At 38.6% G+C, this 144179-nt stretch overlaps 1 pseudogene; it reads left to right on the top strand.

Moving 5' to 3' along the window:
* The first annotated feature begins 115599 nt into the window (after positions 1 to 115599).
* LOC139041759 (tigger transposable element-derived protein 1-like) lies at positions 115600 to 117549 on the top strand (annotated as a pseudogene).
* Positions 117550 to 144179: the final 26630 nt, after the last annotated feature.

Raw genomic sequence — 144179 nt, 5'->3', positions numbered from 1 at the left:
CACTTTATACTTTAGCCTCAATTAGTTCACTTATAAGATGGGGATCATTGTTTCTACTTCATAGATTTGTTTTGAAGATTCAGTGGAATAAAATAAGAAAAAATGCTAGGTCTCAATGGGAAGATAATACTGTCAGATATCCTTTTCTGTAGGCAAGAGGATAGTCTAAGGGAGGTGGGGAATCACTGGCCAGTATGTAGGAGAAACGCAACCCATCACTGAAATAACCTGAGCTTTTATTGTAGGCCAGTGCTGATGGTACCAGAACTGGCAGAAGAAAACTGAGGTTTGAGGCAAACTCAGTTCGGTCATGGTTTTGCTATGAGATCTGGAAATAATCAATTAGCCTCAAGATTTCATCATGTCGGTCATAATACTTACTTCCTGGCTTTACCAAAGAATATGTGAAGAAATTTCTAGGTGCTTTGCTCTTTCACATAGTCTTACCCTGAAGCAGATGTTATGTAAAAATATATGAAAGTAGTGAATAGATATTTGTGAGCAGGTATTGGTGCTTTGAAAAGAAGTCATCTGGGGAACAATGTATTGTGACATTTGTTACACAATGTGTTAGAATATTATGGTGGATGCTTAGAAGGGAGGGAAACCCTCATGCTCAGGGATTAATGGCTGATGGACTCTCCACAAGAGGCATCATAATCTTTCCTTCTACATGATACTGTGAGAATCACAAGATATAGTTTGCTACAAGGCCACCATTTTACCAAAGAATTGGATCCCGTGTGTCTCAGAACTTGGAATCACTTTGTACTGAAGGAAGATCCTGAGCATAAGGAATACGTTGTAATTAAGGTCTGGGCTTAGAGTTATCAACTCACGACATATCATTTTGAAAAACTCCTATTTTGACCCTCAGCAAATTTCCTTTATTTCCATTACATAAGTAGGTACAATTATTTTCAAATCCATCTTTTAAAGGGATTTTCATCAAGAGACTATTTCTATGCTTGGGGTGATGGGAATACTTATTTTAAGTTCTTTAAGGCATGCTTAACTGACTCTCAAAACCGAACTTGGCTTGACAGGTCCAAACCATTAATAAAGCATTTTTAATAGCATTTGTGAAAATCTCTTCTATCTGAAAGTGAAAATGTTCTGCATAAACAATAAAACAAAATGGAGGCATGGTCTATTAAACAAACAGCAGTGATGGACTTTAGTATGTCACAATATCACTACTTGCTTAATAGGGTGCAAGCAATTTAAAAAAATCTGAAGTCATTCTCTAATTATTTCCATTAACTGTTCAAATCTGAGCTTTTTCATGATGTTGGTTATGAACAGTAAAAGTAAATCAAGTGATATGAATAATAATTTTTAATTAAAAAACACAAGCTAGAAAATGAGCTGCTGGCTCAGTCCAATTGTTTGAGGATGTACACTCCCTTTTTATTAACATAAGACCTTGTTAAATAAATGGGTGTCATTTTATTCTTGAATATGCAGAAAGGTTTTCCTAAGACTCAAAAGATTCCAGGTTGGAATCTCAACCTTGATCATTTCTCCCTACCTCCTTGTTCCTTTATTTCCTCTTGTGCCCTCACCATCTTTTGTTTTTATGTGATTCTGGGCTTTGTGGGAGAAGCAAAGTTAGGTTAGGAAGAGGGAGGAAATCAGGATCAGCAAAGCAGGCATTCCAGAACAGTATATGCTCAGAATTCAGGAGTGGATAAATCCCCTAGACAGGAAAACTGAATATTCCTGGTCCAATATTATTCTTCTGTGTGCAAAGGAGGAATACGTGCAAAGCAAACAGAAGGAAAGGCTCTCTAGAACCCACTTGACCTTGCTCTTTAGAGCTTCTTTGTTCTAGTGTCTACCTGCTTCCTGAATTTTAAGTGAGGGGCAAGCGTGTGGAGATGCTTTCTACCAAGACATGATACTAATGACTGTAGGCTCATTAAAGAATAAGGTTCTACTATATTGTAATAGCAAGTCTAAAAATTTAGAGACCATTGGTGAGATCCCAGTGTTGATCTTACAGATTATTGCATAGTCTAGAGATACCCTCAAATATGTTTCTGATTATTGGATGAAATTTTATGTAATTTATATAAGTATCATGAGGTTATATATGCATGCTAAACAAGAAAGGAAAGGCAGGTACCAAAATGATAATAAGTGTTTTGTTTGTTTATAGGAAATAGGGAAAAAATCTCTCTTCTGCTTCCCCCAGTTACTCAACTTTTAACAATTCCATAATGATAATTCCTTTTATAATAGAAAGAACTGGAAAAACAAACAAGTATGGATGTCTGAAGAATAAGGTCCAAAGTTGAGATGTGCCGTATCTTAGCTGTATGTGGATTAGCTCACAGGAAGGGAGAATCAAAGATTGGCCGAATATCCAGGGACTATAAAAACTGTGGTAGGAAGGCAGGAGAAGTTAAAACGGTTCCAGGGGTTGTGTGGTGCCCTCATCCTTTCTTCTTCCTTTCTCTAAAGAAATTGACGTTGTAGAAGCAAGACAATTAGGGATGTGGATTATGGTCTTGAGTTCTAGTAGGAATTCTCAGCCTGGCTAGGTGTTGGATCGTTTGAGTGGTAAAGAGAGAAAGAGACTAAATTTAATACCTTAATGATCTTACTCCACATAGATCAGAACTACTCACTTCTCAGAGGATCCATATCTGTAAAATGCCTGATTCCAGAGTAACAACTTAATCCCAATTTTGTATCATTTTCATTTTTGTCTAGACTACTCAGGGTCATGAATTTCTTGAAAAGTGGTAATGAGTGCTTGGTTAAGCTTTTTGTACTCAGAGAAGGCAAATATGTGCCACCATCCCCCACCACCTCAACCAAGGCTATTTCAGTCTATTTTCCTACTAAGCCAGGACTCTACCCAGAATCCTCTTAACTGCCAAAAGGTTAGAAAAGGCAAGAAATTCCATCCCAGCCCCCTCAAATTCTTTCTGGGACTCATTTCTTACAGAAACAGTTTTATCTTGAAAAAAAGGGGTATACAGTAGCTAAAATATGGGCACATATTTTTAACAGCAATGCAGGGATAGCATTGTTTCCCACCAAGACACAAATTTTGATCTTCACGGTTTAACATGTAATTTATCTCACACATTTAGAGATGCTCCATATTGATGATTAAATGCCAAGTGATCTATTGTGCTTATTTGGATGGAGAAAAGGAATTTGCCTTCAATATTCTAAAAACACAACCAACTATTTGATCTGTATGGCAGTGTGGGCTATTGGGTACGTGCACAGTTTAAAAAATTCCATCCTTTCAAATCTTAGTTGAAAATGTCGAAGTCGAGCTGCAATGAGCCTCATCTGAACACGAGAAAGCCCCAACCTCACTAATAAAACTTTCAGATTTTTTGATTGACTGTCATTAGAAATTCCCCTCATCACGTTACATACAATAGGTAGCATGCAGTGGGATTGCCTCTCGACATGACCCTATTAGAGATTGTCACTTGTGAGGAAATCTATTCAAAAGCAGAGGCTGTATTAAGCTGGATACCAGGTCAAATGACACTATTTGGGGGAAAAATGGAGAGGTACTTCAGCCTAACGATTTGTGAAAAGTTAAGTAACAACAAATTCCATGAATATGAAATTGTGGAAAGAATGCTCTCATCACTGCTTTTATCCCTCAGCGCTCCACGCAGACGGTAGCCGTGAGGAATTAGAAATGGCACCTGCTGCTGCGCCTGTCTCCCTCTGAAAGGATGCTTTTTAAGACTGTGATTTTAGAGCATTTAACATGGAAAGGGGAAATTTCAGTTTGGGGTTCTCAAAGTTTTTTTTTTTTTTTTAGTCAGTAAAAGGGGATGGTAGGAAGTGCAATGTGAGTATTCTGACATTTCCTGCATATTTTTGCTTCCAAGAACCTTTGTATATTCATGCGGCTGGCTGCAGAGAACTTTGACAGTTTTAGTTGGAAGCTGTGGAAATCTCAGGAAGGAGCAAACTTGGTTTCCGCATTAATAAATGAGGGAAATAGATCCGAGATCATCCTCTAATTTATATTTGGTTTTCAGAATTTTAGTTTTTATGAACTTTTCACTGGAATATAATATAATAGGTATTAATATAATAATGGAATATATAATACAATGTAAAGTATTATATAACGTAAGCAGGAAAGTATGCTACGACCCACTGGATTTGCATGAGCTGAACACACACCTATGTAAAGCCATAAGATCAAGAATTAACAGACCAGAAATATCTCTCACGCCCTCTTTCAGCCTCTACTCCCGCCAAGGGTAATCACTCTCCTGTCTTCCAGATTTGTTTTGCCTTCTGTGTATTTTCTCAAAATGGAGTTATACTACGTATCCTCTTTTGAGTCTGGCATCCTACATTCAACATTATGTTTATAAGATCCACCCATAATTATTGTATTTCATTTTAGTTTATTCATCCTCATTACCGTATATTTTTCTGTTATGGGATTATGCAATTTTCCATTCCTGATGGGTGTTTAGGCTAACTGTTTTTGGCTCCTAGAAGCAACGCTGCTTTGAATATTCTTGTTTGGATCGTTTGAAGAAACAGACATACAGATTTCTGTTGGGTATATACCTAGGAGTGGACTTACCGGATCATAGGGTATGAATATTCATTTTGAGTAAATATTGCCAAACAGCTATCCAGAGTGGTTGCTGTTTACACACCGACCATCAGTGAATGATGGTTCCAGTTGCTTAACATCATTACCACGCTGGTATGGGAGCACAGCTGCTAGGAATTGTTGAGGTTCTTGAGGACATTGCTGTTTTCCTGTTCATCGCAGTGTTCAGAGCACTAAAGACAATGACGGCACTTGGTTAGGTTCCTGGATTCCTTTCAGCACTAATAATAGATGGATTCGTGAGCAAAGGGATATTAGAAGCAAAACCCAGGTGTGTGTTGAGTCAGGAAATGAGATCCCCGGGGGGAAAGGGGTACTATGGCTACCAGTTAGGCTCCTTGCAGTGGCCTTTGTTGCGGATCCATCAGTAGTAGAGGAACATCTATTAGGAGTGTCTGGTAAAAATTGCTTCAGACCAGAAAGCTCCCCGCACTGCCCGTATGTGAACACATTTTTGAATTACAGGTGATTTAATTTTACAGTACCAACCCAGATGTACAAAAAGTCACTTTTCTTTACTATTCTATATTTGCTCTCAAGCCAACTTACACTGTGGTTGGAAACTGTCCTCTTCAAGGAAACTCAGATAGTTTTGATATAAAACCTTGTCCCTTTTACGCAAATATTCAGTTAAATTGAAAATTTGCACTTCTATTTCAGCTTTCCTTCTCTTAAGACACGATCCGTTTTCCCAGGGGGCATTGAAGTAGTGTCTGGTTGCTTTTTGGGCTGCCTCGGCCCCAGTAACTTCCAAGGCATGTGGCTTGATCTGCCCAGACTGTGGCCGTGGTTCCTGTGGTGGCCTCCAGTTGCGAGGCACCTGAGCACTGCATCTTGAGTTCAAACCCAGGACATTTCTAGTCTGTGTTCCTCAGAGCCCCTTATCAGTCCTTTGGAGGTTCGGGGAGTCTCATCTGCTGTCGTATGTGTCTCTAGCGTGTGAGGGACTTGTGGAGCTTCCCTTCAAGCTAATGCGCTGGAGCACGTCCCTCAGCCATTACCAAATCGCTCCCTGTGCGTTAGGTTGCCCCCAGCACCATGCACGTCTCAGGGATTTTCTCAGAGGCACGATGTCTTCCTAGGGTAAGCACAGCACTAACTCCACTGCTCTGGGCTCCCCCAGCCCCTCACTGGATGTCTGTCTCTGTCATCCTATGTTTCTGTGTCTAAGAAGAGCTTGGATATGGAGTTGGCGGGGAGCTGTTAAGACAAGCACCAACCTCTTAATTGCAGTCTGTCCATCTGAGTCTTCTTTCTTGCCTGCTGATTGAATACTTATTTCCTTTTGGTGTGGGCGAAGGTGAATTGCTTCACTCACGGAGCATTCTTCTCTGCTCTATGGTTTTTAATGTAAGCTCTCTGTTCTAAGCTTGGTTATTGATATTTAAAACCATCTTTGGAAATTCTGAGGAGCCACAACTTGACTTCCCCTTCTCTCTCAGTAAGCCCCAGATCTTGCACTTCCTACTTTGTCTGCTGTGGTTTCAAGAACTATATTCAATAATTCAACTATATTCAATAATGCCACGGGGTGGTATCTGCCCTCCCTCTGAGGACAATGCCTCTATGAAGCTACTGTTGCTGCTTGAATGGTGGAGAGAAAGATAGGAGTGCAGGCAATGGGAGCACATAGTTTTATATCAATTCATTATCCCTGCTACCTTGTGGAGCTGCCTTCAGTGCGTATATAGGAGGAGAAACTTGAGGAAACCAGAGGAACTTGCCCAGGAGGCCTTTTAACTTCTCTGTGTAACAATATCACTTTTCATTTTTCCTAAGAATATGAAAATAACAAGCTGGGTATTAAGCAAGTTCACTAAGATGTGTGGGCTCCTTTCCAAGAAGATAAATTATACATAATGAAATAAGAGAAAAGAACATGCCATGTTTATGAAATTTCCATGAAAATCCCCATTTTACAAAGAAATTTTTTTTGCCAGAGACTCAAATGAGGCCATAATATTGTGGCAGGATGTGACAGTTCATGCCCCAGGGGAGGCAATGAAAAGATTTAGACTGTCTTCTCCAGTTTGAAGCAGCTCCCTGTTATGCCCAGCAAGCTTGTCTTAAAAACATCCTCTTTGTTCACACCCAGGGTCAAGTAAGTTAATTCAGCCTGGGTTTCCAGGTTTGCTTGGATGTTAGAAGAAATTCTCCTTTGGCAGAGAGCTATAATGAAGGGACTAATAAAAACCACTTTGGTCGGTCACTTTCTCTTGATGTCTTGAAATTTCCATTTCACTATGATCAAAGAATATATGTCTGATTATATCTGGCTCAAGGGATGACCTTCCTAATTTTGATAGCTCCTTTATCCTAGCAATAAGTTAAACCCAGTTATTGACATAGACTTTCTTATATTTTATAAGTGTGAAGACGCTTCTGATTTGGTGTTACAATAATTTTCTGCAGATATTTACCTGAAATATTTTTATCCCTTACTTAGCCCAAAACTGTATGTTCATTTACTCATGTATTCTTTCATTCATTCTGTTTATTTTAAACACATTAAGTGAGCACAAGAGAATGTAGAGATGAATGAAACATGACTCCTGATGTTTAGGAACTCACTATCCAGTGGTATAGACAGTCATGTAAAAACAAAGTACAGCCAAGTGTCATTGGTGTTGGGATGAATGAAGTACAATGAGGCAACAATGTGAGGCTGGTTTTCCATATTGGGGAAGGTTCAAAATTTTGCTTAAAAAAATGGCTTAAGTTGGACTTAGAAGTTGATATCCAAAATGTGAACAATGTGGAGAGGGTATTCCCAGAAGGAAGTGAAGCATAAGCCAAAATATGGAGTCATGGAACCACATAACATCTCCAGAGACCCAGGAGTATGGTGAGGGTGTGGTTTACAAGAGCTGATACCTGGAGAAAGGGGTAGAGGTTCCCAAGGCCACATGGTGGAGTTGTTGATGCTCCAAGGTAAGGAGGTATTTCAGCCTCTAAGCTGGCCATGGATATGGATAGAGAATATGACTTCATACATGCACAGATACAATCTCCAAATGGAATGGCTTAAACAGCAGAAATTTACTTCTCACAGTTCTGGAGGCTAGAGTTGGCAGGTTTGGTTTCTCCTGAGGCCTCCCTCCTTGGCTTGTAGATGGCCACCTTCTCACTGTGTCCTCGCATGGTCTATCCTCTGTGCATTCATCCCTGGTATGTCTTTGTGTGTCTTAATGTCTTCTTTTATATGGACACCAGACGTATTGAATTAGGGCCATTCCTAAAGGGCTCATTTTAACTTAATTACCTCTTAAAGGCCTTATCTCCAGAGGCAGTCCCATTTTTGGGGTTATGGCTTCAAACATAGGAATTTTAGAGGGACACCACTCAACCCATAACAGAACACTATTAATGTTTTTCAACGTTACAGAAACTAAATATGAGGCCTGGCCTAAATTTGTGGCAGTGGGATGGAAAGACAAAGAGGCAAATGAGAAATACATGGGATCTGTACAGCTCTGAGGTTACTAGCTTGGATGAGAAGAAATAAGGGGTGCAGTCACTAGGAGAAGTAGTTCAGACAAAAGGCAAGTTTTGGGTGTGGGAGATGGTCACTCCATCTTTGGCAGGTTGAGTTTTAGACACTAAGATTTTTGAGAGAAGCTGTCTAATATGTAGTTGGTAGGTGAAGACGCAGCTGTGTAATAGTTTAGATATCACTTACGTTTAGTAATTTTTCCTTAGTAATTTCATTGAGCTCCTTCTGGTAAATGGACATCAACCAATTACACATGAGAAGGAGGGGGTTTATTGGAGGAGAAAAAGCCACAAATTTTTGTGATGTTTCAGGAAATGTTTGCTTCCACTGATTCTCATTACTTTGGAGAAACTCTTGACACTATCTTGCCTCAGTTTCTCATGATGTATTTTATCACATATACTGAAAACAAAAGTACAGATAGTCCCTGATGTATGATGGTTCAGTTTGTGATTTTTCAACTTTACGATGGTGTAAAGGTGATACGCATTCAGTGAAACCACACTTTGAATGTTGAATTTTGATCTTTTCCTGGGCTAGCGATATGCGGTGTGACACCCTCTTGTGATGCTGGGCAGCAGCTGTGAGCCACAGCTCCCAGTCAGCCACACAGTCCTGAGGGTAAACACCCGATACCCTTATAACCATTCTGTACTCACACAACCATTCTGTTTTTTACTTTCAGTACGGTATTCAATAAATTATGTGAGATATTGGACACTTTACCATAAAATAGGCTTTTTGTTAGATGATTTCTTTTTTCTTTTTTTTTTTTGAGGATTAGCCCTGAGCTAACATCTGCTGCCAATCCTCCTCTTTTTGCTGAGGAAGATTGGCCCTGAGCTAACATCTGTGCCAACCTTCCTCTATTTTTTAATACATGGGACGCCTGCCACAGCATGGCTTGATAAGCGGTGCGTAAGTCCGCACCTGGGATCTGAACCAGCGAACCCTGGGCCGCTGAAGTGGAGTGCGTGAACTTAACCACTACGCCACCAGGCTGGCCCCTATGAAGGCGATTTTGCCCAAGTGTAGGTAAATGCTCTGGGCACTTTCAAGGTAGGCTAGGCTAAGCTAAGATGTTCAGTAAGTTAGGTGTATTAAATGCATTTTCAACTTATGATATTTTTGACTTACAGTGGGTTTATCAGGATGTAACCCTATCATGAGTCGAGGAAGATCTGTATATATCTTTGATTTATTGCAAGGAATAAATGTTATTTTGTTAATAGAAGCTTCATTGGAATGAATGGAGCTAATACAGTGATTGGGAGTTTCAGTGTCAAAGAAGTTTTTAAAATTTGACAAGCTAAACCTTTTGAAATAGCAAACGTTACGAAAAGGCCTGACTGCTTGTTACAGATGGTTGCCTTTCCAAATGGGACTTGGGTAAACAAAGCTGCATTTGAACGACAAGAGAGAACAGGGGTCAAAGAAACAACATTACTTCCAAAGGATAGGGGTGAGATGGGTGGAAAGTCTCAATTTTATTTAAGGGCAAAAATGACATTATTTTATGATGAGTAATAATTATAGGTAAGTTTGTAAACTATTACGGAATGGTTGCAATACAATTTTTATAGAAGTATCTCAACGTTTTATTTGTTATATTTCTCCTAGCTGGTCCATGTACCCTCAGGCCAGATCAGTGGTTCCCAACTGGGGCCATTTTGCCCCCCATCCCCAGGGGGCATTTGGCAATGTCTGGAGATGTGTTTTTTTGGTCACGATGTTGGGAGAGGTGGGAGGTTTGGGGGCAGGTGTTACTGGCATCTAGTGGGTAGCAGCCACGGATGCTGCTAAACATCCTACAATGCACAGGCAGCACCCCAAAACAAAGAGTTATCCTACGAAAATATCAGTATTGCAGAGGTTGAGAAATCCTGGGTTCATAACAAAATAACATGCCTTTTTTGCCTTAAAAAGTAAGTACCCAATCTTCTGAGTTGATTTTCAAGTTTGGATCAAATTCCTCCCTAAGCAATTACTTAGTGGGGTGGTAGTGGTGGTGGTGTGCGTATGTGTGTGTGTGGATTTGTTAGCTTGTTTTTACCTCGGGTTATTGTTGTTTTGAATTAATTGTGTTTCATATCTTACACTTCTGGATTTAGATGGAATTAAGCTATATCAGCATATTATTTCTTTAATCTTATTTTTGTACATGTGTACATTCAAAGAATCAGAGATTTTTATAAACCCTCAAAACTGCTATGGTTCTCAGAGTGGAAATTCAGAGCTCCACTGAATGCCCATATAAATCATTGTGTCTTGAATGACTACATAGTCCAGTGTCTCAAAACTCAATGTCTTTCTCTTTTTTTCATAGAAAGTAGTATGTAATGGGGTATACATTTGTACAAAATATTTTCGTATACATTTTCCCACTTAATGCTTACAAACCCAGTGTCACTTATCATTGTTGTAACCTTTTTAAAAATGAAAATATGTGGAAACAGACAAGAAAAGCTTCTCCAGCTGTTAAGGGCATATTAACTTTCAAATAAAATCGAAGATTCATTTGTTCATTTGAATTCAACAAATATTTATTAGGCTCCTACAGTGTGCCAAGTACTGTGATAAAGTACCGTATTAGGTCCCGAAAGTAGAGCCTGAATCTATTTTGAACCCCATGAGAAAAGCTTCAGCCTCTTAGGATTAGAATTTGGGTTCTTTGAAAAAAACTCCACAATGAGAAAAAGACGTATATTTAATATTTTAATAGTATAATGTTATTCACTTTTTTAGAGTTATAAGAGGTGGAAATAACCATGGGAGAGCAGCAGATAATTTATTAATTAATATCCTTGAAGTGCCAGTAGTGGCAAAGTTCAGAATTTGAATGTCATATTCCTATACCTCATTGTCCTTTGTTTTGACTCTACTGGCTGTGGATTATGGGTCAGCAAAAGAAAACAGTTATATTTGTAATCAAGTACATGTAAAGAATTATAAACTATCAGAGCCGAAAAGATCTTTGAGATATCCTATTTCATATCCTTCAGGATCAGACGGGCCAAGCCACTCCAGATTGGCTAAGCCCCAGCCAATGACTAGCAGGAGAGTAAAAAACCCGAAACCTCAGATATCCTGACTCCAGGATAGGTAGACTTTTCTACCTAATTTCTTATCTGTCTTCCTCACAGTGCTCCATGTTTGGTGACCAGCAGAGTGGCCGGTCAGTTTGTCTGGGACTCTTTCAGTTTTGGCACTGTAAGTCCTGCCTCGTGGGGAACACTTTAGCCCCAGCAAACTGAGACAGTTGGTCACCCTAAACTGACAAGATATATAGAAGTGTTTCTTATGTGGGTAAGTAGTGCTGACAATAAGACTGATGTCATTCACTAGTTTTCTTGCTCGTGTTCATCAAAAATGAGCTCTCGTTTCCATCTTACCAGTGTGAGGTCCGTTGATGAAATTTGAGCCTCTGTCCAATGGGCTGCTCAAAATTAATCTTTCCTATTCTCCATTATTGCTGGCTAGCTTTGTCTGTCTTTCCCAATCAATTTCCTAATTAAAGATTTCCTATTCTGAGGATGCTGCTCTTTATTCACTGAGGTCCATCCTTTGGGCATCACCTTATAGCATTTCTTCAGGATGCTCGAAGGTTTGTGAATGACCATTGGTCACCCAGGATGGAAATCTGCCTATAGTCAGAGTTTTGTAAGCTGTGAGAAAATAACACAAGGGGTCATGGGCAGGTCGAGTAGGAAGCAGTAGGAGATATTGCAACATCTCCCATATACATGAAATATGTTTTCAATGACGGCCAAAGTTTATTTGTTTAACATGATCCAATAACACCAGAAATAAGATTCAGTCTATTCATAAGTGTAAGTCTTTAAGATTAGTGGACCTATTTGCTAAAAGAACTAGAATTCACCCTCAGACAAAGTTTTTGAACTTCCACTTTGAGTCTCTAAGTGCCTAGAAAAAAGAGACGTGTTTTCATTAAAATGTGAAAATTTTCCATTTTCTTCGTTTATAGCAGTAATATGAAAAGTATTTACCTGGGGCCGGCCCAGTGGCGCAGCTGTTAAGTGTGCATGTTCTGCTTCTCAGCAGCCCTGGGTTCGTCAGTTCAGATCCCAGGTGCGGCCATGGCACCGCTTGGCAAGCCATGCTGTGGGAGGCATCCCACATATAAAGTAGAGGAAGATGGGCACAGATGTTAGCTCAGGGCCAGTCTCCCTCAGCAAAAAGAGGAATGGCAGTAGTTGGCTCAGGGCTAATCTTCCTCAAAAAAAAAAAGTATTTACCTGAGGATCCTAAGAATTTTCACTCACAGTGAGATACCACTTCACATACAAGACAGTCGCTATAATAAAAAAGTCAGATAATGACAATTGTTGGCAGGGATGCTGAGAAATTTGAACCCTCACAGATTGCTGCTAGGAATATGCAACAGTGCAGCCATTTTGGAAAATAGTTTGGCAGTTTCTTAAAATGTTAAACTTTGATATTTTATGTCATCCAGCAATTCCACTTCTAGGTAGTCTACCCAAGAAAAATAAAAATTCACGTCTACACAAAGACTTGCCCATGAATGTTCATAGCAGCATTGTTCAAAATAGCTAAAAAGTAAAAAGAAAGCAAATGTCCATTGGCTGATGAACAGATGAACAAAACATGGCATATCCATGCAATGGAATAGTATTTGCAATAAAAAGGAACGAAATACCGATATATGCTATAATATTGTTGAACCTGAAAAACATTATGCCAACTGAGAGAATCCAGATGTAAGAGATCACATATCGTATGATCTCATTAATAGCAAGTGTCTAGAAAAGGCAAATATAGACAGACAAAAAGTAGATTAGTTATTGCTTGAGGCTAGAAGTGAGAACAGTGAGTGACTGCAAGTGGACATGAGGTCTCTTTTGGGGTGATGGACATCTTCTAAAATTAGATTGTGGTGATGGTTGCACAACTGTAAATTTATTAAAAATTGTTAAATTGTGTACTTAAAACAGGTGAATTTTATGGTTTGGAGCAAAACAGTATGTCTTGCTATAGCTATTTTTAAAAAGAAACTATGTGCCCCTCAATTTACTTTCCTTGAAGCAACATGGAGCCAAAAAGGACAACATAGCTTAAAAGACCAAGATAATTTTGGACTGTGTGTGTGGAGGGGTTTCGTGAAGCCCTCGTTTCTTTTTTCATGGTTGTTATTTTATGACAAGAGTCGAACCTGTGTTAATTGGCAGACATTCTCTATCAATGCGTTTTGGATGGCGCCAATTCCTTTTTCTCAGTCTAGCTCTCTTCAGTTCTCTCGCTCTGTCTCATCACCCAGTAACCATTTGGTGGCATTTAGAGGCAGGGTGCAAAGGCATTTTCTTTTTGTAAGTTTGAACAGAGTTTGGGGCCCCTGCATGATGAGAGAAGAAAAATTGAGGAGAATTCTCCTAATAAGATTCGTAGAATCTTACTATTTAGGAATAATGGACTCCCCCGTCTTCTCCTCTCTCCACTGAAATCACCTGCAGTGAGGAAGAGCAGAGGCTGGATTCCACCATCAGACTCCAGGAGAATAGAAGCGAGCTGTCCCAGCCCACCTGTCATGGGCAGAGCATGGGCAGAGGAGGGAAGAGATTTCCAGTAGACGGTTGAAAAGGGCAAGAGAGAGGCCAACTGATTTAAATTTTTTTATGAGGTTTCCTAAGATCCTGCCTGCTTATCACTTCTCATTGAAGTTCTGAGAGCAGTCTGGCTCTCACATAGGCTTCCCCCCTCCTCTGCTTCCACCGTGGCCCTCTCCCCACACCCCGGCTCATTTCCCACTGCGATACCTGGAAGTCAGCCCTTTGTACAAGTTAGGGACCCAATCAAAGCCGGCAAATGGAATGTGTAGGTTATTTACGGATTGTTGCCGAGCAAATTTAATCACCGGCCTGCTGTAACTCCATCATCATTTCCCTTGACGAGAACATCACAGACTTAAATTTTGCAAAGGAGGGAGAAGTGGCCATAATCCAACTATAACAGTAACAGCCAATTCCGCTGTGATGGGAAGAGGCGCTGTGTTAGTGCCAATACATTAACCAACTTTGCAATTGCAGCGGGGAAACTGATTGCCATTACAATTCCCATGGCACTCCTCCACGAAGGTAACAGAACTGCTTGAATGAGCATTCATTTCCAGCTCGGCTGCAGTGTGTGTGTGTGTGTTGGTGTGTGAATGAGAGAGAGCGAGCAAATGACTGGTTAAGACTTGAGAGCATGGAGGGCTAGACATTTCAGAATCATTCCTTCACCACTAGTTGTGTGATCTTGGGCAAGTCAATCAGCTGCTATGAAACTTGGGCTGTATTTGCAAAATGAGAATAATAATAATAATACCTACTAGTTGATTAAACAGGGCCACAAATTCTTTAACACTTCTCCCATCAGGAGATAAAGTTTATGTCCCCTCCTCTTGAATCTACGTGGGCGCTGTGACTGCTCTGACTGATAGAATATGGCAGAAGTGACACGCTGCCAATTTCTGGGCAAGATTGGCAGCTTCTGTGTCCTGGCTTGCTGGGAATCCTGAGCTGCAACTTAAGAAGTCTGACTGTGCTGAAGCTACCAAGCTGGAGAGGCCATCTGTCAGCGTTTCAGTCGACTGTCCCAGCAGACCTCACTCTTCCAGCAGTCCCAACACGCCAGGCATTGAAAGACGCCATCTTGGTTTCTCCAAACAAGCTTACCGCCAGCCGAATACTCTAGGTGACCTCAATTGATGTCATGTGGAGCAGGAGAATTGCCTTGCTGAGCCTTGTTAGAATTCTTTGGCAGCAAATTCCTGAGGTATGTTAAATTAATTACTATGTTAAGCTGCTAGGTTTTGGGATTTCAATAAATAAATTTCAATAAATAACCAAAACATCTACCACAAAGGTGTTGAAAAGATTAAATGAAAGAATCAAAGTGTTCATTAAATAGTAGCTTTTAATGCTATTTTAATAATAGTGATGATGATAATGCTAATACTAATAAAAAGGAACATACTCTATCCTTGCATAATACAAAAAACTGATTTCTTCTAAGTAATTTAGACATCTAAAATCCTTCCTGCCCTGCAGGTTTCATCGTTAAGAACAGGTGAAATGAGTACTTGCCTGGAATAATTGGGGGCATCAGACACATCAGGATGAAGTAACGGGTACTCCAATATGCCGGGTACCAAAGTTTCACAGCTAGGAAGCGACGGGGCCAAAATCTGAACACTGGGTGTCTTCCTCAGAGGCAGAGAAGAGGCCTGAATTGAGTTGGGGTCTTGAAGGATATCTAACGGTAGAACGACAGAGGGAGGAAAGCCTGGAGGCATAGTCAGGCTGTGGGCATTGAGGATGTCAGGAGATGAGCTGCAGTCTTCTCTGAAGAGCGGGGACAATGAGCTCCAAGAAGCAGAATCTTGTCCTCAGGGCTGAAAGTGATCTCCAGCTCCCACTTCTTATCCACCAGGAGGCCCTGATGCAGACGGGTGTGGTAATGGGCCTGGAAGGACAGGCTGGGTGCTAGAAATCAGCGTGAGAGTGATTGAAAGCCCAAATGTTGCTTCAGGACTCACTGTTTCTTCTGAAGTCTTACTTTCGTCTCCTCTCCTGGCTTTTGGCAAAGCAAATGCTAGCAGAGAGCAAAGGCTGCTTCCTCCAGTGCCTGAGGGACACAGCCAATATCAAAGTTGATGAAGAGACAGATTGGACTTGTCAGGGTATCTTCTGAATTTCTTGCTAAATCATTGTAGTCCGTGACCTAACATAACCCCCACATTGAAACTTCTGGCCCATCCTTGCCTTGGATCCTCTGTGAACAGCAGGGCTGCCTGCAGCCTCTTGCTGCTCTGTATGGGGCATAGGGGGTGCGAGGTTCATGACTGATGAGAACAGAATTCCAGGCTCAGTCATATGTTCCTGGCTGCCTCCTGGAACACAGAGCCTCATGCTGCCCCTGACTCCTCAGATTACTCTCCTCACCCCTGATGCTCTGACTTCCCACCTTCCCCAAGTGCCTTGTCCTCAAAAATAGTCTCTCATTGATCTCATCAAACTTTCTTCTTTACCCTCACTGCCACCACTGTGTGAAAATCAGGAAGTGCTCGTGCTGGCCCCTCCCCAGCTCCAGCTTTGAAACAGAACTGGGTTCAGCAACTAAAATGAAAGCACACACCATCCCGAGCAATTGCGTCAACAAAAGAAAAAAGAAAAAAAGAGGTAAAAGAATCCAAGTGGATTAAATAAGTGACCTTAGCGTTAAAGCAACTTTAACTTTCTTTCCTGTGGAGGCTTTCCTTCTAGGATATCATAGGGACGATTTTGAAGGAGGTGGCCTCGGCAACACTATTCATCTTATATTTGTTGGAGAAATAAATCCACAACACAAAATATTGTTGTTAATTAAATATAATAGATATTTTAAAGTAAAAATTAGATCTGGACATAAAACCCATTTGAAAGGATGATCATTCAATAGTTCTTGAAAGCAAGTAACTAGTTACTTTCTCTGTGGCATGGCAGAAGAGCTTGTTTGAGGGGAATGAAGACTTTGATAGACTATCTTGGCTCTGCTTTCTCTTCTGAAATTTGTTGAAGTTCCATTCCAGGTTTCAGAGTATCCAGTCAAGCGTCTTTAACCTACTTCCATGTATCGGGAAAAACTTACTCATGAAGTCCTTTCCCTAATTTATTTAGTGACATGACCTAGAGTGTTCATTTCCAACACCAAGAGTCAGCCTGTTTGTCCAATTCTTCCATTTTAGGGTTTTCCTCCAGCAATTCATTTTACTATCCTCAGAGTTAGATGATGAAAAGATACAGTCACTGCTAAGTTCACTTCTCACCCAATTTGGGTGTATTAGTGAGATTTTTTGGGTCATATTTTTCTTTCCTGCCAGAGTGGCTTCTTGGTGACGGAAAGGAGATGTGGGGACGTTATAAGACATGCCATGATGTTCTATAGTCTTCTGTTTCTTTCTTAACATTTATGGAGTTAAGTGTGCTCCTTTCCATGGCCCATGCGGTTTTGTTGCAGTCCTGGCTGATGTAGTTAGATCTTTGGGGGGAAAAATTCTGTCATCTTTCTTCATCCCATCATCCTTAACCAAAACCATCTGATTGTATAGTTTTAGAAGTTCCTCTCCAAATCACCAAGCCTCAATACTACCTGATAATTATATGAATTGCTACTGTTTATTACATGTTTATTTAATAAATTCTAGCTATTCTATGAGCTTGTCATGTGCTGGTAACTTTAGTCCTCACAGCAACCCTATGAGGCAGCTACCACTATCATCATACCAATTTTCAGATGGGACATGTGGCACAACATGGCTTAATAATTTTCCCGAGGTCAGACAACTAATGCAAGGTGGGACTGAGATTTGATCCTAGGCCTTCTGGAATTTGAGCCTACAACCTTAAGCACTGTATTGTTTTCCTTCAAGAACTCAGAAGGGGGGACCAGCTGTGTTCCATCAAATACTGCCATTGCCAAGTATGTATCTTTGTGTCAGTGTCTGGATTTATCCACATTTGGCCCTTATAGTAGCTATTATTCACTCTAAGTGCTTAGAAGTTGCCTTAGGGCTAGATTTACACGTGTGGTGGCAGCATCACTCCAGACACTTTCAATATCTTCTGTCATGGTGAGCAAGTCATCCTTCTGGGTGTTAGTAGTAGGCCTGTCCTGATAGCAGAGCCATGTCTTTTGTTCTTTGAAAATTATAATACACTACTATTACCTACCGTATGAAAACAGCCATTATTAATTAGGACTTGCAATGCCTTATCTCCCTGGCTGCTTTGGAGAACAAGCATCTCACTGTCCTTAGTTCATTGTTTTTCACATTCTCTTTTCCCAGGTGCAACACATATTCCTCATCCTGCTAGATTCCTCCATATGGACCAGGGATGAGTTATTCTTTGATGAGTAAATGAAAGAAGAAAGATGCAGCTGGCAGCAAAGAGCAGCGATAACTCGTGTCTGTTTGCCCTGATAGCCTTCTTAGGACATCACTTCAGAACTTTGGCTAGAACAGTGGAAAACTAAAGGAAAACATGGGTGAGAGTTTGAGTCACCCTTCTAAATAAATAATTGATCCCATTCCTTCTCCCAACCAATATGTCAGCATAAAGTCTCCCTTGACCCAGGAAAGAAGAATTATATTAGGGATCAGTAAATGCATCACATTCAGGAGGAAAAAAAATGACATACTGTGCCAGAAAGAATAAAGTCATCTCAGAATCTTGGGGAGTCAAGGGACTGACTGAGTTCGTTGGCCAACAGCTCATTCCTGGGCTGATTCACACTCTTTACTGGTGCCAGTGCTAGAAAGACAGGCTTTTATTAGTAAAAGTATTTCAGCGCCCAGCATAGAAAGAAGCCAAAATATTTTTATACAGTGTGAGCCCTGTCTAGATTCTGAAATGGTCGTTTAATATTATTTAATAAAGAGTGAAATTAGAGAAAAAATACGGGTTGCTCTTCCACTTTTAGCGCAAAGAAAGGAAAAGCGCAACCATGTACCCTTAATGTCTCTAGATGCAGGGAGACTGTTGACTCCGAATAAACAAGCAGAACGTCCAGGCGGCCAGGTTGTAGGCAACAATGATTTATACCACCTGTACTTGGATAGGTACCTCTTCATCCAAGAAGACATGTAGAGGGGTGTGTGTGTGGTATTATTTAGGTTGTGGAGACCAGAGAATGTGGTTTTTAAAAATAAACATAAAAAGTACAGGCACTGGGGCTTGCCTGTGATTATGTACCGAGTTCTGCTACTCACTGTGCGATTCTGGATTATTTGCTTAATTTCTCTGTGTTTCTTTGTCATTAAAATGGGTATATTAATATTAATTCATAGGGTCGTTGGAAGGATTAAATGGAATAGTAACAGTTTCTGGCACATAACAAGCGCTCACTTATTGTTAGTGACAATAATTATTGTCATCTCCTTGTGACTGTCCCATGCGTGGGAACGGCCCCACTCAGACATGTCATTCATAGAGAGCAAAGGCAGCTTGTAAGGAACCACCTTGGCCCGTCATGTTCTTGCCTGATTTTACTCTTCTCCACGTGCCTTCTCCTCCGTTTCATGATTGTGCGCCGTGCCCAGGTGTAGGACCATCATAACCCCGGCCGTGAACCTTTGCTAAAGTCTCCAGCCTCTCCGAGCCTCAGTTTACTCATCTGTAAAATTTACCCAGTGCCCACTCTGTCTCAAAAACTTTAAAACAGCTTCCCATCTTATGTCACCTTTGAGTCTAACCTAATTTTGTTCTTAAAGAAAGTAACAGATTAATAATCTCTGACGTGAAAGAATACCCTCAAAGAGCAATCGCTCCATGGCCAGAGAGCCACATCTCCGCCCGAAGGGAGGGACACAGCTGACGAGGACCATCCTACACAGAGGCATTTTCCATGCATTTCGTGGAGCAAATGAGGTATGCGGTGCACACCTGCCTCTTAGGATTAATTCTCAGGTTATAGTGAAGCTTGGAAAATTGCTATTTCTTGACCTAAAAGAAGGTTAAAACACTTTCAGTGGAAATGGATTCTCTTTCACGTATTTAGCACTGCTCCTATTTTGTTACAGTCTCTATGACAGGGCTGGTTTCAATGGGCACTTTACGTAGCAGCTGTAGGAAGCTCATCACACGGAGAGTGGAATCTGAATGGGTGTCACGGAGAGTGGAATCTGAATGGGTGTTTAACAAGAACAGCTATTTCCTTTGTTTCACTTCCAAGATAAAAGGGGAACCTGCCCCAGACCCCAGACAGGCTGGAGATGCGGGGGCCCTTACACATGCCTGCTGCATAAGAAGCAGCCAAATGATAGCTGGAAAAAGCAAATTAATTTTTCCTGCCCCTTTTATTTTTCCTTTGCTAGGGGAATTTGTGTTACACATGGTCAAATAGCATTATGTACAATGAAGGAAATGAGGTGTGAGGGAATCATTCAATAAAAATGATAAATCATAAAAGATCATTTAGAGAAAAATGCTGTTAGCAAGAGTTTGAGAAGTATGAAGATCTTTTTTCACAGGTTTTTGGGAAATGCTATCACAGGAAATTACACCATTTACACAGTTGTTCTTCTCTTCCTCCAAAAGATAGTGATAAATTTCAAATGGAATTAAATAGGAAATAATGCGGGCTGTCAGTCACGACCTGAGACTCATTGGGGAAAATTGCTTTCTGAGACGACAATGGATGATCAGACTCATGACCAGCACATCAGAAAACAAAACCCAAATTATCAGAATGATTTCAATGACTAATTTGTGACCAGAGGGGAAGAAAGAATGCCGAGATAAGATAAACTGAAGGGTAAGGAGGATGTCAAGAAATGGGAACCTTCACGCTCCTCTGTGGAAGAGAAAATGGAGCAGTTATTTTGAAGAACAATTTGGCAGCATTGAGAGAAATTGAATATGTGCATATTGTAAGGCCCAGCAATTGCACAGTCAAGTATATACTTGAGAAAATGTCTTGCCCAGGTACACAAAGACACACGTGTGAGAATGTTAATGACAGCATTGTTTGGAGTAGCAAAGGGATGAAAACAAACTAGAAATAAATAGAAAAACAAATAAATAAGGTATAAAATATTCATCTGAAGGCCAACTACATAGGATGCCAAAGAAATGAACTAGTTGTACATATATTAATGTGAGTAGATTAAAATGTTATTAACAATAAACAGAATGGATGTATAGCTCAATGCTGTTTATGCAAATAAATAAAACATATACCAAGCATTGCTAAATATCATACATTGGTGTGCATATATGTAAAGAGTAAAATCTGTGGGAGATGGATCTGAAGCACAAGCATACAAAAAGGCTGACTTTGAGGGGGAAAATACGAATTAAAATAAAACATAAAAAGAGGACAAATTTGAACCAATGACAATATATTAATGACGTAATGCTGCAAATGAAGTAAGATAAATCTAGTTCTGCGTACCAGAAGTCAAAAGTTACATCTATATCTGTATATAACGATATATATAGATCTGTAGATATATAAAAGATCTCTCTCTATATGTATGTAACATATATGTATGCATGTATATACGTATAAACATACATATAAAATCAGAGTGGTATTGAGTTAGAGTGTGGCATGGTAGTGTTGTATCCCCAAGGGAAGATCAGAAAAATTGGGATAATTACTCCCCAAACGAGGGGAAAATGTTGCAAGGAATGCCAGAAAGACCGATGTCTACTTCACTCAAACCTTGGAAACTTGGAGAAATAAAATTAAAGTGATGAGATAAAACGGAGTGATTTCAGAGAAACTAAATTTTTGGAAAAAACTTTTCCCAAGGGACTTATAGAAAGTGAAAACATTTATTGATTAACAGAAAAAAGGGAAGCAGGCCCAGTGGTGTAGTGATTAGGTTTCCATGCTCTGCTCCAGTGGACCAGGGTTCGCAGATTCGGATCCCGGGTATGGACATGGCACCACACGTCAAGTTATGCTGTGGCAGCATCTCACATAAAATAGAGGAAGATTGGCACAGATGTTAACTCAGCAACAATCTTCCTCAAGCAAAAAAGAGAGAGATTGGCAACAGATGTTAGCTCAGGGCCAATCTTCCTCACAGGAAAAAAAAAAAAAAGACAAGAAATCAGGCTGATGACTCTGCCATGAGTCTCCTGAGCAGTTAAAGAAACAATGGCTTGGAGAAGATGAGACTGAAGAGAGACAGGACACTGGTTATGTTAATGAAAGAGTTGAGTTATTTTTGTTTTTTCAGAAGACACAACAAGGCCAGTGAATAGATAATGAAGGGATTAGATAATAGTAAGATAACATTTCCTAACCATCTGCCTTTTCTAACATAACGGATTGGGGGCTGCAGACTGTAATCTCTCTATTGCTTAACACCTGCCAGGGATGTTGAAGTTCTTAACCCGAGACAGAGGATGGGCAGATGGCCCAATGAAATCTTCCATCTTATTAGTCTATGACTCTAGACAACTTAAGCTGTGCCTGTTTGAGAAGTTGCTGAACATGATGCGGCTTCCTCAGTGGTACTGAAGCTTTTTATATTGAGAGAATTTTAGTTTTTGATTGATAAAAGTTTAAGTTCCAATAGTGCTATTCATTGAGTGATTGTGGTATAAGACTTTTTTCCCCCTGTGATTCTTTATAACAGTTACCCAAATAACTCAGATAATCAGAAAGAGAAAAGCTGTACTGCTGAAACCAACAAAAATTCTGTCCCCTGGGGTCACCCATACTAGAAAAATGGATGACATCCTCTCCTAACCTTGAATCTTTAATTTTAAAACTGTTTTTGATTATCAGTTCAAAGGTGAGATTTTGCTAACTGCTTCAAGAAAAAACCCCAAACTATAATGCAAATGTCATGTTTTCTTTTTTGTAGTCATAGATCTATGTTGCTAATCTCCAAGAGATAGGGCAGAGGGAAAGAATTCTTTGTCTCAGGAAAATTAGACATGAGGTTTGACATCCTAGGGAAACACCTAAAAGCTTGTAGGTAGTCTGAGAGACAATCCCCAAATGATGAGGGAGCAGGCATTGAAGTTATAAAAGAGAGAGCAGATCTGAGAGTATTAATTTTAGAGGAATGATAGTTCTGAAAGAATTGCAAGATGAAAAATTATAATTGCTAACTCAAAAATGAGGGGCTGGCCCTGTGGTCCACTGGTTAAGTTCGTGGGCTCCGCTTCGGCAGCACAGGGATTCACCAGTGGGGATCCTGGGCGCCGACATGGCACTGCTCATCAGGCCACGCTGAGGCAGCGTCCCACATAGCACAAGCGGAGGGACCTACAACTAGTATATACAACTATGTACTGGGGGGCTTTGGGGAGAAGAAGAAGAAGAAGAAAAAAGGAAGATTAGCAAGAGTTGTTAGCTCAGGTGCCAATCCTTAAAAAAAAGTCACCTGTTTCTAAATGCCTGTACATTACACCTTTACGTATGTTCAAAAAGTGCATGTCCTTGCTTTACGCCCTCCATCTCTATTGGCTGGGACAAAGATATTAGCATTATCTAGCTATTTCTTAATTGCCTTAGCTCTAGCTCTGCCATTAGCCTATATCCTTGTTCTGGCACCCTGAAGACTACACAGTGTGACCACCTTCCTGTTTTGATCAGGTCTTTCAAAGGAGATGGCCTCAAACACCAAAGTCATGGTGATACGGGGCCAAGATGCCATCGTTGGAGGTGCAATGCCCTGATACGACTTCCTGTGGAAGGATGACAAGGGCCTGCATGCAGGTGAGCCGCAGGGCTGAGTGAACTGTTCATCCAGAAACATATTATCTGTGTAGAATACAGATGGGCTAGATGAAAATGTTAAGCACATGTGATTTTAAACATTTTTTTATTGTTACTGTTGGTTTATAACATTATGTAAATTTCAGGTATTCTGGATACAAGCTCTTTGTCATATATATGTTTTGCAAATAGTAGCTCCTAGTAGCTTGACTTTTACTTCCTGATTGAATCATTCAAAGAAATTAAAGTTTTAGTTTTGATGAAGGCCACTTTATTAACTGTTTTTATAGTTTATGCTTTTCATCTCTTATCTAAGAAATTGTCGTGTTACCCAAAGTTTCAAAGATTTTTGCCTATCTGTTCTCCTAAAGGTTTTATAATTTGACTTGATATTTAGGTCTTTGATGTATTTTAAGTTAGTTTTGTATACTGTGCAAGATAAGTGTCTTTGCTAATTTTTTGTTTGTTTGTTTTCACATGAATGACCAGTTCCAGCATCATTTGTTGAAAAAAGTATCCTTCACCATTGGATTACTTTAACACCTTTGTTGAATATTAATTGACCATATAAGTGTGATCTATTCCTGCATTCTATATTCTCTTCCATTGCTACATATAAATGTCTTTCTTTATACCAAAGCCACTCTTTCTTGACGAGCATGGTTTTCTAGTAAGTCTTAGAATCAGACAGTGTGAGTGCTCTAGTTTTGTTCTTCTTTTTCAAATTATTTTGGTTATTCTAGGTTCTTTGCATTTCTATATAAATTTTAGAATCACAGTGTCAATTTCTACAACAAGGCCAGGTGAGACTTACTTTGGGATTGCACTGAATCTATATATCAATCTGGGGAGAACTGATAGCAATGTTAAGACTTCTGATCTAGGAACATGGTATTTCTCTCCATTTATTTCAATTTTCTTTAATTTCTCTCGGCAATGTTTTATAGTTTTTAGTGACTGCATCTTGCATGTATTTTTTTAGTTATATACCAAACTATTTTATATTTTTGATGTTATGGAAGCGTTTGTTAATTTCAATTTCCAATTATTTTTCGCTAGTAGGAGAAACACAATTGATTTTTGTATATTGTGAATTTTGCATCATTGGTTGCTGGATTTTGTTGTATTCCTTCCAAGAGTGTTGGATTTTGTTTTAGTACCTAGCTAAATTAGTGTGAACCAGTTAGATCTTTTTGGAAATGGTTTTTAAGCTTTATTAGGGCATTCCCAAAACGACCTTTAGTCTAGGGCTTTTATCCCCGCTGCTAAGGTGATACCCTTCTGAGGATTCTGTCAATGCCTCCTGTATCACAATGTCTTTCCACTCTAGCTGCTTCAAAAGTGGACTGTTTCTAGAGCTTCATATGAGCTCTGGAAATTGTTCTTCCTTCTGCTTTCCCATTGTTCTTACTGTAGTATCAGGTAGTTTTCTCTCCCTCATTCACAGATCGATAGTCACCTAAAGCTTCACTGGGAGCTTGCTCTCTCTCTCTCTCTGTACAGTTTTCTTCTTTTTGAGGTACTGCCTCACAAATTCTAGGTACCTCTGTTTCCTCAACTCAGTGAGGCCACTGGGCTCCTTTGGGTTCCTTCTCCTTGCGCTGTGGCCTGAAACATTCATCAGGAAGTAAGGTGGTACAGTCTTTGGGCTCACCTTATTTGTCTTCCTTTTCTCGGGAATTGCTGTCCTGAGTTGCCTATGTCCAATGTCTGAAAACAATTATTTAACATATTTTGTTCAGTTTTCTAGTTGTTTACTGTGGGAGGGAAATTGCTGCAGCTGGCTGTCTTTCATGGGCAGAAGCGGAACTCAATATATTTTTGAGCTTTCAAATATCCTGGAGAGAAGATATTCACGGCTTTTGTGCAGAAAGCAGCAATAGGAGCCTCATGGTGGCTTATTCTGGAAGGACTGACACCAACCTTAACAAAGTTTCAGTTTACTCCCTTTTCTACATGTGTGTGACTTTTTCCTGATTGGAATAGGGTCTAAGCTTATTACAAGTCCTTTGACCTTCCTTGAAGAAGAAGGCTAAATCTCAGTATGGCAGGTGTCGGCATCTGTACTCTACAGAAGACAGCACTAGACGAATTTTAGGATTGCATTTCCTGTACCTGTTCAAGACACAATTGTCCTAGTTACTAGTGAAAGGAGACACATATTTTATTCTGCAACCTGTATGCAGGCATGAAACTAGATAATCAACTCCAGAGATAACTTCACAAATGAGCAGTTGGACAAATTTCAGGACACATTTTATCTGTACCACTGCATACAATCATGAATTTAGCAAGTACCCATCCCGAGGGGTGGACTGATGGAAAGCAATGTCTGAAATCAAGAGAATGATGACATCCTGCAAGAAGAAAACTAATTGTGACTCTTTAACCTCACAAAGCTGAAAAGATTTATATCTAGCTTGAGTTCTTTCACAGTTTAGTTTGTCTCATGAGTACGATGTGGAAATAAACATGGTTAATAACTGCTATCCTACTTCATTAATAACACTACCAAAGTCAAGAGCTGGTAGCGGTGTATGTGTGAAATGTGACTGGTTTAAGCATGGTTTGATGCACAGGGTACCCAGAGCCTAGCTTTGCATACTGGCTCTGTCACTACTCATCTGTGTGACAGTGGGCAAGTGTCATTCTCTCTACCTCTCAGATTCTTTATCTGCAAAATGAGTTGGTTGGAGTAGATCAACAGTTTGCAGATGCTCAGGGGGTGGAGGCAGGAAGTGGTTCAAGTCGTTAAAGTTGATAATGGGCTTCTTTAAGTAGGCATCTTGAGATTGTCCATGTCCGTGTCCAGGGAATTGTTAGTTCAAGGAAGTGTTCTCATCACTTAGTTTATCATTAGCTCAAAACCTGTGGTCACTTTGTATGTAACCTCTGAGTACCGCTTTGTCTACATCCCTTAAGTTCTGGCATGCTGTGCTTTTATTTTCTTTTATCTGAGAGTGTTTTCTAATTACCCTTGTGATTTCTTCTTGACCTGTTGGTTAGTTAAGAGTCCATGGTTAATGTCCATGTATTTGTGAATTGCCCAAATCCTTCTGTTATTGACCTCTTATTTAGTTTGTTGTGGTCATACTTTGTGTAATTTCAATATTTTTGTATATGCTAAGGCTTGTTATACGGCCTAACACATGGCCAATCTGAGAATGTTCTACGTGCACTTGAGAAGGTTGCGTATCCTACTGTTGTTGGGCCTCTGTTATATAATATTCATAATATTGAGTAATGTACTATGTAATAAAATTTTTACTAATCTACACATTAATTTTTTTATAGAATCAATTTTATTTCTTTTTTTAAGACAATTTTTTTAGAGCAGTTTCAGGTTTACGACAAAATTGAGAAGAAGGAATTTTCCATGTACTCCTGTACCACACATACATAGGCTCCCCAACATCACTCACCAGAACGGAACATTTTTTTACCAAGGATGAACTGCATTGACACATCGTAACTGCCAAAAGTCCACAGTTTACCTTAGGGTTCACTTTTGGTATTGTACATTGTATGGGCTTGGACAAATGTATAATAACATATATCCATCATTATGGTATCATGCAGAGTATTTCCACTGCCCTAAAAATACTCTACTCTGCCTATTCACCCCACCCACAAGCTGACAACCACTGATCTTTTTACTGTCTCCATAGTTTTGCCTTTTCCAGAATGTCATATACTTAGAATCATACAGTATGTAGCCTTTTCAGATTGACTTCTTTCATTTAGTAACATGCATTTAAGATTCCTCCATATCTTTTCATGGCTTCATAGCTCATTTCTTTTTAGCACTGAATAATATTCCATTGTCTAGATGTCCTACAGTTTATTTGCCTATTGAAGGACATCTTGGTTGCTTCCAAGTTTTAGCAATTTATGAATAAAGCTGCTATAAACATCTGTGTGCAGGCTTTGGTGTGGACATAAGTTTTCAGTTCCTTTGGGTAAATATTGTGGAGTATGATTGCTGGATCATATTGTAAGAGTATGTTTAGTTTTGTAAGAAACCACCAAACTATATTCTAAAGTGGTTGTACCACTTTGTGTTCCTGCCAGCAGTGTATGAGTTGCTGTTGCTCACATCCTCGCCAGCATTTGGGGTTGTCAGTGCTTCATATATTGCCCATGCTGATGGGTGTGAGATGTATCTCGTTGTTTTAATTTACATTTCCCTGTTGACATTTGATGTGGAGCATCTTTTCATATGCTTATTTTCCATCTGTATATCCTCTTTGGTTGAGGTCTGTTAAAGTCTTTTGCCCATTTTTAATTGGGTTGTTTGTTTTCTTGTGGTTGAATTTTAAGAATTCTTTGTATATTTTGGATAACAGTCCTTTATCAGATACGTCTTCTGCAAATATTTTCTCCCAGTCTATGGCTGTCTTCTAATTCTCTTAGCATTGTCTTTCACAGAGCAGAAGTTTTTAATTTTAATGAAGTCTAGCTTATCAGTTCTTTCTTTTATGGAATGTATCTTTGGTGTTCTATCAAAATAGGCGTCACCATACCCAAGGTTATCTTTTAGGAGTTTTATTGTTTGTGTTTTACATTGAAGTCTACAATCTATTTTCAGTAAATTTTGTGAAGGGTGTAAGATCTGTGTCTAGATTCATTTTTTGCATGTAGGTATTCAGTTGTTCCAGCACCAGATTTATTGAAGATATTATCTTTGCTCTGTCACATTGCTTTTGCTTCTTTGTCAAAGATCAGTTGGCTATATTTATGGGGGTGTATTTCTGGGCTCTCTGTTCTGTTCCACTGATCTATTTGTTTATTCTTTTGCCAGTACCACACTTTCTCAGTTATTGTAGCTTTATACTAAGTCTTGAAGCCAGGTATCATCGGTCTTCCAACTTTGTTCTTCTGTGTCAATATTCTGTTGGCTCTTCTGTTTTTTTGCATCTCCATGTAAACTTTAGAATCAGTTTGTTGACATCCATAAAATAACTTGCTGGGGTTTTGATTGGGATTGCATCGAATCTATGGATCAAGTTGGGAAGAACTGACATCTTGATAATATTGAGTCTTCCTATTCATAAATATGGACTGTCTCTCCATTTTATTTATTTCTTTGATTTCATTCATCAGAGTTTTGTAGTTTATCTCATTTAAATCTTGTACCTATTTTGTTAGATTTATACCTAAGTATTTCTTTTTTGTGTGTGATAATGTAAATGGTATTGTGTTTTTAATTTCAAGTTCTACCTGTATATTGTTGGTATATAGGAAAACAATTGATTTTTGCATTTTAACCTTGTATCTTAAAACTTTGCTGTAATCACTTCTTAATTCCAGGAGTTTTTGCATTGATTCTTTCAGATTTTTCTACATAGACAATCATGTCATCTGTGAACAAAGACAGTTTTATGTTTTCCTTATAAATCTGTATAACTTTTATTTCCTTTTCTTGTCTTATTGTATTAGCAAGGACTTTCAATATGATGTTAAAAAGTAGTTGTGGGAGGGAAGATCCAAGATGGCACTGTGAGTAGTCCTCTTTGTCTCTCCCCCTTCAAGTCTACAATTATTTGGACACTCATCACTTAATGAAGGATATCCAGATAGCATCTCAGGACATCTGAGAGACCCACACGACTATACATCGGAAGGTGGACGGACTTCCGTCTGGGAGGAGGTGGAGATAGGTGAAAACTCTCCGACCCTGACCGAACAGCCTAGTACCTGCAAGTGGCTTTCTTCCAACGGACGCCCCCAGAAGATCAACACACACCTAGGACAGGAGTGAGCGCACACCAGAGGAGCGACGGTGGAAACAGGTGACCAAAGCCCTACTTAAACCCCCCGCAATTACTCTTAAACGCAGAGGGAAACTCCAGAGTTACACACCTGAGCCTGCGGGGAGAGTCTCACCCTGCCATTGGCGGGGAGATCCCGCCTGGTGTCCACGGCACCTGGAGGGTCCCAGAGAGAATCACAGAGGGTGTGGCGGCCCCCCGGCTGCCACTGCCTGCATGGCGGGGCAAGGGATTGCTGGAGATCTTGGAGAGGACTGGGGCTGGGTGGAGCTCCAGCGGCCGGCTCCACGGCCCAGTGGGGAAGCTCCAGAGTTCCACCCGGGCAGCAGACAAAACTCTCTGTCTGCCATTAGTGGAGGGGCCATTCCCAGCATTCACAATGCTGGGAAAGTCCTGGAGAGAATCCCAGAGGGCGCTGCGACCCCCAACTGCCACTGCCTGCCCGGCAGGGCAAGGGATTGCTGGAGATCTCGGAGAGGACTGGGGCTGGGTGGAGCTCCAGCGGCCGGCTCTGCGGCCCAGGGGGGAAGCTCCAGAGTTCTGCCGGGACAGCAGACAAAACTCTCTGTCTGCCATTAGCGGAGGGGCTCCGCCCAGCATCCACAACACCGGGAGGGTCCTGGAGTGGAGAATATCAGGCAGGGCAGCAGCCAACCAGCTACCACTGAAATCAGGGTCTCCGGCTATCCCCCAGACAGGGCAAAGGGCTCCCCGAGATCCTGGGGAACAGGACTGGGGCTGGGTGGAGTTCCAGTGACCCGGCTCCGTAGCCTAGGGGGGAAACCTACAGGTTCACAGCAGCCTCAGCGAAAGCCTCTGCACAGCACTAGTAGAGAGCACCCATCCGGCAGCCACAATGCTGGAAGACCTCGGGACAAAAGTAGCATAGCTAGGTGAGCTAACCACAGACTGTAGAAGATGCCAATAGCTCTGCTGCGACCCATAGTGGACAAGTGAGATTTTGTGGGTGCCGACAGTGACGGAGAGGTAAATATAAGTGATCCTACCCCTGGCCGCTGGAAAAGCCCATAACACCGTTGCAGACCCCAAGGAGGGAGCACGTCTAGGTGGGCTGCAACGGTAGACACCAGCAGCCTGAAGCCCCCCTCTGACGGCCCCCATGGCAGAAGAGGGAATCCAAAGGACCACTGTGACTACAAGGAGGGGCCCAGGCCCAGTTAGCAACTGCGGATAGGGTTCCTGGTTGGTGCAGTGTAAACAGATGCTCCCCCACCACACCAGCAGAAACAAGTGGAAGGAGCAACTAAACTCTATCTCTATGTGGAGGCACAAATCTACAACATCAAGCAATATGAAAAAATACATTAAATCTCCAGAACAGAAGGAAAATAAAAAATACACAGAAAACAATCCCAAAGAAAATGAAATATATAACCTAAATGACGATGACTTCAAAACAGCCATCATTAAAATACTCAATGAGTTAAGAGAGAATTCAGATAGACAACTCAACGAGTTCAGGAGCTATGTCACAAAAGAGTTTGATACTATAAAGAAGAACCAAACAGAAATACTGGAAATGAAGAACACAATAGAGGAGATTAAGAAAAATCTAGATGCACTGAACAGTAGGGCCGATAATATGGAGGAAAGAATTAGCAATTTGGAAGATGGGAATATAGAAATGCTGCAGGCAGAGGAGGAGAGAAAAGTAAGACTAAAAAGAAATGAAGAAACTCTCCGAGAATTATCAGACTCAATTAGGAGATGCAATGTAAGGATTATAGGTATACCAGAGGGAGAAGAGAAGGAGAAAGGGGCAGAAAGCCTATTCAAAGAAATAATGGCTGAGAACTTCCCAAATCTGGTGAGAGAGATGGATCTTCAGGTGACAGAAGCCAATAGATCTGCAAACTTTATCAATGCAAGAAGACCAACCCCACGGCATATAGTAGTGAAGCTAGCAAAAGTCAATGACAAGGAGAAAATACTAAGGACAGCCAGGCAAAAGAAACTAACCTACAAAGGAACCCCCATCAGGCTATCAGCAGATTTCTCAGCAGAAACTTTACAGGCTAGAAAAAGAGTGGAATGATATATTCAAAAATCTGAAGGACAAAAACCTACAGCCGAGAATTCTCTACCCAGCGAAAATATCCTTCAAATACGATGGAGAAATAAAAACTTTCCCAGATAAACAAAAATTAAGGGAGTTCATTGCCACAAAACCTCCTCTTCAGGAAATCCTCAGGAAAACCCTTATTCCTGAAAAATCATAAAAAGGAAAGGGGCTGCAAAACCAAGAGCAGAGGAGATAACTAGAAGGACAACAACAGAGAGTAGCAGCTCTTCATCAGAACAGATTAAACCATGGGACGAGAAACAAAGGAAATTGAAGAAAACCGGAAAACAAGACATAAAATGGCAGTGGTAGGCCCCCACATCTCAATAATCACTCTAAATGTAAATGGATTGAACTCCCCAATCCAAAGACACAGAGTGGCAGGATGGATCAAAGAACAAGACCCAACAATATGTTGCCTCCAGGAAACACACCTCAGCCCCAAAGACAAACACAGACTCAGAGTGAAGGGATGGAGAACAATACTCCAAGCTAATAATGAACAAAAGAAAGCAGGTGTTGCTATACTAATATCAGACAAGGTAGACTTCAAAGCAAAACAGATAAAGAAAGACAAAGAGGGACAGTATATAATGATAAAAGGGCCTCTCCACCAAGAAGACATAACATTTATAAACATATATGCACCCAACACAGGAGCACCAAAATTTGTAAAGCAACTCTTAACAGAACTAAAAGAAGATATCAACAACAATACAATAATAGTAGGGGACCTCAACACACCATTAACACCAATGGACAGAACATCCAGACAGAAAATCAACAAGGAAATAATAGAATTAAATGAAAAATTAGACCAGATGGGCTTAATAGATATATATAGAACACTTCCTCCAAAAACAGCAGGTTACACATTCTTCTCAAGTGCACATGGAACATTCTCAAGGACTGACCATATTTTGGGAAACAAAGCAAGCATCAATAAATACAAGAGAGTTGAAATAATATCAAGCATCTTTTCTGACCATAATGCTATGAAACTAGAAATCAACTACAAGAAAAAAGCAGAGAAAGGTGCAAAAATGTGGAGACTAAACAACACGCTTCTGAACAAATGATGGATTATTGAAGAAATTAAAGAAGAAATCAAATATTATCTGGAGACAAATGAAAATGAGAACACGACATACCAAATCATTTGGGATGCAGCAAAAGCAGTCCTAAGAGGGAAATTCATCGCAATACAGGCTCACCTCACTAAACAAGTAAAAGCTCACATAAGCAACCTCAAACGACACCTAACAGAATTAGAAAAAGAAGAACAAACAAAGCCCAGAGTCAGTAGAAGGAGGGAAATAATAAAAATAAGAGCAGAAATAAACGGTATTGAAACAAAAAAGACAGTAGAAAGGATCAATGAAACAAAGAGTTGGTTCTTTGAAAAAATTAAAAAAATTGACAAACCCTTAGCCAGACTCACCAAGAAAAGAAGAGAGAAATCTCAAATAAATAAAATTAGGAATGAGAGAGGAGAAATCACAACAGATACCAATGAAATACAAGGGATCATAAGAGAATACTATGAAAAACTATATGCCAACAAATTGAACAGCCTAGAAGAAATGGACAACTTCCTAGACTCCTACAACCTCCCCAAACTGAATCAGGAAGAAATGGAGAATCTGAATAGGCCAATCACAAGTAAGGAAATAGAAACGGTAATCAAAAACCTCCCCAAAAATAAGAGTCCAGGACCAGACAGATTCTCTGGAGAATTCTACCAAACATTCAAAGAAGACTTAATACCTATTCTTCTCAAACTGTTCCAGAAAATTGAGAAAGATGGAGTACTCCCTAACACATTCTATGAAGCCAACATCACTCTGATCCCCAAACCTGACAAGGACAACACAAAGAAGGAGAACTACAGGCCGATATCACTGATGAACATAGATGCAAAAATCCTCAACAAAATTTTGGCAAACCGAATACAGCAATACATCAAAAAGATTATACACGATGATCAAGTGGGATTTATACCAGGGGCACAGGGATGGTTCAACATCCGCAAGTCAATCAACGTGATACACTACATCAACAAAATGAAAAACAAAAACCACATGATCATCTCAATAGATGCAGAGAAAGCATTCGACAAGATCCAACACCCATTTATGGTAAAAACCCTCAATAAAATGGGTATAGAAGGAAAGTACCTCAACATAATAAAGGCCATATATGACAAACCCACAGCCAACATCATACTCAATGGACAAAAACTGAAAGCCATCCCTCTGAGGACAGGAACAAGACAAGGGTGCCCACTTTCACCACTCCTATTCAACATAGTACTGGAGGTGTTGGCCAGAGCAATTCGGCAGGAAAAAGAAATAAAAGGAATCCGAATAGGTAAGGAAGAAATAAAACTCTCCCTGTTTGCAGACGACATGATCTTATATATAGAAAACCCCAAAGAATCCATAGAAAAACTATTAGAAATAATCAACAACTACAGCAAAGTAGCAGGGTATAAAATCAACATACATAAATCAATAGCATTTCTATACACTAACAATGAACTAACAGAAAAAGAACTCAAGAACTCAATCCCATTCACAATTGCAACGAAAAGAATAAAATACCTTGGGATAAACTTAACCAAGGAAGTGAAGGATCTATACAATGAAAACTACAAGACTTTCTTGAAAGAAATTGATGACAACATAAAGAGATGGAAAGACATTCCATGCACATGGATTGGAAGAATAAACATAGTTAAAATGTCCATACTACCTAAAGCAATCTACAGATTCAATGCTATCCCAATCAGAATCCCAAGAACATTCTTTACAGAAATTGAACAAAGAATCCTAAAATTCATATGGGGCAACAAAAGACCGCGAATTGCTAAAGCAATCCTGAGCAAGAAAAACAAAGCTGGAGGAATCACAATCCCCCATTTCAAAACATACTACAAAGCTACAGTGATCAAAACAGCATGGTACTGGTACAAAAACAGGTACACAGATCAATGGAACAGAATTGAAAGCCCAGAGATAAAACCACACATCTATGGACAGCTAATCTTCGACAATGGAGCAGAGGGCCTACATTGGAGAAAAGAAAGTATCTTCAACAAATGGTGCTGGGAAGACTGGACAGCCACATGCAAAAGATTGAAAATTGACCATTCTTTTTCACCACACACCAAAATAAACTCAAAATGGATCAAAGACCTAAAGATTAGGCCTGAAACAATAAGTCTTCTAGAAGAGAATATAGGCAGTACACTCTTCGACATCAGTTTCAAAAGAATCTTTTCAGACACTGTAACTCCTCAGTTGAGGGAAACAATAGAAAGAATAAACAAATGGGACTTCATCAGACTAAAGAGCTTCTTCAAGGCAAGGGGAAAACAGGATTGAAACAAAAAAACCAGCTCACTAATTGGGAAAAAATATTTACAAGCCACTTATCCGACAAAGGGTTAATCTCCATAATATACAAAGAACTCACACGGCTTAACAACAAAAAAACGAACAACCCGATCAAAAAATGGGCAGAGGACATGAACAGACATTTCTCAAAAGAAGATATGAATATGGCCAATAGACACATGAAAAGATGTTCATCATCACTAATCATTAGGGAAATGCAAATCAAAACTACACTAAGATATCACCTTACACCCGTTAGATTGGCAAAAACATCCAAAACCAAGAGCGACAAATGTTGGAGAGGTTGTGGAGAAAAAGGAACCCTCATACACTGTTGGTGGGAATGCAAACTGGTACAGCCACTATGGAAAACAGTATGGAGATTTCTCAAAAAGTTAAAAATAGAAATACCCTATGACCCAGCCATCCCATTACTGGGTATCTATCCTAAGAACCTGAAATCAGAAATCCCAAGAGTCCCTTGCACCCCTATGTTCATCGCAGCATTATTTACAATAGCCAAGACGTGGAACCAACCTAAGTGCCCAGAAACTGATGATTGGATAAAGAAGATATGGTATATATACACAATGGAATACTACTCAGCCATAAAAAAAGACAAAATTGGCCCATTCGCAGCCACGTGGATGGACCTCGAGGGTATTATGTTAAGCGAAATAAGCCAGTCAGAGAAAAATGAACTCTATATGACTCCACTCATAGGTGGAAGTTAACGTATTGACAAGGAGATCTGATCGGTGGTTACCAGGGAAAAGGGGGGGTGGGGGGAGGGCACAAAGGGGGAAGTGGTGTACCCACAACATGACTAACAATAATGTACAACTGAAATCTCATAAGGTTGTAATCTATCACAACATTAATAAAAAAAAAAGTAGTTGTGGGAGGGGACATCCTTGCTTTGTACCTGATTTTAATTGGAAAGCTTTGAGTTTCTCACCATTAAGTATAATGTTATCTGTAGGTTTTTTGTTGATAGCCTTTATTGAATTGAGTAAGTTCCCCTCTATTCCTAGTTTACTGAGAGTTTTTATCATGAATGGGTGTTGGATTTTATTACATGCTTTTTCTGTGTTGATGGATACAATTATGTGATTTTTCTTTTTTGGTCTGTTGGTGTGATGGATTATGTTAATTTATTCTTGAATGTTAAACTGGCCTTGCACAGTTGGGATAAATCTCACTTGATCATGGTGTACAAATTGATTTTTTTAAGCTGAAATTTACATATTTGTTGGATACCAAGAAAAAATTAGAAATGAATTCGAAAGTTTATATTTTGAAAGATTATGAGAATGGGATTTGTGAGTTAAACTGCTCAGGAAAGACTGGACCAGATAGCCTCTTAGTCTTCATGTGGGTATATATTTAGGGTCAGTTTTTGGACCAGAAGAAACTCAGTCTGTTGTCAAGGAGGAGAAAGGAAGGTGAGCAATAAACAAAATTGTAGTAATTTTTGTTCTCTTAGCAAAAACAGGATATAAAACTCTTCGTTTACAAACATTCTTCCAATTCCTATTTTGTGTAGATTTTTGCATTTGACGTTTATGGTTTTGTGAAATATTTTTATCTATTATTTTAGAGTGTGATGTTGGTTTTCTCAAATGCAAGTTCTGCTGTCGAGGACAAATTACCTAATCCTGCCTCCAGTGGAATTTGGAATGAAACCTAATATGTGGGTACTGTAGGGGAGAAAAGAAACAAATAAACCAGGGTCAGAAATTCTAGTAGTATACTTATCTCTGCTGCTCATAATTTCTCTGACTATAGGCAATTAATTACACTGTTCTATGACTTAGTTTCCTATTTTGTTGAATTGGGAAAATACCAGCTGGTATGTCAGGGAGATTGATGACTTTTTCATCTAGATCTTCTTACATTACATGTTGGAAGTTTCATGATAGATCTTCAAGGCAAAAGTGTTTCCTGATTCCATATTTCACTTTCTTTTCCATGTGTTTACAGATTTTCTTCTTGGTTTTCAACTTAGGGACGTCTATATTTTCTGTATCTACAATTTTTCAGTGCTAATAATATAAGCATGATGCCCTTTAAAACCAGTGGAAGTTCAAGAGTCACAGCAAGAAAATGAAGAGTAGGAAGAAGAAATTTAGGTACAACTATTTTCTTCAGTATATTGTGTCCTTCTTTTTTGGTTGTTGCTGAGGAAGATTTTCACTGAGCTAACATCTGTTGCCAATCTTCCTCTTTTTGTATGTGAGCTGCCACCACAGCATGGCCACTGATGAGTGGTGTAAGTCCATGCCTGGGAACCAAACCCAGGCAACCAAAGTGGAGTATGCCTAGCTTAACCACTTGGCCACAGGGCTGGCCCTATTGTGTCCTCTTAAATACTGATCCCTCAAAAACCAGACAAGTTCTGGGAGAGACTGGGAAGAAGAAAAACTTGTCTTTGCTAACTTCCTTTTTACCTTTTTCCTTTTCTTCTTTTTCCCCAAAAACTCTGATACTTCTTCTGGTATGTTGTGTCTTAGTCAGTCAGTGCTTTGCTGCTTTGGGACCAGCCCTGTGTGTGTTGATCCATGGATTTATCCATTCATTAAGTATTTATTGAGCAGCTACTAGGTGCCAGGCTTATATTAGTCTCCTAAGGTCTTATACTGAATAAAACAGACAAAAGTCTTTCTTTCAAGAGCCTGATATTTTCTGGGGGAATAGAGACAATAAACTCATATATGTTATGTCAGTCAGGACTCAGCACTAAAGAAAAATGAAGCAGAGCAGGGAGCTTAGAGAATAGCATTGGTGGAGAGGGGGTGTCATTTTTTTTCTCCTGAGGAAGATTTGCCCTGAGCTATATCTGCTGCCAATTTTCCTCTTTTTGTATGTGAGCCACCACCACAGCATGGCTACTGACAGCTGAGTGGTGTAGGTCCATACCCAGGATCCAAACCCAGGCCGCCAAAGTGGAACGTGCCAAACTTAACCACTAGCGCACCGGAGCTGGCCTGGGTTGGGTGTCATTTTACATAGAGTTGTCAGGGAAGGCTTCTCTGATAAGGTGACATTAGAGTGGACATGTGAAAAAAGTGGAGGGTGAGTCATGTAAATATCTGTGGAAAGAATATTTCAGGCAAAGGGAATAGCAAGTATAAAGCCTGAGTCAGTTGGAAGCTTAACATGTACAAGGACCAACAGAGAGTCTTGTGTGGCTGGAGCAGAGAGAAAGAAGGGGAAAGAGTGGGAGATGAGGTGGGAAGGTAGCAGATGACCAAATAATGGAGAACCTGGAGGCCACTGTATGAACTTCGGCTCTTTTACTGGCTGGGGCGGGAAGCCATTGGAGGGTTTGGAGCAAAGCAGTGACATAGCTGACATAATTTAAACAGCTCACTTGGCTGTAGTGTGAAGATTAGATTGTAGGGGGGGTGGTACTCAGTAGTGCTGTTAAACTAATGGTAGGATTGCACTTCCTGGTCCTGCTGTAGGTGTGGCCATGTGGCAAATATTGGCCAACGTACTATGAGTGATAGGAACATGATTCACTTTCAGACTGGAGAATCTGATTTCTGTTGTGTGAAACTCTGCGATTTAACTTTGCCGCAGCAACTGACAGGAATCTAGGTAATGACTGCTCTATTGTCGAGTGAAGACTACATGGAACAGAGCCCCTGGCTGACCTGCGATGGACGTATAATGTGAGTGAGAAATAAACCATACTGTTTTAAGCCACTGAGCATTTAAGGTGGTTAATTGGTAACTTGAAGTAGGATGTTGCCATAACAAAAAAGCATAAAATGCCTTAGGGATGGATGTGGAGAGCAAGGCTGTTATTTGAACCTGGAAGGATGGTATTCCACGTTTTGCAATGGCAAGTTATTTGTTAAAACCTTGATAACAGGGAAGGCAGATCAGGTAACTAATGAATGGGTGGCCCTAAAGAAAGACATTGGAAAACGAAATATTAGTAGCATGTGTTGATTGATATTGATTACATTTCATAAAATATTACACTGAGAGATGACCTCAGAAAAGAATATCCTGATTTATAAGCATGGAAGAAAGGGATTAGAGACTGGTCATAAATTTGGCAATATGGAGAGTTGGAAGGTACCCATTCTCAACAACAAATAGTAGAAGATAAAATTTTAAAATGCTTTAAGAGATAAGATGCAATTAAAATTGAGACTTACAGCAACGACCAAATCAGAAGTATAGCTGTCCTGCTCACTGTTAAAACCTCTAAGGGGATTAAGTGTTGACCAGCAGATGATTTCAGTTGGACTAACAAATTAGCAAAGAAAAAGACAAAGTACAACTTTTCCACAGAGGCTAGTGAGCCCAAGGTGATCACCATTGAGTCTACAGGTAAGGGGTGGAAAAAAACAAAGAAATGTAGCAAATTAAGAAGTCTGTCAAGAAAAAAAATCTGTGGGTGTGGTTTTTGCCTCATGGACTGACTACAATCAAACAGGTAAGAAAACTATTAAGCTTTAAGACTGTTTGTCAAAGAAAGCATAAGCTAGGCTATAACGTCTTTGACTCTTGGAGACTGTGACCCGTGAGCCCCTAACATCCTACCAGCAGGAACCAGAATAGAAAACCTGCTTCATCCTCCAGGATACCAATGTCCATTTCAGATGTGCCCAAGTAGGAAACTGGACAATGTAGCTTCTTCCAGAGTGTGCAGCCATGAACCTCACTGGGTTGTTTTGAAGTTTCTTTTCGTTCCTCTTCTTCCTCTTTCTCCTCCTTTTTCTCCTTCTTTGTCCTCCATAGGACCAGAGCCTGGTTGTGAAATCAAATGTGCTTGACTAGAGCTGGTATCTTGAAGTATTTGTTGCCAGTTCCTTCCCCTTCAGGTAGATTCCAGGGAATGGCTGAGGATTTAGGTCTCAAGTCACCACCATCAGCTTATGGGAAGATCTGTCTTATCTCTAATTCAGTATTTCTCAAACATTAGCTATACATTAGAATTACCTAGACTCTTGGAAAAGATACTGATGCTTGAGCCTCACATGGTTTTGTGACTCTCTAGCTTCTGGTCTTTAGGTCGTTGATACTTTTAGCTCTCTGATCCCCCTTATTTTGATATTCCTACTTATTATAAACAAGAAATTCCCACTTAAGTCCCATCTTGGGCCCCTGACTAGGAAGAGAGGGGTGATTTTGCTGAGCTGCACAAATGGTGAAAAGTTTTGTCAACTGCCTCATCTCAAACTTTTGATAAATTTTGTTGGAGGGAAATAGAGCAAAACTGAAAAAAAGAAATGAACCAAATACGCCTCATTTTTTGTTGGGTTAAGATTGAAGGGTTTTTTTTTCTTCCATCAAACAAATATACATTGCAAGCAAGCAGCCAAATCCCTTTAGTCCTTATTCGATTATATGTATTTTCACATCTGTTTTGGCTAACATCTGCTCACTTTCTTATGAGCTTGAATATTGACTAAGTAGTAATCGAATGTCAAGGTGGGTCCCCATTCTCTCGTCAATTTCATATTATGAGCAATTACCATATTTCTCCAAGCTTATTTGTTCTGCATCGGGAGAGCATGGACTGTTCTTTCTCGCTGGGCTGCTGCTGCCACTTGCCTCTGTGATTTGATTCTGTGTGTATAACTCTCTCAAAGCTATAGCCCCAATTGTATTAGTAAAAGTCCCTAGATTCTTTGTGTTACTTCTAAGTCCTCCAAAAGATAGAATGTTTTATACATACATATTTCATCACCTGTATTTTATTTACTTTGCTTTTTGGTCACTCCTCAATGCAACCAATATTTATTGAGCACTTACTGTACACAAAGGCTGTGTGCTGGGTATTGGAGGCATGCAGTGATAAGAAAGATGCGATCAAGGATTGGATATAGCTTTCATTCTGAGAAGACAAAGAGTGTGTACATGGTTAACACAAGACAAGTTTTTGCTATATACTTTAATGGTAGCGCAGACAGAACGCAAACAGTTGAAAGTAGCTAGCTTGGTACTGGCACATTGACATTTGAGATGTTTTAGATCTCCAGTTGTGAAGTAGAAACACTAATCAGAAGTGACAGTTCCCCATTTCACTTCCCTATGTACATACTTCATATATTTCTGAGGGATCATATTCCCCCAGGGCAAGTCTGCAAAGGAAAATGACCTTAAAGGATCCCTTTTTGCTTGACCTATGTTCCTGTCCTCCTTTTTTTTTTTTTGAGGAGATTGGACCTGAGCTAACATCTGTTGCTGATCTTCCTCTTTTTTTTTCCTCCCTCCCCAAAGCCCCAGTACGTAGTTGTATATCCTAGTTGTAGGTCATTCTAGTTCCTCCACGTGGGATCTGCCTCAGCATGGCTTGATGAGTGGTGCGTAAGTCCACGCCCAGGATCCAAATTGGCGAACCCTGAGCTACCGAAGTGGAATGAGGGAACTTAAGCACTCGGCCACAGGCTGGCTGCAGTTTCTGTCCTTCTAATGGATGAGTGCCCTCAACTCCACTGTAGATTCTATGGGTACTGAACATTTCAACGTGGTTATTTAGCTTAACAACTTTAGTCTAATCCAACCCTCACAGCAGTGTGTGTAGAAGGCATTATATTGTTCCTAGGTAAAAAGTGGGTAAAAAGATCAGAAAGTTTAAATGAGTTTTATAGTATCTAGCATATGGCCAAGCAATGTTTTGAAAACTAATGTTTGGGCTAACTGTTCAATGGCCACATCATAGGTGACACAGAATAAATGAACTATCATGAGAGCGACAAGAGGAGGAAATTTTCTCTCCACTGTGCTCAGTGCTGCCACTGTGCTCCATTCTGGTGTGTTACACACCTCTGGGGGCATCATTCACAAGGAACACAATGAGATGATGCTCCTGTGCTGAGGCACACCCTGACCTGTCCACACTCCAGAATAAGGAGAGCAAAGGAGAGTGACCTAATAAACTCGAGACGTTATTGGTATGTATTTTAACTCTACAGAGTATGTTGATATAAATTAAGATATGTTTTGGTAACCTTCAAATCATAAATATTCAAAATGCCCATCCACATTATTCATAAAGATGTGTTATGAATGGGTATGTGTGCATTTATAGTTAGAAGTGGTGTGTATATGTATATTTGGAGGATCTGCCAAAAACCAAGCTTGTTTCAAAGGCAAAGAGTATGTTTAACTGATTTTATATGATAATACATTTAGGCAAAATACAAAATGCTACATATCTGTATAAATTCTGAGGCTGCCTATGATACCTGAAATGGAGATGAAAGATGGTTTATTCCTCTTGTGTGTTTTCTGGAAATTTGACTTCCTTTAGATTAAGGAAATCTACGTGCTCCCACAGAAGTGCTCAATTCATTTGCTCCTCTGATATTTTGTATGTGAAGGCTGCATTCTTGAAAAAGTATGAGCAAATGAGAGGCTAAAGATGTGTTTCCAGACTGAGGAGAACCTATCATACATCAAAGCCAGAGTAATTGTGTGCAATGAGATTCTATTTTTGTAATGTGCATTCAGATACGAAATGACAATTATGAAAATTTTTAGTCTTTGTTCTGCTCCTGTCTTTGGTACTAGCAAGTTCAGTTGGTAGGAGACCGATGTTTCTTCTGTAGAATTAGAGTGAAGTTAGATGGGCAAAGGCTTTGAATCTGGCCCCCCTTTCATTATATGTTAGAAATCTTGATTTCTTTCTATAGGGCAGATGGCTAGACTTTTGCATCCCCCTTGGGTAGAAAAGTCATATTCATGATAGTAAAATTTAGATAACGTAGGTACTGTTATGGCTCCATGATCAATTTGGCATCAGAAAATCGTCAATGGTACAAAGAATCTTAGAGTTTGAAGAAGAAATTAAGGAACAGATGGACTGGGAGTATATTTTCTGATCTCCGTTGTTCACAGACTGGGAAAAACTGATCCTTTGTTAATGGACAGTGGACCAGCATGTATTGGGAAGGAGTAAGAGCTGGAGAAAATTAAGATAAAATATTGTAATTTGAAGTTTTTGTAAAATCTTTCCATTCATGTCAGCTTTGGGCCAAAATATTTATAGAATGCAATGGAGAATGAATGCCATGGGGCCATGTGGAATGTGCCTAACAGATCTAAGAGCTTTAATGGACTAATTGATGTGTTGTTGAAAAACTTGTGTATTTCCTCTTAAGGGTCTCCCTGACTTTGCTTCTTCCATATTGGTTCTCATTTGTTTTAGATTTGGTTCCAGTACTGGTCTACTCCATAGTGTAGAGAAGTTCTGGGGAGCAGCTTTCTATCCAAGGACTACAATCCCCGATATCCCTTGCAGTTAGGTGTGGACATATGAGTAGTTCTTATCAATGGAATAAGAACGGAAGTGGGTTCCATTACTTTTGGACTGAGTGTGTCATCACCATATTTCTTTTCTGCTGATTAGATGCTGACAATTATGAGGCCTCGTTTTTCAAGAGAGAAGGAAATTGAATTCCTGAATTAGTAGAATGCCATCAAGTAGAAACACACAAATAGTATGTTAGAGGAGAAAGAAAAAAATCCCAAAAGTTCTATTGTTTTAGTCACTAAATTTGGGGGTTTGTTTGTTACATCAGCTAGAGTGACCCTAACAAAATAGGCAATAAATATTTGGGTTAATATTCTGAATAGCAGAATTAGCAGCTAGACTGCCAAAGTACAGTGAGACAGAGTAGAGAATGTGAAAGCACTAAATCTGGAAATATTTAGCAATGAAAGAAGTGAAAGTGATAGGATTATGCACAGCTAGTGCTCTCTAGAGAATCGATATCACCCTCTGGTGTCTCTCAACCAAATCTGAAAACGATTGCCTCATAGTGTTAATATTTACTCTAGTGACAGTCTTCTAACTGATTTTGATTCAACATCTGTTGCATTGACTTATTTGGAAATCAGACCCAAACATGAGTCTCTATCATATTAGAAAAGTGTCCTTGTTTGAAATTTAGACAAATAATGTATTGATTTAAAATTTGAAATATGTTTAAAGGTACCAATAAATTTCTAGTCTTAAAACTCTAATACTCCCCTTGGAAGAAAAGTATTTATTACACTAGTCCTCAGGAACGGGACTCTCTGACAATTTTACTATCATGACATCTTTTTTTTTTTGAGGAAGATTAGCCCTGAGCTAACATCTGCTACCAACCCTCCTCTTTTTGCTGAGGAAGATTCACCCTGAGCTAACATCTAGGTCCATCTTCCTCTGTTTTATACGTAGCATGCCTGCCACAGCATGGCTTGATAAGCAGTGCATAGGTCCGCACCCGGGATCCGAACCCGCAAACCCTGGGCCACTGAGGCAGAATGTGCGAACTTAACTGCTATGCCACTGGGCTGTCCCCCATGACATTTGTTTTTAAAGCTTCATATAAATACGCTTTCTTTCTACCAACAAAACTTTAACTGTATTGATGGAATGTCTATAGCAATTCCTGGACCCAAAGAAACACTAAGACATTTTCCCCAAGAGATAAAACATCTGTGAAGTGACAACACTCTGCAGAGGATCAGTGGAGAAAGGAAGTCAATATTGATAAATGCAACACGTGTTCTGTCTCTAAAGAAAACAGAGGCTTGTTGAGATGGCTCTAGTTTGGGTCAGTGCTCAGTCTGTTTCCTGAACAAGGACTCAAGATAAAGTGGGTTGGCCTGTTGCTGCAAAATTATGCACTTCCTCCCAAGGGTCTTCCTGATTGTGGATTTTCAAAAATGAATCTAATTAGTTTTGGACTTGGCTTTCTGACCATTCTTTTCTCATGGTTCTTTCTAGAAAGGCAAAGTGGCAGAAAAATTAAACCGGTATTTATTGGGGGGGAGGGTAAAAGGTGTTTAAAGTGTCCTTTTCTTACTGTAAAAATATGTATATATATTTTATGTTGAAAATTTGGAAAATAAAGATAAGCAAAAGAAGAAATAACTTATGTGAGGAATATTTTTCCATGCACAAATGTAGTTTTCTTTTGAAAAAATTAGATTCTGCTGTAGATACATGGCTATAAATTTTATTTCTCTTAAATATATACTATGCATAATTTTACTTGTTCTTGAATATTCTTCAATTCTAGTTGTATTCAATAATTAGGTTGATTAGAATTTTCCAAGATAAAACTGCTGTTGTTAGCATTTACGTTAGTAAAGCTTTCTATATATACAAGATTTCTTCTTTAAAACAAATTCCTTAAAGTGACTTAGTGGTTGAAAAATGATGCTCATTTTATTTCTTTTTTATATTCTGAGCAAATGTCTTCCAAAAATAAAGTACTAAATTATGACATTTATGACAGAGCTTGTTTCCCACCACTCTTCAATCTTGAATATTGTCATTTAAAAAATCCCAAATGTATCTTTTGGTTTTAATTTGCATTTCTTTGCTCACTGGCATTGTAGTTTCTGGCCATTCTTCTTTTACAAATTGCTCACGTCTGCCATTTTTGAGATAATCATCCTTCCTTTCTTCCTTCTTTTCTTCCTTCCTTCCATTTTTCTCCAGTTTTTTAAAATGTATACTCTTTTTAAGTGTACAGTTTAAAGAATTATGTACACTTTTATAATCACTCTACAATTGAGACATGCAAATTTTCATCACCCCTGTGGTCAGCAAAAAAATGACCCCCCCAAATACCTATATCCTAATCCTTGAAACCTGTGAATGTTACCCTATAGGAAAAAAAAAATTGAAGAGGGAGAAGGAGGAGAAATAATCAAAAGAAAACTATCAAAACATGTTAAGGATGGGGTAATACTGTCCGACACTGATCCCCATTAATCTGGCCTCCTAGGAAAAGAGGTGGTTTCCTGAAAAGTCCTATGCAAACTAAGGCAATCAATCCTGGTCAACCTGAAGGTTTGAACTCAGCCTCTCTTATGGACCAAATATTTGTGCCCCCACCAAATTCATATGTTGCAGCCCTAACCCCCAATGTGATGGTATTTGGGGGCCTTTGGGTGGTAATTAAATTTAGATTAGGTCATGAAGGGTGGCCCCTCATGATGGGATTAGTGGCTTTATAAGAAGAGACATGAGAGAGCTTTCTCTCTCTCTCCCTACGCACACACCGAGAAAAGCCATGGGAGCACAAAATGAGAAAGTGCCCATCTGCAAGCCAGGAAGAGAGCTCTCACCAGAAACTGAACACTGCTGGATCTTGATCTTGGACTTTCCAGCCTGTAGAACTGTGAGAAGATAAATTTCTGTTGTTTAAGCCACCCAGTCTATAGCATTTTGTTATGACAATCAAGCGAGAGGATGGACTAATCCACTGCCCTTTTTCCCATCGTGAATGCAGAATGAAAGGTCCTGTCACTCACTTCCTGGAGGCACAGTTACAAAGCTTGACTCCTAGCACTCTGATCACACCAGGGAAGGAGTTAGTGCTTTCTTAAGCATAACGTAGAGCTGACAGAAAAAGGCTAAAGTTGTTTCCACCATGTCATATTGCCAGTGTCCTCAACTATTAAGGATTTATTTTCAAAGATGTTTATTGCAGTGGTGTTTGTCTTGGCACAAATGGAATACAGAGGAAATACTCAACTAAAAAAAGTGGTTCAATAATTTCTTATTCTCTGCCCTATGGATTATAATGCTGATATAAAAAGGAATGAATTAGAGCCGGACCAGTTAATTTTGAAGGATCACTATCTTTACAAATATTGATCAAGAAAAAAACCCTAAAGTGAAAGGAGGTATGCATAAAATGACCCCATTTTAAAATATAGTGAACAAAATTGCATATAACATTAAGTACATTTTTGTTTTTAAGTGATTACCTTAAAAAAGAAGAGGAAAGAAAAGATATCTTCCCAGAATTCAAGATTCTATTATAAGCTATTCAAATCTGACTCATTTATTGATTTCTATTATCAGGTATATATTAACGACCCCCAAATCTCCATCTCTTGCCCAGATCTTTACTCTCTTTCTTTATTCAAACCTATGTTTTCTGCTGTCTACACATCATCTCACCTTAGAGTCTATGGGTACCAGAAACTCTACCTGTCTACACTACACATCATCTTACCTTAGAGTCTATGGGTACCAGAAACTCTACCTGTCTACACTACTTCTTTCTTCTACCTTTGCTCCTCCTCCTTTTCCCCTTATACCAGTGATGGACAACATCAATCACTCTGTTGCTCGAGCTAGAATCCCCAGTGTCTTTTATTTTTTCCTCTCCTTCTATCCACATTCGATCAACCACCAATCCGCTGACGCTACTTCTAAACTATGGCATCAATGCATCCGTGTTTCTCCATACCCACTGGCCTTTATTTCAGGCTACCATGATCTCTTGCCTAGATTACTCCACTTGTTAAGAATTTGTCTTCCTGTATCTAATCCTGCTCCTCTGAACTGCCTTCTTCACATGGAAATCAGAAAGACTTTTCTATAGTAAAAATTTGATTGATTTTGTCCATAGCTTAAACTTCAGTGATTAAGCCACAGTGGTTTTCTCAATTACTCCCAGGTTAATAATCAAGCCTGTTTATATGGATTCATAACTATAACAGCATGCAATTGTATGATCTGCTTTTGAAAATCACAAATGAAAAGAACAAACACAACAAAAATCAATCATTTAGAAATAAAAAATTACTCTCCAGAATAATTCTTGTAACAAAATGACATCAAAACTATAATTGCATACAATAAAAAAATAATAACACTTCAATGTGAGCTGTACTCAGAGGGAAATCCATAGTCTGGAATCCTTTTATTATAATAGAAGAGAAAATAAAACAAAACATTAAATGCAAGAAGCTGCAAAAAAAATTTTTAAACACTGAAAATCATAAAGAATGGATTAGTAAAGACAGAAGTTAATGATTTAGGAAACAAAAGAACAAGAGATTGATGAGTAAATGAAAAGTTAATAAAATACTCAAGCTCATGGAAGGTTTACGTAAGGGAAAAAAAGGAGAAAACAAAAATCCATTAAAATGGAGAGAAGATAGAGCCACATGTAGGAAAGATATTGAAATATTTGTGAGAAGGTACTTTTTAAAGCTTATATTAATAAACTTACCAGTCTTGATAAAAAGGAGAATTTTAAGGCAAATACAAAGTAAGCCAAACTGTATCAAGAAGTAAATTAGAGGAATAGACTAATAACTATGAAAGTGTTTAGAAAAGTGACCAATAATTAATCTCCAAAAATGCCCTAGCCCATGTGATTTTATTGTGGGATTTCCCCACACCCCACACACATTCGAAAAAGGCTTGATTCTTCTACGTGAAAATGGTGGCATGATCTGAATTCAATCTGTAAAGCTAGCATAACCCCACTCAAACCAAAGACAGATCCAAAGGCCCAAAGACCAATCAATTCACATGTATGAAAAACTCCTAAATGAGTTCTAAGTGTGCTGATGCATATAAAATATACTATGAACAAGAATGATTTAATCCAATTATTAAAATTCAAGCCATTAATATAAATAAAAAGAGCATATCACCTGCATCAAAACAATGCCCTTTGATGAGATTCAGCATCTGTTCCTGAAAGAATTCTTAGAAAGTGAAGACTGGTATACTCCCTCAATATGCTAAATATTTTGTTGTTAGTGCCGTTGAGTCAGTTCCTATTCGTTCTGACTCCTAGCAACTCTGTGTACTGCAGAGTGGAACCCTGCCTGGTCTTTTTCACCCTCCTCTCACTTCTGGTGCTGTATCAGACAATGTGCTTTGCTGCTATTCATAGGGTTTTCATGGCCAATCTTTCAGAAGTGGGTGACTGGATTCCTCTTCCTGATCTATCTCATCTGGAGGCTCCACTGTAATCTGTCCATGGGTGGACACACAGCATCACAGCAATGTGAAGCCACCACAGTATGATAACCAACAAATGAGTGCCGTGGTTCCCTGACCGGGAAATGAACCCGGGATGCGGCAGTGAAAACGCTGAATCTTAACCAGTAGACTACCAATTGCAAAGATTATTTATGCTATCAACAGTCAACATTATGTTTAAAAGTGAAACACCAGAAGTATTCCCTTTAAAAACTAGAAATTCAACAAAGATGTTGAATAATACATTACTCTACAAGTTTCATTGTAATAACTTAGAAAGCAAAAGGAATGAGTTTTGATATTGGAAAAGAGGAAGTAAAAAATTAGCATGTGAATTATGTAGAGACAATGATTGCCAACCTGCAAAACTCAATAAAATCAACTGCAAAATTAATATGAACTAATACACAATTCAATTTGACAAAAAACGAAATAAAACCATAACATTTTTAGCCTACATGTTATCACTAATCAGTAAACATCTTTTAAGAGTCACATTTTCAGTTATAAGATGAAGTTTCATTTAAACTGAGATGAGGAGGGCTATAGAGGAATGGCTTTGAACTGGGGAGAAGCAAGATGTTGACTTCAATATGTCTAGTTAGAAACACCTGTGAGATTGAAATGCAGTTGAAGGTGCCATATATCAGTACAGAGTTCAGTGGGCTGGAGAAACAAGTTGGGGTTGTTGGGTTGTTTGGATGTAGACAATCTTTAAAGTCATAAGACATCACGAATTCATCTCAAGAGTGAGTGTAGTAAGAAAAATTGATGCAAAGACTGAGCCTTGGCATGCTCCAAAATTTAGAGATTGGTGAAATATGTATGAACCAGCAAAGCAGGCTGGGAGGCTGATAAGTTTAGAAGTGAACCAGGAGTGAGTGCTGTTCTGGAGGCCGAGTAAAATATGTGTTCCAAGATCAAGGGAGTGATCTTCTGTGTCAAATGCTGCCCACTAGTTGAGTAAGATGAGGACAAAGAATTTGCTATTGGACTTGGTGATGTGGGGATTATTCATAATTTTGACAAGAGGCATTTTGGTGAAGTGAGATGGATGTAAAGCCCAATTAGAATGGGTCCAGGAAAGAGTAAGAGAGGAATTATATATGGTGAGTACAAAAAAATCTCTTGAGGAGTTTTTCCATAAAGGGAAACAGAAAAATAGGGCATTAGCTGGAGAAGGCTGCAGTCAAGAGTTTTTTATGTTTTTTTGTGTGTGTGAGGAAGATTGGCCCTGAGCTAACATCTGTGCCAATCCTCCTCCATTTTGTGTGGGATGCTGCCACAGCATGGCTTGACGAGCCATGCTAGGTCTGTGCCTGGGATCTGAACCCAAAAGCCCTAGGCCACTGAAGGGGAGAGCATGAACTTAACCCCTACACCACAGGGCTGGCCCGTTTTTACGTTTTTCAAAGATAGCATTTTTGTATGCAGATGAGAATAATCCAGGAGTGTATGGAAAATTGATGGTATGTGAGAGAAAGATAGAGTTTCTGAAACTAAATCTTCGAATAAGCAACAGGTTGTAGATCTAATTGGTGTATAAGTGGAGCCATTCATTTTGGGAGCAGAGATAGTCCATTCAAACAGCAGTAGGAAAGGAGAGTATAAAGATACAGACTTAAGTGGGTTGGTAAATGTGATTGTTGGAACATGTAGAATTTTTCTTCATCTCCTTCTATTCTGATTATAATTTTATCTTTTTTTGTATGCCATTTATCTGGTTTGGTAATAAACATCATATAAGAGTTTCATAACATAAATAGGGGACTATTTATGTTTTGGAAAATTTTAAATAACTTTTTAGGACTCTCTTCTTTAAATATCTTAGGATATTTCATTGTGAAACTAGTTGACCTGGGTATACAGTTTTGAACATTTTTGTACTAAGCTTGTTTTCACTGTAATTTATTTATACTTGCTGCCTCCTCTGCTTGGCTCATCTTTCTTCTAGATATACACATGGTTGGCTTCCTGTTATTATTTATATCTGCTTAAATTTCACATCGTCTGAAAAGGCTTGGCTGCTCTGGCTGAAGGAGCTCGTATCCCCCAGTCATTTTCATTCCTATTGTCTTGATTGTTTTCTTCATAAAATTTATCACTCTCTGCAATTATCTTATGTACAGTTTTGTTAGTTTAATTTCTGTCTTTTTCCACTGGACTGTAAGTTCCATGAGTTTAGTGATATTACTTGTCTCGTTTACCACTAGGTAACCAGTATATTAGTATTTTTTGTGTCCCAGCAATTACTATTTGTTGAATGAATTAATGCATGAATGATCAGGAAAGGTGGAGTAAAGACACCATAATGGTAACCCAATTATATATTTAATCATGTTTAGGATTTCTTCAACATATGAAAGAATGAAATTATAATCATCCTAGAAGAATTGTACAGAAAATTGTTGGAGACCCACTGAGGGTGGGAGTCATTTTATTTTGCTTTGTATTTTCCACATTGACTAGTGCAGTGTTTTGTAAATAAAAGTATTTTGGTTAATACTCATTGAATGAATTCATGAATAAATTGGTGAATTAATGAAATGTGCTAAAATTAAGGCATACTTTGGGTTTGTTACCTTATGTTTCCCAAAGCAGTATTTTACTGTGGGTATTCCTTTAAAAAAATATGGATTAGCACATGTGACTGAGTATGCCTGATTTTTAAAGCAACTTTGGGGCTTAAGACATTAGCATCCCCTCCTAGGTTCTAACTAGAAAGTTAAGGAGCATATAATTAGCTTTATTATAAGCTGATTAGAGAGTAACAGCAGCGTGGAGCAACAAATCATCTTATCACCCAGAATACCGCATGAGACTCAAGGAGAAAACCACTATTTATTATATTAATAAAAGTTACATTGCCCATTTAGCACAAGAGAACTGTGTAAAACTGGTGATGTTACAGGGAAAAATGCTCAGACACAATTACCATTTCCAGGTGAATTTTGCTTTTATCTACGAGCATCCTACTGCAGTTTTTAGGGTAGAAAGCAGTCACGATTGCTGGCAGGTGTTCCTAGGCATATTTTATTATGACTAGCATGGGGAAAAACTAAAGATTGCCTCATCTCAACAAATCCTGTGCAGAAAACTATTCAGAGAATCTTGGAGTAGTCAACGTTAGCTTCTTAGCCTACTTATGATGCTGGGGTTGGCATGGTGACTCATAGATGGGTAGTTATTAAATTCCTTAACAGACCAGGGGTAAGGGTCAGTGCAAGTGTATTGATTTTATATAATCCTAGAACTCACTGTCTTGTTCCTTCATTAATATGTTAATTAATTCATTTTACATTATAGAATGCATGCCATAAGTCAGGCAATCCAAAGCATTGAAGGTAAGTGAGTAAACTGTCATAGAAACTGCTCTCCTCAACAAATAATGGGCCAACAATCCTAAGTAAATATAAAAAAAAGAAGAAAGCTGAGGTACAATAGGAGTGTTTCTTAGATTTTAATGAGCAAGTGAATCACCTGAGGGGGGAGTCTTGTTGAAATGATTATTGATTAAATAGGTCCGGGGTGGGGACTGAGCTTCTGCATGTCTAACAAGCTCCCAGGTGATGCTGCTGATCCTTGGACCACAGCATAAGTAACCAGAAAATATAAAACAAAAGAGGGTGGTTTTTTGTTTTCTGAACTTCTCAGTGATTTGTACGTATGCAAGGGACAAAGGCTTTACATGCTTACCCTGAGATGCCGAAGAGGCTTGTATGCACAAGCGAGCATACCCCAACCTGCACTTCAGAGCCCTCTTATTACCATATGCAAATAGCCCTTTGACCACCCACAGCCCTGCCTACCTTTGAGAGGACTGACCTGCGAACAAAGCCCACTCAGGTCCCAGAGACATGCTTGGTGCCACTTGGGAAAAGAATTCCAGTGCTTTAGGATATAAATAGATTCTAGTGGATGGGAGCATTAGATAGCATAGATCTAGACAAAATAGAATCTACAGACATGGAACTGGGTTCAGAATGTGAATGGACTCAGATCCTCATATATACGCACATACTTGCGTGGAATTAAGGAGTTGAGTGCAAGGTCCAGTGAACAAGGATAGAGTGAAAACTGTAGAAAACTGTAACTTTGTTATATATTCTCAATTCTGTGCTATGTTCTGAGGATTCTCTGGAATATAACAGAATGAGGGGTCTGTAACACAAAATAAGGGATAAAATATCAGTTAATCAGGAGTTCCTAGGACCTAACTTTAGAATTACCAATCTTATCATATTTCTTCACTCTTCAGTCAATGGCTAGCCATTCTAATGGGAAGAAGGTATGTTATTGAATAACAGTCTATTGCCATTTAATAATGGTTTTCAATATCCCTACTTTCTGCTCTTATATTCCCTGTTATCCTCAAGAAAAGATAAGTAAAACAAAGATACAAATTTGATTATAAGCCAGATCATATATGACAATAGAACTCTGACCCACAACCTCGGCAGCAACCAGCCCAAGAAGCCAAACCACAACCTCTGTAGCAATCAGCTCAGAATGGTCAGGACTTAGTCAACCACTACTAGCTTCTCTATTTTTTGCCCTCACTTCCAAATCAGAACCAGTCAGCGACAGACAAATGTTCTTCTGAAACAAATCATATGAGATGTTTCATGTCTACTTAGCCCACCTACAGCTTCCCCATCCCAACACAAACTGCACAAGCATCACTTATGACCACCTGTTGCCAGCTCGCATGGGATCATCTAAGTGTAAATCCTCTCATCCTGCAAGAAAAACTCCTGCTTCTTATCCATCTTCTCATTACAGTCTTAATTCTTGTGCCTATCTCTAAATGGCATAACTCCACCAAGGATGATCCAGGCCTTCAGTGTCCACTCTGGGGAATAGTTAGCTGGAACAAAATTGTTCGAGAATCATCTTAGAAAATCAAGGGAATGAGGGCAGCATGCTTTATTGGTTTATAGAGGCCAAGAAACAAAATTTTGATTTAAACATTGCTTCACTAAAAAGGTTCTTTGACCAAATTTAATGAGCAATTTGACAAACAGGCAATAACAAACAAGACTCATTTCCCTTATAAATCTTGACTCCCCTCGTCCTCCATTTGACTCCCTATCTCTGATTCTCCTCTTCCCCTCTGTCCTTCTGACTGTTTTCCTTCCATGTCTCCTTTGACTCCTTCCTTCTCTTCCTTTTGTCCAGACCCTTTACAGTTCCCAGTGACTCTCCTAATACCCCAGAATAGCAACGGCCTGTAAAGATGCATCCCTCCTCTGAGCTAGATCTACAGGCCATTGTAGATTCAAACCTTAAACCCATGTTAAATTTAAGGCTATAATTAAGGACTTTTCTAAACCCAGAGAACACCAACAACTATTTATAGGAGAATCTAGAATTCTTTTTTTTTAGTCTAAAGTCCGTAGTTTACCTGGGGGCTCACTCTTGGTCCTGTACATTCTATAGGCTTGGACAAATGCATAATGATATATGTATCCATCATTATAGTACCATACAGAATAATTTCACTACCCTAAAAATGCTCTGCACTCCACCTACTCATCCCTCCCTCCCTGGAACCCATTGATCTTTTTTTTTTTTTTAATATGATGCTAGCTGTAGCTTTTTTTTTTTTAAGATTGGCTCCTGAGCTAACAACTGTTGCCAATCTTTTTTTTCCTTTCTGCTTTTTCTCCCCAAATCCCCCCAGTACACAGTTGTATATATTTTAGTTGTGGGTCCTTCTAGTTGTGGCACGAGGGACACCACCTCAATGTGGCCTGACAAGTGGTGCCATGTCCGCTCCCAGGATCTGAACCAGCGAAGCCCTGGGCCTCTGTAGCGGAGTGTGCGAACTTAACCACTCGGCCATGGGGCCGGCCCCAAGATCTTTTTACTGTCTCCACGGTTTTGCCTTTTCCAGAATGTCATATAGTAGGACTCATACAGTATGTAACCTTTCAGATTGGCTTCTTTCACTTAGTAATATGCATTAAGTTTCCCCCATGTCTTTTTTTGTTTGTTTCTATTTATTTTTTAATTGCAGTAACATTGGATTATAACATTATATAGTGTTCGGATGTACATCATAATTCTTTTGGATGCATATGAGACCCAGGGTTGCCTGACCTATATCAATTTGTACATATACTGATGAGAACCTGAGATGCTAAATCTTGACTGGCCAAAGTTAATTGAACTACCAAGAAAGGGACCTTCTTTCTGCAAAGGAAAGCTTCTCCTTTTCATATCCTAAAAGCCATATTGAAACATTTCAATGTTACTGCAATTAAAGTCAATTGGACCATAGTTCACTCACACAAGTAGAGAAAATATGAAATTTGAATGGGAAATATCCCCTTTACGTGAACTACAGGTGTTATAACACCTGGCAGAACATTTTGAAATTGTTTTTAAAGGATAATAAGACAAGATGAAAGTTATGGCCCTGCAGATCAAACAGCTAGTAGCACATTTCCCAAAAGACCCTTGGACACTTGCAGATATTTTAAACAGAAGAGATATTTTGAACAAAAGACTATCCCATCTTACATAAGATAAACCAAGACAAAGAAAAATCTCTCAACTCAGATCAAAGAGGATGCCCCAAGGAAAGAAAAATCATCCGATATCCTCTCTACCCTGAAACACTTAAGGTGAATTAACTGTCAATACATATGGTCAACTTCATCAGTTTCTGGAAGATGTGGCACTACTCTTTCTACATTAAACCTTGTTACCTTTGTTCAACTTCTTCCTTGGAGTAAACATAGGTGACAAGTGCTAGGTCTTTATATAAACCTACAGATTGTCCCTAACTCTTAGCCCTTAAATGTAATTCTTGGACCTTTGACTAAACAACATTACTTCCTGCTCTGTGATATTGCCCCTTAAACATTTAACAGGGAGAGAATACTCTGTGAATGGAATTGTAATATTAATTGAATACCAAAGGGACTATTTCTTGAGGTTTGAGGACTCCAATATTCAGAATCAAGTTGTGCCTGCTCTGGACATAGCTTTGCCTTCCCCATTGTATTTGTTGCACACCCCAGTTAAAGACCTTAACGCCACACCAGACACTCTGTGGACTAAAAGTTCCACCAACATAGGAAAAATAATTGAAGCAGAGCATATCGAAGTTCAGATTGATCCTACCAAACTGTTGTGTAAACTTCCCCAATATCCGCTGAAGCCAGAAGCAAAGGAAGGACTCAAACCTATAGTTGAAGGCTTATATCCAAAGGCCTTCTCATACTCTGCACTAGCCCTTGTAACACTTCTGTCCTGCTAGTGGAAAAACCAAATGAATGGGATATCAATTTATTCAAGATCTCAGAGTATTCCAAAAAAAATTATCTCTCTCTTCCCAGTAACACCTAACCCAAATACGTTCTGGCATCAATTTTGCCCAAAGCCACCTGTTTCACCGCAGTGGAAGTTTTCTCTGCTCTTTTTAGTGTTCTCCTAGCAGAGGACAGTCAATGCCTGTGGAGGACAGTGATATATGTGGAAAGTTATGCTCAAGGGGTTCACTGAAGCCCCCTCCTATTTTTCCAAAGTCTTCGTTCAGGACTTAGAAGATCCAAATTTCCTGTGTGACTCAGTTCTGATATAATATGTAAATGATTTGTTCAAAGAACAAATACTTTGTTTAGATAACAAGGAAGTCTGTAAAAAGATTCCATTTACTTGCTGTTAGCTTTAGCAGAAAAGGGACATAAATTTTCAAAAGGTAAATTACAAATTTGCCGAAACCCAGTCCATTATTTAGAGTATGATCTAACTGAGGAGGGAAAAGCACTCTACGAATAGGCTAAAGTTTGAATAATAGCAGAATTTCTAGGGTCATCTGGGTATTGCAGGCAATGGGTGTCAAGTTTTTCTGAGATTGCAACACCTCTTTATGAATTGACCAAGTCATCAATAAGAGATCCTATCCCCAGGAAGCCCAAACATGAATGAGTCTTCCCAACCTACAAAAGGTCCTTTTGTCTATTTGTGCATGTGCAATTTGGGCAAGTCTTTGTGAGTTTGACTCAACCTCATGGAAACTGTCAAAAGCCACTGCCGAAGCAGAGCATGCTGAACTGAACCACTACACATGGTGGCTTTGGTTCATGGGTTGGGATCCTGGAAGCGTACCTATACCACTTGTCAGTCATGCTGGGGTGACGACCCACATACAAAATAGAGGAAGATTGGCATGGATGTTAGCTCAGGGCTACTCTTCCTCAGCAAAAAACCAAACAAACAAAAACAACAAAAAAACCCTGATTGGTAACCATAGCTTTACCCTTGACCTGGTTGCAAGTCTTATATCCCTTGTCTTAGAGCAATAGCTGCCACTTCAAAACTTGTTGATGCTTTTGTCAAACTAGTTCTGGGTAACCTAGCTGACCTTATGGTTTCTTACACAATACAGTTTCATTACTGATTGAGAACACGTAATACTTTTCAGCAATCCAATTAACCTCTTGAGATTCTGTTATTTTCTCCCTTTCCATTACTCTTCACTATTGCAACATCCTGAATCCTGCCACTCTCCACTCTCTCGCTCCTACAATAAAAAGGGAACCTCGTGGTTGTCTTATCTCAAATATGGAACTTTCTGTATCTTGCTCAGATTTATAGAGATTTTGATTGAGAACTGTGACCTATGATTATTTGTTGTTGGGTCATACCTCAAAGTTGAAACTGGAGGCCATGAAGCAGGATATGCTCTCACTAAATGAAACTCTCCTTTAGAATATAGTTCTCTAGCTGGGATAAAATCAGCCTAGAAGGCAGAACCTTTTGTACTTACTAGAGCTTGTAAATTAGCCAAAGAACATGGAGAGTAAATGTTTATACAGATTGCAAGTATGCCTGTGGAGCAGAGCATGGCTTTGGGATGCTTTAGGAAAAAGGAGGCTTTACCACCTCTGGGGCAGCATCCACCAAAATGGACAACAGGTTGAGGAACTTTTAAATGCACGTCCACTTCCTAGAGTGCCAGCTATTATAAAGTTTGAGACCCATGCAAAAGGAGAAAATATGGAAGCTGAAGGAAAATATCAAATGATTATGCAAACAAGCAGCCTTAACTAAGGTTATGATCCTATCTAAATCCTTAAAGGATAAGCCTCAGGAGAGGTTCAAAGAGGCTATTAGGTAATATCAAACTACAGCTCCTTATTTTGAAAAGGAAGAATGGAAAACATTTATTTGTACCCTTCTCTCACATAAGCTCTATGATTACAAGATGGCTGGTTGGTGGCACCAGATGATTTCAAATAGATATTAACTGAATTTCTCCATGAAACCACTCATCATGTTACAGATAGATTGCTTAATATCTTAAATCAACATTGGTTGGGAAACTAAAAAACAAACAAAAACCCAGGAGAGGTTATATTCAGGTCATTTGCCGTATGTTAATAATATAATACCAGAAAAACTCTAAAGACAGATCATGGACATGAACCAAAACTGTAAGGGTCATTTGACCACCTTGAATGAATTTTATCTAGCTCTCTCCCTCCCTGGGATTTGAATATGTTCTCATTATTGTACGTCTGTTTTTAGGATGGGTTAAACCCTTTCTTTTCTCAAAAGATACAGTCTCTAAAATGCTGTTGGATTTTGTGTTTCCAACCTTGGTTTACCAACTCTTATATCAAGTGACTGAGGTGCAAATTTATGCAAAACATAGAATAACTCTATAAGGTGTTACCCCTTACTCAGTAACTACACTGCCCTTACCACCCGTAACTTTCCGAAAAGGTTGAAAGAACCAGTGACATCTATCAAGGATACCTAGCAAAACTTTTAGAAATGCCTGCATTCCCTTGGCCAAAGTTACTCCCATTACCCCAGTTGCCATATGGTTCACTCCCTTGGGACACATTGGTTATCCTTCTACGAGCTGAAAACTGGAAGTCCTGTGCATTTAGAGATTTCACTTATGATGCTAGACTTTGTTCTGCAGCACACAAGGACGGCAAAATATTTCAAGTGACTCAGGTACTATAACAAATCTTATTATCAACAGGTTAAATCTGCCTTTCCACAACATCAATATGATCTTTAGTCTCTTCGTATTCAATCAGGAGCTTTTGTCTATTGGAGGAGACCTCAGGGAAAAACTTCTCTTGAAACTCATAGGAAGTAATCTTATTAGGTGCTGTTAATAACAAATACAACAGTGAAACCCAGAAGGTCAATCCTTGGGTTCATATTTCACCACTAAAGAAACAATTGAGAATCCATCCAATTAGAAGTCTACTCTAATAGGGGAACTCAAACTGAGAATTCTCAGAAATATTCTAGAAGCTGCTTATTTTCAGAAGTAGACAGCTAACTCAAGATCTTTGAACATGCTGATGATCTTGGAATGTAGACAACTTCTGCTCAAGATATCAGACAAAGACCCCTGTATAATTCCTGTTTGTTTTTTTATCTGTTTGCTTATAATCACTTCTCTTTTCATTTTCCTTGATGGTTGACCTTTTTCTCTTTTCTTTCCTTTGTATTATAATTGTTAGATCAGAACATATTCATTCTAATGCCATTCTTAGATTTCCCAAATAGTGACCACTGCCCTCAATTTTCCTAAATGCTGCATATGCCACCCATCACTGTATCCCCATGATACAAACCTCTCGGCAATTCTGGTCGCATCAGATTAGACCACAGGGAATTACAGTTGATGGCATTTTGACTTGAATCTACATGGAAAATGACCTTTGACAAATCAAACTGTAACTTTGCTAGTGTTTCTATCTCTCTCAGAAAAAGAACAAATTATTGTAATCTATTGATTAGACGCTAGGTAAATCTAAATTTGAATCCAACAAACTTTGCAAGGCAATGAGCTAAATACTTGCCAAATGAAAAAGAAAAGGACTAGTAAAGATCCGAACATGTGATCCAGCTAATGTAAGGCCTTCATTCTGGCCTTGTGTCATGTGCAAATCCTATTTTTCCTGGATTTCCATGTACTCCTGTTGGATGCTACTTCCTTTGTGGGCTAGAGATGCCTAGTTATCTTTGCCTCATACTCACACCTCATGCAAGTGAGGAATTCCAAGACTTGTACGTCCGTAGAGAGACTAATTTTATAAATCACCAAGGCTGGGAATTCTGATTCATGTATTAGCTCCAAAAGGAGATCACCTTTGATGGTTGAGGCACCCTCCCTAAGAGGACTGCTGACCCACTGTTTATGCAAGTGATCGAGCAGTGTTCCCAATGGTGGCAATCACACAAATAGAAAAGACAGTAAAAAACTTATTACTAACTGACGGAAGATTTAATGATACGGTTAATACCTTACATGGAATACAGGTCAGTCCTAACTTGTGTCCATGTGTAGAGAATGACAATTGCTTTGCTGCAGATTTTGTTGTTGGCTGGCCATTTTGGTGTCTGTGCCATTACCAATATTTCTTGTGGTACTTGGATCAATGAAATAGGGGAGATAGAATAGGATATACATCATTTTAAGAATAAAGCTACTTGGCTCTCTAAGGTTGATTCTCATGGCCTATGGGATGAGTTCTCTTGGCCTGAGTTGGGCATTTGGGATACTTTGTTTCAAAGATTTTATACCGAGTATTAATTGTTCTTATTTTTGTCATACTGGTCATGGTGCTGGTTCATTGCATTCTTTCTAGAGTCTTAAGTGATTCTGTGTAGTTACTTTCTTGTCAGATGCTTGCCATGATGATACAACAACAAAAAGGTCAAGAAGATCTCGTGATGCAGTAGACCATGGAGACAACTGAACAAGGCTTGAGCAGGGAAGATCTGGGTTTTTAGCCTTCCCTGAATTGTTCAACCTATCTCAAGCACAAAAATGACCAAAAGGGGCCTGTGAGACTGAATATGCCAGCAAACAATAGCCAGACCAAATATGATAATAAGACTCTGACCCACTAACCATTGTGGCATCTAGTTCAGTAAGCCAAGCTGCCTCTGCAGCAATTGGCCCAGAATGGTCAGGACTCAGTCAATGATTGCCAGCTTCTCTATTTTTTGACCCTGCTTCCAGCTCAGAACTAAGTAGGGAAAGCCAAATATGTTCCTGAAACCAATCACTTAAGATGTCCCACTTCTAGTTAGTCCACCTGCAGCTTCTCCATGCCAACACTCTCCAACCAGGGCACACCCAAAACATTCCTCCTCCTTTTTTAACTATAAAGCTTTCCCACTCCCCTGCCTGCTTTGAGTCTCTGCCAAATGGGTTGATATTAGCTGACTCCCTTGCCGTAGAAAGCTCTGAATAAATATCGCATTTGTTCTCATTTAGGTGGTCTTTGTTAATTCTATAGCTCTTAGCCATAATCCCTGTTACCTGAATCAAATATTTTAAGTGTTAGTTCTTAAAATAGTGGGTTGTCAAAATGTTAGTGTGCATCAGAATCACCTGGAAGGCTTGTTAAAATACAGATTTCTGAGCCTTACCCCCAGAGTTTATAATTCAGTAGGTCTTGGGTAGGGTCAAGCATTTGCAGGCTAACAAGTTTTCAGGTGATGGTAATGTTGCTGGTCAGGTGACAACATTTTGAGAAATGTTGCCTTAAGCCACCAACATGATTTAATGACAACAGCAATAATACCTGGATTTATGTAGTGTTCTTGCTCACAATGAGACAGTTGTGTAAAATCTATGGGCCCAAAGTCGTATTTTAAAATATGACCTTCTTTGGAAACATATACCTTGAGTTGGAGTTATGAGGTTATAAGAGGATGAAAAATGGATTTGATCAGAGTTGGAGGGAAATGTCTTCGCCTTGCCCATAATTGTGATTTGTTTTGTCCTTTCAGGACAATTAGCCATACTTCAGCAAAGAGAGCTAAGAGACTTGGTACTTACTCATTCATGATCTAGGGGTGAAAAGACAACCTCTCACCAAACAAAAAAGCTGAAAAGAAAATGTTTGGGGGTTAAGGTAGTTATGATCGCCTTTTACCAGAGATACATTTGTAATTTAGCAATGGCATCTGGCCATTAATTGATTACTCCCTTAGTAGGTTCCCCTGTTATTTGAGAGGAAATAGTGGTCCATAAAGCTGGGAGAGATGGAAGGATATAGATGCAGTTCTTGCCAAGGCAACGAGGAAGACACACAACTACAGAAATGGCATTAAGAATTGAGGGTTGGCAGTGAGTCCCTCTTTGAAAGCCCACGGTCTTACTGCCGCATAGAGATGTTGGTTGACCTGTGATTGTTATCCATCCCTGCCCATACCACCAATATTCTCTATTCTCTCCTACCAACATTAATTTTTTTCCCTGCTCTACCTTTCCTATGTTCCTCACAACCTAAATACATCAGCTTCCGAATAACAACAGGATGCTCCTTGTTTTCACAGTTTATCTTGCATTTTTGTTGGATTGTCTGAAATAAAAAAAAAAGATAAATCTCAACATAGGTTGAACAGGTTCCTGTGTAATCTGCCTTTCTCAGTTAAGATTTCCTCATAATAAAAAGAATAGCCAAGTGTTTCCTTCTTTGTGCATTCCACACGAGAGAGCTTTTCTCTCCAGTGCACTGAGAGAACAATTTTTCCAATAGCTGGTTTTGGTCTTTGCTTTTAAAATTTGAAAAACAGGACAGAATAAATAAACACACACAGTAATGACAAAGGGGTGAAAACAGATCTAAAGGGGACTACTTAAAGAACTGGATTGTTTAGCTTAGTAATGTAGCAGATTCCAAGTTGGATAAAAGGGTCTACCTCGTGGTCAAACATGACCACCTAATAATTTTTTATGAATGACATCTGGGAGAATGAAGAACGAAACCCATTACAATTTCTAATGAAACATTTGATCTAATCGATGATTGTGAGGCACCAAATGCCTTCAGGAAGCTTTCTTCTCAGCTGGAACCTAATTTATGGACCCATTTTACTCTAGATGATAATGCAGATGTCCTTTGTGGCTTCTTTGAGGTCAAAAAGGCATCACTGTGTGCTGTTTAGGAGTAAGTTTCTTTCTAAATAAGATCTGACTGGGTCATTACCCAGAAGCAATAATTGGGCCATCAGGGACAAGATGAGCTCAAAATGAAAGAATTATTCACTGGCTAAAGATGATAAGCCACTAAGGCAAAATCAGCAAAGACCACAGATTGTGTCATCAGAGTTAGACCTTTCTCTCGCTTATTTAAATGGAAGGAGGAATTGACCGTATATAACTTGTTTGATAAATACTTTAAGGTGGCACTTTCAACCAAAAGTATTTATTGCTACCTCGTCCCACAAAAAGAGAGAAAATGAGAAAATTTCAATTACCGTAAACCAGCATACAGTCAAGGAGAAAATAACGTATATTTAGAAAGAAAAACAGATTATTTATAAAAAATACCATCTAAACATGGCTATGAAGGAAAAGGGCTACTTTTAATAAATTTTAGAGATAAAAGCATTTCATATTTTTAAAATGAATGGTTTGATTTGGCATATAAGACATTATTGTCAACAGTGGTTTTTACACATGTAATTGTAATAAAGTGCTTTGTAAATAATTTTATATAAATGATATGGAAATATTTCCATCACCTGGGAAAAAATGCCTATTATCATCTCATTTGCATTGTTTTTATTTTATATTATAAATCTGAAAATAGTGGATCAATGTGTTTTCATTGTTCAATTGCTAAAATGCTAAAAGTAAAATAATAAAAGTTTCCCTTTAATTGCAACCCTCTAAGGGATTAATTACTTTTCTTTCTTGGTTTTCTTCAGCACAAAAAGCACTTCTTATGGGTAGAAAATAATGAAAATAATAGCTCTCTACTTGCATATTTATTTTACTGTTATTTGGAGAGTATTATTATAAGTATGTTATCATACGTGGTATATATCTAGCTTCCTATGAACAGAACTATATTAAATATTGCACTAACGTGAACAATGTTTTTTCATCTCTGTGATCAAAGGTATGCTTGCAAGCACATTCCTGAATCCTAGTGGGTAAGTGATATTCCTGCAGGATAAGGTAAGAATACACCTTTAGATTTTGCGCATTCATATTTAGGCAATATAACTGTGGTCTTTCAGTTAGTTTGAAAGTTGGCTGTTTATAATCTAGAGTAATTGGTTGTTTGCAGTCTATGGCAAAATTGTGGTTAGAGCCCACAAAAGCCTATTTAAATCCATGATTTAAATGAGAGCGTGACTCAAATTGGCCTCTATGAGAAAGTGAACTTAATATTACAGGTTGTGAACACATTGTAGGGTGATCAACTGTCTCAATTTGTCCAGGACTGAAAGATTTCCCAGAGCAAGAGCCTTTCAGTGCTAAAACCAGGACCACTCTGGGCAAACTGGGAGGAGTTGATCACCCTAATACCTGTCTTCTGATGACCGCCCTGGAAAGAGCACTCCCATCCTGAATTCCACCAGAGACAACACTGGGCCATTTCTACCATCTCATCTATGTGCATCATTGCGATGGAAACGGGGGAACAAAGCATGCAAATATCTTGGGGAAAAGCACCAGAATAGTAAGAAAAGGATATTAGATTGTATAGTAAGTGTGAAGCGATGCCGTTGGAGAGTATTAAACTGTGTGTGACATGATCTGACTTATGTTTTAATAGGATCTCTCTGGCTACAGGTGGAGGACAGACTGTAGTAAGACAAGAGTGGAAATGGGATGACCATTTAAGGGTCTTTGTGGAAGTTCAGAACAGAGTAATTATAGGGTGGTAATGGTGGATTTGGTAAGGTGTTGGATTGGAATGTATTTTGAATATAGAACCAATAGGAATTTTGTATGGATAGGATGCAGAGTATGAGAAAAAGAGAGAAACCAAGGTTTATCATGATGTTTTTTTCTCTGAGCAATTGGGTAATTGGTGTTGCCTTTTACTGAGATGGCAAATGCTATAAAAAGAACTGATTATGGGGGTAAATCAAGAGTTTGTTTTAGATGTGGTAAATTTGATACGTCTATTAGAAATTCAAGTAAAAATCAGGTAGCCGAAAGTCTAGAGTTTAGAGGAAATATTTGTACTTGAGATATAAATCTAACGGTCATTGATGTTTGTATTGATGGTATTTAAAATCATGGGTTTTATGGCTGGGTTCATCTGAAGAATGAAGAAAAAAGTTGAGGACTAAGTCCAAGGAGCTTCAACATTTAAAGGTTAGAAAGAGGAGAAAAGGTTGACAACGGAGCCTGAAAAGGAGAAGCCAGTGAGACGGAAGGAAAACCAGGATGTCATGAAGTCAAGAGAAAAAAAGAGTCTCAAGAAGGAAGGAGTGATTAAGAATATCAAATGTTGGGGCTGGCCCCGTGGCCCAGTGGTTAAGTTCGCGCACTCCGCTGCAGGCGGCCCAGTGTTTCATTGGTTCGAATCCTGGGCGTGGACACGGCACTGCTCATCAAACCACACTGAGGCAGCGTCCCACATGCCACAACTAGAAGGATCCACAACAAAGAATATACAACTATGTACTGGGGGGCTTTGGGGAGTAAAAGGAAAAAAAAATCTAAAAAAAAAAGAATATCAAATGCTGTTAAAATTTCAAATAATATGAGGATTAATGACTTTAATTTGATTTGGTAATATGTTGACTCTTACGAGAGTAGTTTCCTTGTAGTTTGGGGCATGAAAACGTGAGTGGAATGGGTTTGAAGGAGAATGGAGAGAGACCAAGTGGACCCAGAATGTGATCGGAGGACTGAACTTAACAGCATGTAAGTTTCATCAACTGTGGTAACATTTAGTGTTTTTAACAGCTGGGCTATACTTAAGAATATTGTACGTTTGTGAGTTCAAAGCATTCTTCATAAAAATCATGCCTAATTACAATTTATGCTTTTACTGATAAGGCAAACATTTCCTCTGTGGCTGTATTGCTCTTGCAAGCAGGCTGTGGCCACCATTCTACAGCTGTGAGGACATGGCACTCCCACATCTGTTGTAGAAATAATCCAGGTAAAGTGAGTCAGGGACTGTCCCCCAAAAGCCTACTCACTATGGGATCCAGATCATTATTGTTAACTAATCATCAGTTTTGGCCCTAACATATCAATATGGAATTGAAGGTTAACTTTCAACCTTTTGTTCAAGATGATGAAATTTTGGTCTTAAATTATAATAATAATAATGACAACAGTGATGATACTTATACTAGTACTTAACATATTACTGTATTAAAGTTGCGAAATACAAGAGCACAAATGAATATACTTTCCTTATTTCTTTTTTTAGCACTGGATTTCAATGTCAACAATTTCAATATTTATCAAGAACTCAGCATGCACATTGTCTAGTGCTAGATTTAGGTGTTAAGAAAAGAAAGAATAAGATCAATCCGGAGCTGGCTCTGACTATAGAGTAGTCCAGATTCAAATTGGAATAAAAAAATCGCACAAAATTAAAGTTATTTTTACTTTGGATTACAACCAAACCTGCAAATAAGCAAAGCAAAGGACAGACAAGAAGTCAAGGTTATAAGTAAATGGGTGCTGTTCCAGGATGCCTTCCTGTTTTCCACAGAAGCAAGCCCACTTTCCATGGAGCCAGCGTGGAGTGAGGACTCTCTCAGGTCATAAGAGCCAGGAGCTCCAGGCTTGCTGTCTTTTCTAATGTTATGCTGGGAAAGAGTCATTCTTGAGGTAAAATTTGAATTAGCCTTCAGGAAAAAACAAATTTTCAGCCTAGACAGGCATGGATGACAATCTACTCAGAGCAAAAGCACAAACCAAAGAAACAAGAGAATGAATAGAAAGGTAATAGTAAAAGTATTGAGCAAGGTCTTATTCTGTGTCAAGAACTTGTGTGCTAAAACCAGTGAACCCCAATCACTGGCCGGGGCGCGGGAGGAGGGCGGTTCTTGCTGAAATGCAAATTCTGATTCAGTGAGTCTCCAAGGTGAGGTGGATGCTCCCTGTCAGGGCACGAACTTTGAGTAGTGAGGGGCTAAATGCTTGATATGGTGAATTCGAGTGAGCTGAGAAAGACAGGTTTAGATTAAATTGTGAAGGACCCTGTAGAGTTTGATTTTTAGGTTAGACAATGGGGTACCTATTGATGGATTTAGATGAACCGCCATAAATAAACCATGATTTTAGGGCTAGTCGTAGGATCAAGAGGCAACAAAGGGATCAGGCAGGAAGGGATCGATTTCTGAGATGTTTAAAACACTTGGTAGGATTTGGGGACATGTAAAATATGTTGAAGGCAAAGGAGAAATTCAACAAAAATCTCAAAATTTGAGACAGGATGAAGAGAAAAATATATCCATTGCAAAAATTGGTAAGCAAAGAGAGTTGGTGGATGGTGAAAAATGATACTTGATAATACTGCCCCATTATATCTAGAGATATGCTAACATCGTTAATAATATTGGCAGGAAATAAAGGAAAATCCAGCCTTTGACTGAGGAATAATAAATATGTGCATACCAAAGAAGATGAGGAGTTTGGGGAAAAAATTAAATGTTAAATTTTTGAAAGGGCATTATTATGAGTTGCAGAGTGAAAGAATAAAGGAAGTGAATGGAAATGAGAACTTACATTCAGAAATGGATATGAAACTTCTAAAGCAACATATAAACATTGCAGGCAGAGAGCAAACAAGCTTCAGTTAGGTCTTATTCATAAAACATCAGCTAGAGAGTGTCATTCAAGCTACTTACATAATTATAGTCCAACACTTCTACATAGCTGTTCGTGTGGCTCAGTGTATTACTACAACTTAGGGCCAGAATTTTTGGTGGTTCATTAATTCTTGTGTGTGTGTGTTGCGGGGGAAGGTGGTGTGTATTTCTTTTTAAATTAAAGCTGTCCTCCCTGCATTTAACTCTGAGGATTCTGATTACGAAGGAACTCTTGAGTGTTTTGGTGGTAGACAGAGGCTTGAGCTCTTAGAATACTTTTCGTATCTTGTACTGAACCATCTGGTAGCGGTGCTGAGGCAGGAACTCTGTTGTCTCTCAGTATCTTTTCTCCTTCTTTTTCCATAGCATTACAGTTTTTCACAGCTACTTTTCACAGCTTCCCTCATGGTTACATATGATCACACAACTAGGTTTTGGCCAATGTGAAACGAGTAGAAGTGACGTATAAAACTTCTTTAAAGAGGAATAAGTTGCGCCGTCCTACTGCAGTCTCTTTCTATATCTGCTGATTGGAGCCCGGACATGGTGGGAAACCACCTTGGACTACGTAGAACAGGAGTGTGACAGCGGAGAGGGCAGAGCAACAAGATGAGACGAGCCTGGTTCCCCCACCTCCTTGAGTTGCCAATCACCCACACACTCACATTCTTTAAGGAAAGAGAAATACATTTCAGTCTTGTGCATTTGGGGATTTGTTACAGCAGCCAAACCTATATTCTAAGGAATACAAGGACTGCGAGAAAGGTGTTCTCAAAAACCAAATGCGCCTCTAGACTCTCCTCGCTAAGCAGAGGCCCGCTCGACTATTTCAGTGGGGAGTTAACTATTACAGCATCCCTCCATATTTGACTTCAGCCCTAAGTTCTTCTGTACCTGCTCATACATTCCTCTCAGTTCAGGAAAACCAAACGTTTCTTCTTCCCAAAGCCCACTCTTCCACATACACCCTCTTAATTTTACCCCTTCTTAATTCATTAAATGACATAACCTAGTCATTGTCTCTGTTTTGTACAGTGCCCTTCATTCCTGCTTTCAACTGGTCTCTTTGCTTCAGACATGCATAATTCACCTTAAACTGGGCAATGTCATCTTCAATCTTCAGTTGAATGTTCTGTCGTCTCATATCTTCATTTCCTTTTATGCCGAACTACTCAAATGATGGAGCTATGTACGCTGTCTCAATTTCCTTTTCATTCACTCTTCAAATAGTGCCCTGAAAAAGTCTCCCATTCTAATTATGTTATTGAAACTGCCTTTTTAAAAGGTTATCTTTTCATTTTTTCCTCTTATTATTGCAATAATAAGTGTTAATTAAAAAAATCAGAAAAAGTATAAAAGATAGAGACCTAATCTCTAATCTGCCATCGAGGATACATATACATATAATAAATGTAAATATAGAATATTTATCCTTTTATAGATATTAGAACATGCACCAAATTTTATATAGAATATATAAGTAGTGTTTATATATAGTATTTTGTATATATCCTAATATTTATAATATTTGATGTGTTGTATATTATATAATATTTAGTATATATTTATTATAAATACTAAGATGCATGACAAATATATATAATATAAAGTTATGTGATATGTATTATATTATATATAACATTTGGTGTGCAGCCTAACATTTACAAGTATATCCATTTTTATATTTCTTTTACGTAATGGAATCATACAACGTATGTCATGTTGTATTCTGCTTTTTAGATAAGTAATATAGTTTGGACATCTTTCATCACCAATAAATGTGTCATGTTAACACCTAGAGAATACTGTATTGAATATATATACATTAACTCATTTAGACTATCCTTTGTGGTCGAACATTTGAACTGTTTCCAATTGTTGCCATTATAAACAATAAGAAAACACTCATCTCTGCAAGCCATTCTTGCTTTCTCCTTTTTATTTTCACTGATGTTGGTCTCTTCCAGATGAAAAGTATTTTTCTCCTTAGTCTCCCATATTCAATCCAAGCAAAATAATGTGCAAACCTGATCCAACTTCCCCATGAAACTTGCCCTTATTTCCTCTCCTCATTGGTATCTGTCTATCTGAATTTATGTAGCCATTTTCCCCATGCGTTTTGGTGCTTGATTATATATGGTCTTCAGTTATCCACAATTGTATGCATGTTAATGGGGAGACCTATCATGCAGCCGATAGGCTTCCGTCATGCCCATTACCTTGTGAAAAGCTTCATCTTCTGTTTGAAGAACTTCAGGTCTCACTTATAAGACTTTGTGTGTGTGTGTGTGTGTGTGTGTGTGTGTGTGTGTCTATGTGTGTGAAGGAGTATTAGAGAGATGGGAGGGGAAGGGGCTAGGTAGAGAGGTTTAGAAGTTTTATTCTGGTTTATTTTATATATGAGACTATCACTGCACCCAGTTCCCAGAATAAATTTGCCGAGGATCACTTGTCAAATTAACTTTTGTCAGCTCAATTCACATTTGAACAAGAACCTTGTGTTATGGAGTCATGGTGTACCGCAAGTGAGAAGGGTGACGTGAGGACAAAAATGAAGCAGGGAGCAGCAAAGCAAAGAGCTGGAGATCTGGAAGCAGAAATGTATCAGATGAGACAAACGGGTTGAGGTAAGTTACTCAGAATTAAGCCTGTGATTAGAGACCAAGAACAAGAACTTTCTTTTTACATGACTCTGGATGGTAGTCAGAGGTAGACAGGGCCTGAATTTTGGTTATTATCCCACATAGGCCACTTACTAGAAGGCCACATACTAATTACTTACCTTTCATGGGCCTCAGTTTGTGCAGTGGATTTAGTATTTACTGTCCTGCCTACGTCACTGTAGCTTAAATATCCCATTACGTAACAAACATGCTTCAAAAACTGTAAACTCTACAAATCTATAGCAGACTGCATTTTCTAAAGATGACTGTGTAGCATTTTCTATCTCACATGATCTTTGACAATGTGATCTTACTACCCTCCCATCAAGTTGGGGATCTACATCCCTTCCCCTTGAATCTGGGTGGCCCTGATTGGTTGATTGGTTGATCGGCAAGGTCTCCAAGGCAAGGCTTCCAAGCCTTGTGTCTTCCAAGGCTAGGCCATGAGAGATGGGGCAGATTCTGCCTTGTTTTCTGGAACACACTCATGAGAGCCGTGAACTACCATGTAGGAAGTCCAACCACCCTGAGGCTACCATTTTTGGAGGAAGCACTGATTACATGGCGAGGCCATATGTAGATGCTGAGTGAAGATGCCTCCAAATGACTCCATCCGCTCCACTCTATCAGCCATTCGACTCTTCTCAGCTGAGGCCCAGATATCATGGAGCAGAGACAAGCTACACTCACTGTGCCCTGTCCAAATTCTTGACCAATAGAATCTTTGACCATAATGAAATGGTTATTGTTTTATGACCTATAGTTTGGGATGGTTTGTGATGTAGCAACCGGACTGAAATCTAAGATGTGACAGTCATTATTCTTGTGATCAGTTGGCTTAGGGAAATACACTAGTGTCACTTGATTTAGTCTCTGACAAAAAGCAAACATGAATGAGGTGGCAGCTCCAGTTAGTAAAGGAGATTTGGTGTCATCAGTGCTTTTTTCTAAATGAGATTTCAGGACAGAGAATGTCTGTGGACACTTGGTCTATAACAAATTGGGGACCCCTTTTCCTGGCATCAACTGGGACTATGAAACTCATCAAGACGCTCTGGGCTTGGTCTTTACCAGTAAACCTCGGCGAGGTGCAGGCTGCCCCAATCCCCAAGTGTTCTTCTGTCTCTGCCAGACCGAACATCGTGAGCCAGCACACACAAACTGTCGCCCTGATCCAGAGCAGCTGTCTAATTACAATTTTGTTATTATTAATTACAGAGTAGAAAATCATTTGTAATTAGCTCAGCCTAAATCATAGTTTAAACAGCCAAAAATTACATTACAAACTAAAGTGTAATTAAAGCACTACACTAAAGTGTTTATTTAAACCCAGTTTAGTTACTGCAAATTTTTCAATCAGCTTCTCAGGCTCATACATAGATTTAATTAGTCTCCAGTACTGACAGTTTAGTGCATTTATTCATTAAGCATCAATATTGCCGAACAAATGTAAATAAAATATAGACAGAGATGCTTTAAAGGGGCAGTCACGAAACATCTGGGCGAGATAATGAGGCTGGGAAAGATGTGAATGTTAATGAGTCTCCCAAGCTGCTGGAGGAGCACCGGCTCTGGGAAGTGCAGGATCTCAGCGCTGAGCAAATTTGCAGTGTGGGTTTCAGCTGCAGGTTGGCTGAGTGGTCCTCTTTGTGGGGTAGGGCAGAAGTCAATTTAATTCGATTCTTGCCATTGCTCTGGGTTAGCTCTCAGGTGCCGCTAAATGGAATTTTGGATGGAGATCAAAGAGAACATCCCACTCTGCCAACCTCTGGGGCTCTACGCATCTGCTTAAGAAACAGAAGAGCTTGTGAAAGGACTTTCAGGATGAAGTAGCTTCTTTCTTGAAGAGTTTAGAGAAAGTGATCTCTATGGTGATAAGTATCATGCACATTCCAAGGAGTAAATTTTCTATTCAAGGACTATTGTTTGGAAAACCGTCCTTGCTACACATGCAAAAATGCCTGCACACACTTCTGAATGAGCTCCAGATTCTTAAAAGTACTCATCAGGGGAGCTCCACATGTTTGTCAATAGGACTGTCATTTCTCAAAGCATTCTTGGTAGTTCTTTTTTTTTTTTTTTTTTTTTTTGCTGAGGAGGATTCACCCTGAGCTAACATCTTTGCCAATCTTTCTCCAATTTGTATGTGGGTTGCCACCACAGCATGACCACTGACGTGTGGGTGTAGGTCCACATCCAGGGGAACTGAACCCAGGCCGCCAAAGTGGAGAGTGCTGAACTTAACCACTTAACCATGGGGCCGGCCCTTTGGTAATTCTTTTCGAAGTGACGTCACAATCACCCTTATCATTTCCTGCTGGATTGCCTCCATAGCCTCCAAACATGTCCTCCATTTTCCAGTCTTGTTCCCCTACCATCTTTTTCTTCTTTTTTCATTCCACCCCCAGAATTCTCTCTTTAGAATGCAAGCCTCTGTATCTCATTCCTCTGACTACAGCTTTGGGCTAGTGTCTCACAGACTCTAAGCTTCAGAAGCTGAAACTTCTCACACGAGGTCCTCTGTGATCTGGCCAGCCTCTGCTTCTCTCTCATCACATCAGAACTCTGTCTTGTGCCCTAGGGTTCCCTAAAAGCATCAAGTTGTCTTTTGCTTTCATGCGTTTTGCACAGGTGGCATCCTGACAAGTGAGCCGATTTCCTTGCCTTGGCTTGGCCAAGTCTTAGGCATCATGCAAAATCCAGCTCTGGCAGTATCTTGTCGGGAAGCCTTTCCTGATATTCTTGTTCCGTTCCTCACTTTAAGTTAATATCTTCCCACAATGCTTCCACACTGTTTTCACGTCTATATCACTTACAATATATACAGTAATCATCCGGGCCTGCCAAGACCAATAAAATATGACCTCTTAGGATTCGAGGAGGTGCTAATCACATAATGACTTTAGGAAGTTGTTATTCTTTATTCATTTCAGTGTTCCCATCACCCATCGTGGGGATTGTCACATCCCAAGTGCCAAGTAAATATCTGATGCACGAAACACGGCACTATAATTTTGGGTGGTATTGATGATTGCCAGGTTTACTTCTTTGGAGGTAGATTATATTTTTGGAAATAGCCAGAAAGTATTTGAAGAAAAGATTAATAAATGGTACTGGAAATAAAGTTGCATCAAAAGGCTTTTGGTAAAATAATTGTAAATGGCTAAAAGTAACTGTTTTGTAGAATAAACTAGATGTAGATTAAATGTTTCTGAAAAATCTCTGAAATATAATAACATTATTGGAATAAGGATACTGCAAATTTGGTTATGCTTTGTAAATACTTATAAAGATCAGTTTGAGGGCCAGCCTCAGTGGCCTGATGTGCTCTGCTTTGGCAGCCTGGGTTTGGTTCCCAGGTGTGGACCTACACTGCACAGTGTCCATGCTGTGGTGGCGGCTGACATATAATATAGAGGAAGATTTGCAACAGATGTTAGCTCAGGGAAAATCTTCCTCAGTGGAAAAAAAAAATCAGTTTGAATGTTTTTATAATTACTGGTAGCATTTTTGTCATAACTAAATCTTAGTACTGCCGTTGGACAGAAATACTTTGAAAAATTTTCTTTATGAGTAAATAGCAACGAGGGTCATGAACACGCTGTAGAATCAGATATTCTTTGGTGAATACCAGTTTTGTCCTTACTAGTGATGTGATCGTGGGCAATTTACTTAACCACTCTGTGGTTCAGTTTCCTAATCTGTAAAACAGACATTTTAATAACAGCTCCCTCATAGGCTGTGGTAAGAATTAAAACAATTAAAATATGTAAATCTTTTAGACAGTGCCTGGTATATAGTAGGTGCTGCATAATTGTTTGTATTATTTTTATATTACTAATATTACTTGCTTTCCTAACTGAGATGTAAAGTTTTATGTAGAAATTCAATATAATTTAAAGAAGACCTTGATCCTTAGGAAGGGAGCAATTTCACTGAAACAGAATTGAAATAAGCTAGTGGATCTTAACTTAGATGTTGATATTTATCTAATTGCTTTGACTCCTATTTGTGTTCACAGTGTTAATTTTTTAGGTAAGAAACAGATAATAGGTCCAGAGTGTAACTGACAGTTCCTACCTAGAATGTGTACATATTTTTCTTCAAAATGTAAGAATGAATGCGGAGAGCCATGTAAATCCACTTAAATGAAAAGATCTAGATTTTAGTTGCAAATTGTCAGGTTATGTCTCTTTAAAAATAAAGAGTCTATCCTATGTTCATTGCATCATTATCCACAATAGCCAAGACTCAGAAACAACCTAAGTTCCCCATCAATGGATGTATGGATACAGAACATGTGGCATATATACACAGTGGAATACTACTCAGCTATAAAAAAAAGATGAAATCTTGCCATTTGCAACAACGTGGATGGACCTTGAGGGTATTATGCTAAGTGAAATAAGTCAGATGGAGAAAGTCCAATACCTGTGGTTTCACTCATAAGTAGAAGATAAAAAAACAGCAACACAGACAAACAAACTCATAGATACAGAGATTAGACTAGTGGTTACCAGAGGAGAAGAGGGGAAGGAAGTGGGCAAAAGGGCTGATAGCACATGTGTACGATGATGGATGGTAATTAGTCTTTGGGTGGTGAACATGATCTAGTCTATACAGAAATCAAAATGTAATGATGTAAACTTGAAATTTGTATAATGTTATAAACCACTGTTACTTCAATAAAAAAATGAAACACACAAATAAAGAGTCTTCAGAAGCATTGAAATTCTTGGTAGGCAATTATGTAACATTCAAATTTTTGAGAACTTTAGTTGAATACATTTAACAAATAAAGAAAGAACTGACCTTGTCTCCAACTGTTCATCTTTTCCTTTGTTACCGTTTAATATCTATTTACAGACCAGGTTCTAGTACTACGTACTGGTCGATCTTGGTCTGGGAAAGAGTTTGTTCTTCTTAACTCAAGTTAAAGCTCATACTCCTAATGAGTTTAAATATGCCTATAGAATTGCTCATTTCAGGATTAGTCTTCAGTATTATGTCACTAGCCCAGATTGAGGAAAGTCATCACAAACAATTCAATAAGATTTGTCCCTCTATTGTAAGAATGATTTGTTCATTATACAACTTGACATTCTTCTAAGAATCAATGGGAGAAAATTTCTTTTGTGTCTTCCTGTTGATTCACAACTGGTTTTGACTCCTTCTTTGTACAGATGTCTAGAAAATCCAGAGTCAAATTCATGACCATCTTTCAGCAAATGAATGACGTTTTGCAATGTGCAGTTCATCTCTTTATTTTCATTACTTCTCTCTTACTCTCATTTTCCTTTTGTTTTATTAATACTGTATCCACTTATTTCAATATTTTATTATTGAAACAATACATAATATATTATTGAATATGCTATTGTGTATTTATGAAACTGCCTTTTACATGTTTTAGAACAAAGACAAGTATAAACAAAAAAGATGGAGAAAGGAAAGGGGAAGAAAGGAAGAAACAGAGAAAAGAAAGAAGAAAGAAAGAAGAGGAGAACTTTTTAAGCATCGTGAAGTTAGTCCAAATGTAGAGCCCCAAATACCCAGATTTCTTAGGGGCAAAGCGACTAAATTATATTTCTCTTAGAGTAGGACTCTATTAACAATGAGTAATACCTGTATCTATACACATGTGAGCTCCTTCACACAATTTTCACACCCAGAAATGTTTGCAGAACATTCTGCATTATCATGAGATTGAGTCACTCAATTGAGTGATAGGATGTATACATGAAATGTGTTGAGAAGCCCAAAACTGTATGGATTCCAATAAGTGAGGATGGCACCTCCATCACGGAGATAAATCTGTCTGATGTGTATATTTCTTGTGCAGCATGATGTTCATTAAAAAACAAAATCTGTTCTAACATATAATATGATTGCCCCAAACCTCGGGACACCATAAAAGACCCTTGAACTTATTTAAAGTTCTTCCCCTTTTTTCGTTTTCCCTTCCTTCTGTTTTATTTGAAATGAACTTAGAGCCATTGTAAAAGCCTGCAACAGCTTTCAGCAAATTAGCCTCTTTCACCAAAGTTCTTCACACCCTGACAGCAAAGGGTTTGAAGTTTCCAAGGAAAGGTTATAAAAAAAGTCAGTCTTTAAGAAAAGAATTTTCTTTTGAATATTCTTTTGGTTTTCTTCTTATATTGAAAATTTAAAGTGGAGAATGAAAATTTAGTGGATGAATATAATATTATTGTTATAATGTGAGTTGAGAATACAATGTTCAAGTCAGTAAATGGTCTGCAATTTCATCCCAGGACTTGTGGAAGGAGCTAGGCTTATACATTAAATGCCTTTGCTTCCAAAAATATCTCCTCTTTCTTCTCCTAAAATTTCTTGGAGGATAAAGCTTATCATGCTGTAATTGGATATAAAGCTTATTATACAAACACCCTAGGGAGAAAAACATGTTTTCTTAAATCCATGTGAATATAAACAAGATAAATATCTCCCAGCTACAGGACCACACTTAGGGGCTGACCACTGAGACAGCGACCTCCAGGTATAAATCTGAGTTACATTCTAATCTGATGGTGGAAGTTAGTGATGCTCTTTGTTTTTCCCTTTTGCTAAGATGCCATAGAAACCTGAACTTCCAAGTGCTCCAGTGGGACAGGGAGACCAGAGCCTGGCGTGCAGAGAACTGCCTCTGCCTGTGGAACCACCCTCAGTTATGTGATGGTTCAGGGATTGACTAACAAGGCCCATCAGATCCAGTGTGATAGTTGCAGAATTGGACTTAATTTGCGGCCAGCCAACTGGGGTGAAGAATTACACCAGAGCTGAGACTTCCCACCACCACTGTCAAGAGGTCTGCATCTCTACTCTGAGTAGCTGGAGTGGGATATGCCCTCAAAAGAACAAATCCTGGACTTCTTGTCACCGGAACAATTCCTGGCCCCTCCATCCTGGATAGATGATGCCATCAGATTGATCCTTCCAAAACACGGCTCTGTTCCTGTCACTTCTCTAGTTAAAAGACTTTAATGGATAAACTTCTTCCTCTTAATATACCTGATTTTCTGGGTATGCACCAATTACTTTTGGAGCCTATGGCATATCTCCTCCTACTACCAGTTTATGTCTTTCTCTCTCTTTCTCATTAAGGTCTTTATCCTTAGCTGTTGTCCAGGGTCCTGCTCCAATCTCAGTGACCCAACAAAAATGGCAGTGCTATCAACGGCCTGACTTCAAGCATTTGTTTGGACTTATGGCCAGCCCTCCTTAGCCAGTATCTATCTGGGGCCTGACTTTGAATTCTCAACATGATGCTGTCTTCTCATCTACTCTTCTGTGGTGTGCAGGTCATACGCTTGTTTGCGCTCAGCTCCATTTTCCCGTTCTGCTCTGTCTTACCAGGGACTGGGCCATGCTAACTAGATTTCTCAGGCTCCACAGTCCACTGGCTTCCATCTGAGAGCAGCTAATATGAGACAGGGTTGGGATATCGGAGGAAGGAAGAAGCCAGAGGATGGGTTCCTCTCTTTCTCTGCTCCAGGTGGCTACCATCTCCTCTATGATCACAGCTCCCACTGGGTAGCTCTTGCTATGGTCCCAATACCCACTGGGAGGCCTCAACTCATCAGCTCAGGTAACCACACCTGCTCATTTTGTCTCTCCAGCCCTAGGAGTGGCAGGGATTTCTACTGTTGCTATTCTGTCACTTGTCTCATGATAAGGCTTTCCAGGCCTTCCAGACTTTTGGGAACTTGTCCCCAATACTGAAGTCCCTCTACTCAGATTCAGATAGGAAGGTGCTGTCTTCCTGAGCAGACTTTCAATAATAGAATGTAGCTATCTTTGTTATTCTCCTTCTCCTGGTTATTCAAAGCAAACTTTTCTTAGTGACTAGCTATTTAGCAAGATGAGTCACTTTATAATGAAGAGCAAAATAATTCATCAACTTTTCCAGTTAAACGTCTAAAAGTTTGCTTAATGTCACCAGACAGTGTGAAACACAACATTCCAGGCCGACAGGATGGTAAACAAAAGAAGAGAGTTTCTGGGCTTGCTGCTGGAAAATCAATCTCTTGTGAGAAAAAGCTTCCAGCAATATAGATTGTTTGAACTACTTACCATTACGTTAAATTCACTTTAGCATCTGCAAACAGACGTACTGTATGAATACTGAGAGAAGCACTGTTTTCTCTGTTTGCACTTAGAGGCCTAAAGTTGTATAGATTTTTATAATCAAGTAAGCTTTCTAATTCAATAATGAGCCCTTTATTTAACCCTTAAACACTTGATGTCTTGGGTCAATTTCTGTCTCGCTCATTTAAAAAAATAAATTCACACGTATTCACCCCATCAAGACAAAACTAAGTGGTTAGGAGCGAACTTTCATTTGGAATATTGGTGTCTCCCCATTCTCAGTTCCCCGAAGACTCATGTTCCATTTCTCTTCCACTTTGAGCAATGGTAATATCACAGCCAGTTCAGTCAATGAAGATCCCAGAGAAAAACACATTTCCACAAGACTTCAGCAAAGTGTACCAGCTGCTCCAATCCAAGGACAAATTAGATACAAACAATGTTTTCAAATTCTTCAGGCTGTAGAGTCAAGGGTTTGGCTAGATATTCTGTGTATGCTGGTGAGCACTGAAGAGATAACTGGATGGGGGATATAGGTGTGTTCCAGTTGGTAAGGTGCTGACCAAGAGGACAGAGGGAAAAGATGCTTGGGCTTCCTTCCTGGAAGTGTGTCTGTCACTCCTCAGAAGAGCTCACCATGGACATGGACTCCTGGCCACCCTCCGGATAATACTTCTGCATCCAGAGTGTCATGCATTTAGCTACTCATTCAAATGCACCCCTGCTGACCCCCAACCTCCTGCCAGTGACCTGGAAAAAAGGGCCCACACTCTTCATGTTCATATGCAGGTCTCTTACAACAGAAAGACGTTTTGTTATACATAAAATCTTGCCTAACCAATCTAAACTGCAGTGATGTAGTCGTAACTCCTTATGGTCGTGTGTTTAGGGCTGATTTTCCTCTGTGATGCTCCCATGCATCAAAGAGGTGGTGCTCATACCCAACCAGTCATTCAGTATTTTGAATATCTTCTACTCTTGCCAACACATTTAACTAGTGAGTTCCTAAAATGTGCCAGAGGCCATGCTGGTAACATGTTGTTGAGTAAGACAGATAGGATTCGTACCCCCACAGAGAGAAGACAGAATTAACAAATAATGAAATTAAAGTATGATGATTGTTTTGAAAGGGAAAAGGATGGGTATTAAGGAAGCACGCTGCATGTAGCTTAACAGAACATAGAAAACAGAGAAGAATTCTTTGAGTAAGTGACATTCAAGATGAGATCTGATGAATGAGTGGAAGTTATCTAGAAAATGTCTGTGCTGTCTAAAAGATGTATGTTTGGGTGAAGGGGTGGGGAAGGGAAGCAGTTCCAGGCAGAGGGAAGAGTACATACTAAGAAATGACGGGAAAATCAATGACGAAAGAGCCCAAAGAGTTCAGCGACTGGAGTGTCCTGAGAAACGTGGATCACCACCAGGGAATGCTAAAGAGTTAGGCAGTGGCAGGACTGTTGAATGGGTTTGTAAAATAGGTTGTGAAGTTCAAAATTTATCCTAAAGGCAAAGGGACATCTTTTCAGTAACGATTGTCATGCTTAGAAGATCTTTCTACAGAATAAAAAAATGGTTTTGATGTTTTTTAAGAGTGAGGAGATCAGAAAGATGTCTATTACCACAATGCAGGTAAAACAATTGGTGATGGCCAGGCTGAATTCTGGTAATCAAGATGGCGACAAATGAATGGATTCAAGAGGTTTTTAAAAAGAGGTAGGGCCACTTGGCACTTAACATACATTGTGCGGTTTGAATCCTTTGTTTGTTTCATATATATAAATAATCTCTATGCTGCTCATATGTTCTAAACCAAAAATGAGGACCTGTTGTTCATCAATGGGGCAAAATGCTTGAAATTATACATATCTTAGAAAAATCTGGAATTTTGATATTTACACTGATCTTCGCAATTGTATTATAAGCCTCGAAAGGGTATATATTATGGTGTGTCTCACAGAGCCTGGCACAAAGTTGAGCATATATTAGGCGCTTGATAATGTTTGATGCACTCAAATGTTCTTACGTGAAATTCAGACTTAAAGGACACACGCTCTGACCTGTTCCTCCATGAAGGGTTGCTGGATTGTTTGTTGCTGATATAATTTTTTTATGACCTACATAGAATATGTGTAGTAGAAAGTTATAAACAATGCGGTGTTTCCAGAATATCTTGAGTCGGATGACCCCTTAATCAACACTGAGTTCATCACACTTCCAGTTCATATACACATTCACCCTTAGGCTGTGTTTGAGAGGCAAAGGGCTTTCATTTAATATGAAGCTGATATTATTGATTTTTCATCCAGAGTTGGGGGGGCGATAACCCAGACCCTATATTTATTAGCCCCACTAATCATTAGTAGTAGTTGAACTTCAGAAAGGTCAGGGCTTTGGTTGAATTTCGAGTATTCAAGTCTGGATGCTCGTTAAGAGTGTGCATGCACCAGGGGGAAGCACTGAAGACCTTTTCACTGTGTTTGTTTTCCTTCTTCAAGCTTTTCTGGTCAAATATAACCCCATAATTAGCTCATTCGTAAATCCCATTTCCATATATATGTATTTTTGGCGGTTCTATTATGAAGTTTCAGCCCAATTAGTTCTAGAGAGTTCTTAACAGAAAGATTTATTTTTTCTTACTGTGGGATGGAAAAAAATATTATTTCAAATAGTCTCTGTAGAACATGGTGTGTTAGAAAGAACATGGGATGGGGCCAATACCCCAGTTGGGAGACAGTTTTAGCCACATATATTATAAAGTTGGGCAGATGGCTTATGTTTTCAGCTTTTGTTCCTTTATTTCCTATATGGGGATAAAAAAATAATTTCATTCGCAGGTTATTAATATTAAATGACAAAGAACATGTAAAGGGTTCTTTTTTTGACACAACCTGGCATACAGTTGATGGTAGAAAAAAATACTAACTCCACTATCCCATTTCCTTTAATTATCAACTTATCTGTTAGAGATTGAGCTGGGAAGAGTGAACACTTCTTGGCTACCACTCTCAGACTTCCAAATAAGCTATAACTGCCTAAAGAGCCACGTTCCTGATGGATTGATTTTGTATTTCCCATAGCACTTATCACAGTCTTGATCTAGTACATGCACAATAAATTTATTAAAGAGGTTGTGAAGTTTTCCCAGTCACTGAGAATATGACAAACGAGTTGTCCCTGTAAGCAATTTGAGAGAGGAGCAAGCCCCATTCGCTGTTATATTCCTAGTCCCTGTCTCACATAGGGACTCAATAAATGTCTGTTATTGAATGAGTAAATAGGTGAATGAATGAATGAATGAAAATAATTAGCTATTTCAACCTATAATGACTTGGTGATGCAAGGCCCCAAGTAGAGAGAAAATCTTTCATTTTTCAGTGTAAGGTGTGCTGTGACTGGGTAGCCTGCAAGAAAAGACATAAAAAAAGAAGAGAAAAATTATAGAGGAAGTGGATTTAGTCTGAGAAAGCCCCTTATGAGGATATTAATATTGTTTTAAATAAATTCTAGGACTCAAGGACAGATTTTTTTAAATTAATTGTTTTAAATTTGAGTTCATAATAGTGTACGTCATTGTGAAATTTCGGTTGTATATTATTTCTTGTCTGTCACCACATAAGTGCTCCCCTTCACCCCCTGTGCCCACCCCTCCACCCTGCTTCCCCTGGTAACCACTGAATTGTTTTCTTTGTCCATGTGTTTGTTTATATTCCTCATATGAGTGAAATCATCTGGTGTTTGTCTTTCTCAGTCTGACTTATTTCGCTTAGCATAATTCCCTCCAGGTCCATCCACGTTGCTGCAAATGGGATGATTTTGTCTTTTTTTCTGGCTGAATAGTATTCCATTGTATATATGTATACCACATCTTCTTTATCCAGTCATCAGTTGATGGGCACTTGAACTGTTTCCATGTGTTGGGTATTGTGAATAGTGCTGCAATGAACATAGGGGTGCATATGCTACTTTGGATTGTTGATTTCAAGTCGTTTGGCTAGATACCCAGTAGTGGGATAGCTGGGTCATAGGTAGTTCTATTTTTAGTTTTCTGAGGAATCTCTATATTGTTTTCCATAGTGGCTGCACCAGTTTGCATTCCCACCAGCAGTGTATCAACATTCCCTTCTCTCCACATCCTCTCCCACATTTGTTATTTTTAGTCTTAGTGATTATAGCCATTTTAACAAGTGTAAGGTGGTATCTCAGTGTAGTTTTGATTTGCATTTTCCTGATGATTAGTGATGTTGAACATCTTTTCATGTGTTTATTGGCCATCTGTATATCTTCTTTGGAAAAATGTTCATATCTTCTGCCCATTTTTTGATCAGGCTGTTTGATTTTTGTTGTTCAGTTGTGTGAGTTCCTTATATATTATGGAGATTAACCCCTTATTGGATATATGATTTGCAAAAATTTTCTCCCAGTTGGTGGGTTGGCTTTTAGGTTTGATCCTAGTTTCTTTTGCCTTGCAGAAACTCATTAGTCTGATGAACACCCACTTGTTTATTTTTTCTTTTGTTTCCCTTGTCTGAGAAGGCATGGTATTCGAAAAGATCCTTTTAATTTCGATGTCAAAGAGTGTGCTCCCTGTATTATCCCAGAGGCCTACAGATTCCTTTTACTTGTTCCTTACACCCATCCTCCAAACTCTGCCGCTTTACTAAAAGCTCCTTGTACCTGCAAACTTCTGCCAAAGTTACCCTTGGGTCAGTGGAACACCTTCTCTCAGACACAGCTGGAAGTGCCTTGGAATTTACAACCCTTCAAGGGCAGCCTGTAGCCAAATGACTGACTAATGTCACGTTTGAAAGTCCATCTTCTTGCCTTGAGGCAAGACAAACTCTGTGACATCATCGATGTTCAGATCTTCTTGTGGAATTAGGCTGGGTCTGGAAATTATCCCGAATTATATGACGTCTTGTCTTCTCTCCCTGTCCAGTCGCACCACTTCCCCACTGAAATCTCTCGGGACCACTTTCTTAACAAACCACTGGCACAGGTGCTCTCATCTCAGGGTCTGCTTTTTGAAAACTTGAGCTGAGATACTGGACTACTACCATAGGCCAGGTATTTCTCTCTACCTCTGCACTTGAAAATACTACTGTACTGCTCACTAGCTATGCACTGACTAATCAAGTTAAGATGAGGGTGCTCCAACATTACATTTGTGGCAGTAATTCTGGACTACCCAGAACTTGCTTGTTTCCAGTCTGCTCTTAAGTAAATAGTTTCTTATCCGGTTTTTAATCCAACCTCCTATGAACATGTAACAGCCCCTTTGATCTTCAAGTTTGTTTTTACTATTTCAAGCTCCTAACGTTGACTCCAATGCAAAGATTCTGGTTTAATTGACCAGGAAACATTTCTAAATATAGTCTTCGTCTAGTAGTTGGACACTTTCCCCAGCTGGCTCAGGCCTAGGACCCCAGGTGCTTTCTTATCCTCTGAAGCTTGAAGAGGGGGCCGGGGAAGTGAAGCTTCTCCTGGACACAGGTGCTCTGCTGGACAACCAGGATTCAAAGATGGCTAAAACTATGTCTTGAAAAATAGCACCAGGTTATCAATTGTTGGTGCAGTATCTCTGAAATTCTAAATGAAGCACCCTTAAAAACACAGGAAAAAAAGATAAAATTTGCAACACTCTTCCAACTGAGAGGAACAGCAAACCTACTGCAGGAGGGATGCCCACATACAACTAGGTCAATGGAATGGAACGGACACATCATTGGTGGCTTCTGCTGCATAGTTGCTATCTTGAAAGACAACAAGGAGATCTTTCATTATTTAGAGACTGCCTATTCCTGGAATTCAAAAGGCAAGATCTGTCATTCATACTATCCAGAAAAAGGGGTGGCTGTCTTCCCAATGCAAAGAAAATACTTTCTACAAGGGCAGAATGCACTGTTTTTTTCTAGCATCAATACCAACCCCAAGATTCTTACCAAACCAAGTAGTTGTTCATGTATAAGGGAAAGAGAAAGATTCTTAGAAATGGGTGGGGCAGAGAGAGGTGGGTATACTCTATACCCACCCCTGAAAGATTTGTGAAATAATAATGTATAAATGAAAAACAATTGACTAAGAGAAGAATCAACATTGATAAAAATTTGTCTGGTGAGGAGTAAAGCCAGTTAAAATAGAATTAAGATTAAAAATTATAAATATGGTTTTAATTTCAAAATCAGTCTTAAGAGAACACATATGTATGGAAAAATAATTTGAAACTATAATTAGATTCTAACTCCAGATTTTATTTATTTTAATACAGATTATGAAAAGGAAGGAAAGTTTGCAGACAGAAATAAAAATTGGTAAATCCCTCATTTTATTTAGAGGATAATCATTTTTTACTTTGTTAATTAGCTTTATATAGGATAAGACTGTATTTTTTTTTAAAGATTGACACCTGAGCTAACAACTATTGCCAATCTTCTTTTTTTTGTTTGTTTTCTGCTTTTTCTCCCCAAATTCCCCCAGTACAAGTTGTATATTTTAGTTGTGGGTTCTTCTAGTTGTGGCATGTGAGATGCCGCCTCAACACGACCTGATGAGCTGTGCCATATTCGTGCCCAGGATCCGAACCCATGAAACCTTGGGCTGCCGAAGCAGAGCGTGCGAACTTAACCACTCAGCCATGTGGCCAGCTCTTACAGGAGATTTTAATGGAGTTAAAAAATTGAGTAACAATTTTGTATCTGCACTGTCACATACACACACACACACACATTTGTACCTAGTGAGACTACATATTTTTTTCAAGATTCTATAAACATTTCAAAATTAATCATACACTAGGCCACCAAGACATGTATAGGTCTTTAAAAAATTTTAAATTCGAAATAAACAAAAAAAAGTTTAAACTAATAAAACACCAAAAGTGAATCTTTTAAAATAAAACAAACAATTTTAAACAACTATTGGGGCAAAAAGAAATTGAATTTAGAAATACATACTTTTAGAAAAATAAATTTAAATTCTACGCATCAAAATGTATGAGATGTGACCAAAACGGCAAAGAAAGAAAAATGCATAGCTTTAAGTGTTTTCATTATTTGAAAATAAAGTGTTAAGTGATTAAAACACTCAATTCAAGAAGTTATTTTAAAAAATAGTAAACTTATCTAAAGAGAATTTGATAAAACAGAAATCATTGAATTAGAATGCAAAGTTGAATTGATACATCAATATTTTGTTTAGAAAACATTAACATAAAATTCACATAGAAATCTGATTAAGTGGATATGACACATACAGAGAAAATGAAAAAAGTCTAATATAGTCTTTTTATCATTCACATCCCTAAAAACATATAAGGTAACACATCTGGTTAGTAATGCAGCTGACTCTTAAACTGACTGCCAGAGATACAGTCTTAAATATTATTGCCTGATATTAAAAAAAAAAAAGAAGAAGAAGAAGAAAAGAAAGGAAAACAAGTAATTACATTTGTCTTGAAAATTTCAAACCAGTTTCTGTAGGAAACTAAGAATAGGAGACTAAAGCTCAGTCTTAATGAGTAAGTTGCCTAAGACGTCACAGTTAGTAAATGGTAGAGATAGGATTCAGATTTAGCTTTGCTTGATCCTGACACTGTAATCTCCTGTGAACTTGCACAGAACACTTGTCACATAGTTTTGTGTTTTACATAAATGATGCCTAGTTAACACAAAGGCATCTTCAGCAGAATCAGCCTGTATGGTTACATGTGGTTTTCTCTAGCAGTACTTTGCAAGTGAGTACAAGGACTAGATCACAAGTTTAGGCCCAGACTTTACTAAGGAGAAATCTCAAAAGGAGGATCTAGTTGGAACTTGCAACAATGACAACAAAAAGAGGAATGCCAGGCACTGGGGTTTCAGAGATACATAAAACAAACAAGTTCACTGCACTCTTGGCAATTATAGTGAGGGACTTAGATGGTAGATAAATAAATAAGGAAGATATCAGATAGCATGCATTTTATGTACAGAATAAAACTGGAATGATGTGATACAGAATTTATTAGGGGACTACTTTAGATAGAGTGGTGAGTCGAGGCTCCTCTGAGGAGATATTTAAGCTGAAATCAGAATGACAAATAAGATTGGGAGGGAGAAAAACCCAAGAGCTCTGTAAGGCAGAGATAAGGACTTAGATTTTATCCTAAGTGATAGGAAGACATGGCAGAGTTGAGAACAGGGAATGATGTCATTCTGGTCTACATTTTGCAAAAATCTCTTTCAGTGTTCTTTGGAGAGTGGACGGTGGTGTGCTAGAGCTGGCCTCACAGACTCAAAGAGTCTATTCTTAAATTTTCAGGAATTTTGCTAACCTTTTGCTGAACACGGTCATTCTTGAAATTGGCCATAGGGGGAATATTTATACCATGGAAATTGGCAAATGCTACAAGTCAAGGTTTTTCCTCTCCATTAAACATTTACCGGCACACTACTGAAAACAGAAGATAGGCAAGCAAAAGAACATGGGAGACCAGTTAGGAAGCTTTTTCAGTTTTCTAGGAAAGAAATCATGGTGACTTGAGTGCAGAAAATCATTTGACAAAATACAACATCCTTTCACGATAAAGACTCTCGACAAATTGGGTATAGAAGGAAAATACCTCAACATTATAAAGGCTGTATATGACAAGCCCACAGCCAACATCTTACTCAATGATAAAAGGTTGAAAGCTTTCCCTCTAAGATCAGGAACAAGACAAGAGTGCCCACACTCACCACTCCTATTCAACATAGTACTGGAAGTCCTAGCTAGAGTAATTAGGCAAGAAAAGAAGTAAAAGCCATTCGAATTTGAATGGAAGAAGTAATATTATCTCTGTTTGCAGATGATATGATCTTATATATAGAAAATCCTAAATACATTGCCAAAAAACTTTTAGAAGTAATCAATAAATTCAGTAAAGTTGCAGGATACAAAATCAACATACAGAAATCAGTCCTTTTCTTGTTTCACAGAGAAGGAAACTAAGGAAGAGAGAGGATAAACAGAGACAGAAGTCAAACCCAGGCAGTCCGCTCTTTTTTTTTCTACTTTTTTTTCTCTCCCCAAATCTCCCCAGCACATAGTTGTGTATTTTCAGTTGTAGATGCTTCTAGTTGTGGCTGGCAGTCAGCTCTTAACCATTTCTATATACTAACAGTGAAATATCTGAAAAAGAAGTAAAGAAAACAATCTCATTCACAATAGCATCAAAACAATAAAATACTTGGTAATAAATTTAACCAAAGAGTTGAAAGATCTGTACACTGACAATGATAGGATTTTGGTGAAAGAAATTGAAGAAGATACAAATAAATGGAAAGACATCCCATGTTCATGGATCAGAAGTACTATTGTTAAAATGTCTATAATACCCAAAGCCATCTAAAGATTCAATGCAATCCTTATCAAAATCCCAATGATATTTTTCACAGAAATAGAATAAACAATCCTAAAATTCATGTGGAACTAAAAAAGACCCTGATAACCCAAGCAATCCTGAGAATAAAGCTGGGAGCATCACACTTCCTGATTTCTAATGATATTCTAAAACTGTATTAATCAAAACAGTATGGTACTGGCTTAGAAATAGGCACATAGACCAGTAGGACAGAATTGAGGCCCCAGAAACAAACTCTCCAACTACGGCTGACTAATATTTGACAAGAGCCGAGAATACTCAGTGGGAAAGGATAAACTGCATAAGAAATGATATTGGGAAAACTGGATAATCACATGCAGAAGAATGAAATAGGACCCCTATCTTATACTGCTCAACTTGAAAAGGATTAAAGACATAAACATAAGGAACTGTAAAACTCCTAGAAGAAAACATAGGGGAAAAACTCCTTGACATTTATCTTGGCAATGATTTTTCCTTCTTTCTTTCTTTCTTTTTGTTGGATAGGACACCAAAAGCATAAGCAATAAAAGCAAAAGTAAATAAGTGGGATGACATCAAACTAAAAAGCTTCTGCACAGGAAAAGAAACAATCAACAAAATGAAAAGGCAACCTACTGAATAGGAGAAAATATTTGCAAATAATATCTGATAGGGGTTAGATCCCAAAATATATAAGGAACTCATACAACTCAATAGCAAAAGCCAAACAATCTAATTAAAAAATAGGCAGAGGTCCTGAATAGACAGTGTTCAAAAAAAAAGACACGAATAGCCAACAGGTACATGAAAAGTTTCTCTACGTCACTAATCATCAGGGAAATGCAAATCAAACCACAATGAGATATCACCTCACACATTTTAGAATGGCTCTTATCAAAAAGACAAGAGATAGCAAGTGTTAGCAACAATATGGAAAAAAGGGAACACTTGTGTATTCCTGATGGGAATGTAAATTGATACAGCCACTATGGAAAACATTATGAAGATTCCTCAAAAAATTAAAAACGGAATTACCATATGATCCAGCAATTCCACTTCTGGGTATATATCCAAAGGAGATGACATAAAGAACTCAAAGAGATGTCTACACTCCCAGGTTCATTGCATCATTATTCACAGTAGCCAAGACATGGAAACAACCTAAGTGTCCATCTATGGATGAATGGGTAAAGAAGATGTGGGGTATATATGTACACACACAAAATGGAATAATAGTCAGCCATGAGATAGAATGAAATCCTGATATTTGTGACATTATGGATGGACCTTGAGGGCATTATGCTAAATGAGATAAGTCACACAGAGAAAGACAAATTCTGTATGATCTCATTTATATGTGGATTCTAAAACAGGCAAACTCATAGAAACAGAGCAAAATGGTGGTTGCAAGGGGCTGGGGAAGGGGATGTGGGGGAAATGAACAGGTGTCAGTCAAAGGGTACAGATTTTAGATGAATAAATTCTGGGGACTTAACATACAGCATGATAACTATACTTAACAATACTGTATTATATACTTGGAATCTGCTAAGAGGACTTAACATACAGCATGATAACTATACTTAACAATACTGTATTATATACTTGGAATCTGCTAAGAGAGTAAATCTTAAATGTTCTCACCACAAAAAAAGAAATGGTAATTATATGAGGTGATAGAGGTGTTAAATAAGCTTACTGTGGTTATCATTTTACAATATTTAAGTGTATCAAATCATCAAGATGTACACCTTACACTTACACAATCTTGTATGTCAATTATATCTCAATAAAGCTGGAGGGAAAAAGAACCCCACAAGCAAACTAGTAAGTCTAATCATCCAGAGGATCACATGTTATGTTGCTGTTGTTTCTCTCATCACCATTTGGTGTTGCTGTGAAACACGGATTAATTGAAGCATGGTGAAGTCCTTTAAAATTGCAGAAGCATGATGGTGACCCTGGGACATATGGCTAAACAGCTGGCGCTCCAGTAGGTATTTATGCACTGTCACAAGCACAGTAGTGACTGAGGTCAGAGTTACTTGCCTGACAGTAATTTCTCAAGGTTTAAAATAAGTTGAAGTCAGTCTTGCACATGGTTCCACTAAGCTACAGTAGGTCCACTATCCAATGTCATCTTTCTTTATTACATCATTTCCCAGTGCACAGAAGTCCTTTACTTTGCCAGTCCCAAAACTTATGCTCCAGGACATATGACATTTCCTTGTTCAAATGGACAAGGAGAGAAGGAGACATTGAATTGATCTGCTATAATTGCAAGATTGGAAGTAATTTGTTTCTTTTTTGCTGTTGATCATTGTAGCAGTATTGTTTATATCACTCAGTTTTTAGAAAAGAAACCATTTAAAAAGCATGCTTGATGAATTCTTGATTTGACCTCCAAGTGTTGCATTGTCTCCTTGCAGATTAATCAATTATCACCCTCCTTAAACCTTTCTTAGTCTCTCTCTTGCTTTGTATATTCCCAGTCTAGTGCACACCAGCATCAACCAGTCACAAAAGCGACAGAGTGGCTTTTTGGCACGATGGAGAGATGGACAGCCACCTTCCTTAAATTGTGCCTGCTCCCTAGTTCATTACTCTTATTAATGACTCTAGCTTCCCAGGGAAATGAAGTGCTTTGTTACACACTGATCATACTTAAAAGCAGACGTCTTCATCCTCTGCTCTTATTATCGAAGAGAAAATCTGTTGTAGCTCACAGTTCACTAGTAATCATGCAGGAGATGGGGTGAACTGTGCATGCTAGGCCTTTGCAATGAGGTCAGTCTGGTAGGTTCCGTGGAGATGCTACACCTGGATTCCACCCTCCACCTTATGCTCCCACCAAAAAGACACTGTGATTAATAAGAGCTGGAGTATTTGGACAGACTTTTACTTTGGGCCCAAGGCTTCTGTTTTTGTTGCCACAAAGGGATTACTTGAGCAGTTCCCCAGCCCCACTCTCAGGGCAAGGCAATGACACTTGTTTCTTTTGGTTTTAATTAATGCTTGTTTATCTGGGTTCATTTTCAGAAAATTCTAGGCCGTATATTTTTGTTCCGTTTTTCATAAATGCTATGGACTGAATTATGTCTCATCCCCCAAATTCAAATATTGAAGTCCTAACCATCAATATGACTGTATTTGGAGATAGAGCCTGGGAGGAAGTGATAAAGGTTAAATGAGGTCATAAGGATGGGGCCCTAATCTAATAGGGATGATGCTCTTAGAAAAAGAGGAAGAGACACCGCAGCTCTCTCTCTGTGTCATGTGAGGACATATCTGCAAACCAGGAAGAGGTCCTCACCAGAACTTGACCACACTGGCACCCTCAACTCAGACTGCCAGTCTCCAGAACTGTAAGAAAATAACTGTCTGTTGTTGAAGCCACCCAGTCTATGGTGTTTTGTGATGACACCCCAAGCTGCCTAAGACAGCACAACACAAGGAGAGCAAAGGTCTTTGACCTCTGTCCTCACTCACTGCTTTGTGAGGACGGATGAGCGTTCGCAGCAAGAAAGATTTCCAGGGAAAGGACAGACTGCCTCTCAGGTACCTCAATACATGTTGTAATGTTTCCCTGAACTTGCCTTGATAAAGTAAAACACAGATGTGTGGTAAAGGAGTGGACCTCACTGATGAACTTCAGCACTGATCCTGTATCGCTTCTTCAGAGGCTTGCCAAACTGGTCCAATCAGGCTATACGTAGGAGAGTGGCTCATTAGCCAATCTCCTCACTCTCTCTCTCTCTCTGCATATCATATCTGTATCCAATGTTGTTACAGGTTTGAATCATACCAGTTTTTCAGTGATATCTAATTTTATTATAAGCCATTATTACCCTTGTTATCCTCGTCACACCTGTAATTCCTTGTTTGATGCTGTAATCTCAGTTGTACTGTACGCTCTATAATAGGAGGATTTGCATCTGTTTCACTCATGAATTTATCCCCAGTGACTAGCACAGTACTTGCCAAGGAATAAGTGTCCAATGAACATTTATTGAATGAATGAAATTGAATAAACGAATTCCTATTTCATCATGGCTTAATTTATTTCGGGTCTCACGCCTAAATCTTTGCCATCCTAATTAGGTTGATAGCTCTCTATCTCCTGGCAACATTACAGGAGATCAGAAATAAAAACATATGGATGCAAGTGCTCAGTTCAGGCAGGAGGGACATTTATCAGAACCAAGTCTGTAATCATCCATGTCTGTATCTATTTCTCTGCTTTTTTACCCCTACACCCCCATGCAACCCAAACAAAAAGTTTGTAAAGTCTTTTTCTCCTTCCCTCCAGTTTAGGGACTCTGAGTTAGAAGGCTATTATCTACCAAAGTTCAATCCTAGAAAATGACATTGGTCAGGCAAATCTAAAGGCTGAATGAAGAGGTTAGAGGTTAGAACAAAGAAAATGATTCTGAAATTAGTTGGGCCAACATGGCAGTTAGTAAGTTTAATTGTTTAAAAACCTTCATGTAATTGAATTCATTAAATTGTCATAAGTTAGGGTCACATCTCAATTATCCGTGAGTTTGATTATGCATTGTTACTCGGAGTCTGACACTCTGCCCTGAATGACCACACTCTAGGGTAAGGAGAATATATCTGTACTCAGAAGGCACCTAGGATAGGAGAGACAACTGAACACTCGGTGTCTTGAGAGTCTCCTGGCTTTCAAGAATAAAAAGCACTACTGTGGAGCTGGGGATTCATAGTTTTCCTAGGTTGTCTCTTCCCGGTCTCTCTTCCATTAGCGTGGACTCTCACTGCGCCATAGAAACAGAGATGGTGGCATCCTCAGAGATCTACAATCCCTGGCATTTGTCTTCCCAAGTTTCACTGACGGAGGGGGAATATTTTGAGGCAGCCCATTTTGTTGATAGGCAGTCTAAAGGTGGAGATTGCTTATTTTGCTATAAAATCTATGCCTTTATGCCTTTTACATGGAGTGTATGTGTGCAAGAGAGAGAGAGCGAGAGAGAATCTACTGTGAAACGCCACAGAGGTAAGCGACACAGCTTTATTCTTCCTTCCTGCCTCTGGCCTTTCAACCTGTGCCATGAAGCCAGTTCTTCTTTTACTACTTGGATGACATTTCAGATAGCTCCTGTAATTTTTTTGGTGACTTGTAGAAATAAAAACACCCTCTGGTTATTATTGGTCACTAAAAGCCTCATTTCAGTAGTTAAATATCTATTTTTAAGCAATAATCAAAATTCTGAAATTAACGCTCCTCCAGTCCCCCATTTTCTTGGCTGCCCCGGGCTCTGATATCCTTCAACAGGGACAAGAGGAACCGTCTGCTTTTTTCTTTCTTTCTCCAACTTGAATTTCTCCTCTCCCCCAACTCCAGCTGACACTTTTGGAATTGGATCCAGCGGAAGGAGAAGCAGAAAAGTGCAGGAAAGTTCTTGCCTAAGAGGTACTATCATGGTTTAGTATTGATGGTTTGTTTGGAGAGTATTTAAGCTGATTTTTTTCTCTTAAGTTGGGCTTCCGCCAAGTATTTAGAGTTTGTACTATTACTAGGAGTTTCTTACTTGCACTTCCCTTAGCACAGAAGGTATTTTCTCTAGTTGACCATTCACAACTCTCCAGATATCTGATGATTGAACTAACTCAGGTCCTCTCCTAGAGTCTCACCTCCTCACTAGGTGGCTATCCTGGACAAATTCGTTTTAAGATGAGTCCAAGCTGACTTTCTCTTCTGCGAGGCCCACATCTGGTCCATGAGAAAACTATCTTTCTGCTAGAGCTTCCTCTAGCCTGTATGGTACCTTTCTACGAATTAGAAAAGGTGACCCTCTAGAAAGATGCAGCCTTACAGAGCACATGGCTTGGCAAGTCACCAGTGCCTTTGTGCAAAGAAAAGTGCACCCTTTTGAGTGGGCAGATGTGGACCCACTCTTGAGGATCAGAGTCTCTACTTGCCATCTCCATCAAGCATGTTTGTGCAGCACACACGCCATGCAACTTCTACTTAGAAGACCAAGTGTAGGCTAGTGCAACTCCTCTATTGTCTGAAGTTAGAGTGACTAACCAGCCATAGTTACCATATTTGAGCTTTTGCTGACGTGGGTCTGGCACCAGTCTCTGTGATCCTGATACTCCAGAGACACAAATCAAGTTCTCCAAGTGCTTCCACCTGTCTCACTCTGCTTCCTCTGCAAGGTTGGCACCCCTTCCTGCAAGGTAGGCAAATACCACTGCACCCCAATAACTCCTCCTCTCTCTCTTAAAAAAAACTTCTGCTCTCAGACTCTATGATATTCACCCTTTTATATCCTTCGATTGGTATTAGGCTCGTCAAGCTGCGTTGGGTCACCTCCTTTGCAAGTCGAGTTCAGATGGTCAGGCACCTCACTTTGGAATGTGGAAATAGTTGTCACTTAGTGGTTTATTCCCAGCTTTTGTGATCTCAGTCAAAAGGGAGATTAAAAACAAGCTTCATTTTAATATCCTCTCACCTTCATAAAAAAAACCATATTCATGTTGCTTCTGAACAAAGCAGAATTCTATCTCTTATTTACATTCTGCCAGTTCAAATATGCAACCTGTTTGATTAGTACAGACAGCTATTGTGTCGTCTGTACCATCTAGTCTGCTTACCATTGCCTGTTCCTCAGAAACGACAGCGGCTTTCAGACCCTTCCTCATCCTGATTCCCTCTCCTGGTCATAGTCTAATTTGCCATGGTCCTTAAAATGTTGACCTGTGATTGAACATAATACTCCAGCTGTGGCTTGATCAGAATATAGAAAGACGATTACTTCCCATAAACCAGAAATTACACTTTTATTAATGCAGTCTAAGATCCTTGGCTTTTTAGCAGCCACATCACATTGAATTACAGAGTTGACTGTAATTCAGAATAATATCCAATTTAAAGCAAGTGCTATTCCCCCGCCAGCTGGATGGGGTTTCCCATTTAAATGGAGCATTTAAGCCAAAATGAGGTTAATATGTGACCAGAGGTGGCATTAGACCACCAAAGCACGTTGTGCTCCTAAATTGGTTGACTAATAAGTGTCACAAATCAGCTCAAGTGAAACTGGAAGTGTCAACTACCCTGACTACTTGTCAACAGGAGGAGGAATTGGGGTGGTGGTGGTAATAAACAAGTCATTTTTCAGAATTATTCGTAGGTGTTTTGTTTGAAGGAATAGGCCTATTTATTATACAACTTGCTCTCTTCAGATTTTAATGTGATATTTAAAATTCAACCATCTTTAATTCTTAAAAACAACATATTTCTGATTTTAAAATACTTATTCATTGTAGAAATTTGAAAAATATGGCAAAATATAAAGAAGAAAAATCTACCTATATCCAAAGAGATAAGTACTGTTAAATGTTTTTTAGTATCAATGCTTTTTCATTTGAAATTGTTGTAGCAGAAGGGAACAGCCACATGAATTAACACAGCTTTATAATGTTCATCTTTAATAGTCAAAGATAAATGCCACTGAGTTTCTTCAACCAAGAAGTGCTTCCCTGAGCAATGGTCACAATGCTCATGGAGACCTTGACTAGTACTCATTATGCAAGAATTATAGAAATCTGATTCACAATTTGACTATGTCTACTAGATAGAACCATGTAACACTACCATATTTATAGGTAAAAAGTGGTTGAATATTGGCCATATCATATGGTTCAACGTAGTAAATTTGTGGCAATCTTGCAAGAGTTTCTTAAATTCTGTGGATGTCAAGACAACATTTCTATATTTGATATAAGTAGCTCCATTTGGCAGGAGAATGACAGAGACTGCAAACAAGCTGCCCACACTTATGTGTTTCAATGAGTAAAATGCAAAGACTAGACAGTCAAAAATTTTGTATAAATGTGTTAAGTATATTTTAATATACCATTAACGTGTTTGGTAATTGTGGTCTTAGGTAAAATCATTCTAAATATGATTTTTTGGCTGGTGGCGTCTCTCTGTTTTGCATTCTATTTCTAATATAGACAGTGCCAACTAGGAACTGTAGATTAATGGTTTCAGGAGGGTTGAAACAATGTAGGCATTTTAGACCCATTCGTCTACATTTTAAGGAAATCCCAGGCCTGCACGTCCATGCAAACACATTTTCAAATAGGTTGAATAAAGCATTCCTCTCTTGGACCAAATAAAATATCTTAAGAAGAGTAGCATAAATCTAATTACTGATACTAATCTTCCATGTGGGCAGCACTTGGGTGAAATGGAAATACATTTTTTTGTTGTGATTATTGCTTAGTGATCAAGTATTCAATTGAATTAGCCTTCATTTTCCATTTTGCTTGCCTTTCAAGGTATAATTAAAGCCTGATGTCAAATCTCACTCGAGCTCTCATCAATAACTTCCACTTAACCACTTTTAAGAAGACAGCCAGCCTTTGGGCTCAGACCAGGAGGCTACAATTCACGACTTACTGTTTAGATGACCCTTAAAAGCCATTCCCGGTCAATAATTCAAACCAGTGGCCAGCTCTCTGTCTAAGGGAAAGGAATGAACCTTTCATGCCCTCATAGCAAGGTTTCATCTAGGTAATGTGAATCATTTAGATTGAAAATGTAACGAGATAAAGAACAAATTTTCTCTCTGCACATGGGTGAAGTGGGCTGTCTAAGAAAAGAAAAGCAGTCATTTCCCTTGTATTATGCTGGAAACGGGAAGAATAACAGTGCTGCGGTTGAGCTGAGAAAGCTGCTTGTTAGGCTGGTATTGAGAGCAGGAGAGATCAGAGGCAGCGCCAAAGAGCTGCAGTGATTGCAAGAAGCAGGTTACACGGAAAACAAATGACATGCAAGCTGTTATATTAAACATTATTTCATTACTGATAGTAAAAAACACTCTTCTATTTATTGCCTCCATTAATCCCGTCAACAACTCTGAGTGATATTACACTTGCTTTACACAAAAGAAAGTGAAGTTAGAAGAGATTAAGTGACAAATTGGGTGCTGCACACGAGAGCCAAAGCTTGAATTCAAAACTTCTGAATCCGTGATCTGTGCTCTTTCCACTATCCCACAGCTGCTGAAATAATCTGTGTCTTCTCCTTTCTCATGGAAAGCCTGTGTAGCAGATATCACAGAGCTGATGACCTTTCACAAATGAGGGTGAAGCCAAATTCAGTGTCAGACTTCAAGTTGGCAATAAAGCTAGCGTGACACGTGACGAGTAAGTGTAAACTCGTTATCAGGTCACACAAAATTTAGTTGAAGTGATTACGCTTTTCTTAGTTTAACTTTTTGGAAATCATAAATAAGTATATGTAATTTTTTTTTCTTTTGTAGCAGAGTCCAAATAGTACAGAAGGGTATAAAATGTAAACTACGTTATCTCCCATCTCCCTCACGCTCATGCCCACTCCTAAATTGTAACCATTTTAACTCTATCTCCTTTTAGTTAGTCTGGTGCTTATCACCATACTTTTAAATAATAGGCTCACATTTAAGACTATTCGTTGATTTACAAATTTATGATTTTTCTTTAAATTGTGCTATAAAAGATGAGCAATTAAACCCACTTTTACTACCTCCCACATAGCCTCCATTTCTTTTTCTGCTTTAAAAATAATAATTATATAATATTGTAATAAATCAGATATATTATATGTTAAATATGTAATTATACTACATGTTATATATAATGTGTCATATTATTAAGGTTTGTTTTTCTTTCAGATCACTTTCCATCTCTGAATAATCCACCTAGTTAAACACTCATGCATGAGACTGAAACACTAGGAAGTTTGACAGTGAGCTATCATATGTGAGTAGGGCTATGGATGGCGGGTCATGTCAGGGTAAAGGGAAAGATCCAGACTTTACCTGAGAGGACTTGACATGACCCGCCATCCATAAGCCCTACTCGCATGTGAAAGCTCACTGTCAAACTTCCTAGTGTTGCATTGAAATGGGGAAGATTTTTAGCTTAGGTATGCAGAGGAAATGTCCTTTATAGTGAAAGCCTCTATATTTGATGTCAGTGTGGGAATATTTTGTATTATGTTTTGCTGGTAGAAGTAGACCTTATTAAGTCATTGACTGACTTAATTTATACAACCAGGCCTTGGTCAAGAAGAAGAAAAATTCTTGGTCAGAAAGATACTTGATCCAGAAATAATAAAGAAGAAGAAGCAATTCTTGGGGTCATGAGAAAGGGGAAGGGACAAGGGGTTCAGAAGTGTTTGAGGAGAAGGCAGTGATCAAAATGCTATGATCATGACTGAGATTTCAAATTAGGGGTAAAAGGGAAAACATTAAATCTGTAAGCTCTCAAGCATGCTTTGACATTTTGTGTCTTTCTCCCACTGACATGTTTTTGAACAGTGTAGATAAACCAAGTTTTTCCAGATAAACATTGGTTTGCATGTATAACTTGCTAACTCTGTGAAGGAAACGTGGAAATGAGAAACTGTGGGACCAATCTCCTGGAAGTTTCTATGAATTAAGAGCAGGATTCTAGAAACCATGCAGTAACTGACTCCTCTCTGTCTCTTGTACTCATTGTCTGAGCGTCTTGGGCACTCTCAGGTAAATTACACGCACATGCATACACACACAGAGAAAGCAAACGAATTATCTTTTACGTAATTACACTTAGAGTCATGAGTTCTCGCAAAGATTCTGCTCTTCTCTTCTTTTACTGTCTTTCCCATCTTCATCAGATAGAATTATCACATAAGATTTCATTTAGAGATATCTGTCTCTTGAAACAGATATATGGCCTCAGGAATGGAAGCGAAGTTATTTCTTATGATCAATACAGATATAAATATCCAGATACTACATTTTATTATTAGAAAAATTGACGGGATTTCAGTATAGACTCATGTTTTCATTTTCCCCAGGAAAACCCACCTGTGATGCAAGTTCTAAGGAAAAACTCACTTCCTGGGGCTGGCCCTGTGGCGCAGCGGTTAAGTGCGTACGTTCCGCTTTGGCGGCCCAGGGTTCGCCGGTTCAGGTCCCGGGTGTGGACATGGCACCGTTTGGCAAGCCATGCTGTGGTAGGCGTCCCACATAGAAAGTAGAGGAAGACAGGCATGGATGTTAGCTCAGGGCCAGTCTTCCTCAAAAAGAAAAACAACAAAAGAACCCTCACTTCCTGTGTTTCTCTGCTACTGTCAACTTCACTTCTGACACCAGATGTGTAGGTTTTCTACACACCGAGCAATTCTGCAATGCTAGCTGGGTGTCCTACAATTTAACTCAATCCTGACAGTATCCGCTTGGAGTTAGCATCAGGTCCCATAGATCAAGGGCTCAGTCCTACAAGACTGGCTCCCACTCCCCAACTTCAGATGCCAGGTACAAGTCCAAGTTGTTACTTGTGCTTCTGACTGACTGGCTACGAATCAAAGGTTTGTATAAGCTCCTCTCCAGTTTTGATTAATTTGCTAGAGTGGCTCACAGAACTCAGGAAAGCAGTTAACTTAGATTACTAGTTTATTATAAAAGGACATAATTCAAGATTAGTCAGTTGAAAGAGATGCATAGGGCAAGGTATGTGGGAAAGGGCACAGAGCCTCCATGCCATCTCCGGGTGTGCCACCCCCCTCGTATCTCTACCAGTTCACCAACCCAGAAGTTCTCTGAACCGCATAGTTTGGGGATTTTTATGGAGGCTTTATTATGTAGGCACAATTGATTAAATCATTGCCCACTGGTAACTGGCTCGACCTCCAGCCCCCTTCCCTCCCCGAAGGTCTTGGTTGGGCTGAAAGTTCCAACTGTCTAATCGTGTGGTTGGTTCTCCTGGCACCTAGACTGAGGGGCTTTCCAAAAATCATCTCACTAACATAAACTCAGGTGTGGATGAGAGGGGCTTGTTATGAATAGCAACAGACACCCATTTCACCTTTATGGCTCTGAAGCTATTTCAGGCACTGAGGCTAAAACCAAATATTATATTAAAAGATGCCCCTATTGCTCAAATCACTTAGGAAATTACAAGGGTTTGGGGAGCTGTGAGCCAAGAACCAGTGGAGAAGAGCAAAACGTATATTTCTTATTATAAATCACAATATCACACAAGTGTTACAAACAAAGGTGAAATTAAGGATGAGATTAATCCTCATATTAAGATGAACTATTTTTCTAGGTTTATAGCCTATTGTTTCTTCTTTACCAAAATAAAACGTATGTTGATGCTTGGAAGGGTGTATTTAGAAGACAATAGTTTTTCATCATCATCATTTTTAGAAAGAGAAGCTGTGAATGATTTATTATTAAGTACAAACGAAATATGTCACTTACGGTTCAACAGTTTTTCTTAAAATCTGCTTAATCACCAAGTATTTCACAATCTACGGTTTTCTAATATACAGTTTTTAGATAGAATTCTGGAAAGTAGAAATTTCTAAGACCTATACATTAGTAATTTTATATTCTACATTTGAAATGTGATTTAATAAACATGACCAATAGCAGACAATGTTACATAAAAATGGCCCAATGTTACTATAAAATTTATATAAAAGTTTTAAATTCCTTTTCCTGCATTTATTCGGAATTTTCTTCTGCCTATATTTTTTAACTGACTTAGAAATATAAGGGGGAATGGATACTGTATTTTAAGATATTCCACATGCTCTATTTCCTTCTAACTTAAGTATGACACATTTCATTTATAGACAATTTTAAGATTCTTGAAAGGACTATGAAAGTAACATCATAAGGAACCACAATTAATTTAGAGACGTTTTGTTTCATCTTGATTTTTATCATATCATTCATACGTCAGCAAGCTAGTAGGGTTGAGCGAGAGTTTTGATCTCTAAATCAATGGCAGGTACTGTTTGCCCACTGGGGATGGTATATAATCTCTTCCGTGTGATGACTGTCATGTGCTATACTCTCCTGACTCTGCAGTATTGTTAGAATACGCATATCCTCACAGTTTGATGACACATAAAATTAGCTGCTTACGCAATTGCTTTTGATAATAATGTCCTGAATACATCAGGCTTGAGGGTAACTCTCTCATGGATTTACTTTCTCATTCTTTCCAATGTTAAAGCTTCTTTCACCTAATTGTGAAGAGTCCTCTAACATTTCCTGCACTTTCCATTATCATGCATCTATCGTCTTATCATCGTTTAATAGAAATGTGAACTTCATTAACAGGTATATGGTTTGTTAAACAACAAAAAATTTAACTGAGTAAACTTAAAGATCAAATTGACTTTATTCCAGATTTATGAATTGGTCAGTATCCCATCTGCCAATAGAAAGGAGCTCCAAAGAGCTGCAGCAAAGGAAAGGTTTTTAAAGGCAGAAAGGAGTGAAAAAAGGAAAGTATTAGCAAAGAATGCATTGTTTCAGGCAAGGTTGTCCTCCTAAGGGAAATGGAAGGGCCTATGGAGCAGATGACCTCACCAGTGCTCACCAGGCAATTCTATGTTGACTGGTTAAAGATTACATTCCTGGTGGCGGCATGGGGGCGGGGGGGGGGGGGGGGGGGAGCGGTTGAGATGGCAATTAGCTTAGGTGTTAAGTGTTGGTTTGCTGATGTGGAGTTTAGTACAAATGACTCCACTTTGGGCATGCTGTCTCCTTTTTAAGGATTCCTTCCTTCTGATCAGATTCTCAGCTTAACTGAGAGATGTGATCAAAATTTAAGGCACTAGCACCGCTCTCAGCCAGTGCCGTAGTTGTCACAGCTTTTACTGATCCTCTGTGGTATCCACAGGTCATGACTTTTTTGTTTATTTTGTCTCTGGGGTATTCATAGGCCACAACTTCAAGTTCACAATTTTTAAGTTGGTCATTCTCTTCGTTCCTTTTCTGATGTTCCAGTCTTGGGGAGATCATTTGCTTGGTGGTTAGTGGCTGAGAACACGCATTTAAAGCTTTTAAGAGAATACAATGCACCAGGGAGATTACTATGATTATCATAAGCAGAATAATTTGCAAGGTTTGGGGTACACTCCAGAGCCATGGTCCCCAAGACCTAAACCAATCAAAATCAAATAAGTCAGAAAAAAACCTTGCTGAAGGAGTCACCTTTTTAAGTCAAATGGCTTACTAGTGCTCTTAGGTAACTGAGTTTCAACTTCCCCAGAAGTGTTAACCCAAGTGCAGCAAGTAGTGTTGGCCGCAGCACAGACACCTCCTTGCTCAACAAAAAGGCAATCAAGGGCTATCCTATTATCAAGGAGCACAGAATTAGATCAAGATTAGCCAAAGGGGTGTCTCATAAATCAGGACATGGTGTCACAAAATGGGATGTTATTACCTCACAGTCATGGGGCTCACTCCCATTAGGCAGGGGTAGTAATGTAGCAAGTCATATAGCCCTTTCATTTCCCTTAGGAGGACCACCTTGCCTGAAACAATGCATTCTTTGCAAATACTTCCCTTTTGTCCACTCCTTTCTGCCTTTAAAAACCTTTCCTTTCCTTTGGAGCTCCTTTCTATTTATAGACGGGATGCTCCCTGAATCATAAATCATTGAATAAAGTTAATTTGATCTTTGAATTTTTGTTGTTTAACAAACCATATACTTATTGATGAAGCTCATACTTATTTCTGTTAATTGATGATAACACAACAGACACATAATAATGGATAGTCTAAGAAATGTTAGAGGGGATAGGATGTAAAAGATTATGAACGTTGCAACATTTAAGATGAAGGTTGGGGGATGGAAGCAGAAGGATCTCGTAGGAGGTTAGTCTGCTTGCAGAGAAATGTTGAGTCACTTCAGAACTAAGAAGACTTTGGACAGCATGTGGAGTTTGTAAATAAATGTCTCATTTCCTAGGGTTAAATCTGCTGAGGCTTCTGCTAACTTTGCAGCTGCAGCTATAGCCTCAAGGGAGTTGGGATAGGCATGAGCTACTGAATCAAGCTGTATGTGATACTGGGCAATAGGCCCGTGTTTACTGCCCTGTTCTTGTAGGGTTTGGTTATCTCTTTCGGGTACAAATAAGGTGAAAGGTTTTGAATAGTTAGGTAGCCCTAGGGCAGGAGATTCTTGCAGAGTTTATTTTAGCCTTATAAAGGCCTGCTCATATTTGTCTTCCCAAGGAAGGGGTTCAGGCACTGAAATTTTAGTAAGTTCCTAGAGTCAGGAAGCCAGTAGAGAAAATTAGGAACCCATAGTCTGTAATAGCCAGCCAGGCTTAGAAGCTCATAAAGCTGTCACTTAGTTGTGGGTTTAGGAAATTCTTGGATTAGCTTAATTCTTTGTGGAGATAGCTGGATTCTTTCAGCATTAAGATTACGCCCTAGATAATGAACAGTAACTAGAGATAATTGTAATTTTTCCTTAGAGACTTTATGTCCCTTTTCAGCTAACCATTACAGCAAATAAATGGAATCCTTTATGGATGCCTCTTTGGTAACTGAACATAGCAAGCAGTCATCTACATACTGTAGACGGGTTGACTTCCTGGGGAACTGGAGGGCATTTAAATCTTAGTGGAGTACTTGGGAGAAATAACAAGGGGCCTCAGTGAACCCTTGAGGCATGACTGTCCAGGTATACTGTTCCAGGTAAAGGCAAATAGATATTGGCTATTGGGATCTACAGGGATGCTAAAGAAGGCTGAACAAAGGTCCACAACAGGGAACCATTTTGAGTCTGGTGGAACTTGTAACAGAATGGTGTTTGGGTTTGGAACAACTAGGAAACAAGGAATAGCCATCTTGTTAATAGCTCTCAAGTCCTGGACAAATCACCAACCCCTCCCATTAGGTTTCCAGACTGGGAAGATCGACTGTTACAGGGGCTGGTACAGGGAATACTTAACAGCTGGGCGATTAGTTCTTTGATTACTGGTGTGAGGCCTTGTATAGCCACAGGCTTTAATGGATATGGAGGCAATCTGGGAAGAGTCTTAGTTATGTCTATCTCAATTTTTATAGGCTCTACACTTTTTATTCTCCCAATGTCAGTATCAGAGGTAGTCTACAGATTTTCAGGCACCTCGATTAAGTTAAGGGACTTTTGTTGAAATTGTTTCTCTCCTATGTCAAGGACAGATTGTAAGGAACATAAAAGATCAGGTTCAGGCTGGTCAGGAAATTCTAAAGTGAGGTCTTCACTGGAATCCCACCGTATTAGCCTTTTAATTTAGAAGGGAGATATCTACCTAATACGCTGACACAGAGCAAAAAGGAAAGTTTTTTGGTAAAATGTCCCAGAGTCATTTGTACTGGTTGAGATAGGAACTCTCTCTGAACTTCATTAGATACCCCTACTGTGGAAACTTTTTTTCACTCTGAGTAATTTGTTGTCCTATGAGAGTGAGGTTTAAAGTAGAAAGTGTAGCCCGGATTCTGCCAGAATTTGGCAAGATTTTCTATTGATTTTAATTTTAGCTTCCCTTTGGCTATTTAAGGGTATTACTGGTAGCAGTTTACTGGAGAGTCCCTTGGAATCCGATCAGTTCTGGGAGGGGCCCATATGGGGGCTCTCCCTTGGGCACATTCAACTGGCTATTGGGGAATTTGTATAGGACTTTGAAGGACAATTTTCTTTCCAGTACTCCAATTGATTACGAATGAGATTGGTCCTTGGGCCAGTGTTGCACCCGTAGGAGGATGTGATGTGGGAGGCCCAAGTGTTATTGTAGGTTTCTGGCTTTGGAGCTGTGGCCAATAGTTTGGTGGATCTTTGTCTGTGATCTTGGTCCAAAGTCCTTTCAAAGTAAGAGCAGGTTGGGTCACCTCATTTATTGTACGGAACCCAGAATGCTGTAGGAAGAGAGCTTCCAAATGGGCTTTAAAGCCTGCCACAGAGTCATCTTTCTTTGTTTGCCTATTTGAAAAACAGACCAATCAGTGTAGGCAGGGAAGACTCTAGGAACTGCTTTTAAAAGATCCGCTGCTATATTGCAAGCTTTTTCTGGTCCGTTAGCGGATCACATTGGAGATCAAGGATCTTGAGTGTTATCCTCAGGATTATGCCATTCTGCTCCCTGCATCCATTTTTGAGGCTTCACCAGGTCCCACCAACATATGTACAAGTTGATATGTGAGTACTCAGGTAAAGGACGAGAGAGGGGAGCAGCAGGAGTCACATCGGTCCTATTGTCTTGTTTTAGGTACCTCTTGTGTCTCTAATTTTTTATTAGCCTTTTGTAACAAATTTTTTAATAAAGCTATTTTGGAATCTTGAAGTCTTTCGGAAGCTTCTGCATGCCAATTAAAATAGGTATCGCATTCTGTTTGTTTAATTTGGGAACCTTTACTTGCAAGTGTACTTCTTAAATAAACAATCTTGTATAATTGGAACATTCTCCATAATGGCCTTTGTAATTCTAGATTATTTTTAGTAATATTTTGCCATTTTTGCAGATATAGCTTCTGACCGTAGTTTTTAGACATGAAAGAAGCAGGTGTTCCAAAAGGTGGCATGCTTGTCGCTTTAGAGTTTAAGGATCCCATTAGCTAAGTCTTTGGGTTTCTTGGAGCCAAACTAGTGCCTAAAAGGATGTACCGCTGTGTTGGGGATTGTGTGGTATTTTACAGTGCACCTCAGTACACGGGAATTTTCTTGCAGTTGGCAGGTGAACAAGTGTCAGTTTAACCTGTTCTGTGACCACCTTATCCTAACAAGGGAGTCTTTGGGTTTGGTGGTGAGCACTCTAAGAGCTCTTAAGTGCTCAACCCAAGCCCATCAATTTTTGCAGCTTTTTGGCCTCTGAGATCCCCATTAGCAATACCCTTTATTCACACAAAACAAGAAAAACATGTGCACCTTAATGTATTAGCACTAAGAGATATTACTGAATCCTGGCTAAGAAAAGACCTTGTTCATACCGCTAGCAATTCCCAATGTGGAACTGGGAATTGGGGAAAGGATTGAACCAGCAAACTCCAAAGAATGGGGACTTGAGAGCTGATTCCAAATAAACGGGGATCTGTAGACTACACTGCCAGCGGTTCCCAACACGGAATCTGAGGACAGAACCAAAGGCTGGGGTTTCCAATCAAATGGGGAATTATGCTTCGAACTACCAGCAACTCCAACATGGAACTAGTGATTCCAGACAAATGGGGAACTAACTAGATAAGCCAATTAGATAAGGAGCTCAACACAAAGAGAGCAGAACTCAGAACCAAGAGGAGCTTACCCCTGGCCCTCGGAAACAGCAGAAAGGCAGTAACTCAAAGGTTTCACAAGGTACACTTGTGTTTCTTGTTGTCACTGAAGCTGTTTGAAGTCTCCTTTGATCCCACTACTGCCACCAAATCTGTTAAATAACAAAAAATTGACTGAGTAAATATAAAGATCAAATTGGTTTGATTCAATGATTCATGAATCAGGCAACTTACCAAATTCCCAAGGAGTAGAAAGGAGCTCCAAAGAGCTACAGGCAAGGGAAGGTTTTTAAAGACAGACAGGGGGTAGAAGAAAGGAAATTATTAGCAAAGAATGCACCGTTTCAGGCAAAGTCACCCTCCCAAGTGGAACAGAAGGGCCTAACGGGTGGATTGCCACCCCCGACCCTCCCTGCCCCATGCTAACCAGGTAATTCCATGTTGACTGGTTAAAGGTTACATTCCTCGGGGGGTTGAGACTACAATTAGGTTAGGTATTAATTCTTGGTTTGCTGCCTGGGGTTTAGTACAAGTGACTCCACTTTGAGCCTGCTGTCTCCCTTTTAACAGGTTGTTCATAGTGTTATCTTAGTTGATGTACGAAACTTTTCCAGCCACTTGGGAGCTTTTATAAATCTGAGATAGATAATACTTACATGAGTATATTTCCAATGGCCTTTAGATAGCCAAATAAAATAATACACCAATGCGAGTTATACATTTCAAATACCAATCTAAGTAAGTTCACCTTGACGTGGGAGAAGGGGATTGATGAATAACTGCGAGACTACATAATAAAGTTCCACTTGTAGAATAGGAATTTGAGGGTAGCTCAGTTAGGAAGAGCTGTACTGCTTCAGCACCTATTGTCCAGCCCCATGGATAGCTCTCCAAGAATCACAGCAACCAAGAGAAATTTATGATATGTACAGGATTAAAATTCATTGACCTTCTTCTGCTCTTTAAGGGAACAGAACTTAACTTTTTGAAAAAATATTTGGGAATTTGGTAAGTATAAAAGTGATAGAGGAGCAGCACAGTTCCGTGCTTATGGTAGTCATTGATTAAAGGCTGACTGACGGACTGAATGAATGAGATGCTCATGAAATGAATGAGAACGAAGAAATAGTGTTAAGTTCATTAGTTGAGTAGAGGTGGCCCTTATGGATAGAAAGTCTATGATTCATCTATTTTGGGTAGACATAACTTTAAGTGATTTTATTTAGATTGAATGTTTTCATGGACAAAAATACTGCTCAATTTTTTTAAGGAGGAAAACAAGCCTTGTCAAAATATGTTCCCCGATTTGGGGTTTAGAAATTAGGATCATTATATACTTAATCAGTGTGTATTTTAATAACTAAGTGAGGGGCTTTGAGGCGGTTGGGTTCTGTCTGTTTCTTCTCAGACAACATAAACTATGCAAAGATGAACTTCTCCAAGAACACATTCTACACTAAATATCAAATATTTGAAATGAGAAGATTTATGGGACGTTTTATATATATTTTTTTTTCATGGCCTGTCCTCTCGGCTTATATTATTTTTTTCCTTTCTATAACAGATCGATAAATTTTACCTGAGTAATAAAGCAATTTCGTGGAAATCTATCTTCGATCCTTATTTATTCTATGTGGTTTGCATCAATGACTGGGAGATCATTCACAAGATGTGCCTGCGGTTTGTCTGCCAACGGGGTTTCAAAGGCTGGCCAGAGAACAGTTGTGTCTAATCCTCCTCTTTAACTCATCCCCAGTCTTCATTCAGCCGGTCTGTGAAATGACTTGTGTGGCTAGCATTTATGAACAGAGAATTAGAAAGAAGAGGGAGGGAGAGAAAGAGAGAGGAGGAAAGGAAAGAGAAGTGGGAGAGAGGGAGCAGGAGAGAGGTAGAAAGAATAACAGCGAGAGAGAATTTTAATTTGATCTGGTGGGATCGCAGTTTTGCTGTACATGTTAGGGGTAGGTGTTTCCTATCAGAAGGAAATAAGCGATAATGGTGGGTTAGGAAAAGGTCCTGGTTTATTAAAGGAAATATAATTTTCTCAATTGAGGTAGAAGCTCACAGGAGGAAGCTCCATAAACAATCTCAATGTGTGGCCCAACAGTTGTCTTTTGCAGCCACTAACGTTTTTAATATGGTGGGAAAAGGTGGAGAGCAACATTGTAGAGTCTTTATTTGTCTCCCCTTTCAACACACACACACACACACACACACACACCAGGCAAATGTTTTAACTCTTTAGACTTTCACTTGAGACAGAGTGAAAAAAAATAATAATAATAAAAGCTGCCAGCAAAAACCACATCTCCAAGAGGAGAGGACCCATAAAGGGCTTTTATCTCCTGCCCATCATCTCAAATTGTCTTGTTTACCCCCCCTGAATCCTGATCGGGCACCATTACTGCAGTCATATCCACAGCACTCTTGTGAAGGAAAAATTAATTCTGAATTACTGGCCCCTAACTGCCTGTTCTTCACATTATCTGTCAGGAAAATAAGCAGACAATAGCTAGCTAAGTGGATTTCTGCTAGCTACCATTCAAAGGAGAAGGGACAGGTGTTCAATGGGGCTTCTTTCTTTCCTCAACTGCTATTTAACAATACATACAGGAGGAGTTTAATTGCATGCACCCACCTGCACCCTTGTCATTTCTTGGTTTTATTGGTTTTAATGAAAATATTAAGTGCACTCTAGGAACAGTGGCTAAGTGACATTTTGATTGAAACGTACAGGGAAATATATAATGGAAACAGGCACTATTACAGTTTTAATAGAAACTGAAAGAAGTAACATCCAGAACAACATTTTTGCTATTGTTATGCATATAGCAAGTCCTGAGAAGAATAATTGGGGACTGAGAAAATGGTTGTTAGAAAGAGCCTTTCACCTTAGCTACCTGACTTGTTTTTCCCTTGAAGAATAAAGTGGCCAGGCTTTGGCATATTTTCTTTCATTAAATACCCCTTAGGTAGCATCCATGGTCAAGTATGCTTTGGACCACCTTTCCTCTTCTCTGGAATCACAGCTCCTTGGGGTTACTAGAGAGAACTCGGATTCATGGACAAGAGTGTGGGATGAAAACAATGATTCCTTGCAGCTGGCCAGGTAGAATAGGGGCTAGTGACCTCTCACCAGCCACCAAAAACTTGTGTTTGCCTAAACCCATCTTCCAGACTCAAAGTAGAGAAAGAAAAAAGTCAAAGTAAAAATTGTGTTATGAATCATCCTCAACGCATGTAATGGCTTTAGTGTTTGCTGAATTTCAATCATGTTTATTACAAGAACAATGGCTTATTGTGCAGTAAATACAAAATAAAATAAAAAACACCATCATTCCCAACGAACCTGTGTGCACATACAGGCACACACACAAATTATGCCTTAGAATTTAAACTACTAGCATAGAAAATTAATGATCTCATAAATTTTACATCTTTTTATCTGAAGTTAGAATATTTTCTAGTGAGCATTGAGTGGCAGAGAAGAACAATTTGTCCTTCATTAACCAGGTTCCTAAATGTATATAGCCATGTAAATAGAGAATGTGCATACTTTTTCTTCAATGAGAAGTTGTCTGTTCCGCCATGATAAAAAAATATGAGGGGCTGGCCCCATGGCTAAGTGATCAAGTTCACGCGCTCTGCTTCTGCAGCCTGGGGTTCACAGGTTCAGATCCTGGGCGTGGACCTCCAGACCGCTCATCAAGCCATACTGTGGCAGTGTCCCACATGGAGGAGGTAGAAGGACTTACAACTAGGATATACAACTACATACTGGGGCTTTGGGGAGAAAAAAAATGTGAAATGTTTATAATATATTACAAAGCTAAAGGATAAAATAGAAATCCAGCAGGACATGCGTATGCATACTTGTGCATACATGTAATTGTCCCAGGTATTTTTTGCTCAGTACATACCTAAATAAATGATCTCACTTATTCATTCATTGGTCCACTCATTCATTCATCCATCTATCCATCCATTGTATTAGAATCTTTTGGCTGCAACTTGTAGAATATTCAACTAAAATTGCCCTGAGAAATAAGTCGCTTGTTAACTCATAACAAGATACCCCGAGGCAGGGTAGTTCCTTGTTGGTATGATTACTTAACAGAATCAGAAAAATAACAGGTATTTATCATACAGTAGCTCCCCCTTCTCTGTGGGGGATATATTCCAAGACCCCCAGTGGAAGCCTGAAACCACAGATAGTACCAAACCCTATATATGCTATGTTCTTTCCTATACGTACACACCCATGATACAGTTTAATTTATAAATTAGGTATTGTAAGAAATTAACAACAACAACTAATAATAGAACAACTATAACAATATACTCTACTAAAAATTACCATAGATCTTAGCAACCTCAGCATACAATTTTGTTTCTTTCCTTATTAAGTCAAGAATTTTCACCTTTTCACCTAAAGGAAACGCTTTATGGCTTCTCTTTGAAATGCCAGCGTCATTTGTCTTGTGCTTTGGGGCCGTTGCAGGTAAAATAAGGGTTACTTGAACACAAGCACTGTGATACTGTGACAGTTGATCTGCTAGCTGAGACAGATACTAAGTGACTAATGGGCGGGTAGCATATACAGCATGGAAAAGCTGGACAAAGGGATGATTCAGGTTCTGAGCAGGATAAGGTGGGATGGTGCAAGATTTCATCACACTATTCAGAACAGCACACAATTTAAAACATTTAAATTATTTCTGGAATTTTCCATTTAGTATTCTGAAACCACAGTTGACCACAGGTAACTGAAACCTTCGAAAGCTAAACTGTGGATAAGAGGGGACTGTATTTCTTGTCACTCATTGTAAGCCTGTTGGTTTTCATTTGTATGCTTGCCTGTCTTGATTGCAAATTGGCTACAAATGTCATGTGCTTAAAAGACAATATTCAACGACAGAAAATCTGAGTGTCTCTCTTTTTATTTTGGAGGAAGATCCAAGAACCCCCAGATTCCTTTGGTCGAACTGGGTTACAACCCCTTCCCTTAGCCAACTCCTGAAAAATGAGGCTTGGGATTTCCATTATTAGCTTAGATCAACCACGATTCTGGCCGGGCCAGTGGTATGCTGGTCAACATTTAACAACCTGCTTTCTGGGGAGAGATAAAAAGCAAGCACTGACTACAGCATTGGCTGATTTCTGCGGTGCAAATACTCTCATCATGACTGATTTCAAGCTACCAACATGACCTCACCAAGGCAGAGTTGGGAAGAGATGTGCATAACTGGCTCTCACAAACCTATGTGAGCTATCTCCAGCACACCACCAGGCTGGGTCCATATTCCCTAGCCTAATGCCACCCAACACCCGGCTTAAATGGGGTTATTTAAAAAAAAAGTCAGAAGAAAACAATGGACAGGTCTGAAAAGACATTTTTCCAAAGAAGACACACAGATGACCAACACGTCCATGAATAGATGCTCAACATCATTAATCATCAGGGAAATGCAAATCGAAACCACAAAGTGATATCACCTCATACTTGTTAGAATGGCCATTATCAAAAAGAGAAGAAATAACAAGTGTTGGAGAAGATGTGGAGAAAAGGAAACCCATGTGCACTGTTGGTAGGAATGTAAATTAGTGTAGCTGCTATGGAAAAATTAAAAATAGAACCACCATATGATCCAGCAATTCCACTTTTGGGTTATTTGTCTGAAGAAAATGAAACACTAACTTGAAAAGATATACGCACCCTGATGTTCATTGCAGCATTATTTACAGTAGCCAAGATATGGAAATAACCTTAGTGTCCATTGATGGATGAATATAGAAATTATGGCATAAATACACAATGGAATATTATTCAGCCATAAATAAGAATGAAATTTTGACATTTGTGACAACGTGAGTGGACTTCAAGGGAATTATGCTAAATGAAAAAGTTAAACAGAGAAAGACAAACCCCATATAACCCGACTTATATGTGCATTCTGAAAAAAAAAAAGCCACCAACCAAACAAACAATCCATCTCTTAGATACAGAGAACAGATGGTGGTTGTCAGAGGCAGGGGGTGAGGGGTGGGGGAAATGGATGAAAGGAGTCAAAAAGTAAAAAGAAAAAACAATGCAATTGCTGTAAAACAGACATAGACATTTTGAATCATATTCAAAATATTGACTTGATATATATACATATATATGTTAAAAATTGTAAAAATAAAAATAAAGTGGAGCTATTTTAGGCAGAAAAAGAGGAAATTGGCATGTTATCTGCAATGTCTGCCACATTCATTTGTTCATTCAACACATAATTTTGATACCCCCTAGGTGTCAGATATTAAGGATAAGAGCTAGACACCTTTGAGAGAATTACCTGGTCTCTGACTCTTTATCAGAGAATCTGTCCATTCCCACAATTCCTGCTGATCAGGCAGTGAGCAATGTATCACGTAACTGGTCCCGCTGACCCTCCACTGTAATTGACCTGAAGGGAACTGTATACAAGCTGATGATAGGGCTCCGCACAGAGAGGACCTGGACAAAAGAGACTTTTGAAGTCATTTATCAGCATTTAATGTTAGATTTAGTATGTTTTGTTGAATTAAGGAAAGCTGGGTTCGTACAATATGAATAATCAATAGAATGTCATCAAAAAGGGAAAATGAAGCTGATCCTCAGAGAGTAGAAACATACTAGACATGTTGGGATCAGAGATGTATAAAAAGAGTCACCTCAGTTTCTGCCTTTTGATTCTAATCCACCTGAGGCCCAACAGCATCTCATTCCCTATCCTTGAATAAAGCTTTAAAATACATCCTTGTTGGGGTTGGCCCCGTGGCCGAGTGGTTAAGTTCGCGTGCTCCGCTGCAGGCGGCCCAGTGTTTCGTTAGTTCGAATCCTGGGCGCGGACATGGCACTGCTCATCAGACCACGCTGAGGCAGCGTCCCACATGCCACAGCTAGAAGAACCCACAACGAAGAATACACAACTATGTACCGGGGGGGCTTTGGGGAGAAAAAGGAAAAAATAAAATCTTTAAAAAAAAAAAAAAAACATCCTTGTGGGCTACCATTTTATTGTCTCCATTAGTTGGAGTTTTGTAAATGATTATTTTTGTGATCTCAAATGGGTTTCCATTCCTTGCAATCAAAACAATCTTAACTAGAACAGAACACAACAGCGAGCATGAAACTACTCCTGTCAATGAGCTCATGATCTAGTAATGGAGATGAAGTCAACCGGTGGGCAATAACTTTGCAGTGTGAAACTGCTCTGCTCAGATAAAGTACACAGCGTAACGGGAACACCTCGGAGGGACACTTGTGTAGTCTTTACGGACTAAGAGAAGGTGGTATTTTAAGAGTTTCAGAATCATCTTAATGTGTTGAGCCATCAGAAGAACTCTTGTTCACTCTAATTATAAGATCATGTTTTCAGATATAAAAATTTGGTCCCAACTTTGTCCCTTCCCGATTCCAGGTTCTGGGGACTCGTTTATTGGACCACTCTTAGACCCAGAAAAGAAAACAACCAAGTGGCATCAGCACCTCTAAGTCAAGGAGGAAACTCTCTCTAATAAAGAAGGAGACAAGTGTCTCTCACACATCCTTAACACAGAGCACATTTGTGCAAGGGGCACTAAGGAGTGTACATGGTGTCATCATTTTCTCTAAAGTAATTCTACAGAATTAGGCCATACAGGCACAATAAAACAAAACAAAACAAAACAATAACAAGAAAAAAATTGGAAAAAAAATATTGTCCAAAGCACCTTTCATCTGAAGTGTGATTTGGAAGTCTTACCTTGTATGAGTATAAGAGAATATGTGGTTCCGTAAGCAGAGCTCTCTGTTTTAAGGGACTTTTGACACTCGATTAAGTCATTCCCAGTAATTCTGTGTTATAATCTATTTTAGAGCCATAATTCTAAGTGAAATATAAAAAGAATCAGTTGTATATTTCATGCAAACTCTTTCTCTTCCTTCGTTGTTGGCCGTTACTTCCTGGCTCGATTCCAGTTGATGCAATTACACCCTGATTATCTGAAGCTCACCCTGCTGTCACTTCAATTGGTTAAGGGGTTCTTCTTTACCTCTCCTTTAACAGTCTCACTAAGTGGCTGTAGAGACTGTTATTACATTTGCTGCATCTCACTTCTGTTATCACTGAAACCATCTCAGGGCCACATATTAATAGCAGGGACTACCAGTATTGGATGGCAGAAATCATGCAAGTGTTTTAAAATGTCTTTGTCTTTCAATGAAAGAGTTGGAAAGTATATCAGTATGAGTATAAAAGGTGTGTCCCATCAGCCACTATGCATCCAGATCTGTGGCAAGGTAACGCTTTATAAAATGACCTTCATAATTTATTTTATTTATAATAATTTATAATTACTAAAATAATTAAAGGTGTGTTTCTTAAGTGTGGTCCATGGATCACTGGCATTAGGACCCTAGGCAAGGAGAGCTGTTAAACTGAAGATTTCTGTGGTCCATTTCAGACCTCCTGAATCACAATATCTGGGATTGCAGTTAGGAATCTGAACTTTTAACAAGATTTCTACGTGATTTTGATAGGCAGCAAAATATGGAAAATACTGATTTAGGTGACACGTCTAAAGAAACCCACAAAGAGTAAGAATTACTCTGAACTAAAGTTCTCTGAGTTTACCAAGAGCATGGTGTATAGTTTTTCATCCCTTACACTCCTTACTTTTATTTTTCTTTGGGCTCTCGTTAGAGCACAAACCATCTCCATTGAACAGCTGAAGTAATGCACTGCATCAACTACGAGAGGCTAAGTTATAATACATGGAAAAACAAGCCCTTAAACACCAGTGACTTAAAAGAACAAAATTTTATTTCTCATTTATGCTGCATTCCCATTGTAGGTTAACTGATGGCTGTGCTCCACGTCGTCTTTAGTCAAGGATGTAGGCTATGAGAGGAGCCACCATCTTCATCATTGTAAGTCATGTTGACAGAGGGAAAGTGAGTGCAGGAGAGTCTCTATGAGCAATTGAAGAATTCTTCTGAAAGTAATTCCTTCCAGAACTCAAACTATCCCAACAATTACCAGGGCCGTGAAGTAAAATCTTACTCTAACTCAGAAGAGGTGACAGGAAGAAATAGTTTTTGAAGAGCATTAAGGACTGTGATGTGCAAGCTTTGACAATTTCCCTCAGGCAAGTCCTCCAAGCAGAAGAGAATTCACACATTTTTGTTTCCTATTTTTCACTCTTCCTTCCTTTACAGAGAAAATAAAGTCTTAATACTGCAAATTATATGACAGACCATAGAGAATGCAGTCAGTTCTCATTATTCATGGTAATTATGTTATGTAAAATTGCTGGGAACACTGAAATGGTAAACACCGAATCATTGCTCCTAGAGGAAATATGGGGTTAGGTTCCTCTGAACCTCTAGGCACAACATTTTCATCAACCAATCAATACATAACCTTATTTTACATGTGATCCTGTTTAAAGACACCTTATTTAATATATAGTGTTGGTTCATTAACATTGAACTCACAGGTAATGAGGCTATAACTCATGTCTGAACAAAGCTTATTTAACACATGTATTTTTTCCATAAGGCACATCACAGTCTTTTCATACCTAGAAACACTAGACAGCACTTCAGCACTATGCTTAGGGAATATTTTAAACAGTGAAATCACCAACAAAACATACAGAAAATGAGAAAAATATGGCACTAAATAGACCACAAAAGAAAACACATCTACATACCCATTAAGATGGCCAAAATCCAGAACACTGACAACAGCAATTGCTGATGAGGATGTGGAGCAACAGGAACTCCCATTCATTGCTGGTGGGAATACAAAATGGTACAGCCACTTTGGATGATAGATTAGCATTCTCTAACAAAACTAAACTTACTCTTACCATACAATCCAATAATCATGCTTCTTGGTGTTTACTCAAAGAAGTTGAAAACTTATGTCCACACAAAAATCTGTACATGAATGTTTATAGCAGTTTTATTCACAATTGATAAACCTTGGAGGCAACAAAGATGTCCTTCAGTAGGTGAATGGATTAATAAACTGTGGGATATTATTCAGTGATGAAAAGAAATAAACTATCAATCCATGAAAAGACATGGAGGACACTTAGATGCATATTAGTAAGTGAAAGAAGCCAAACTGAAAAGGCTACATACTGTATGATTCCAACTACAGGCATACCTCATTTTATTGTACTTGGCTTTATTGTGCTTCACAGATACTGTGTTTTTCACAAATTGTATGTTTGTGGCAACCCTACGTTGAGCAAGTCTATGGGCACCATTTTTCCAACATTTGCTCACCTCATGTCTCTGTGTCACATTTTAGTAATTCTCACAATATTTTTAAACTTTTTCATTATTAATATATTTGTTATGGTGACTTATGATCAGTGATTTTTGATGTTACTATTGTAACTGTTTTGGTTTGCCATAAGCTGTGCCCATATAAGACGGTGAACTTAATTGATAAATGTTGTGTGTGTTCAGACTGCTCCACCAACCTGCTGTTCCCCTGTTTGTCTCTTCTCTCCTTGAGCCTCCCTATTCCCTGAGAAACAACAATAGTGAATTTAGGTCAATTAACTCTACAACAGCCTTTAAATGTTCAAGTGAAAGAAAGAGTCACATCTCTCCCTTAAAATCAAAAGCTAGAAATGATTAAGCTTAGGGAGGAAGGCATGTCAAAAGCCAAAATAGGCTGAAAAGTAGGCCTCCTGTGCCAAACAGTTAGCCAAACTGTGAATGCAAAGGAAAAATTCTTGAAGGAAATTAAAAGGGCTACTCCAGTGAACACACAAATGAAAAGGGTGAAATGGCCTTATTGCTGATACGGAGAAAGTTTTAGTGGTCTGGATAGAAGATCAAACCAGCCACAACCTTCCCTTAAGCCAAAGCCTACTCCAGAGCAAGGCCCTAACTCTCTTCAATTCTGTGAAGGCTGAGAGAGGTGAGGAAGCTGCAGAAGAAAAGTTTGTAGCCAGCAGAGGTTGGTTCATGAGGTTTAAGAAAAGATGCCGTCTCCATAACATGAAAGTACAAGGTGAAGCAGCAAGTGCTGACGTAGAAGCTGCAGGAAGTTATCCGGAAGATCTAGCTAAGATAATTAATGAAGGTGGCTATGCCAAACAACAGATTTTCAGTGTAGATCAAACAGTCTTATTTTGGAAGAAGATGCCATCTAGGACTTTCATAGCTAGAGAGGAGAAGTCAATGCCTGGCTTCAAAGCTTCAAAGGACAGGCTGACTCTCTTGTTAAAGGCTAATGCAGCTGGCGACTTTAAGTTGAAGCCACTGCTCATTTATCATTCTGAAAATTCTCTAGCTCTTAAGAATTATGCTAAATCTACTCTGCCTGTGCTCTATAAATGGAACAACGAAGCCTGGATGACAGCACATCTGCTTACAACATGGTTTACTGAATATTTTAAGTCCGCTGTTGAGACATACCAGTCAGAAAAAAAGATTTCTTTTAAAATATTGCTGCTCATTGACAATGCACCTGGTCACCCATGATCTCTGATGGAGATGTACAATGAGATTAATGTTGTTCTCATGCCTGCTAACACAACATCCATTCTGCAGCCCATGGATCAAGGAGTAATTTTGACTTTCAAGACTTATTATTTAAGAAATATGTTTTGTAAGGCTATCGCTGCCATAGATAGGGATTCCTACGACAGACCTGGGCAAAGTAAATTGAAAACCCTCTGGAAAGTATTCACCATCCAGATGCCATTAAGAACATTTGTGATTCATGGGAAGAAGACAAAATGTCAACATTAACAGAGGTTTGGAAGAAGTGGATTCCAGCCCTCAAGGGTGATTTTGAGGGGTTCAAGACTTCAGTGGAGGGAGTAACTGCAGACATGGTGAAAATAGCAAGAGAACTAGATTTAGAAGTGGAGCCTGAAGATGTGACTGAATTGCTGCAATCTCATGGTAAAACTTTAATGGATGAGGAGTTGCTTCCTATGGATGAGCAAAGAAAGTAGTTCTGTGAGTTGGAGTCTACTCCTGGTGAAGATGCTCTGAAGATTGTTGAAATGACAACAAAGGATTTAGAATATTACATGAACTCAATTGATAAAGCAGTGGCAGAGTTTGAGAGGGCTGACTCCAATTTTGAAAGAAGTTTTTCCGTGGGTAAAATGCTATCAAACAGCATCACACGCTACAGAGAAATTGTTTGTGAAAGGAAGAATCAATCGATGTGGCAAATTTCACTGTTGTCTTATTTTAAGAAATTGCCTCAGCCACTCCAACCTCAGCAACCACCACCCTGACCATTCAGTAGCCATCAACATCGAGGCAAGACCCTCCACCAGCAACAAGATTATGACTTGCTGAAAGCTCAGATGATGGTTCACATTTTTTAGCAACAAAGTATTTTTTAATTAAGGTATATACATTGTTTTCTTAGACTTAATGCTATTGCATACTTAATAAACTACAGTATAGTGTAAACATAACTTTTATATGCACTGGGAAACCAAAATATTCTTGCAACTTGCTTTATTGTGATAGTCACTTTATTGTGGCACTCTGGAACCAAATCTGCAATATCTCTGAGGTATGCCTGTATCTGACATTCTGGAAAAGGCAAAACTGTGGAGACAGTAAAAACATCAGTGGTTTCCAGAGATTAGTGGAGAGGGAGTTATGAATAGGAAGAACATAGAGGATTTTTAGGGCAGTGAAACTACTCTATATGGTACTATAATGATGGATACATGCCATTATAAATTTGTCCAAACTCATAGAATATACAACGCCAACAGTGATTCCTAATGTAAACTATGGACTCTGGGTGATAATGATGTGTCAGTGTAGGTTCATCAATTGTAACAAATGTACCACTCTAGTAGGGGATGTTGATAATTGATAATGTGGAGGGGGGTGTGTGATGCGTGTGAAAGGCAGGGAGTATGTATCTTCCCCTCAAATTTACTGTGAACCTGAAACTGCTCTAAAAAATGAACCTTGTTATTTAAAAAAAAGAAGAAGACATATTTACAGTATGAGAGAAGGCAGAGTATTGCATTGATCAACCTCAGCTGGGAATGTGTGTCAGGTCAGTCAATTTTTTTGCCCCTCTTTTTGCACATATCCATGAATTACCACAAAAGTGCTGTATTGATTTTAGGGTTACAAACAAATTCTAGGGGGTAGGAAAATTCACAAATATGGAATCCATGAATAGTAAGAATCAACTGTAGATCCAGCTTCATTCTGAGTTAGTCCCAGCATGATTCTTGACTGGTAACACATTGTTGGGTTATAGTAATTTATATCTATCATTCCTGTGATTTTAAAATAGGAAGCTAAATTTCGTTTTCCTCGTAAGATCTCAACGTTGACTTTTGGATTAATCTGCTTTCAAATATCAATTTTACCACTTATTAACTACATGTCCTTGGGCAAGTTGTTTAACCTCTTTGAACTTTAAAATCATCACCTGCAGATGGGAGAAAATAACACCTAACCCTGCATAATTGTTGTGAAAAGGAGAGAGATGATGAATATAAAGCAACTACCACCTTACCTGGTCCATTGTAGGAGTTAATGTATGGCAATTTGCCTAATACCTATTATGATGGCCACCAGGGAAAAGTAATTAGGTCCTGTAAGTTTGACGTAGGCACATGTGGTAACTCATTTATATAAAGGTTTATTCTCTCAATCATTCATTCATTTATTCATTCATAATTTCAATATTTACTGAGTGTCTACAATGCCAGATATTGAGCAGGTGCAAAAATGCAGTAACTAACAGTGAACTAAACAAGGAGACATCTAAGCAAATCACGTAAAACATAGAAATGCACATTTTGTTGAATGCAGCAGACTGGCAAGGTTATGGAAGCCTTCACAAAAAAGATGATGGCTTAGCCTTAAGGCAGTATAAGAATTTACCACATGAGGAAAATATGGAACAGTATTTCAGGTAGAGAAGTTTGCACATACAAAAGACTCGAAGTGAGAGAGAATGTGGCACATTTTGAAAACAACAAGAATTTTGATGTCACATAAACATAGGATTGAATGTCAAAGGAAGGAAGTGGACATGTATGAAGAAACCAAATCATTCTAGCTAAACATTTTAAACCTTATTCTGAGGTCAATGGAAAACCAATGAAAAGTATTAAAACAGGGATTGATATAATTCATCTTGCACTTATGACAATCATGGGGCCACTGATATGGAAGAATGCATGGAGGAGCAACGCCGAGAGAAGGGAGACGATTTATAAGGTTATTATACTAGTTCCTGGTGAAGGGGTTGGAAACTAAACAGTGCTGTGGAAATAAATGAAGACCCACCCAAATGAGAACAAGCAAGTCTTTTTATTTAGAACTTGCTCTAGCAAGGAAGTCAGTCACCATCTCTTGCATTTGGCAGAGACTCAAAGACAGGTATGGGAGTGCGAAAGCTGTACAGTGGAAAGAAAGCATAGGCCTTGGGTATGCCTTGACTGGAGGAAGTTGGCATGGGGAAGCTCTAGGCAGCTAACTAGAAGCAAGACATGCTATGTGGTTGGTTACGGATGCATATTCAACTTTCTCTGCTTGGTCCTAAGGTGGAAATAGGGGAAAAATTAGAGAAACTTAGTTGTTAGGCAAGTCCTGGCTGTTTGGGGTGAATAGTTACAGAAGTTATTGTTTGGCTTCTTGGACTCCTTGATAGAGATACTAATCAGACTTCTTGGACTTGTTATTGTAGATAGTAGGTTGTCTTCTTGGGCTGATTGCTACAGGTCGTGGATCAGAATTCCATTTTTATTTGTAGTCTGGCCGTTGTCTGTAAGTCCAGTCTCTCAGTGGGTAGTGCGTTCTAGGAAGATCATATAGGACAAATGAAATAGAAGAAAAAATTGAAATTCAGACAGGATATGAGACTTGCCCATGGTCACATATCACAGAGCGAGGTGGGGAAAGAATGAAAATCTGTTGGCCCTATTTAGTGCACAAACTAATTTACAAAACTGCATCTAAACTGACTGGTAAATAGCTATGATGGGAGGATGACACAGAAAATTCCTGTTCTACTTCAAGAGCAAAAGTAAGTTGGATTAGTATATGCCACCATGTTAAAGCCTTTCCCACATTTCAGCCACAATCTCCATAACAGGGGAAAAAAGTCTCCATTGTCTGTACCTCAAAGTATTATCTCTTATCCTGAAAGCATGTTCCCTTTCATCAAGGGCCGTTATGATCTTTCTACCACTGTGTGCTTTACTCTGTATTATTCTGTACAAACTCGAAATTAAAAGAGTGAAGCGGAAACTGAGAAAATGGAAGAGTTTTTATTTGCGTGAACTGTTTGTCTTATCTCAATGAAAAGATACTTCTCTATCTTTTCTCTTCCTGCCATGTAAAGTATTTTCTTACTGAATTAAAAAAAATACAGAACAGTTTAATCTGAGACAATGGATATTAAAGTTTAGCAAAGTTTCAAATTTGATTCTGAGTAATACAGAGGACTGTCTGAGGGTTCAAAAGCTATCAGCAGAGCAAGGACTACAGAAAAAACAGAGCTAATAAGCATATCGTCTTGGCCTCCCATGCCCACAACAGCCCAGTCAGTCAAGACTGATGACATGAAAGTGCTTTTTCAAAGACAGGAGTGGGTGGGATTAAAAGAAACTGTGAGTAAATTGTTTCGAAATGTCAAGAGCAAAATATTTCCTCTGCCTCCAGTACAGTTCTGTTCACCCAGTCGGTGGCAGAGGGAGAGTGAAGAAGCTGCTTGCCTAGAACTAAGGCTTTGGTATCTCTGCCTCTCAATTTGTCTACCCCATCCAGACTGTGTACACGTTGTAGGCAATGCACCTCAATGGGCACCTTAAAATGCCTAATGACGAACCCTTTCACTTCATACACTCCAGCTTTGCTTTCTGTCACTGAAAACTGTTGGAAGAAATGAGTTTAGGACTAGAGCATTTCCCATCTCCTCCCCTTATAAACAGGGACTTTAAAGGAACAATATTTCAGGCAGGGGATATTCTCCTCCCATGTTGCAGTTCATATTCCACCTCAAGTTTGTGCTTCCAGAATTGTTTAATGTCATAACTCGTGAGGAACCTCACTATGATCTTTGGGGGGAAAACACCAACCTTAGAACGCATGTTAACATTTTATTAATTGACAATATGAATATAATACCCATGATCACATTGATCAAACTCTAAGAATCTTCTTTAACTGCTTTACTAAGGTAGACCCTCCAGATAGTCAAAGAAGGAGTCGACTATCAAGACCTCATTTCTAGATAACCACATACCGCAAAATAAGATCTGCAGAAGGTGCTGGGACTGCCAGATGCAAAAATCCCCGACTCCTACTTCCTGGGAAGAGGGAGAAGCAGCAAGAATCTAAACCACCAAAGAGTAGAACTGTCACGTTATGTCAAGCTCGTGATTCGGAGTACCCCACTGATTAAAATTCTTTGAGAACTCCATGCTGTGTAGGATAAGGTTCATGCTTTTGGCAAGACGTGTCCAGCCTCTCGTAACCTGACCATTGGCCATTTCTCCAACTTCTGCTGCCAACCCACCTGATTCCCCCAAACTCCACTGCCCACAGCCCTCCTCTCCAGCCGTAGAGCATTTTACAATGCTCCTTCCTTCCTTATGTTCTGCCCGCCTGACCAACTTTTCCATTTCTCAAGACCTTAGGCCATTTTACTTCTTCTGTGAAACCTTCTCTGACTTCCCTTCTTTTGTCCCAAGAGAATTGTGTCTCTTCTTTCTTTGTTCTACCACCATTTCTTGTATTTGCTCAATCGTCTTTACACCCAATAGTGCTTATTACAAATATGTCTGTCTTCTCTCCCAGAGGGAGGGCCCCTTGAAAGTGCTAAATGTATCTGTCATCACTCATCTCCAGGGCCAAGCGCATTCCTTGGCACAACAGTAGGTACTTAATTATTTACTAAATAAATGTATGACAGCAGCCCAAATTCTGCCTCTGACTATAGACAGCATTTTAAAAAAAGATGTACCCAAGTAACTCTTGTTTCCCTTGTTAAAGCATTGTGAAAATATCATCCATAAATATAACTAAGGCTTTTATGACATAGATATTTTTAGCCACCACAACCTCTTTGGGTAATGAAATTCACGTGTTTATTTTGTTCTTCATAAATGTTTAATTCATCTCAAATTTTTTGGGGGGCTTCAGGTGGTAACATCAATTTCTAAAACCTCCTAAATAAGTCCAGTTCAGTTTTATACTCTTTTGGTCCTTTGTGATTTTCTGGTTACACTTTATCCATTTGGAAGGCTGAAGAATCATTAATTTTAAATAGTGTATTAGTCAGGATAATGGGAACTGACTGACATATGGAATTTGGAATCCTGGCCAGAGCTGCATCCAGGAGTTCAAATGATGTCAGCAGAAATCTCATGCTTTTCCTATTTCGCTCAGCTCTGCCTATCTTTGTGCTGCTTTCATTCCCAGTTAAGCAATAACCATATGATGGCAAAGACAGCCACTGGCAACGTTAGCCTCCCCTAGTGTTTCCAGTAAGTGATCCCAGTGAAAGATGTCTTTCTCTACAGCATAAGCACAAGTCATGTAGATGACTCATTGGCCTGAATTGTGTCCCATGTTTCTCCTTGGACCAGTCACTGTGGCATTCAATGCTAATTGGATAGAACTAGGTCGAAAGCAGATCCTCATGCTAGGGATGGTATGGGATTAGTTCTGGTTTAGTCTATCAGAACTACATGCTTTAAAAATGGAAAAGAGATGATTTCCCCCAAAGACATGACAAACAAACAAAACAAAACAACAAAATCATTTTGGCCTACCATAAAGTTCTTTTGCTTGTCCTCTATGGCTCTTCTGTCTTCTTTGGAGTTAAAGCAATCAGAATGCCATAAAGTATACAGTGTAGAAGACAATAACATTTTGTTTTATTTCTAAACATTAGTACTAATGATGATTTATGGGTTTCTTTCTTGTGATTTTTCTCCATAAAGTTTCATCTTGAGCAAGTATTTATAACTCTTTGCTCCCATTCCTGAATCATAATTGTTTGCTTTAAGCCAGCATTCTCTGAAGAGAGTTCAAGTTTTATTTTTCTTGAATGTTTGCCTTGTACTAAGGTCATATTAAATTCTCTTGCCAGATTTTTGCTCACTTTCACAGCCCCAAAGTTGCCCTGTCATTTATCCTACCCTGTGTCCATCCAAGGATGGAGCACTCAGGAGAGTTTACTGTAATACTTAAACTAGGTAAACTTTCTATGCCTACTTTCTTCAAAGTAATTTGTCATATCATCATCATCCTGAAAAAACAATGACAATAAACGTATTAACGATAACAAAATATTCAAGCTTGGTAACCCTTGCTTTTCATACTGTTAGTGGCAATTCATCTTATTCTAATCTTCCAAAGACACAGCTGGATCCGGGAGTTGGGATTATGGGAAAGGATATTTCTAGTTGTGGAGTGCTATAATTATGGGTAGCTGCATTCCTGTTATAAGGCAGAACCTGGCCGCAGCTGATATATTTTCCCAAATATATTTGAATTTCATCTCACCATAAAGAAATGAGCTTTCATCTTCAGAAAGTCACTTTGACCAGGCATACAAAGAAAAGTATAAAGAAAGAATAAGATGCTTCAACAATCGTTTGGTTAATTGGCAGCTTCTCAGGCAGCAGATGTAGCAATCACACCTTCAACGTTGTCTCCTTCCTTGGTTTCCATGACACACATACACACTCCAGGGGTTGTCTTTGCAGGCTCCTGCCTCATGTTCTCCTTCTTTTCCACCCGATGGTATCTCTTTAGACTCTATCTTGCTCCTCTCCACCCTCTCTTAGGCAATTTCCTACATTTGTATCACTTCTGGGAATAATGTGCAAGTCTGTATCTTTAGTCAAACTTCTTTCCCAAACTCTAGACCTAAATTTTTTAGTGCACTAAATATCTTCTCTCAGGCAGCCCATTAGAACCTCAAATCCTTTATCTGTAAAATAGAACTTAACATCTTTTCATGAAACATCTCTTTCTCTTAATTTTCCTTCTTCTTTCCCTCCCTCCTGTTTCTTTTCTTTTTTCTTCATCTAGTTCTTTATTATCCTAAATTATTCTATTCTAATAAGACCCAAATGTGTACAAGAATAACAAGTATAAAAATAGGTATAAGTTTCTTAGGATTATAGCTTTTGTGCAATTATTAAACCAAAGCTATTAAACCAAGAAAGCCAAAAATTTCTTAGGATTTTAGCTCCTATGCAACTATTACCCAAAAAAGCAATATTACAGACTTAAAACAGTCAATATGACAACAGTAAATTTGTTATGATGACCAGTATTTTTTTGAAACAAAATTGGTATTTGTAATGGAATATTTACACTGACTGCTATGTCATTCATCCATTTTTTATCATACTGTGATAACTAAACTTTCATCTTTTTGTCCTTTTGAACTAGAGCGAAAACTTTGTACAGCTCATCATAAATTTTATGCATGCATCATTTAGAAATTGATTCTGCCAGTGTTCTTTTTGTGAAAGATATCAAAAATACAAAACTATATATATAATTTAAATATAATAATTATGAAAAATGATAAAATAAATATTCATGTACTCTCCATGAAGTTTAAAAGCATGTGTTAAAAACACCTTTTATTGTCTCTATGTATCCCTTTCCATCCACCCAAGGAGCCACATGTTTGATTTATGGATACACCACGTATATACGCAGCTCGTGTTACCACAGATATACGTATATATGTACTACCCATGTATAGTTTTGTTTCCTTTTCAACTTTTATACATACAATCATTCTATAATTTTTTCTATGATTTACTCTCTTTGCTGTTTGTAATTCTTCCATGTTGACATATATATATGTAGATAGATAAATAGAAATATTCTTCATTTTCATGCTTTATAATATTCCTTTATATGACTACACCAAAATTATTCATCTGTTATACTGTTAATGGTCACTTGGGATGTTTCCAATATTTTTATTATTTTGAACAATGCATCTATCTATATAAAAAGTTCATATACCTTTTACCGTTATCTGTGGAAATTCTTTGAGACCAGGTCTTAATTGTGTTCCTCCAAATAGATATTTTACTTGGTTATGCTAGGCACCTCAGGACAATCATCAACCCAGGTCAAATTTAAACTAAATTTGGCATTAGTGGATTTTTCAGACTAGATAGTTGTTATAAATTCTGGCCTTAAATCCACATTTGTGCAGGCTTTGGTTAGTAATTCTCAGAGAAAGGATTTCTTTTTCTTGGGTCTACCAGAGCAAAGACAGACATAGGCATGTGAAATTTGGGAGGGCCTAGATTTATCTGTGGTCTCAGAACTGATCTTGCACCTTGTTTCATCTCAGGCTTTATTTTTAGTCCCCAGTGGATGGTCCATTAAAATCTAAGTTCTGGTCTACCTGCAAGGGATGCATCCCCAAGACCAAACACTGGCCCCAGAGTTCCCTTGTAGGGGAGGAAGACAGTTCTTCTATCCACACTAGGTCCTTCTGGCTGGGCTATGAATTAAATTGACATGAGGCAGAATAACAGGAGAAAGTCAAACAAAGCTTTATAACATGTATAGGTGGGAGAAACTCAGGAAAACTGAGCAACTCACCAACATGGTGGAGGCTCTCATCTTAAATACCATCTTCAGCTAAAGGCAAAGGAGGATGTTGGGGGTGGGGGGAGTCAGTTACAGGAGATTACCAGAAAAGCACAGTAAACAAAGGTAATGTTATTATGCAGATTTAAGTCCTTGCCCCCCTTCTTCATGGCACAGTGAGGGAGACACCTTTACAGTTGGAGACTTCCCTTACAAATGTACATGTCTCTTACAAAGGGTGACTTCTACTTTTCAGAGCTTCTGCCTTGTCTGCAGTTTCTTAAAAGTAACCAGCCTAAAACAATCCTCATGCCAAAGAGGCACATTTTGGGGTGGCCAATTCTGACCCCCCCACACCCTCACCTCTGTGAATTCATTATATCTTGTCATTTTTGGCTTCTGAGGAATTAATCATACTTTCTCATTCTCTCATCCATGAAGTGAACTGAATGTATTGTTTTTTAATATCTAAAATTTTTAATTGTGATGAACCATGAGCGGATTCTGTAAACATCTAACCTTTCATATTTTCAGTAATGGAAATTATGGCATCTGGAGCTTCACTCCTGGAAACATCTTTGTATCCTTGCATTTCGCATGGAATCAGCTGGTGAAAAAGTAGCTGTTTGCTATCTATCGAACCTGAAGCAGTATCCTTCAGAGTAAAATTCCTATTAAGGTAGACCCTCCAGAAAATCCCTTACATGGGGCTGGAGAGCCTACTGACCTCCATTTTTCCTTCTCATGGGAAGCAGTTCAAATTAAAAGATTTTAATTATTATGCACAAGAAGCCTATAAAAAAATCTGACTCTTTCCAGGGACAGGCTCTCTATTTGAAATTAGGGAGGAGAATGTGTAACGTCTATGAGTCCCCTGTTATTCATTACTTATCTGCTTGCTTGCTTAATTGCTTGCTGTTCTGATACCTATATAATCTCTTTTTTCTTTTTCTAGAAAAGATTAAGGGAAAGCTTGCTTATCAGGGTCACCAAGAAGGTAAAAGAAGATATGATTGTAAGTCACAGTGGATACTTTCTTTCTGCACTGAGAAAGACAATGTCCCTTCCAACATTTTCTTGATCTTCCCATCAGGGACTTGATTATGGGAAGCAGGGAAATCCCTCTGGAATCTATTCTCATTTTAGCTCCATGATCTACTCTTACAGGAGTAATGGAGTCCAGAGACTGTTGAGGCAGCTGAATGTTTTAAATCTTTTTTTTTTGTAGAAGCGTTGAAGGTTAAACCCAGTACTATAATTAGTAGGAAATAATTGGACTTTGATTTTCATTATCTTATGATTTTAATTTCAGTGTAATCAAAAAGAATGAAAATACAATCTCATTGAGGGAGAGGAGACAGCCTTAATTTGTAAGGCTCCAGAATAATTTCTCCTTGCCTGACTTCTTACAGTAGCCATATATCCCTCTTATGGGCTACCTATAGTTTCTTCTCACTTGGCATCTGACAGTTCATCTTCACCACTAGATTGTTGACTCACTGAAACCAAGTCTTGTGACTTTGAGTCTTTATGTCCATGAGTCTACCGCAATCAATAGTAGACATTCCCTGAAAATTTGTTCACTGGAAAATCAACCTACTTACTGATATCTCTGTTTAAATTTATTTTTTTAAAGCCAATCTTAAGTTTGGCCCTGGAAACTCTCCTGTATATGTCACTCTCCTGTCCAAAACTTTTTTGGATTTTTGTTCTCTAAATACTAGAGTTCAAAATCCTCAGTCTGGTATCTTGTACAATCTGCTGCTAATCTGACCTTCCAACATTTTCCACTCCTCTAAGGCATGCCCTTTACATTTTAGCCAACTAATTTATTCTCTGTATATCTGTTCTATTCTTCAACCTACACATCTTTCACAAGCCATTTCAGAAGTCAGAGGTGTCCTAATTTTCGTCTTCATGTTTCCAGATCCTACCAACCCTTTAAAGCCTCTCTCAAATGGCTTCTATCCAGAAATGGCCTCCTACCCTGATTTCCCCCATGCCAGTGCTTTATCTGCACCTTTGTCAGGGCACTTATTTCCTAATTTCCATTATAGTCCTGCGTGTTACTCACTCTTCAACCCCCAGCCCAGTCCAAAGATCGCTTGAGGTCTGTTTCCGATTCATGTGCTTTTAATGTCTACTCCCGTGTGTGCCTTACACTCAGCAGGTACACGTTTATCATTATCTGAGTGAACATGTATTTAGCACCTGTTATACTTTCCAATCCCATTGCTAGATACTTTTCAGATCTTCATTCCTTTTAAGTATGACAGTAGGCCTGTGGGGTTGTCAATATTATCCTCATTTTGCAGAGGACAATCAGAGACTTCTTGTGCAGTCTATGACTGCACTCATCAAACTTTAGGGTGTATCAGTATCATCTGGAGGGCTAGTTACAACATGTATGGGTGGGCCCCACCTCCATAATTTCTGATCCAATAAATCTGAGTTGGGTCTAAAAATCTGCATTTCTAGACAGTTCCCAGGTGATGTTGGTGCTGCTCTTCCAGGGACTACGTTTTGAGAACCATTGGTCTGTGACGTTGCCGCTGCCTTCCTGTCGCCATTTCATTGAAGGAGGCAGAGCGAGTGCCTGGGCAAGGATAAATTTTACATTATCAGGAGAAGTGGTGAATGACTCCAATTTCAAACTGCCTCCTCTGTAACTGATATTCAATTTAATTTTATTAGTCAAATTAAAGATAAATTAGAGAGAAAGGGCACGAAGTGAAAGAAGAAGAAAGGAAGGAAGGAAGAAAGGAAAGGATTTTGTGAGGAGGCCTATATTGTTTATTTATATTAAATTACATTCCAATGATAGTGGGAAACAGTTGAGAATGTTAAATCATGATCCACTACTACCCAGTGATAAGATTTTAGACAAATTGAGGAGAATAAAAAACATCCAGCTTTATGGATAAAGAAAGAGGCTCTGGGAGCTTAATTGTACTTTAGACACAGAAGTGTGCTTTTTAATATCATGTTGAATGAATGAAAAATTTTTCTGCCGGGGCCGGCCCGGTGGTGCAGCGGTTAAGTGCTCATGTTCTGCTTCTCGGTGGCCCAGTGTCTACCAGTTTGGATCCCGGCTGTGGACATGGCACCACTTGGCACGCCATGCTGTGGTAGGCATCCCACATATAAAGTAGAGGAAGATGGGCACGGATGTTAGCTCAGGGCCCGGCTTCCTCAGCAAAAAAGAGCAGGATTGGCAGTAGTAAGCTCAGGGCTAATCTTCCTCAAAAAAAATAAAATAAAATAAATACATGAAAAAAAAGAAAGAAAAATTTTTCGGCCAAGAAGTTTTCCAACTTCTAACCTTAATTTTCTCACAAAGGAATAGGAAAAGAAATCTCTGGAGGATTTTTCAAATGTAGTCATATTTTAAGTCTCTGATCCTGTTAATGGGAATGTTGTGAATACATTTTCTTTTCTTTTTTTCTTTTTTGAGATGCAAAACAATGCAACACTTAAAAATACAATGATATGAAAAACGGTCTCCCTTTTGGGCTCTGGGGACTGAAATTAAAGCTTCTCAAAGGTGATTTCCCATCAAGTAGGGCAAAGGTTCGGCAATGTGGATCTTTCTGAGACAGAGATTTATTTTTATTTTCCCTCAGGTTTCTGAGAATTGGCCTATCACTGCTCTTTGACTGTCCTCAGAGATGGCGTGACCTGGTGTATGACCCTCATATTAAAAATCTGAGATAATGAGTTTAAAAAAGAAAACTCCACAATTTATGGTCTGTCATTAAAAGATACAGGATTGTAAATAAGATGATTATTTGAAAATAGAAATAGCCCCGAAAAAACCCAAAAAGACATTCTTTCTTAGAGGACGTTATTTGGGTCCTCATTATCTCTAGCCTGTACTACTGTCCAGTATGCGTTACCAGCCTCCTATCTAAATGACCTTCATTGGACTCACTTTTATTTTATTGCTATTCTGCTTAGAATTCCTCAATAGTTCACCATTGTCTACAGGAAAAAAATCCACTAAATTTTGTTTTCTATGTCTTACAGAGTTGTACGTGACTCATTCTGCTGTCCATTTTCTCTCAAGTTGCCGTAGTATTGAACTCAACTGCCCTTCCCTCAGACATGACATTCTTTCTCATGCCTCCCTACATGTTTCCCTTTGCTTTCTTCCTTCTGGAAAACCCCTTCTATTCCAAACTCTGTCTGGTCCCTCCCCTACTTAGCTGTTGTTGTTATTAGTTTTTAACAAGCCAAATGCTCACCAGGTCTTATACTAAAACTTCCCTCCTTTGTGAGGCTTTGCTTAACTACCCAAGTTGACTTGGGCAGGCCTTGCTGTACATTCTTCTGTGGGAGGCTGAATAATGCCCTCCAAGGATGTCCAGGACCTGATCCTTGGAACCTGTGAATTTTACTTTATATGATGTATGTGCTTAAGTTAAGGATGTTAAAATGAGATTATTCTGGATTATCCAAGGGGCCTTAGTGTAACCACAAATGTCCTTGTAAAAGTGAGGGAGGGAGATTAGAGGAAAAGGCTGTGTAAAGACAGACACAAAGATTGGAATGATATGCTCTAAAGACGGATGAAGGATCACAAGCCACTAGACATTGGAAAAGGCAAGGAAATAAATTCTCCCCCCAGAGACTCGAAAGAGAGCACAGCCTTGCCAACACTTTGATTTCAGTCCAGTGAAATCCATTTTGGACTTCTGGTCTCCCGAACCACAAGAGTATAAATTTCTGATCCTTTAAGCCACTAAATTTGTGATAACAATAGGAAACTAATACACCTTCTCTAGAATGTACATTCTTCCATTTTAGCAAGTGTTTCATGCTTTTGTAATCATTTGTCTACTTGCCTTCCCTCTAGATGATGGATATCTACTCTATCATATCCAACAGCCTGGCTCATCAAGTCCATTTTACTATCCTGAAATGAAACTCACCTACACCCATAATTTGAAAAATCAACACAGTGCTTTACCTTTCATTTTACTATAAATGAAAGTAATTTGTAAGAAAATATTTACTTCTATTTGTAAGTGTTTGAGCTTGACTATAGATTGAGACAGCTAAGATATACACTAGCTCCTATAATAGAATCATTATGAATGCAACAGCAACACATGCAAACCAATGCAGGTGTGTTACGTTGGTGATTTAAATCCGGAAAGAGTCATTACTGTCTGTGACATTTGTTTATGAAACCACATAGAACTTTTGGTAAGTTCCAAAAATAAATAAATAAACAAAAACCAAATGAAAGCATAATCATCCTTTGACTTCCACAGTAGTTGCATTCTTAGAGAATTCACTGTAAATTAAAACTGCTTGAAAATTCTTTGTACTTAGTGGTAATTTCTGAACTCAGATAACTTGAAAAAAAGGTTTTCACCACATGAATTTCTGGTAAGAGATTGGGAAGTCATGTGGGATCAGGGACATTTCTTCAGGTATGGAGTATACTGTGACCTGCAGAATGTCCAACATCTTGAGTCTCTGACTGTTAAATGCTAAAAGCACCTTATAATCATATAACAACCAAAAATATCCCCACAAATAACCAGTATCTTACATGGAGAACCACTGCTTTGTACTCTCAGAATTGCTGCTTTATGTATTTTTGAGACTTTTTAGATTTATATACATTTATGATTGACATATCTTCCATATATTAACTCTTTTATCAGTATGAGATGTACCTCTTTATTCCCAATAATATTCTTTGTCTTGAAGTCTATTTTATGCAATATTAATGTATACAGGCCAGGTTTCTTAAACTTCCTGTTTGCATCATATATTTTTTGTTGCATTTGCTTAAACACTTTCTGTGCATACAATTCGATCTTGCTTTTGTATCCATTTTTATAATCTTTTTCTTTTAATTGGAAAATTTAGTCTATTAGCATTTAATAGAATTATTTTTATGTTTGGATTTAGGTCTACCGTTATATCGTTTTTAGTTTGTTAGCTTTGTTTTCTCTTCCTCTGTTTTCTTTTCCTGCCTTCTGAATATTTTATAGAATGCTATTTTGATTTTCATTGACTATTTAGCTCTAACTTTTTGAATACGTTATAAATTCCTCAACTTTTTCTTTAAAGTCACATGGATTTTAAATAAATTGTAAAATGGTCTTTTATAGTTGCCTATGCTTTTGTAATCATCTGTGTGATCATTTATTACGATTTTGGATGATTTTCATTCATTCCTAGAGATCTGAATTTCTAGTATAATTTCTCTTCAGCCTGAAAAACTTCCTTTATTATTTGCTGCATCATTGCCTTGTCAGGACAAATTCCTTTAGCTTTCCTTTATTTGACTGTGATATCTCCAGGCATGAATTCTTGGAATTACTCCAATTTTGGGCTTGCTAAGCTTTTTGAATTTATAAATGTATATCTTTCACCAAATTGGGAAGTTTTCTGTCATTATGTGTTCAAATATCTCATTCTTCCCCCTTTCTTCTCTCGTCGTCTTCTGGGATAAATACCTGTATATAAGACCTTTTGAAACTGTCCCATAGATTCCTGATACTCTTATTTTTTCCAGTCTTTTTCTCTCTCTTCTTCAAACCTTATGCTTTCAATTGATCTATCTTCAAGATTACCAACTCTTTCTTTGCCATCTCTATTTTGGTGTTATACTCATTCAGCGAATTTTTTGAGAGCTTATATTTTCAGATTAAAGTTTCCATTTGCTTCTTTTCTTTCACATTTCCTACTTATTGCTGTTTCTACCTTTTCATTCAGCATAAATGTATTTTCTTTGACCTCACCTGATCATAGTTCAAATAACGGCTTTGCAGTCCATGTCTAGTTGTTCCGGCATCTGAATCATCTCAGGGTTAGCGTGCATCAATTGTCTTTTACTTTTAGAATTGGTTAACTTTTCCTGGCTCTTGGTATGTCAAGTAATTTTTGGATTATATACTGGATATTATAAATGTTGTGTTGTGGGTGATCTAAAGTGTCATATTGCTCCAACAAACGTTAATATTTTTGTTTTGCCAGACAATTCATTTGGGTAGATGAAAACTGCAGACCATGACACCTGTGGGGGCCATGGTTCACTTCTGAGTTCAGCTATTTAGGCTCCAGGTCTTAACTGCTTTCAGCCTTCCCTGTGCAATCCTGATGCAGTGGTCAGCCAGTGATTGCCTTCTCTGTCTCTCTCCATTCTGGGGCTCCTCCATCACTCTCTAAGGCTGTGCTAACCCTAGGGCTCCTCTCTGTGGGTTAAAAGCTGATTAGTTTTTGTTTTGCTTTATTTTGTTTTATCATGGTTTTAACCATCGCTTCAACTGTGGCCGACCTCAGGGTAAAGCTGTAACAAAATAAGGAATTCACTCTGTGCTCCAAGTTTCAACTCTCCTCCCCAATATGCCTGCTTTTCAGTCTCCAGATCCCTTCAGGTCCTCCCATGAGATTTTTTTTTTTTTCTGCATTTTGACCAGGGTGATTAATTGTTCTTTGTGGGAGGATTGGTTTCTTAAAAGCTCACTCTTCTAAATCAGAGGCATGTTAATTTCCTTTTGAGAAAAAATCTTACAGAGGTATTAAAATAAATCATAGCTAGTTAAACTCCCTATTATTTTACATGAACTGGAAGTTGTCAAGCACAATTCATAGCATGTGTTCTTCTTACATCTAAACAACCGAAGGTATTAGACTGTCTTTTGCTCTGGAAATTCAACAATTTCTACACCCGTAAAAGTTCAGACCTCTGGATAGCAGTGTGCTTATTTAAAGCTACTACTATGACCTGTTAAAAGAGGGAAGTTTCTGTAAAAATTTTGCAAATGGATGAAAATACAGTGGGCTTTATTTGAACTCACCCTGGGTGTTAATTGCCCCTATTTCTGAAGACAGCAGGGGAGAGGGAAGCTGGCAAGGAAGAGTGAGAGCAGCCAACATTGCTTCTCTTTTCTCTGTGCTCTAGTGAAAAGGGGATGAAACATCACAAAGAGATGAAAATCTTTTGGTTTGCCCTGAATCAGGCCAGCATGTGTGATGACTCAGGGAAGCCATTGATGGGTACAATGTTAGAAGAAGAAAGTAACAGCAAGGGCAGGTTATGAACATATTGTTCTGCCTGTAAAATAGCCACTTGCCTACTTGCCCTGTACAAAGAATGATTTATCCAGGCAAGAACACCCTGTAGGGAAGTAGATCAAAAGAGAAAACCAACAAGTGAGATGAACTAGAGCGGGGCTTCTCAAACTTTAATGTGCAAGCCGATTTCCTGAGGCACCTTGTTCAAATGCAGATGAGGACTCAGCAGTTCTGGGTGGGCCCGAGATTCTGCATTTCTAAGAAGCTCCAGGGTGATGCATATGCTGCTCAAGTAGCAACAAACCAGAGGCTTTCATATGGCAGCATTTTACCTAGAGCTGACCCTGGTGTCAGGTGAGGAGAGTCAAAATGATGATTTCATTTATTTTACTGCCAGGAAAAAGTCCACTGGGGAAAGTGGAAAAATTTTTGCTTGGGTTGGTCAATTTTTTGTGCATATTCAAAATGTGATGTTAATTTATTATCAGGGATAGCACTTATTAAGCTCCCGCTCCCGCTCATTCTGACTGCTGTGCAACAACACGGCTTGTTATGTGTTGTGAGGTGTCAACAGCTGTGTTATTGATGCTAATGCAATTTTCCTCACTAATAATTATTATAGAACTGCTATTCTTTTTTTTTATTTTTGAGAAAGATTAGCCCTGAGCTAACTACTGCCAGTCCTCTCCTTTTTGCTGAGGAAGCCTGGCCCTGAGCTAACATCCGTGCCCATCTTTCTCTGCTTTATACGTGGGACGCCTACCACAGCATGGTGTGCCAAGCGGTGCCATGTCCGCACCTGGGATCTGAACCAGTGAACCCTGGGCTGCTGAGAAGCGGAACGTGCGAACTTAACCCCTGCGCCACCTCGCCGCCTGTAGAGCTGCGATTCTAAGTTTGGGATTATTTTATGCTGGGATTCTTTTGGGGGCATTTCACACTGTATTTTAAATCTTTGTTTTTTTCCCCTATGTATTAGGAAATAAGAGTCTATTTCTATTTATAATTAAACATGGGTTTTTATGTTATATATTACTCTGATGTTTAGTATTTATGATCATAAAACAGAAAGAATTAAATAGTTTATTCTTTGCTCTGCAACTGTATTCTCTTGAACACAAGTTGAGACTGGTAGTAGGGCAAAAGATTGCCATGCTTCTTATGAAAGGCAGTTTGGAGAACAAGACACTAAAATGTCAGAATATTAGAAATCGGGGTATTTTGATAGTTTAGTATGGCAATGGGAAATAATATCAGAAAAATACTTCCAGGGAATTTGATAAATATGATGGACTAATCTCTAAAAAGTGTGTCAAAATAGTCTTGAAAATTTATCTTTCGCCCCAAAGACTCTCCCCTCATTTCACTCAGCCTGCTCTTAACTTTGTCCAACTAGAACTTAATTACTTTGTCTTTACCCCACAAGCATATTTTACCCTGAAAAATTAAATGCACATTGAGGGTTTATACTCTCCTTGACAAATATTCTACTGTTTTAAAAGGCATTGATGAGAGGCACAGATGAAGAAGTGCATTTTGATCTAGTAGACAGGAAAGGACCTAGTCTTAAAAAAAAAATTAAAAAGATAGCTAAAGTTAAATCAACCACATTAATGAGAGACATAGTGATTCAGTGATTCAAAAGAAATGGAGAAAACCATATTCTTCTGGAAGCTTTGGGGGAGATTCACAGCAAAGGGGAGTCAGGGAATCTGGTCTTGAAGGATTAGTGGGTTTTTGACTGGCGTATGGGGATGGCCACTCTTGGAGCCAAAAGGACCTCACCATCAGAGGCTCGCATGATCATAAACTTAGGGACGGGAGAGTACGGCATAGTTAGGGAATAAAAGCTGTAAAGGAGTTCCGGGTAAGCGCAACTTTACCCTGGTCAATTCTCAGCCTCAGTTGTTTACTCAAGTGAGGTATACAAATGTTATCATTTTCATACAGATTTAGGTTAGTGTTTGCATTATCTCTTACTGTGGGATAAACTAACTCTAATGACTTAGGAGGACACCCACAATTATTTTCTTCTCTTGATTCTCTGGGTTGACCGGGTGGATTTTGCACTAGTCTCCTGTGATGTCCCTCGTGTGATAACAGTAAGAAGGTGACTGGGGCTGAAGTCATCGAGAGACTTGACAAGGATGCTGCGATAGCTGGAACTCTCTTTCTCTCCACGTGGCCTCTCCATATGGTTTGTCCACATGGACTGCCCATCAGGAAATCAGGACTTCTTACCTGGTCATTCAGGGTTCCCAAAAGTGAGCATTCTAAGAAAAAGAAAGTGAAATTTGCCTGTTCGTAAAGCTTGGTTCTGGAATTGGCACCTCTGCCATATTGGTTAATATGTGTCACCGGGCCGGCCAGCCCAGTTTCAATGTGGGAGAGAACTACATAGTATGTGGATATCAGAAGATGTGGCTCATTGGAGACCACCTTTGGAGAGGAGCTACACCAGGAAGCAATATTGAAGGTTTAGTTATATAATGTCAATGGAAATTTAAATAGAAAAACACCGTTTTGCCGTTGCAGACCATTTTATGGTTGAATTAAGATTTGATGATCAGTTTGGCAGTAGAATGTAGGGAAGAGAAAAATCAAGGAGAAAGCTAAGATTTGAGGCTGCATAGTGTAACAATTATGGTATTATTAGTACTGACTATTTATGCAAAACAAGGACTTGAGGTAACTTATTCATAGAAAAATGATGTCAGGAAACACATCTTCAGTATAATTTTATGAATTTGATTGGCTGAATCTGGGTTACCAGTAGAACACTCATGGAATGGAAGGGAGGTGCACAGTGTGCCATTTATAGTGAGGTTGGCACAGGAGATGCAGAAATGAAAGTTATGTCCACAGGGGTCAGAGAGAGAAAAAGTTGCGGTGTGTACAGCTGGAAAACTAGTAGAAGAAAGACATACAAAGGTTGGACTACAAAACCTTTTGAAAAACTCTTTTTATGATGAAAAGAGGGAAAAATGAAGCACAAAGGGAGGGAGGTAATGAGGTAAGATGCAAAACAAGTTTGATCAATTCTGTGATGGCCAAAAGGGTGTTGAACGATGTTCAATGCTGCAGGAGCTGCAAGGATGTGAAGCCTGAGAAACAGTTGTGTAATTAGTAATCGGAAGGACAGAAATGAAGAGAGTGATCCTTCCAGGGACTCTTTCAGCAAACTTTCTCAAACCTCAAGAGATGATGGGAACACACACAGGGCATATTTTGCCTCTTTAGAGGGAAGCAAACTCTAGCGGCAAAGAAGGTGGAGGACCAGCCATTGAGTGAGCAATAAGCAATGTTTGCTGCACTTCAAAATCCTGACAAATTTTACTTCTTTTCCTTATCTTCTTTTTCTGGCTAAAATATTTAGTCCACGGTTGAACAGAAGCAGTAATAGCCTGCATCCGTGTCCTTTTGACTGGGTTTAAGAGGAAACTTTCTAACATTTTACATCTGAGTATGAAATTTACTACAAGTTTTAGCAAGATAATCTTTACAGGTTAAGGATAGTAGTTAAGAAAATTCAATTTGCTTTTTAGATTATGTATTTTGCTTCTATTGAGGTGATAATGTTATTCTTCCTTTAATTTGTTAATGAGGTAGATTATACCAATAGTTCATAGTGTAATACCATCCTTGAATTCCTTGAAAATTACTTGAATTCCTGACAAAAACTCAAATTGGTTATGATTTATTATTATTGTTTACTATACATTGATGATTTATTAATACTTTGCATACAATTTATTTAAAATTTAAATTAACTTATTACTTAAAATTTGTCTGTGATGGTCCTTTCTCATAGTGTCCTTATCAGATAATAGTATTAACACTTTAATAGTGTCATAAGATGAGTTGAAAACTTGTTCCTCTATTATGTTTTTCTTGAACTGTGCATAAGAATGATCTGTTTTTAGAAAGTTTGCTGCAATGTTCATTTATTTAAACCTTTTAGGTCTAGTGTTGCACATTTTCGCGGATCTATTTAGTTTTTCCATGGGTCTATTTAGTTTTTCTATTTCTTTTTAAGTCATTTTTGGCATGATATGTTTTATATAGTTACATCAAACTGTTCATTTCATCTCAAATTTTAATTGTATTGTCATAAATTTTTGTATAATAGACTCTTATAAATTTTAAATCTGAACTGCATCCAGAGATTTATTCATTCTTCATTCTTGGTTGTATGTGTGTGTTTTCCTAATCTTTTCATAAAACCTGTCTTTAATTTTTTAAATCCTCACATCCTGTCTGTGGTAGGGAGAATACTGGTCCCTCCACCAAACAGGTCCATGTCCTCATTCCCAGAACCTGTGAGTATGTTTCGTTACATGACAATGGGCAATTAAGGTTGTAGGTAGAATTAAGATTTCTACCAACTGACCTTAAAATAAGGACATTATCCTACTTTATCTGGGTGGGCTCAGTATAATCACAAGGATCCTTAAAAGCGTCAGAGTGATACAGTATGAGAAATACTTGCCTGTCCTTTGTTGGCTTTGAAGATGGAAGGAGGCCACAAGCCAAGGAATGTGGGAGGCCTCTAGAAGCTGGACAAGGAAAGGAAATGGATTCTCCCCTAGAGTCTCCACAAGGAATGCAGCTCTGTTGACACCTTGATTTTCCTCATTGAAACACATTTCGAACTTTTGACCTCCAACACTGCATAAATAATAAACTCGCATAGATAATAAATTTGTGTTGTTGTAAGTCACTAAATTTGTGATCATTTCTTACAGCAGCAATACGAATTTGCTATTTTGTTATCTAGAATGGGGCTGCTATGACCTTAAAATGTGAAAGTGGCTTTGGAATTGACAGTGAGCAGAGGTTGGAGGAATTTTGGGTAGCTTGATAAAACAAGTCTAGATTGTCTTACAGAGAATATTAGTAGAAATATGGATGTAAAAGATTTTGCTAGCGAGGGTTCAGAGGAAGTGAAGAACATGGTAGACAAAATGTATATTGTTTTAGAGAACACCTAAATCGTCCTGAGCAGACCATTAGTTGAAATACTGGCTCAGCCGGTAAGGGTTCAGATGGAAATAAAATGAGGAGCATGTTATTGGAAATTGGAGGAAAGTGGATCCTTATTATTTCATGGCAGAAAATTAGCTGAATTATGTCCTGCAGTTATGTGAAAAGCAAAGCTTGTAAATGATTAACTGGGATATTTAGCTGTGAAGATTTCCACTCAAAGGGTCTTAGTGTCTTGTTGTTGCTTGGTATAGCTTAGTTTCTTCTTGTTGCTTATAGTAAAATGTGAGAGGAATGCATTAGATTGCGGAAGAACTGTTAACCAAAAACACACGAGAACTGGATGATTTGGGAAGTTCTCAGTCTATCCCAGACTGAAAAAGATGCGTCCATTAGGAAATTTACTCTCAGGAAATCGTGCTTTAGAGAGAAAGCCAAAAGTGTGGCTGAACAACATTTTGCTAGTGTCTTAGAAATATCAAAAGGTGAGAGTTATCCATAACAGTGCTTATTTCCTTAGAGTCAAATTTTTCTGGTAATGTCTTTTTGGTAGGTTTTGTGTGGTACGTTTTTTACTATCCCTTTACATTAAAGCACCCCACATTTAAATTTTGTTTCAGGTGTCATTTTTGAAATATATACCTACATAAATTATATATATTTTAAAACAGTCTGAGAATCTTTGTATCTGGTGATGTTAATTCATTTATATTTATTGTTATTGCTAATATATTTGCTTCTATTTCTACCATCTTATATTGCTCTTTTATTTGACATGTTTTTCTTTGCTTCTTTGGTTTATCTTTCCTGCATTTCATAGGATTGATAGAGTTTTCTTTTTTCAGTCTTATCTTCTTTCTACTAGTTTGGAAATTATATGTTTATTTCCATTATTTTAGTATTTACCCTTAAATTTGTACATCTTCAGTAACAGAATATCCAAACCACTTTTCTGCATTCATAAAAGATTTTAGCAACATGCTCATTGTCATTCCATGAAACCTCACTCTTTTGTTAATTCTTGGTTATTTGAATAATCCCAGGAATGCTCCTTTTAATACCTTGACTTTAAGTTCCTTGATCCTTCTCCTCTAATATCTTAATCTTTTATCCAATCTCAAAAAGTCATTATATTATCCTACCCTGGACTTTTTTATTATCAATAAATGCACTTCTTCCATAATTTCAATTTGTAAGCACCCCACTCTCAAACCATTGCCTCTCTCTCATTCCTCCTCTTATGCCCTGAATATAACATTTTTAAAAATCCTACTTGGACCTATAATTCATTGATTTTCACTATTCTGTACCTCTCTTTGATTTTTCTAGAACTGAACTAAATTACAAACTTGACATCTTGAATGTCAGCTTGATATTTTTAATGGCATGCCGTCTTCCTCCAAAAGATAAGAAGATATAAGGTGAGAAGAAAACAAAAGAAGTCCTAACACCAACTACAACCTCCTACATGTTTCTTCTTCAAAGGGAGAGCTGATAGAAGATAGTTGGAATAAGATCTTTAATGTAGTGTTGTATTTGTCCATAATGAGGGATTTAAAGAAACTGAAAGAAAAATATGAGTTTTCTGAATTTTAAATCCCATTTCGCTGATAATTCTGTTTTCTTTCGTCATTTGGGTTTGAACTCAGCATGAAACCTTTAATAAGAGGATCATGTTAGAAGAAATGGATGCAAAAATCCTGCCATCTTACCAATTGTCACACATGTTAGATTAAATAAATTTATCCATTCATACATGCACTGAACATACTTATTAAGCATCTATTTTCTTTCAAGCACTGGGATAGAGGCTGGAGATTCAAAGGTGTATAAAATGCAGACAAAAACAATTGCCAAATATATTTATTAGAATAAGAATAGTTTATAAAGAAATGGATAGTTTATTTTCCCTGACATATTATTTGTTCAAGACAGAAGACCCTGATTATGCCCCTAGAGGACCCCTTCTAAACACATTTATGAATAAGAGGATTGATAATAAATTCTGCATTAAGTTATTTAATTAAAATATACTTAGAAGAGTTTTAGAGAAGACAAAGCAGAAGAAACTGGGGAATAAATTCAAAGATTGTGTCTACGGTAGCACAGCTTCCACTAAAACCCCAAAATGGTTTTTAAAAACAAACATTTATATCCTGCTCACGTTATCTTCATCTCTGCATCATCTGTGGTTCTATCCCATTGTACCTCACTTTTCTGGGTTCTAAGTTGAGGGAGCATCTCTTATCTGAGGCAAATCATTCTTGTGGGAGAGAGGAAACAGCAGTGGTGAACAAGCCAATGGCTTTTAAAGCATCTACTCATGCTTAGCTTATGTTCTACTCACATTCCATTGCCAAAGCAAATCAGATGGCTAAGCTAACACCAGTGTGTGAGGGGAAATATGTCTCTAAGAGAGAAGGAGAAAAATAATTGGGAACAATAAACTTACATATAATTAAATAAGATGTAAATGATTCTTGTAGAAGACAGAGTAGAAAGATTGAGGAAAAGACAGAGAATATACATGCAAAGTAAATTTGGCAGGGTTTTGGAGATTCTAATTAGTGTTGACCTTACGTGGCTAAAGAAGAAGACTGGTATATTGATCAGGGTTAAATTGTGGACAACAGAATTCACTCTAGTTAATCAGAAGGGAGTTTTTAAATCAAGAAATGGAAACCTACAAAATGATAAAAAAAAAAAAGCTGTGAACAGGTTCTAGGCTAAATTTACGGAACATTTTCTAGGTTCAGAGCTGATCTACTTTTGCTGCAACTGTTAAATTTACCTCTGCTTTTACAGAAAGCTGACAACCCAGGAAGCTGCTGTCACCACTGCTGACTGCAAAATACACTACCTCTGCCGTGGCAGGGAATATAAACTGAAATTGGGAAGCTGCTAGGACAGCCCTAGAGCCTTATCACACCTGCCATATTCTGTGCCAGCAAAATAGATGTGCTGCTTCCTGTCTCCTCACCTGACTTTTTTAAAAATCAAAGTTTACACAAGGGCATTAATTGATAGAACATAACTCACATCGAGAAACCTAGCAACAAGAGAATCTAAGAGGATATTCTTTCTTGTAATACAAATATTTTATTTAATCTTTATAATAATTATCCTATTCGATCACAGTACTCTTTTGACTTACACTAATCACACAAATAAAGAAAAACAAAACAATTACAAATTTGATAAAATCACACTTGTTTTATATTGTGTTTTTTCAGAAGTGTGGTATATTAGGTGGAAAATTTATAGTCCTAAGAATTGAAGGACAATCTTTTTCTAAGGCTGAAAAAGCAAAACAAAGTCAGCCATGATTTACATTTAATGAGCTCTTACTTAAAGAGGCATTGAATTGATTAAAATTTGACATGAAGTTAAAGATACTTTTATTTACTTACTTGCTTTTGAAAAAATTTAGCACTTTTTCTCCAAATTTTGTTTAAAAAAAAAGAAAACTATAAGGAGGTTGAAAGAATAGTACTTGAATGCCTGATTATTATTTACGTATTTCACCAACTTGCTGTATTTGCTTTCTCTCTCGCTTCTCTCTCTCATAAATGCATCCTTTACTCTCGTAGGGCCTCCACACGTGACTTCATTTTTGCAGAACCGCTTGAAAGTAAGGTGCACACATCCTGACACTTTACCCCTAAGTAATTCACCATGAATATCCTAAGAACAAAGACATTTTCCTCCATAACCACAATACCATTAACACATCCAAGAATGTTAACATCGACTCAATGGGAAATGTAACTTTTAGCTTCTTCTGCATTAAAAAGGATGTTGGAATGGGTGTTTACTGAACCCTGGCACATTATCTTTCATTTTTAAGTTCAAGAAATGCCTTTCCTCATATAGGGGTTGACTTTGATGTCTAGTGCTGTCACTATCCTGTCAGTCCCCGAAGGTGAATTTTCTACTCAATTCCATTCAAAATCATTTCCCTTCTGGAAAGAAATTATCATAAATGTAGCAATTTATTCCTGTTATGCCTTGAGAATAAACTCAGGGTAAGTTGAACTTGCAATGCCAGAGTCAGGCTCTGACAGAACATATCTGTTTGGTGTCAGCAGCTGTGGCTTTGGTCATGTAATTCATTTCCAAAATGATGAACAGGATGAAGTGGAGTGTTTTTCTTTACCTGTTTGATTTTAATGATGCCCACAAGCAATAAGGATGGAAGGAAACATCAGTTATTGCCTCTGTTACTGCTATACCTGATTCTGAAACACTTAAATATAAAATAAACAAAATTCAGAAGCAAAAGCAGAAAACAAATAGATTTTCCGTTATAAATTCTATAGGGTAAGCACAATTCAATTCCACTCCCTTTGTGGCTCTGAAATGCTAAGTCACTGCCTAGAACTGAGACTAAACACAGCCTCTTTTATGTTAGTCATCTCTAGAGAGAGGGCCTTTAGAAATATATACAATTATTTGTTAACTGACTTTAAGAGCAGTCAAAAATGGAGAGAGGGAAAGGAGGAGACTTTTGAAACAGAAAGAAGCAGCTTCCTAGGTTTATTTCCTCCTAACGACCGTGGCTTTCTTTCGAAGATGTTGTTAGTGTAAATCAAGCTTGCACATTTCTATTTTAAAAATGACACAAACTTTCCATACCCCCAAGTCTGAGCTTTTCTGGAAAAGTTTCAAGTCCACCATTTTTAGCTGTTCCTTTAGCTGCTCCAACACCTGCAGCTTCCGGTACAATGATGAAGAAGCTTTCATTTTTATTGTTTTCTTGTAAGAGTTTAAAATGAATCCAGACTAGGCATTTTGCTGTTTTCATTTCCTTCCTAGAATGTTGAAAATTCTGAGAGAGAAATTTCAGAATTGTTTAAAATTGAAGATAAGAAAAGCAGCTCTTGAAGAAACCAATCTCCACTTAGTGCTGAGGTATCATTTATGGTCTCCTCGATCATTTTGGAAAATATCTACAGATTATTTGACAGTATTTTTTGATGCATATGTATGAAGGAGCTAATGGATGTTAATTTAGTATTTATCAAACACTAAGATACAATCAAACCTTTGGGAAAGACTCAATTAAATTTGAACATGTAAGTCTAACAAAGAGGGCATACATTTGCTCAAGGGCTTAAGGACAATAACCATAACAGGAAATGAATATCTATCTTTTTATGTTTTACCTAGTTGGGAGATACCATGATGCCTAAAAGATAGTCTCAAGAAATAAAGGTATGTTGTTGTAGACCTTAGAAAGAAAAATGAACCATTTTTAAAAAAATACTTTAAGAATATATTTATTAAGGACCTGCTATGTTCAAAGCACTGTGTAAAGCATATCTCTATTAAGTAACGAAAGGAAATTTCAGATATTAGGTCTCTTTGGAAAACAAGTACCAATAATCCAACTGAAATCAAAGAAAGCATCTTCTA

The sequence above is a fragment of the Equus asinus genome, chromosome 23, assembly GCF_041296235.1.
Source record: "Equus asinus isolate D_3611 breed Donkey chromosome 23, EquAss-T2T_v2, whole genome shotgun sequence".
Classification (NCBI taxonomy): domain Eukaryota; kingdom Metazoa; phylum Chordata; class Mammalia; order Perissodactyla; family Equidae; genus Equus; species Equus asinus.
The sequence above is the reverse complement of the archived record's forward strand: the minus strand, read 5'-3'. Positions and strand labels throughout refer to the sequence as shown.